Genomic DNA, 111,703 nt, shown 5'->3' with positions numbered 1-111,703 from the left:
GTTTAGTCATGACACACGTGGTCTTGCATAGTGACCAGTATCACGGAAAATTTGCATGATTCATAAGTGTTACCCTCGGAGACGAATACTAACAATTCTGCTTGATTTCAGTGCCTCTCAGTCTTCAGGTGGCAGCCAGTGAGTCGATCAGGGAAGTGCTCGCATTCATGTTCCTCTCAGGGTTATTTCAAAGATATTGTTACCTAGGAGATGATAGGAAGTAGGCCATCAAGGCTTTCTCCCCACTTCCCCCTGCCCCTTGAGTGTGACATACATACACACTTACCAACATACACACAGTGCATACATGACATCCATGCCCACCCCACCCACAGATGCTTCAAAAACACACTCGCTATCGCTGTGTTTGGATCATTGTTTCACATGTTGCCTGCTTTCTGCAGTTCAGTTACACACATTTTTCAGTCCTCCCTGTCGTACTCGCTCGTTCTCCTTCTCCACCATTATTAGCTAGTCTTTGACTTGTTGCAAAGACTGTGGGCTAACAAAGAGATCTCTGTTTCAAGTAAAATAATAAGCCACGACAAGACATGACAAGTGACACATTTGAAGGCAAACAAAATGCAAACAACCAACAATTACTGGATAAAAAAAATGATAAGACGATAGCTCTACAGGGGAACTGTTTGATTACTGAAAACAAGAGGATGATGGAAAAGCTCAGGAAATAAAGACCATAAAACGACGAATAAATTAAAAACATATCACATCCACAGTCATAAAAGATTAAGATGTAAAAATGAAAATGAAAACGAAAACACAATATTAGGTTGACCAATGACACATTAAAAGACACACAACTCCACTCCAGCAAAGTACAATAATAGCCACATTTATTTTTAATTACAGGCAAATTCCCTTTACACTATATATTTTTTTAATCAACTTCATGTTTTATCCTTTATGTCATACATACATTTACATTTCCAGAGTGCATACACTTAAGTTGATGAGAAGGAGGAGGGGGACTGTTAAATTAAGTAGTTCAAGACATAAAAGAAGGATGTCTCGCATTTTTTATGAGACACATGTCAAATACTGCTCATCACAAGCATTACTCAGTAGTGGTACTGTACTAAAAAGTGCACACGGCCTATTCAATATCAGACAGCTTCATATAATATAATATAATGGCAATTTAAACAATGATGCATTTCACACATTCAACATCAAACAAGGCAAACCTATTCAAAGGCACAGGACTCTCACATCAACATCATCTTTTTAAAAAGTAGTTTGTACTTACATGTCAGGTAATCCTTCACTTTCAACATTTTTTTTAAAGGAAACTCAGCTGAAATATGATATGATATCAAATGACACACCCATGAGTAAAATGGCACTGGACAGTTAGGAAGTAAAAAAAAAAAAACTTCCTTATGGTCACTGAATGGGCACAGTTCACATGTTAAAGGGGAAATAGCTCAGTTATTCATGAGATCATGGTAACGCTGGTGTTCTGCAGATATAAACTGAGCGTTTGGGGTCTGCTTCAAAATAACTGATCTATTTCCGCACTTCAAACTACAGCTACCAATTGTGGGTGAATATTGAGAATAATGCCAGTTGTTTCCTGTTGTCCCGTGTATCTGCTCTGTGTACTGTGGAACTGCACACACACATACCTCTGTAGGTACACAGTGAACCAGTGAAGAGGAAGGACACTTCTATAAAACTACAGCAGGATCCGCTTCTTCTGTTTGAATGCCCTGGTGTGACAGTTTTAGTTCAAGGGGACAAAGGTAAAGAATACAATGCGCAACCTGTTAACTGGAGCCAGTTAATGTTGGATCTAAGAAAAAGGTGTGTTAACTTATTTAAGTCCTGTTCAGCCACAGTGATATATCAAGCCACACTGGGTCCACTGTTTTGCAGGTTTAGTTTAAATGTTTCAGAGAAAATAGATTTACATTTAATAAACATCTCTGCTACAGAGCTACTGTAACATTTACAGTTGTTCAAATACATGCAGACACTGTACAGCACAATTTCCCTTCACTTCCTCTCTGGATCTCTGGGCAGAACTACCCACAAACGATGCAAAAACTAGCCGAACAAAAAAAGAATGACAGAGCACTGCATAATATTACCATGGCAAATACCATACAAACCAAATAATCGTTAAAAAAATTATGGTTTTAAAACAAAATAGCAGCAACACATAGGCTTAGTTCTGTGAGAACAAAATCGAGAACCAGCAAGCCACCAGTGCCTCTGGGTTAAAGTAAAAGAGTTACAGTTACATAGTGAGCCTTCAGTGCAAATATGGAAGGGTGAATCTAAATCTTATAAAGATGGAAGCTTTAAAGGCTGAATATGCAGTGGTTTCTTTACAGTACAAGTTGACTCCACTTAAATGACAATGTCCACTCTAAGTGAATTCAAAACCTTGGCACCACACACCTCACTGACCACTACTACTATCAATATCATGATAATAAAAAATAAGAAAAAGAAACTACTCTCTCTGTGCAATAGTTCAAGTAAATTATTTCCTGCAAATAGTTAGTGCTTTGTAACACATCCTGTGGCCGTACCGAAAGAGACGACAACATACAGGTAACATACAAATACACAAAAAGTACTATTTACATGAAATGGTTTTCTGGACAAGACTGCACTCTACGTAGAGAGGACCTCTACTCACCAATTCAGGCTCAGATTTGATCTAATCCTCCCATTGGTTAAAATTAGGACCAAAGTTGGGGCAGTCTCGTCATAGATCTGTGGTCACAAACACATCCACCAATCAGTGTCCCAGTGTGAAGCAAAGCGCCGAGGTCAAATCTCTAAAGGGGTGTGTCGTATACACGTTCTGACGAGCCCTCCTCCATGTCGTCCTCTGACTGTGACGCTTTGTGGTTGAGCTTCTCTGTTGTTGAGGAGGCAACAAGGTTTCCATGGACACCATCATCGCTAAGCTTGGCCTTGCTGCTGTCCTGAACAAATTCTTGGATCTCCACGGGTAGCCGGCGAAATTTGTCCTGGTACTCCTGGTCCAGATCGCTCTGTAGCTGCAGAGGAAGAACATACAGGACATTCATGAGGGGGAATAATACAACCAGCAGATTAATGATGTGGACTGTACTGTATATGTTTGATGATGTTTACAAAAAGTCTTGTAGGGTTTGTCAGGACACAAAAGAGCTCAGTTTGTGTCAGCATGGTCAAGAAGTCACACTAGTTTGTGACAGAAGGATCAAATCCCTTCTTTTCCGCCTTTCATAAGCCTCTACCTATGTTCACTTGAGCAAGAGACTTGACCATCTCCCCCTCAAGTTGGGCTGCTCAACAACCAGCAACAGAAGAGCATGGTTATACAGGGAAGTACCCAGGTCTGAATGTGTAGCACTGTATATGAAGCATGATTACATGGATTTCCCTGTGTACAGTAAATGAAGGTCATAAAAGTGGCCTAAACATTTGAAAGCTTCACATCAAATTTTCACTTATTTGCATTACCACCACAGGCAAAGCAGCTCTCACAAGAGAATAAAGTGACTAATTATAAGTTGCCTATTGTCAAGGTGGACAGTCTGACAGATGTAACAGCAAGCCATTGAAAACACTAAGTAACAACCACACCCCACAGATCTGTCGAGTCCAGGTACATCAGCAAAATTTATGCTATTTTTATGGCAAGAAACTAAAAAAATTACATTGTCCTTTAACGTGCAGTGCACATTTTGTAATTGTCTTACCTGAAACAGATAATGCTATAGCAGCCTCTCTCCCAACTATTGAGTGTCACTTTTCCTGAACATACCAGCAACAATTCTCAAAACAGTTCCTGGTTGCATGCCATGCAAACATAATATAACAAAACACAGATGTATAGAAACATACATCTGTGGCAGCAAGATAGCTGGATAGAGATACAGATTTCCATGCTTTACTGGCATGACTGAAAACCAGAAGCTTGGAGAATTCAGAAAAAACAACAACAATCCAATCTAATCTAGCCAATATAGGATATGCTTTGGAAACTAGACAAAATGAATGTAATTTATAAGTTGTATTTACAAATTTTAGTAATGGAATAAAACATTCATCAACTCTGGTAGGATCATTACATTTGTATTATTTTTTTTTTTCATCCTCTTGGATGAACTATAAACACAACACTGAAATATTATTATCATTATTATTGTTTATTTATATATCCCACAGAGATAGAGAATCAGTAGCGTTTATCTTTAGTCATTACTCTGGCAACACAACAAATGCACATCCAGTATTCACTCTCCTTTTAGCACTGTTTTGGTTTCCACCATCTCCCAGTGGAAATATCTGGCTCTTTAGCAGATAAATGCTCCACTGTTCACTTTGTCTGTTGTTTGGTACTGGGCGAGCATGTACAGTGGGGTTGTCACTAAAAACAGCTGCCTAATGAGTCTGGAAACAATGGTGATGTGAGTGGTGTGGGTTAACCAAAACAGTAAAGTTTTGTACGACTGAAGCAATGAGCTGGAGGACACAAAAGAACTCATTTATACATGACCTGAAGGGAACTGGTTACTTGCCACAGTAATTCTCTGTGAGTTTGTCACTATGAGTAACCCTTTCACAACAGATTTATTCACCTTACCCTAAAAATACTGACTGAAGCGGCTCTAAAGATTCCAACCTTTACAGCGTCATTTACAATTACTGCACATGCTGTATTGCATATGATGAAGTATGTTAAATGCTGCAAGAGTTTTTCCCATGACTGTTATCTAAGGATTATTTTCTTAGAAATGTAGCTTTATTCCATAACATATAAGAGAAACTGAAAACAGATTGGAGACAGAGCGAGAGATAGTGTGTGGCCTTGAACCATGACATTCAGAGCTGAATAGGGACCTTGGTCAGCTGAGGTAGACCATGATCCCCTTTGCAACCAAGTACTATACACTCCCTCCCCTCACTGAGAAATAAAAAGGAGAAGCTGTTTTCTCCCAGGCATAGACGCCCCCAATGATTACAGATGACAAGATTGTATTCATTTCATTGTGAGCCAATAATTGCTGTAATGCTGATTTCTCTGTTTAACTACCCGACTGGCTCCCACGGGAGAGCAGTAATTAAAAGAAAAGCCGCTAAGATGAATGGTGTCAGAGCCTCACAGCTCAATACAGTCACGTCAGCATTATGAGAGTTCGAAAATACCTGCGAGATCTGAGAGGCTTCATCCAGGATCCATATTCTGTCTGAGAAGCCTTTGCTAATCGAATAAGGGCCCACTTCAAACTCACACCTAACCTCTAACTCAAAAGTGAACACAACAATCTTAATAGAAAATGCATGATGGACTGACTCAGAGCAAAATCCAGGTGTGGCAATACTGATGCTATAAATCTGCAAAAAGTTTGAGACTCATGTGCTCTTGTAGGAACTTCAGATAGAAAAAGCCATTAAACACAAATCTGAACTCTCCTAGATGATCGCACCTAAACCTAGCCTCTGGCCAACACAGCCGGCAGAGAGAAGCCCTAAAGTGTTCAAGAAATGGTCACAAGAATATTCAAGAATGAAAGAGGAGAGGAGAGGAGAGGAGAGGAGAGGAGAGGAGAGGAGAGGAGAGGAGAGGAATGAAGGTCAAGGACTGCCGTGATGCTCTCTTGACTTTCCAATTCTCTGCCCTCGCCACTTTAGTTTATGAGATGGAACGTCAATTTCATTTGAGAGTACTGCACAGCAAAATGAGAGCACCTGTTACGAAGAACTTAATCTGAACAGACAGCACTTAAATGCGTTGCTATACTGCAAATTAGGTTGATACTGTGTTATGTGGATTAGAAGTATGCATCTAAGTATGAGTACGGTCTGGGCATCTAAACCTCAATAACTTTTGAGCACCAGCTGAAATGTCTCAATAGCATTAACTACTGAAACTTGTCAAGTATCAAATGACCTTTGGTCACATTCTTAGACTTGTTTACTTATTATTTGATCAGATATTTCCTTATCTAAACCAGGAAACATTTACTAATTTTGCAGTTGTTCATAACCAAAAGTTAAAGTAGATCTGCCCTAATCATAACAGATCTTGTCAAGACCTTGTCAAAGCCTGCTGAAAAATAACTCTCTGCTATTCAGTAGTTTAATTTCCCAGTTTCACAGTCTGTTCAGTTAGTTATTTTAAGTTGTTTTCAACAAATATTTCCATCAAAATTCACTATAATTCCTCAGAAATCCACAGGTTACTTTTCCATTTTGTTAGATGCACTGGCCAGTATTGAGTCTTGCCTGTTTATTATATTTTCAGTATAAAACTTTCACTAGATTCCCAAAAAGAAGATAAATGACACATGCAGTTAGTGCATTTGTGTGTATGCACAGTAAAATGTGAAACAATACTAAACACAAATGAAGTACAGCTTCAATCAGCCAGGCAACACCAACAGCTTCTGTACTTGATGCTCTCTGTCTGTGTGTGAAACGAAGGCGCTCTTGACTTGTGTCTTTCTCATGTTTTGAGTGGTACAGTCTGCAAAAGCCCACACCAAGCACGGCATCTCAAGGTCACCTCCTCTGAAACATGCCTCCTTCCCTCCCTCTCCCTCTCTCTCTCTCTCTCTCTCTCTCTCTCTCTCTCTCTCTCTCTCTCTCCTCTCTGTTTCTCTCTTTTTCCCCTTTTCTTTCTTTCTCGCTCTCTCTGTGGGTCTCACTGAGCGGACATCCAGCACATCACAACCAGATGGCTGTAGATGCACCACAGCTCATCTCCCTTGCTCTCTCCCTGCTCTGCACTGCGCATGACCTACTTAGGGGTGGGACAGTCTGCAGCGTGTGTGTGTGTGTGTGTGTGTGTGTGTGTACATGTGCAGCCTGCCTTTACCCTGCCTGCTGAGGCACAGACACCCTCTGATTAAAGCTGTCATCTTTCTCCCATCTGATGACACCCTGGCACATGTGAAGGAGGTGGGAGCAGGGGGCAGGAGAGTGTGAGGGGCACCAGGCACTTCTCAGAAAGACATGTGTATGTGTCTACCAGTGTGCATCTGTGTGTGTGTGTGTCTGTGTGTGTGTGTGTGTGTCCTGTGAATGTAATCAACAGCTCAGAAGCAAACAGTGAGGACCGTCTGTTAGAGTTTGGGTGCCGAACAATAAAGATGGCACTTTGCTTTCATCCAGAGGATAGTTTGAGTTATAGAAAGATGGATGGATTACAGAACAGACAGCTAGAGCAGCAATCTTTTGACAGTCTTCCCCAATCTATGGCTTTATGATCATCACCCTCCGTCTGAAATCTTATCAGTTTGGCAGTGAAGACATCTCTTCACACAAGTACAGGAAATAGAGTAAGTGCTTCCTGGAGCTAGTGAAGCTAAGTTTTGGTTCATTTTTGTCCTGCAAAATTAGACTAAGCCAAATTCTGACTTCAGACATCAAAAGCATAACATTTTTGAACTGTAATGAGGCCAACTGTGATGCTTTAAAATGAAAAGCTCCGGGTTTGGTTGAAAGTACTTTTGAAACTGAATGACACACGTGCCAAAAACAAGGTCAGAATAAGGTGCATTTGCCTGTGTGTGCATGTGTGGTTGTGCTTTGTGTATACAATATATATATACGGTATGTATGTGTGTATGTGTGTGTGTGTGGTCCAGTTTCTGTTTGGACACCAACCAGCAGCAGCAGTTATCCAGCCAACTTTAAATCTGCCTCTCATCTCTGAAGACCTGTCATCTGTCAACAAACCACACACACACACACACACACACACACACACACACACACATTCACACATACGCACACACACACACACAATTTCTGCCTTTCTTAAAATACAGCAGTCAGTGACCTTCTTCACCAGCTGTCCTCGTTTTGAGAAGCTATCGAGGGAAGCGGAGAAGGCCTCCAAAGAGCCAAATTAATTCTTTGCTTTGAGCCGTGACATAACGCCTGCTGCAGCACCACCAAAAAAGCCTTCCACTGGCATCGCACTGCACTGCATCTGAAGTATGCAGCTATGCTAACCGTCGTCTTACAGCCACAATGAGATGGTTTAAGGGAAGAATGTACTTATTGCCAGTTGCTGCTCCTTTTCAAACCATTTCAAAGAAGCTGCGGCATGGATCAAAACCACCAAAGCGGAGCCATCACAGAGACTGTGTGACATCTAAAGGTATGTGTGGTCCTGACCTTGGGATAAACTGCATATCCAAACACAGCCCAATTAGGCTAAACCCAAGATCCTATGTCCAAGAGATGAGACAGGGTCACCACCTGTCAGCATTACAGGCCTTCTGCAGAAAAAGGTAGTTTGCCTCGGAATGCATATAAGCTCTGTGTGTATGTGAAAGAGTGTGGGAGAGAGCAGCAAGAACAGGGAACGACATACCTTCATTTACATTCTTTCCACTGCTTTGGTCATAACTGTGAAAACACCCAATTCAAGAGAAAGAGCAACATAGTGTAGGTAATGAAAGAGAGACAGAAGCAGCTGCTACTCAGACTGGGCTTCATGATCCTTTTCCATCTTTGTGTGTGTGTATGTGTGTGTGTGTGTGTGTGTGTGTGTGTGTGTGTATGTCAGTGCCCTTTCCTGACTCCTCTCAGATAATTCATCTGCTGCTTTGCAGGAGTTTTTCTTGGATTATTTTCTTCAGGTTCAGGAATTTGAAACACACTCCTGCATACCTCCACCATGCATGTGCAGTAATGAGTGTTTCCCCTAAAAGGACTGGTTTAAAAGGGAAGCTTAGCTGTGAAACATGCTTGATATCTTGGATGCTACCTGGAAAATGCTAAAAAAAAATGCTACATGTGATATTTTTTTAGCATTCATATATGATTGTGAAATTAAACTTGATAACTTTGTATGATTATTGTAAATAAATGAGTCATTGGTTAGTTTTAGTTTAAGTTATTATTTTTGTTCAAATCTAAGGCCACTTGAGGTCAACACAGCTAATATAGCTGTCGACACAACACTGACATATTATCACCTTATCAAGTTGCTATGGCGGATGTGTTATCAAACAGCAGCTCATTTACATACCCAAAAAAATACTGAGCAACATTAGCACTCATTTGGAGATGTGTTTCTGGCAATCTGATACATTTAAGGTTGGTTTGTTTGGTGCTGGTCAGGTAGTGCACAGTGGGTTTATCTGCCTGCTGCTACAGACGAGGTTGATGAGAGTGGTGATAGTGGAAACATGAAAGAAGTAAAGCTGTGGGTCACAAATACAAAGATAGAGTTGATAGCCCTTAAAAGATAGCCCTTTCACATTACATGTTGCAATTTGATCCACTGCGCATATAAAATATTGACTAGCGCAGCTTTAAAGCCTGTTGCTTGCTGCCAGTTATCCACTGTTTGATTTCAGTGAAGAGGATAAACATTTGGGAACCTGACCTCTCTCCTGTCTCCTCTCGAACACAGTGATGCAGTCAAAGCTGTAATTACTGTATGTAGCCCAAAAACTATCCTACCATCCTCTGTATTTACTGCCACTTTGGCACATTATCAGGTGCCAAAGCTTTTGTGTTGTTCTCACCTCCTCTTTGCTTCCTCTTTTAATAAATAAAAGGTTGATCACTCTGAAGGCAGAAAACTCAACTCAACCATACTGCAGAGAGGCCAGTTTCCCGAAGGAGTTCAGTAGTGAATGTTCCTCCGACAGAGCATAACCCTGGAGAGCTTCATTAGCACATGTGGACATACATAATGAACACTCGTGCACTGATCTAAAATAGCAGCTAGCATAATAGAGCAGAGGAGTAACCAAGCGTGCAACATGCAGACGCACTCACACACACACACAATAGATTTTACTTCACTGCCACTGGTTTGCACACAGTGTTCTCTGCGGGTATAGTGTGTGTGTATAGTGTGTAGTGTGTGGTGTGTGTGTGTGTGTATGTATGGGCACAAGTGCATTATTGATGCAAACACACCAGGCAGTGATGATGCAGATCAAAGTTGGTGATAAGGGAACATAGAGGCCACCTCTCTCACCCAGTGAGAGAGAGGGACATAGAAAGAGACAGAGGAAGAGAGAGAGCTGCAACACACTTGCTCTCAACCTCTTCAACTCCAGACCTCCATGTCTCCTCCGACCTGTTTGCTGCCCCTCTCTTCATCCCTCCCTCCTCCTCCTGCTCCTCTTCCACCTCCAGTAACCATCCCTGGGATTGCGTCATGAGGACTCAGTTCCAAATTAACAGATTGCAGAGAGTCATGAAGGATAGAGGAGGATATGAGAGGTGGGGAGGGGGTGAGTGGGGAGGGGGGGGACCCAAGTTTCCATGACGACCGCACAGGACTCCTGCTTGTCGAACAAATGAGTGTGCGTGTGCATATATGTGTGGCTCTGTGTGTTGATTCAAGGCTTGCACGGTGGGGAGACACCGTCAGATTTTTTTCTCCTTTTCATTTAGGTAAGAAAGAATCAGCATGTCTCCTAGGTAATAATGCACATTCACACCACACACACACACACACACGCCAACGCACACTGTTGTGAAACATATTGCCTTATCACTATTTCATATCCTTTTCACAGCCAAAAAAAATATGTGAAGGGGATGACTAGTGCAGAGGAATTACAACATGGCTGTGTAAGCCTTTAGTCTTATCCAATCATGAAACCTTCAAAGAGGCTGGATTCCTTTTCACCGGATTTCCATTTTTATTTATTTTGGTTGTATAAAAACATGAATTGACCACACTGGTGCAAAGCTTAAAGTCATACCACACTTGCTCCAACAATATATTAGACTCCAATGTGCTGTCAAAGTTTCGTTAATAAAGGTTTGAGGCAGCACCTCTTTTTCAGCTTACAACTCTTTGTAGTCAGGACATGCAAGTCAAGTCACACTCAACACATTTAATCAAAAAGCTAAAACTCTGACCATTCAGCTGTAAAGTGAAAAATCAAAAGCTAGTTCTTGCTGCGTCAGTCACAAAACGCACATCTCAGAAGATCATAAGCAGCACAAGAGGGTTTAACTGCCTTTTACCGCTAACAAACGGACCACAGCAATGTAATATGTGAATAATAAAAGGCAGACATATGGCAGTGTGAACTTGACCCTCGTGTCCAGAAGTTAAGAAGAGAAGATGAGAAGACGCAACATGACAGGATATGGGATCTTGAGGTGTGCAGAAACACCATGTGTCATCTTCCTGTGCACCGCTGACTCCTGAGGGGCGTTTTGATTGGTTCATTAGCAGGACAGCGACACCTGAGTGCACATGCTGGGAGTGACGACAAAATCTCGCCATGTCTTTCTTCTTCTCTCTCCCCTCTCTTTCAATTTAGTACATGACCCTCACACTTACATAAAAAGTCGCAGGTTATTAATAATGCTAAAGCTCAAAGTAACATAACTCTCACATTTTACATCCCTTCAGCTTCAAATTGTAAGGCTTGCACTAAGCAGCAGAGATACTGTAGTTAGTTTTTAGGTTAGGTTGCTATATCACATACATGTGAGTACACACATGTACACACACAGCTACCATTGTAGTGGGCTGCACTGCTCTCAGGGTCTCCACCAGGGATGGTTATAGCTGTCCATTAGTGGCTGCTCTGAGCCCAGAGGAGAAACTGGGTCAGAACTGCATGAGAGAGAAAGTATGTTGTATCTTTCTGTCTCTGATCCATGAAGACTAACACACACACACACACACACACACACACACACACACACACACACACACACACACACACACACACACACACACACACCAAACATAGAGACACACAACAGAAGTATTTTTATATTTGCCCCGTCCTGGTTATTTATGCCCATATCCATTAGCCCCAATCGGAGCTCTCTATAGCCTCTTTCAGTCCTTTTGCTTTATGTTTATGTTCCCATCCACCTGTTCTGAGACCTTAATGACTAATAAAGGTTTTTCCTGAGAGCTAGTTCATCAACTGCAGAGGTAATCAACAATATCCCTCTTTACCCTAAATATAATTTTGTGGACTAGTGAATGAACAGCATTCACATTCACCTTCATCATTAAGGGCCAAACGTTTTACAATGATCTGCTCATTGGGAGCAGGTCTGGGTTCAGTGACTTTCTCAAGTACACCTCCACATACTATTAGGCAGAGCTGGAAACCTTAATAGTTTTAACACAGACGAATGTGACCAACATTCATATAAGGAACCGGGCTCTGACTCTCTAAGGCTATACTGAGTGAACCTGACTGAGACATATGAGTGCAGACATTACTTTTAGTGATGGTCATGTCATATTGTTGATCACCTGAACAGTGTGGCTAGTGGTTAAGTGAGATACTCACTTTGAAGGCATTGATATTGTAAATGAATTTGTCAAGTTTCAGTCACACAGCAGTCTCTGACTAACTGAGTCCCCTCAGGTGCTTTTATAAGAAAACAGCACTGAGGGATAGGAACCTCACAGAGCTGAATAGAGTGCAAACTAAGTGAAACATGAAATCAGGCCAGTCAAAAAGTGGCACAATGAAAAAGGTCAGTCAACAGTCGAAGACCTCATGTTTCACTTAGTTTGCAGTCGAAGACTGTTGACAGGCGACTGTGCTGCTACATCAAAATTGCTGTAAGTGAGTTACATTGTAAGAGGCACTAAAAATTCTTCCATACGATGAGCCTAAGATAAAGGTTGCTATGGGTGTGAAAATCATCCATTGTGGTACCTGTTGACAGCAACAGACACACAAAGGCTTTTTAAGTGATTACAGCCTCGTTGCTTTAACTTGTCTCTTTCAAAGAGTACTCCATCAGTTTAGCATTGCACCGCTAACATTGTCAGAATGTCATGATTAACAGTTAAAAATTTAAGAAACAAGAATCCAGGTCTTCCTCTTCCTTATCAAATCCTAGAACTTGCGTAACCCACAATGCACCTTTACTGATGACAGTTCAGTCAGAGATTTGGGTGTGTAGCTACTACTGGTAGCTTATGTAGCCTCGAGTCTCCAGCTTGATTCAGAGATGAGGTGTGGAGGTCTGGTGAGCTCATTTCTTTCTAACTTAACACCCCCGGATTTTTTTTTTTTTTAAAACTTGTAGTCTTAAGCCCCAGCTGATGCTGACTCAAGTGACATCACTTGAGGCAATTTATGATCTTCTATGATACTCCCTCAGGAGCCACAAACTGCTTTCTACAACACCTGAACATCTGTTCCCCTTTCAGGTATTTGAGGATATGCTGAATGACTGGCTGCTCAACACTGTTTTGTTGCAGTATTGTAATACGATTCAACTATATCATGTAATACAAAAATGTAATCTTTGGTTGTTGTTCCATGCTTTGGGTAGCTTCTTGAATTTTTTAACAAACATAACCCTGGGCATCTTCTGCTAGCTGTCTTCAGGGATGTGTCCCCTCACATCTTTTGCATATTCTGCATACAGATGACAGTCATTGCATGAGAACAGATATTGCAGAAGTGGTTGATTACAACATAATAGCCCTCTTCAGGCAAATTAAATTTGCTATGGTCCATATGTCGATTTAGAGAAGTGATTGTGACAGCGGGTTAGGTGGGTAGGTGTTCAGTTACAGTTTTGTGGGAAAGAACGATTGCTAACAGAATGAAATCTGATTGCAACCTAAAGTGATCTGGAAAAAAAAACAACAGCAGAATCTACCTCTCTCTCTCTGATCTGAGGAAACCTGCTGCATTTAACACTGATTGGACCCTGATGACACCGGTTCACACAGCTAATACTGAGCACATGCTGATTTATGAAATCATTGTAATCATGGTGTTATTGACAAGGATGATCTAGCAACTATTAAGAGGTGATGACTGTCACCACAGGACCACGTTAGAAGGAGTGTAGTTCAGTAACCTGAGTGATTTACACAACAAACTGATAGTTAACAAGGCAAATACAATCATCTCTGATTCTACCCTCCCGTTCTGTTTTTAACACTTCCCTCTAGTAAACACATTAGTCTCACTACTTCATATCTCCCCGACTGCAGCTTTGTGGAAAACTGTTGACAGCTACTGTAAGTGAGGTATTGGGCTGTATGTCTGTACTGCACCTCCCACACTCAACTTGAAGTGGTTTCAAAGGAACAAGGAGCTGTCACTTTGAGAGTGGGTGGTTATGGAAGTGTCTCCAACAGAAGACTTCTGATTTATGCCGGTCTTAAAACACACACACACACACACACACACACACACACACACACACATTATCTCATGAGTAGATACGTATGGCAAATGTACACTATGCTCCTCATTTGACAGCACAAGTAAAGACATAGGAGGATTGCAGTAGAGGTTATCTTGGTTATACTGGCACTGTGTTGTAATGTGGCTTGCACCGCATTAAATAAAAAAAATACATCAAGCTTATTGAGAGACATTAAGAAAAAAGAGAGGAGAAATTTGCAACAAGATAAAATGGGTGTTACTACCTTTTTGTTTAGTAGATGTACCAGTACTATATGATATTGTAGTTGCATTATGATGATGACAAACTACATGTCCATAATTAGTATAAATATATTAGATTATAAATGTCTTAGTGAGACAACTGTACCTCTTGATAGGGTCTGCAATTTTCAAAATTCTGTGTTACTGTAGTGCCTGAGACATTTATGTTTTTAATAGAATATACAGATCATTTTATTTGATAAACCATATTAACCCACAATGGTGAACTTCTTTCCCTTTTACTCTGACTAGTATAGAGGATCTTGTTCAAGGACACATTGACAGGTGGGGTTAAATCCGAGCACTCCAACTGGGGTGTGATCTCACTACACAGGCCAATCTGCTAACCCTGTTATGATGTTATGTCTCCATGCTATACTGATTACTGCTAAATTACAGTCATCCAGCCACACTGCATATGTTCTCATAAAAAATACAAAATATATTTGCAATAATTCATACATTGTACTGATGCTTGGTAGGTCTCAGCCATTACAGAGATGCAATGTGTATTATATATTAATACTGCCACACTGATGCTGTATTAATGTTGAACACTGGGATGCGATGATGGTCTTACCATGCTCTTCAGCTGCAAAGCCATCCTACAATGACAGTCACAATGACAAGGTTGAGAACTGTGCAACTCATAGAAGAAAAGCGAACATGCCATAACTCCCACAAGCATACTTAAGTGTTTGCCTCACATTAAACCCTTGTATAAGTAGCATATAGCTGAGTGCTAGGATGGTCTTACGTAACAACAGCCACACTTCACTGATACACAAACCAACAACTCTGTCTTATAGTTTCACTGTCTTTACTGTAGGCAACCAAGTAAAGTACAGCAGGAATTTTAACCTGGGGTGACATAATCTGATATTAGAATAAAGGCTTAAAGGCAAAAAAATATTCAACTATTATCTTCAAACAATAGACTTATTCAACATTCTCAGTCTTACATTTTCAAGTGGCAGACAGTGCAGCTTCTGACTAAATCTGGGCCAGGTTGCCACCTGGTGGTTAAAATGAACAGCTAGTTGTTGTTGACTTTGGTTCAACGTGCTTACATTTGACTGAACACAACCAAACAAATGAAACAAAAGCAAACTGAATCAAACAGAAAACATCAGTGTAAAGGGCTAAATACTGACCCTCGATCTGTTTAAAATAACATCTACTGGCTGATGGCTGATATGTATTTTGTCTGTATCCACGCTCATATTTCTTAATGTATTTACTTTGAACAAATGCAGGGAACCAAAAAAATCTTGGGCCCAAGGCCCAGCATCCCCGGCACCCTGATGGTGGATCCTGCGATGCAACAGACCAGTAACTTGTGGAAGAATTAAAAAACGTCAGTATGACGTAGATCACAAATAAATGTTTCATTCACGAAGGTAAATGTCTTACCTTTGGCCTTTCATCCAAGATCTGCTGACGGATGTCCTTGTGCTTCTCCAGTAGTCTCTCCTGTCTTTTACTCTGTGCATCTTCCAACTGCACACACACACACACACACACACACACACACACACACACACACACATATAAAGTATTTGCATGTCATCAGCAGGTGTCTAGATAATGATCTTAAATTTGAATTTTTATTCACTACAATAAACTGCGAGTTCTTGATCACAACATAGCCACATCCTCTCTTACCCGTTTGATGTACTGCACCACCTCATTGACAAACGATCTGTTGATCTCCAGCTTCTCTCTGTGGGCAGAATTTTATCAACTGTCAAACCAAGCGACCAGTCACAGTGAAACTAAATCTTTAACATACAGCGACATCTAGTGGTCATACAAGTTTTACATCCACACACACAAGGAAACAGACCTTAAACTTTTCCTATTCAAATCCAGATACTTACTCCTCTGTCACGTTCTTGTCTTTAGATTTGGCTTCATTGATTTTCTCCTGCCTTTTCTTGTCCATTTTCTTCTTAAGATCCTTCTTTTCTCTAAAAAGGATAAGATGAATCAAAGAGAGGAAGATTGTGGTGAATGAAAATGTCAAAAGGATTTCTGTGTTTCTGTGTGAGCGTGTGTGTATGCTGTTTGCTGACCACAGTCTTACTTTTCACAGATGTCTTTGAGCTTCTTGAGCTGAGCGCTCTGGCACTCCTCTGCTATAGTGGTCAGCTTCTCGACCAGCTGGAGAGAGAGACAAACAGTGAGTCAAAACTTGACACTAAGAACAAAATATTGTACTCCTGGATTCTTTTAGTTAATATTTCATTTTAACTCAGTCCAGATTTGTTTACATTCTGATCCCAATCAAACTGCATTCAACACAGTCTCCATTATGCTTGCTGTCATCTGCTTGAATAAACCTTTGTGCCACCTCAGCTGTGCTCACAGGTGTACTGGAGCAGAACACATTCATCTTTCCACACCGGGCAACAAAACATGTGCACAGGCAGCAGAATGATGGCTGTAATATATAAGGGGGGGGAGATATGATTAATCTGCATTAGCCTCTCTGAGCTTTGGGACAGGAACAAAGAGTCAGCGCTTTATCCAACACAAGTTGGGGCAAGCTTCCATACAGTATGTGTAACATCTGTTTATCCCACTGCTACATAAGGCATGTGCTTGTTTATATATTGTATGTCTTTGTGTACTGTTTGTGTAGGAACTCTGACTACCCTCACTGGTATTATTAACTCTGGGAAAGTGCATATAAGGAAATGTCTGACATACATGTTTTTGTATTGTTATCAATCTGTCTCTCTACAAGAGCTTAAAAAAGATACACAAGTTCTGTAGAGACAAGTATGACATTAACTGCAAATGCGGTGGCCATAAATAGGCAGCTAACAGATGTACAGAGATGACAGGAAATCAGAGGCTCTAAGTCTCCTCTCCATATATGTGCAGTTTGTATATAACAATAATTATAAAATGCTTTATGGACCTCTGGGGAGCAGATATAAGAACAAATATGAGATGACAGATTTGCCAATTATTAGGCTGTTTCAGTACAGAATGCCAAATTGTTTCAAGGCCCTAAAATAAACTGGAGTCTTGCATATGCAGGCAAATGGAATTTCAAAGGGATTTGTCCGTACTATACATAGTCAGAAATGATGTAAGGGAAATGAGGACACCAGAGATCAGGCATCGACAAGAAAAGTGCAGAAGTGAAAAGCAGCATAATGAGACACATTTGATGCAATCCTTTTACGATTGATTTAATCACTACCCAAACCAGCTGCACTCACATCTATATACTTTATGGGGAAGTGGTCTCAACCCGCTGTGTGTGTGTATTTGTTGCGTGCGTTTGTGAGCACCTGTTTGATGTGTTCTCGTTTCTGGTACTTTTCGCTGTAGTACTGCTCCTGGCGAAGCGTGAGGAGCTGTTGCTGCTGCTGCTCCTTCAGCTCTGCAAGCCTCTGGTTGCACTCCTGATCCAGCTCACACAGCTCCTGGTCCAGGGTCGACAGAGACTGTTCGGACCGGCTGGAAAAGTACACGCCAACACATACGGACACACACAAACACAATATCCACAAATTAAGATACTTGCTAAGATACTTGCTTCAGAGTCAGTGGAGTGGTCCTTATTCATGTCATATGCATATTTATCTAAAATTAAACTGCTGTAATCATCAGAGCAGATTTTCACATGGATCCCTTCATAACAGTTTGTCTACTGGTGATTAAAATAACATTCATTATGTGTCTGCAGAACTTTCTCAGGCAGTGGTGCCAACAACACTGATATTAGTGTTTGAAGTAATTTCAAACATTGGGAAGGACACTTATCTCAAAGTCACACTGCTGAAATGTGTTATCTTTCTTTTGCAGTGGGCCTCTGAGTTCCTGTGTGTGCTGAGCTCTGATGCTTCAGTGTGTGATGGACTCCTGTGGGTCCTGAACATGTCCCTAAGGCTTGGGGGAAGCCTTATCCACTCATTCTTTTTTCTGTGCATGGCTCAGCCCTTTCTTCTGTCTGAAGAGGGCAAGTTCTGCTCTATGTAGTGTTTGTTTCTGAGCAGTGCGACATGCAGCAGTTTTGATGTGGATTTTACAGTGTGTTTGTGTAGATGGAAGACAGAAAGAAAGAAAGACAGGAGGAGAGCAGGAAAATTGATATACAGTATACTATATATTATCAACATGTACCACGAGGTGAGTTGTGATGCGATGTTGTAATTTTCTTTTCATATCATTCCCACCTGCACAAAACTTGCCTCGTCTATTTCTGCTTTGGATAATAATTTACTGCACTTCCCAGAATGACTTTTAAATCCCAGGAGAAGCAGCTTGTGAGCTACACATACACAGACTGTAAAGTGTGTGCAGATGGAGAGAACAACAATATGCTTACAAGATCAGAGTTTTCTTTACAGCTCAGTACAAATGAGAGCCATGAGCTTACTTAAAATCTTACATGTCTTGTAGCTGCATTGTTGTCTGGTCTATGGAAAAAGTGGAGGGTCTTTTTTTTTGTAAGGGCTTTAAACAGAAGCCTTTGTGCTTCAATGATGCCAAAACTTCCTCTTTCTTTTACTATGTAATGAAAATGTTTGCTGCAAGCTGTAGCTTTGCTGAAAGTATCTCATTATGAGACTGTGTCTACATTAGCCAACGGCTTCGCTTTCTTTGCTGTGCTGAGGTTTTTTCGGTGGATTCTCTTTGAAGACAGATAGAGCAGGAGGGAGAGACTTCAAAGAAAAGAGGTGCAGAAGTCAACCAATAGTAGAACAGTTTGAAAAGTAGAGGAGGAGGGCTACCTACCTTTTCTTACCATCTCGTTTGTGGCTCTTCTGCAAGGCGGAGCGCCGGCGCTGATGCTGGCTCTGTAGCTCAGACACACGAGCTGTGTGTTCCTTGATCAGCTCGCTGGTCTTGCGGTGGTGTTTCCGAACCAGCTCCTTCATCTCTTTGTACTGTTTCCTCTGCTCCCGAACAAAGCCCTTCTGTTGCTTCAACTCCTCCAGTGTCTGAGCCTCCAGTTCTGAAGACGAGGGATGAAGCACAGACAACCAGAACAAAAGAGAGTCAAGTAAAAACATTTCTTGTGAAAAAAAAACCAATTTGCACAAAACAAACTTTCTCAAATGTACTATATATTACTTCATGCAGGATTAAGGTAGAGTTGGTTTCTAGGATAAAGTCTGAATGAAAACTTAAACCATCAACACATAAACAAACTAAAATGTTATTGGCACTGGATTATACTTAAAATCATTCAGTATCATCTATAGGACAACCAAAATAAGTCAGTCTGAGTATCCAGAAGTCAAATAAATATGTAATTGATTTAAAATAAATCAGGAGCACATTCAACAAAGCCAGTAACCACAGAGTAACCACAGAGTAAGTGGTCAAGGTTGAGGTTTGAAAACATTATCTTACCAGTGAGAACACTCTGAATGATATCTTCAGTCTTCACTGATGGTTTCAGTGAGCCTGGTTCCCAAAAACAAGTTCACAACTTTTACAATAAAGCACAAATCACAAATTATCCCAACAAATTATTTATAACAAAGACAGTTTCTAGTCTTTCTATACAAGTAATATTTATATGAACAGTAGAACCTTATCTATTCCTACCATGATATCAAAATAAGAGCTAATCAACATAAGGGAAGCATATATTTCCTATTTTTATAAATAAAATCTTTAAGTCAGGCAAACATATTTTTTCACTTTTTCATCCTTAACCGTAACCCTCAAACTGTTGCCCATAACGTATTAGCAGATAAGTTATGGGTGTATTATCACGATTAAAGACAGAGTGAGTATCAATAGCAACATTTCACAAATAAGTGCAAAATGAAATTTACATCTAAGAATAAAGGCTTATTGTGTCTAAATCAAAATTTTACCTGAAGTAAATATAACAGACTTTGTGTGAAACTTAAGCTATTGTACGTGTGGTGATGGGATGTGGGGGCTGGTTATGCATATAGCACCTGCTGACTGAGTCTGGCCGACCAGCGAAGGGGGTTTTGGGACGATAATGGGCGTGTGGCTCAGTCCGTTCTCTGCAGGCAGCGCTACCCTCTGGTCCACCTTAGATTCTGAGGGGGCATCACTTCCTGCCTCCACCTGTCCATCACATAAAAGATTCAACATTTGCATCAATCAAATTTATCAGTCAATGCAACTAATTACACTAAGTTGAGTACTAACGTTTACATACCAAACAAATTAAGAAGGTTCAATTGTTTAAGTTAAAGCTTCTTAAATGTGAAGTACAATAAAACAGACAGTGCAAAGGTTCTCTGAGTATCTCTTACTTCAGTGTCACACAGCATTAAAAGCCTATTATAAGTTTAAAATACATTCATTAAAGATTTGTTCTGAGGAACAAAAACCTCTTCAAATGGTGGTATCTGTTTTTTTGCAGTACCTGTGTCTTGCACGACAGTTTGTAGACATAGCTTTGGTAACCCACTCTCAGCATTGCTTCCTTTGCCGAGGATAAGCAGATCTTAATTTCCCCTAGGCTCGACTGAATCTCGAACTATATGCTCTTATCTCTGAAAGGTTAATGCAATTTTAAATAATCTCTGTTCTAGTCACGCTAGCCAACATCTTCTCCTGTCTTCCCCTGCTCTCTCTACATTCATCTCCCCTCACTGTGCTCTGCCTTTCTGTGCTCTACCTCTTTTGGTGACTGTTGCCATGGCCACAGCATGAAACTGCTCTCTGTGGGAAATCGTATCAGCTGGCAAATCAGATAAAAGACACCCCTCAGGAACAACCCTTCGTTCCAGTCCCCTTTTCTTATAACCTCAGATAACCCTGGGTCCTGCCTTGCCTCTCACCCTAAATTTATCCTGACTTCAGTCTTAGAAATTGTCCACATTTCTCCTCAGATATCATCCCTTTTGCACTCCTCCTACATTAATCCTTGGGTACTTGTACTCTCCATCAAGTCCATTTAAAATGACAAACACCATTTACCAAGACCGCTGCTACTTTACCCTTAATGCCCCATTTGCAAGTTAACAAATTCAGTTTCTCCTGCTATTACTGTAATGCTGATGGCCCATTAGAGTGAGCTGTCTGCCGTGCAATCTTTCCTTGGATGTCAGTCGGAACAAAACAGAAGGTCATGTTCTCTAAAGCGGCCATGACTTGTTAAAACTCTCTGAGCTTGCTTGGCATTTAGGTTGTGTTCATAATGAAGCCTGTTCTAAAGTTAAAGGTCACTGTCAACTCTAGTTTAGATTCATTTCGTTGGTATATTTCCAGTGTACAGTGAAGTTAGTCAGCTTCTAGTGTGAAAGTACTCTTATTGTCAGACACAGACCTAATCCTTCATTGAATGTTTTTTGATGACTTAAGGGCAGCACAGCAATGTGCATCCACAACACTGATGTATTACCATCTTATAAAGTTCATATAGCTAATGTGTCAGCAAGCTGTTGCCTATTTACACATCCAGCACACATGGAGCAACATTAGCATTCAACTGGAGTTGTGTTTCTGTTTGCCACCTGGCCACCTAAGTCCAAATTTCTCTCCTCTTTTAACTATGTTTTGTTTTTCTTCAACCCCTGAGAGATATATCTGGTTCATTAGCTGCTTCATGCTCCACTATGTTCACCAGCTAGTTGCTAACTTTTTCTGCGTTTTGTTGCTGAGCACGTAAAGTGGTTTACAGTTGGTTTATCAGAGTCAGTCCCTGAAAACTGCTACTACTGAATCTAGTAGCAAGGTTGATTAGATTGGTGAGAGTGAATTAAAACAGTAAAGTTGCAGGTCATTAAAGCAGAGCAATGAACTGAAAGATTCTAAAATGCTGTGTAGAGACGGAGCTGCAGAGTTTGGTGATAACCTGTGGGTTCATCACTTGGAGCAAATTGCTTTCACATTAGCCAGTTCATAAATTGTTAATGTAGATATACCACTTACAGAAGCTTTAAGTTAAGTCAGGGTTAGATTTGTCATAGCTTAGACAAAAAAACCTGTTGTGTAACTTCTACTTGTTGTCTCTGCCTTGCAATTACAAATCTCAAATGGGGAATTGTCATTTTTGCCGCACTAAATTAAAGAGACAGTGTCTAATTTTCTGCACTGGTTGTCAGTTATTGAACATTAATTAGATGTGTTCTGTGAACCTCAAATCAACCCCCCCATGTTGTCAAATGGGAAATGAGACTTTAAACATAGTCAGACTCTCACATAGACATGTGGTGTGTCCACATAAAATCTTATCAGCCACTGCATTATTTCAGTCAGTGAAAGTAAACACAGTGTTGATTTAACCTGTCACTTTCTACGAGCATAGTGTATATTTTAAAGCATAACAATTAATATACACAGAGTCACAATGACAGACCTCCCCCCTGAAGAAACCCAGTATCAGACACTGCAGGTGGAAGAGGCCTGATGACATGCAGCAGCAATACTGCTATAGTTGTGGTTGCACTACAGTTTATCATGGAGGGACTGGGAATGAAAAATGGCCCAAACAAAGTGTGTTGATAATATCTATGGGGATCTGTGCTGGAAACAAGCTGGGGCTCATAATCCACTGCAATGATGCTGGTATATGGCTGTGGGTTTTAAAGTACTTAGTGACGTTATTAAAGAAAGGGAACTCTACTTCTCTCTGCATCATCTCATTTTCCCGACCGTATGTTTTGAATTTCTAAACTAGTTAGTTCCTCACAATGAGATGAGCAGCCAGCTGGCCCGGGGACCACTCATCTCAATCAGCAACTGTTCAGTGGCACAAAGCTTTCCACACATAAGCACAAACCCATACGAGCAGACGCACACAGGTCGCAAGTAGCATAAACACACACCTCTTTGTCACCCTCTTCCTCTCCTCCCTCCTCCAAAGTGAGAGCAGCCAGCTGATTGGCTCGCTGCTCCATCAGGTTGACATAGCGGATGGGATTGGACAAGGCTTCGATGACATCTGAGGAACAGGGAGAAAACAGAGCAGCCTTTTTGTAACACTGAACACGATTTGCAGAGTTTTCTGTAAAAAGCATTTAGATTTTTGGTTTAAATATGATCACCTGACTCACCTGCAAATGTGTCTGGGACATAGTCCTTTACTTCTACATACACAAACAGAGCAGGCAGCGTCAGAGACTGGTTCTTCTCATTCCTTAGGCTGATGTAGTGATAACCTGTAGAGTTTGAGTAAGATTAACATCTATCAGTACAGTATTAATAATTTAGGAGATTAGCCTACATGGCAGCAAAGCATCCAAACAGTTGAACAACTATAGCCTATATAAACATTTCATCCTCAGGTTAATAACTTACAGACATTTTACATATATAATAATTGTTTAGAGGCTCTTTCTAGTTTTTTTCTATTATCATGTCTTTATGTTCTTGAATATATATTTTACAGGTTTAAATGACTGTAGATAAAGATGGAGGGAGTGTCAAAACAAAACGTACCTGGACGGATGGCAGATACAGGAATGATACGGTGGCCGATGAACTTCCCTCCTTCTTCAAACACTGCTATCCTTAATGAGGCGAGTGTTGGCAGGACAACCTGAGGAAACGCAAAAAATCATTTTAGTCATTTTACGTTGCGTGTGGTGCTCAAACGTTTTATCTGTTATCTTGCACACATATATACACATCCATAAGCATGAAACTGCATGTGCATTTGCAGTAACTGGTTTTACATTAGTACTCTCAGTTAGCTTAGAACAAGTGGGATCAAAATGACATTAAATTGGCAGAATCCTTTATTAAAACAGTCTCAATCTCAATGTTTGTGTTTGTACCCTCCTGTACATTCAGTCTCTTCACTGTGTAAAGGTGAACTTAAAGCTATAGATATATATCACCACACAAAGTTGACTCAATCTTTATTTCCATCAATGTCAATTGTTTAAATAATAATAGTTAACATGTGACCACATTGTCTAACCTTCTTGAAGACAATGGCCTCCTCTTCCCAGACAGGGTTGATGGCGTTGCCCTGAGATGTCTTGGTCTTGAAAGCTTTCCTCTTGGTGTCCACTGGTAAGCCAAACATATCGATCTCCACGTACGTGCCTACTTTCTTATCTGACAGGAACTGGCCTGAGATGATCTGGAAGGAAGGAGTAGGAAAGAAAGCAAGAGGACAAGAGAGAAAGAAAAATATACTCAAACACACAGACAAAGCTGGACTAACACAAAAAGACCAACACAAACAAACCCACACCTTCACAGACAGTGTGTTGGCTACTATCCCATCCACTGTGCTCTCAGTAAAAGGGTCAAAGTGTTTATCGGGCCGTCTCATAAACTCTGGTTTGAGTCTGTAGCCACATTTCCCATTGTACTCGTACATGCCCAGGTTCAGCTGCATGGACAAATCTGTGAAGTGAGACAGAACGACCGCAGTTTATTTGCATGGGTCAACGACACTCACACATGCAAACTAATAACTGTTCCAACAGCGTGAAGCATTTACACAATCTGAAAAACATCTTTCCTCACCAATGGTTTGGAAATTGAGAGCCACCAGCTGACAGCCGGCGTTCCAGAAGAGCTGAGGGTTGTAGTTGGATGAATCCACTCGAGTGCCTTTAGGGTAGATCCTGCTCAGCTGCAGCTTGTTGTATCTGAACAGGGCTGTGTTAAGGATGAGGCTGCATGACCTGCATCAGAAAATACAACTGGAGCTAATGCAGCTACCGACCATCTCTGCTACTGTTTACTGCTAGGACAAGAGTGTCTTTGTGCATTACACCCTCAAAATATTAGTCACTGTTTTTAAATCACAAATAGGAGTTTCCATATTATCTTTTTGTCACTTCCACTGAACAAGATGAGCCACTGAAGCCAAGTGATGATAAAGAGCCTCATCACTTCCACAGGGAATTGTGAGGCTGGAAGAACAGGAACTGAACATATGTAAACCCAAATCAGATTCAATGATTGTGAGTCATATTAAGTAGAATGAAGAACTGCTTCAGTAAAACTGAGAAGGATACTCCACAAACTCTACAGGGGATTTGGTGAGTTGCTCCAAAGCTTTGGTCTCTACGAAGGACGACATCTGGTAGCTGCGATTGATCTCTGCGGGCAGAGATGGTGATGTATTAAAGAAGAAGAAGAATTATCTAATGGTCACCAGATAGATCGAAAACATCAACATCTAAATTTATCACTACCGTAAAAATCACTTGTTTAAAGTGTTTATTTCTTCTAATTTTTAATCTTTCTCCCAAGGGAAAACAGTCATGCTTAGTGAGTACAGCATTTAGGAAACACATTATGTCTTTACAAAGAAACTAACATCTCATCATTTTTATCAGCTCTAGGCTGTTTTCAACTGGTGGGTATCTCATGTTGGACTACAGGTACAGTAAACGTTCATTGTGCTTACGTACTTTTGGAAGCCTCGAAGCTGTTAAACTTGACTGGTTGGATGTAGATGACCAGGTTGGACATTTCCTCTGTGGCAAATGCCTCACTGCCTGCTGTTCCCTGTACATGTAAACACACACACACATACAAACCTCTAAATGCAATGCAGCACAATGTTTTGACAAAAAGGTCTGTTAGAATCTTTGAAAACAATGAGTAGCACAGTATTATTTTATCTATTTGTTTTTATTCCATCACTAGGAATCAAACGCATTATCAAACATGGACACTAGACGGCAGCACCAGCACATGACATGCACACAGTACACCGAGCTGTAAATCCCCAACATTATTAGTATTTCAACTGACTGCTGTGTGTCACTTGTGAGATACACACCTCATCCACTGAGCCCTTTTTACAGTCATCATCATCATCATCTTCATCTTCGCTTTCCGCCTCCACCTCACCTGAAACATGAGTCTTAGATTTAGTCACAGATAATTACAATAAATAAAGCCAAATGAGCCAAATGTAAATTTAACTGACATTTCCACAAAGTCAATGCAAAATGTTGGACAGACTGGTTTGAAAGCTAATAGCCTTTAAATAAGTCTTTATCTAGGATCAGTCGCCTCTATTACATTTAAAGCAAAGACACAAACAAGGCTTCAGCTGAACAGCTGAACGCACACAGCTCATGCACTGAGGAAATTAATTTTAATATTGTTTTGGTGGAGCTGACACAGCCTCTGCGCACACATAATGAGAGATCTACTAAAGATTTCCAACTAAATCTGAGGTCACACTGACTGAGGAAATTAATTTTAACATGCTAATGGTGGAACTGACCTATAGCTTCAGCGCCAGCCTAATGAGCGCTCTGGTAAAGATTTGCCTCTGAGTCTGAGGTCATGTACTGTGGGTGACTCACCGATAGACTTTCTGCCCTGCGGCCTCAGGCTGAGCTCAGCACCCTCAGAGGGCTGTGAGGAATCTGCCATCTCCTCTTTGGTTGAACCTGTGCGGAAAAAAACAAACTCAATCAAAACTCAAAATACAAGGTCAAACTACTGTATAAACACCACAAAGTTTCATTTGAAGTGTTGATAATGTAGTGTACAGTCTACCGTTGTCATCATTTACTTTTCAGTACTTGTTCAGCACTTTTAAATTATACAATGTGCTTCATAACCAGGTGATATTAGACGATAAATGACTATAAAAAGCTTTGTGCTGACAGCCATGCTGATCCAAGGGTGTAATTTCTACTGGAGACGGTCAATGCTCCTCCTCACTTTTCAAATTGCTATTTTTATCTAACCCACGTCTACAGTTTCAGTTTGATATTCATACTAAAATCTCCTTAAACACTATCCTTTTAATGTCCGACCCCCAAAATCCAGATGAGCTGGTGCTATAAGAAGTTTAGTTAAGGGCAACAAGATCAGTTTGTACTTTCTTAGCTTACAGGCCACACAGAGGCCACCCAAGACTTCTGATCAGCTGAACAAGCTCCACAGACACTAAGCACTGCAAAAACTACTCACCTGCTTCTTACGTTCTCAGAAATTCACGAAATTTATATCCCGGTTTACTGGTGACAACTTGTGATATTTTCTAATTAAAAGATGTAATGGTTATGTAGTGGTGGTAGCGGTTTGAGATGCAAACTCAGCGTTGTCTCAGCTCTTTATCAATTAAGATTAATAACATTTTCCTGTTTACTGCATTAATAACACAGATATCTAGGCTGCAATTCTAACTGTCTGGGGAGGACAAGTTTCATTACAATGTTATTTGCTAGATTAATATAACTGCATGTAATAAATAGTTTTTTTAGTCTGTTTAAAGAGCCACAGACTCACAGTGCCCTTCCCATCTCTGAAATCACTGATGTGGCAGCACAGATGAACCAGCTCAGATTCTTTGTGCGCACCAGTTAACTTCTTGACTGTTATGCAACAGTCAAACACTTGTGTTGGTTATTTTCTTCCACCGGGGGGCAGTGTGTCAGAATGAAGCTTGCAGCTCAGCAGTCAAAGAAAACTGAAGGTGATTGATTGCAAGCTTTATAATGATTTACAGATGAGTGAAAAACGTATCACACAGGTAGGAGTGAGGAGAGGGTAATATAAAGTACATAAAAGAGAAAACACAAACACACATATGTAAATGACATAGCTGAAGTGTAAACAATGTCAGTGCTGATATGAATGATTAGGAAAATCTCAAACCAGAAAGCAGCTGTGAAAATATATAAAATCCATAAACTGAGACATAAAAGTTCACCACAGTTATAGTATAATGTAAACACAGCTGCATGAACATGCACCAACACAATGAAGGCACACTGGCCAGTGTTTAAGACGCCCTAGTGACCAGCAGTGTATATGCCTGACGGGGAGTGTGTCCAACAGCCAATAATGCCTTCAGCTGATGGAGAGGGCCATGAAAATGATAAATGATAAACAATAGCAGTGTTTTGCTCCAGTGATTCAGTCTCTGGACAGCACAGAGGTGTCGATCCACAGTGCAGACGGACCCAGGCGGTTAGACTACATTTAACTTCTGAAACATCATAACTCAGCTGTCCCAGTGTGACTCGATGGCTCTGGTAGTGGGATGTGTGTGTGTGTGCTTGTGTGTCTAAGTAAGGGCTGTACCTGCACTTGGGGAGGAGGGCTCACACACACTGGAAGAATCGCTGTAGGTGTTAGAAACCTGCTCGGACAGTTTCTTCTTGGTGCTTCCGTCTGTCTTGTGGTGTTTCTTCTTGTTCTTCACTAAGATTTTCCCCATCAGCTCCATCGGGCTGGGCAGTGGCACACCAGACTCCAGCTGGACAGGGTGTTGAAAGAGATGGAGACAGGGAGGTGATGAAAATCACAGAAAGGTCATATAAATAAAGAAAGAGATACACACACACAAGAAGTCAGTGAGAGGTTTTCAGCTGAAAAATGAAACATCTTGTTGCACCATTGTAAAATCTGTCAGATTTGTGCTGCTTTTTGTGACGACAAATTGTTTCAACAGAGAAGAAATCTAAAAATAAAGGTTTTAAAGTTCCAATGTGTTACTTTATGGATAGAGACCACTCCATTACAGCCACATCTTACAACAATTTGGAGACAAATTAGATAATGACAGGAAGAAAATGCAGAAGCTGTTTACTGGAGTGAGTCATTTAACATGTAAATTCATGGCGGTTTAAAAACAAATCTTGTTCTGCACAAAATTCACTATGCAGATTCTGCTGAGTCGAGCTTGTTAGTGACCGCGAGGATCAGCACTGAGCATTACAAAGTCTGTTGATGTAACAACTCAAAAGTTTACACTCTCAACGCTAAAAGAAGCTTCCAGTGGGGAAAGTGAGCATTAAACACAAACACACACCCTCTCAAGGGAGCTGGCTGGAAGTAGGCAGATCTCTTATTTATTTATGGGGTACACTGCTTTTGGATCACAGTGTTTAGGGATATCAATAATGTATTATTAAGAATTTCAGCAGCGATGTTGAATACACACACAACCATGGTCTTTACAATTCATCAGCTACAAACACAACCAAACTTAAAAATGTTTCTTACTTTTACTCCACTTCTTTCAAGAGCAAGGAAACAGCGATTCATACACCAAACTTAATCCAAAACTTTCCATTTAATGACCTACTTTCCCAACTGCCACACATATCCATCCACACCTTTCTACTGCTGTTGTTGGAACGTGACAAAATAAAGATTAGACGTCCTGTTTGCTTTGGCTTCAGTCAGACAGTTCCACTTAAAAGGAACCAGTTCAGCAGCGGATGTGGCATGTGATCTAGACTCTATTCAAATGCACAGCAGTAGACCTGTTTGAACTGCAGTTTACTTGGATTAATTCAATACGCCCCAAATCCACCAACTTTTATCTGCTCCATTGTAATAAGGGAGTGAACAGAGGGAATCAATATGAGGAAGAGGAAGAAAACACTCAAATGCTTAAACAATCACACACTTGCAAGTTTCTAGAAATATTTCCACTACCCATTACTTTCAGGACTTGATCTCACCAGTGGTGAAATGTAAATGTAAAAACTACTCAAGTACTTCAGTACAACTTATAAGCACTTGTACATTCCTTGAGTATTTCCATTTTATGCTACTTCATACTTCTACTCCACTATATTTCAGGGGGAAATATCATTAGAAAGTAATGTTTAATAAACTACATTTACTTTATAGCTTTAGTTATTATTTCAACTGTATATTAGACTTTTACAAACAGCTTAATATTAACACGGAGCATTGGTATGGATTAAACTGCCAGTGAGTAAAGTAGTTAAAACTACAGCAGTAAGATACTGCTTACACATTAACATATCACTGATAATGAATCATTAATTAAATACGCAATGAAAGCAGGACTCTGTGGTGTGTGTGTTTACACTGAGGTATTTAACAGTAATTAAAGCATCTGAAGACTTCCTCCAAATTCAACTGTATGTTTGAGGAGTCTGGCTTTACTTCAGTTTTCAAACAGCTCATTCTGAACTGTCAGTAATGTGATTTACCAGCTTGAATCATTTTTTAGATGAGGGTAGTGACTATGAGGTGTTTGAGAAAAAGGTGTATATGTTGTTATACACGTCTTTGTCAGCTTCAACACCTCATGCTTGCTACTCTGCTCACGTTATTCTCAGTCCCGCTCGCCTTTCTCCACCTTCCCAATCTGCCTCAACAAGACTGAACAAACTGCAACAAAAATATTTTCATTCTGAACATATTTCATATTTGTCAGCAGTTATAATGAAAATGTTTTGGCAATAAGCCTTGATCAGCATAATGAATGCAGTGATGAGAGCCATATAACAAACAAGAAAACATGTTCATGGCGAATCTAATTTTTAGGTAATTTCAGTTAATTTTTTTGGAAAGAGCACACTGTTCTCTCAGCTTAATTGAAAAAAAAAAAATAAAAAAAAAATAACAGTCTCTCCTTTTTAGCAGTTTTGGCGAGTGGAGATGCAAGAAGTGCTTGGGTTTCTAAGAAAGCTGTAATCCTCTTTCTTCTCACCCTAGGCTCAGCTGGAACCAATCTAGCTATATTACCCTATCTGCCCCTGACCCTATAGACTTACAGGGCTGATATCCCATTCGATACACTGTATACACAATGCCAGAGGGGAGTGGTTGTCATTGCACTCACCTTCCCCAGTTATTACATGCTCAGTGGTAGAAATCTAATTCATCAGTAGCACTTTCTCTTTCTCTCTCTCTCTCTCTCTCTCTCTAAATTCTCACTTTTCTCCTTGTATCTTTCTCCTTCTACTTCCCTCTGCCACTCCATTCGAAGGGTTTCTCCCCGATAATACTTCAATGTCAAATCCAGTCAGAAGGCTGTAATTCTCAGAGGGCTGTGTCTTTGGCAGGCGGCGGTGCTGGAGGAGCTCCCTGTGTGTGCGAGATAATGCTGCATCTGACTGCTGGGGAACTTTAGCTGCTCTCTAGTGTTATACCATCAGGGACAAGTCATCCCCGGTGAACAACAGAAGAGGAGTAAGTGGTGTGTTTAAGTACATATGTGTGGAGGATCGTATGTGTACCAGACACCATGACAGGTGCCTGTGTGAGAGTTTGTGCGACAAGTGGCTCCATTTGTCGCACGTAAGTGCTTGCGTCATTACACACAAAGACGCCTTTGGGATAAAAAAAAAAGAGTTTGGCCACAAAAGGACAAAGAAAGCTTTTGACTGGTAGCCATGGAAACAGAGGAGAGACAGATAAAGGACTGCCAAGAAAAGCCATGTTTAGATTATAGCGTAAAACACTTCCATTTAATCTTACATGGCTGTCATTTGCAGTCTCTCCCACGGTAACAGAGAGGCACAGTAAAAAATGACTGTGGGATGAATCATTAAGAGTTGGCTTCCGTGGCACACAGATAGCCACAGGTTTGTGTGTGTCTGTGATTGAAAACAAGAATGAAAAGGAGAGAGAGCGAGAGAGCAAAAGAGAGAGATGAAGTCTAGGAGGCCATTTAGAAGCGCGCCTGGAGTGACAGAAAGAGGAAAAACAGTGACAACACATTTTGCCAGGTGCTAGAGGGCATGTCGATATGATGCTGGAAGTGAGAAAGACACGGAAGGAGAGAGGAAAAAAGATAAAGAAACACAGGGAAACAGTGGTGTATGTGATCGAATGAGTAGAATTATCTATAAACAGTATGTGTGTGTTTACATGTGAGTGTGAGTGTGCAGTAAGTCATGGCTTGTTGTCTCCCTAATGTTTACATGCAAGGGTAGCATGCTGGGCAGCAGTGTTCAAGGACACTTCTTCGGTGCACTCAGCTGTGCGATAATATCTGATGAATCCCTCGCTGCTGGCCGTGTGGTATGTCTGTGTATGTGTATGTGTGTGTGAGAGACAGCACGCCATCACGAAATGTGTATGTTAGCACATGCATATGTGTGTGTGTGTGTGTGTGTTTTTGTGTATAAACATCGTATGTACTCACAGGGTATTTCTCCAGAGACTCTGTCAGTAATGCGTCTCCAAATATTGACCGGCAGTACTCTGCCATCTTAGCCTGCTGCTTTGGTCTGGGAGTCATCACATGCAAAAACAAACACACACACACACACACACCAATATGATTTCTCCACAAAATATCAATATACACTGAATATATATGTTGCTCCTAAGAACCCCCTAGGAACCATTAAAAACCAAACCCACCAATGAGAACCCTCCCCCTAAAACTGTGCAGATGTTTACACAGTTGATACAAACAAAATGACTGATTGGGCTTATCGACATTAAACCATCCAATACTCAGACAATACTCATCAATAAGGTCAGCGGTCACACTGTGGTCTTTGATCTATGGTCTGGTGACTTACGAGTCCACGTGGTTCTCGAAAGACAGGATGATGGGGAAAGGTGAGGTCTTGAAGGCACATTCGGCGATGGCCTCGATCACTTCCTAAAAACAGAAACAGAAGGGAAAAATAAAAAAACAATATCAACATAAATTATCTTGAACACACACACACACATAGGACAGAAAATTATGTCAGTGTTGAATTATTATATGAGTAATGTAATGTACATTAAGAAACAATTAAAGTCACTGATGGTTAATGCAGGAATATGCTGTAGAGTCACAGGAAAATAAAGCATTTGAAGATACTCCTTGTACACCAGCCACAATAATCTGCATTTACAATGTTATGATTCCCCATATTTCCTGGAATGCTTGAGAGCCTCCCCCAGAGAACATGCCCAAACCTGCTGAAATCAATAACTGTAGGAGAAAGCAACAGCAACAGTGATAAGATAGGAAGATTCATTACAAATCCAACATGTCCTCCGGCTGCATGGCATTATGGTCTATTGTGGATGCCAGTGCTGGGAGAATTATCTTTGTGGTTGCGTGTATGAAATGCATGTATCAGTGTAAAATCTTCTGGTGCTGTATTGTAGATGTGCAGGTTGTCAACATGTTGGTGAATTTACTGGATGATAGCATTAAAGTGAATCCTGTCATTCGAGGATATGTCCACAGAAATGAGAGCTGAGCCGTGAGTTTGGTGTCGCTGCTCAACTCCAGAGAAGACGGTTCAAAATCTGATATCAGATTTCCAAGCCACTGATTGTCTGAGTCAATTACACCGTCATTAACGATAGTGTCAGTTCCGTTAATGCCTTAATTTCCATTTGCTCCATCTCCTCCAATAAAAATCTTTGTCTGTAACTCAACCCTCTTCATCTTTCTTCCACTTCACAACTCTTATATACAACTCTGTATTTCACTCTCACACTAATTCCATTAAGCTTGTTCTACTTCTTCTGTTACTCTCATTGGACCTAAATTTCCTCTATCAATCAATCCACCCGCTTCTTGCTTCTTTTTTCTACTCTGCCCTGAGATTTTCACACCCTCTTCCTGCCATAAAAGCAGTTTTTCTTTTTGTCTTCTCCTCTTTGGAGACTTTAATTAAGTGCCCCTCAGAGCTTCTCTTTAGGGGCAGTCAGTGTGTCCCTGTCCTTTACGATTTGTTATCTGCTGTATGGCCCACTTTTTGTTTTCCCCACTTCCCCGACTCTGTTTCCCTCCATACTTTTATCTTCTGTGTCTGATGCTGCATCTGTATGCTTCTGTGGTTGTGCATTTCATTCCCAGCTGTATAAAATACGATTACAGTTAGAATCCTAATGAATTTCATGAAATCAGATCCCATTTTTTCCTATTGATGGTCAGCATTAATGTATTAACATTCAGTAGTTATCTCTTCATCCTGTAGTTTTTGCTGGAAGTGGCAGAGTTTGCCATTCCTGACTGCATGAGAGATTCAACCCAATTTGATCTCACTGATAAGACCCTATGTGTTTACTGTTAACTCTGTTTACACTGTGCCAGAGCTGCGTTAAGTCACTACAATTTCCTACTGCTGCTTCACATTAAAAATGATCAAATGCTGAAACATAGGGTGGCTTTGATTGTGGAGCCGCCAGAGAAAATGCAGGAAATGTGATTGTCACCATAGTTAGCGCTGTTCACGACTGTAAACAATTTTTCATCAGTGGATTATATTTAATTTGTGTTACATGAAAAACTGCAGGCAACACAGGACCCTCTGACTCCTCCTCCACATGGTAACCATCTTCACTGGTTCCTGTTGTTGTGTGGAAAACTAATTGTGTCATGTGCAGCATGAAATCAGTCTGACTTTTCATTCAAATAAAATGATGCTGTTACTGTGCTGTAACATTAAACTGCACTTACTAACAGCAGCACAGGTGTCACCAAGTCAACCAGGACTGAAATCTTAAGAATCATATCTTTAAAGCCATGAACAAGAATCAACCACTTACAGTGTGAAGATGGTAAAAGCATCTAAGCTACTGCACCTGCTCTTTCAATTTACTTTCCTTAATTAGTCATTAACAAGCTTTTGCATTTTGGTGCAAGCCTGCATGTTTGAGGGTTTTCACATAGGTGGCTGCCAATACACTGGCACGTTAAGTGTGCACTCGGAGGCAAAATGATGTTTACCAAATAGAATGTCCTGGAAATAAAGATGAGACCAGGAAATGGAAACCCATTCTAACCCCAAAATACTTAAAGCTAAAGTTACTAAAACACAGAAGATGTGGGCCCAACCCATATAGCAATCAGTGTTTGATGCAGTGAGTGGATCATATGCACAGCATGTGGATCGCATTATCTGTCCGTGAGGTCTGTTTACCCAGAACCCCCCTCTCTGTGTCCGTAGACAAAGGCATTAAAATGCATCTTCAGGGAAGAATGTTTCAGCCTGTGCTCCCTCTTCCTCTGCTCCCCACTCCCCCACCCAACCCTCCGCCTACAGCGCTATCACTCTGCTCTCCTTGTGTTACCTTGAAGGAGATTTCAGTTGTCATGGTGAAGCCGTGAGTGATGACGGGCTCTTCTTCTGTGGTGCGACCCTTCCAGCAGTCCAGTTCAATGCAGCGGCACCCTGACAGGAGAACCTGCTTGTACATCTCAACTGAAGAGTTCCCTGCAAGCTGGCCAGCTGCGCCCCAAACACAAGCAAACACACACACACACACACACACACACACACACACACACACACACACACACACACACACACACACCTCAGGTGATTGTTACACTGACTCCAAAAGTACCCGGATGTCTACAGAAGCATGTGCTCTCACTTTTCAGGCGCTCATTAACCACATTTGTTGCTAGCATGCAGTAAAAACAATTCAGCTGTTGTTATCTGTAGCAGGCAAATCTTATCAGCCTGTCGCCATTAGCGAGCAATTATCTCTTCACATTAACAGCATGCTTTCCTGCAACGTGAGGGGAGCTGTGTCAAAGTGAGAGACAGATCCATGTTGTCACTTCAGGTGGGATCATTCATTTCCTGACTTTTTTTTCCTCACTCTTTTTTTTTTTTCTTCAAGTGATAGACATCCTTATCCAAACCCATTAGGGAGAGACTTTCATTACTAAATGAGTCAATGTCTTGCTTTGAATTACCACTGATCAATAGGGTGGAATCACATCAGCATGAATGCATAAGTTGCACAAGCTCTTGTTGGCCTAATTATGGTGTGTGGATTTCTCGTGTAATGTTGTTAACCATAAATACAGCAAGGAAGGAAACACATTATGCATTTCTGCAGATTTCTATTTCATATTATAAAAATCACAGTGTGTCACTTTTGAAGATACTTAAAGAAGAAACAGTGTGTGTGTGTGTGTGTGTGTGTGTGTGTGGGTGTGTGTGTAAGCAGAGACGGAAGAAACTGTTGTTTGTTTTTCTCATTTCTTCATTTCGCAGGCTATGAGGCTGGACTATTACAGAAATTCCATTTTTTACATCGCTGGAGAAATTTGATCCACTTGAAAGATTCAATGCTCTCCAGTTCCCCCCAGAATAGATTTGAATAGATGAATTCTAATATCCATTGAAGAGAAAATGGCCTCTGTATTGTGCCTGCTATGCTTGCGCACTGCCGGGAGCCAGTTACTGTGACTACCAGTCTAAAGAAATATTTAACTCATGAATATCAATGAGTTGCGTCTCATGGCATGACTTGATTGGATAACCTCTTGAGAGGTAAAGGGGGCCTGGTATGCATCAGTGCATTTGATTGACTGACCTGCGAGGTATAAAGTGGGGTGTATTCACTTGTGCAACCATAATTGTATTTCTAAATGAATGAGTGATCTGCTCATATGTAGAAGAATAAAGGATGCGTGTGTGCACTCAGTCAGGAGTAAAATCGAGTTGAGTGTGTAAGCCAGACAGAGAGACCGACAGAGCTGCCTACGTACACAACAGCTTTTTGACTTTATCTGGGTGTGTACCTGTGAGGTATGTGTTGTGTGAGGAGTTGATGAAGTAGTGGGAGAGGGGAAGGGTCATGTCTTCACTCTGGTCCAGCTTCTCAGGGGGGATGATGCTGTTCTCCTCCCCATTCAGATACCTGGCAAAGCCTTCCACTGAGATCTGACCTGCACGAACAGCACACAGCACAGATAGACAGCACACAAAGATGATAAGTTTGAAACCCTTTTTTATTTGGTCCAGACACAAACCTGATTTTCAAACCTGTGCCTAAGGATTTGCAGGATATAATATGGTGATCTTCTATATTTTTCCAGTTGTCAACAAATCCCACAAAAAGAAAAAATACATTGATCTGACAAATAATTATTGTCTTAGTCTTAGCCACACTGTTGTACAAGTTTATTCAGTACAATTAACATGGGCACTGGTCACTGTTTATTTTGAGTTGAGTCCACATTCAACTTGCTGCCATAAACACTCACCACTGCTAGACATAGTCTTCAACAAATGCACCATTGACCCTTGTTTAAGTAGTGTTCACTAAGCACTACAGTGCTCTGCAGTTCCAAAGAATTTTTTTTGTCCTGTTTTTTAAAGATTTACATCATCAGTAGATATAAATGTAATTGGGGCTGAGTTCACAGACAGGGTTGGGAAGTTGTAATGCTTTGTCAGTTGGAAAAACAGAATGTTGGTTTTGATCTTTTCATAGGATTTGTTGATAACAACAAACACAAAATATCACCAGCCTTATCCTTTAAACAAATGAAACACAATAGTTATGGCATATGGTGTTACATGACTGTGCGCCACTTCACAATCACAGATCCTGATTTTTTTCCCTTTGGAATGTCTAACATGAAATATGTAACATGAATAACAGTCTTTAAAAAAAGAGTAAATGTACAGTGTATACACTATACTGTGTACACACGCTGCAGGTGCATTCAAATAAGCAGCTGGAAAACTGTGTTTAAATGCTTTCAGTGGCTACATTACAAAAATGCCCATAATCACTAATTAAAGCAACACTGAGATTACATTAGTAGTTTAATTTAGCAGGAAGCTTAAGTCACCGTTTGCCGAAAGCTTTTGTGGTTAATCCTTAAAGCCTGTGCCTCAGTGTTTCCGTTTCTTACACTGTAGGTGTATACTGTAAGTTATTAGCATTTATTACAAATATTCAAGAATCCAAGGTGCATAAATGCATGAAGTCTCCGGTTCACACAAGACAGGTTACAATACAAATGTGAATTTCTACATCTGTTGCTTCACTTGCTTCTACTGGCATTGTGGATGTTCACATAATGTCATACTGTGATCTGAAAAAGATTAACTGCCCTTGACGTTGTTCTTTCCTTGTTTTGATTGTTTGCCAAGGTCACTCATGTTAAGCTTTGCCTTTTTGCTGCCATCACTGAGCTCAGGCCCTCACTGAAAGTGCTCGAGAGAAGGAATAAATAAGTAATAAGCTGCAGATGAAAAGCTGACATCTCCTACCATCCAGATGCAAAATTTCATACACATTACCATGCACATCATAACCGCACCGGCACTGATTAAATTTTGTACAACATATAGCAGGTGCTCAATGCAAAACTAAAACACTTGCAACCTCCTCCACCCACATACGCACGCACTCAATTGACGTTATGCTAAATATGCTAAGTGATGCAAGCTCGACGAGTGCAGCAGGTCCCTCCGGCCACTTTATGCTAATTAATGCGGTGCCGCCCTCTGCAGAGTTGCTGGACTAATTAACGCTGGCTGCTGTCTGTGACATCTGAGCTCAGTCACGCTCAGCGTCTTACTCCCTGCTGACTACCAGACCTCCCTTTGCCAGGCTGAGCCCTAACCTCTGTATCACACAGATATACACACCGAGTTTCCCCAGTTCCCAAGACATTTGTAGGTCAAACAGGGAAAAAGGGTGTTAACATGGCTGGTAATAGAGGGGTACTTGAGTGAGAACCTACATGTGTTACTCTAAAGGTGAGATTTGAAAGGTGAAGTTGGTTCTGAAAGGAAGAGAGTATGAACAGCTACATTCAAGTCAAATAAAAAAAACTTTGGCCACAATAAGGACTCTGTTGAGCTGAGAGGAAACTGCAGTTGAAATATATTCTGACTTCAGTGATAAACTGCAAGACAAGAGTGGACACAAACAAACAGTAAACCAAGTCTGACAAAGAGCTTCCTCTCTACAATCACTGAAGAAGAATGCGCCATCAACCATTCTGGATGTAAGAGACTTTAAGTGTCTTATTTCATTTAGTATTTTATTCATCTACCTTCAAACAATGTCGGAACACTTGAGTGAGCACAGACTAAAGAAGCCACACACAATGACAGAGCAATGAAGAGATTAATGACAGGTATAATATTCACAAAATCCAATCTGGAAAACAGAGAAAGAAAAGAGAGAGAGTGCAACGAATTGAGCGAGCAGAAAAAAGTAACAGTTTTCTCACTCTTCCCCCTAATTTAGCTTTTTTGGGGCAGACCTAAGGCATTTGATCCACTATCTGGAGAAGGCGCATGCATCTATGCATGCCTGCTGTATATTCCTGTATTCCACGTAAGGCTTTTTCAGTGCAAGCACATAGCCACACATAATTTAACTTATATCTCTGAATACATGTACGGGCGTCCTTGAGAGAGGAAAAACCATGTGTATGTGTATCTGAATGTGTGTGTGAAGGTAGCATGTGGAGCTCTGGACCCCTCTGCAGAGCAGATGGCAGCACTTCCTCCGGGTAGATAAATACTTCACACAGGGAAATCTGTCACTGGGACAGAGAAGGGCACGCTTCCAGAGAGCCCGGGACAGGATGAACACACAACATCACAGTGCGAGCACATCACTGTGATCAGAGCCAAACACTGGGCGGTCAAATGATATATTTCAATGTGGTTTAAAAAATTATTTCCTGTCATAACACATCTGAAAAAAGTAAAGTAGGTACTTTACACAGAGGCGATTATTAAAGAAGCTATTTGTTAAGTTTTGCTATTGCTACATAGCCAATGTTCAACCAACCAACAGTGGAAAGCAACCCTCTTGTTTTGCTTCTATTTCTTTTACTTCTTTTCTTGTACTGAAACTAGCATGCTAATCAGCTAGCACTGGCGCGGCCGGCCCAACTCATCACTTTCCAATACCGAGTCACTGCAGCGTCCAGACTGCCTGAAGAATTAGCGCTGCACAGAGGATGTTATAACCTCTTGTCTTATAAATGCTATGATGGCTGAAGCTCTTGGCAAGACCGGTCAGTAAACAGCTGTTAATGCTAATGGTAACTACATAGCAATAAAAAAAACCTTACAAATAGCTCCTTTAAAGTGGCACTCATGCTCTGCTTAATTTAGGGTCAATTTAGTTTCAGTGTAATCAGTAATAAAATGTGCAAATGTGATTGGTATAATGATATACTGAACAGATTTCTAGATAAACAGCCTCTTCGGGCACCAAAGATTAGCATTTTTAATTTTAAAACTGAAACTTTATTTAATAATACCTTCCATACTAAACAGTTTGTTCCCCACATTTTCATAAATATATTCAGCCATGTACAAATCTTCAGATCTGCACCATAGTTACACAGTTGTTGATGAACAGTCCTATGCAGGTATATAATGTAATGATCTACTGTACTATGAAGGTCGCTGCTTAGGAAACACAGCCAAGGTACTAACAGATGTAGTATTGCTTGGGAAAGTGAAGACATACAGTCATGTAATCTGTAAGCCCCATTAGTTTATGTTTATGCACACCGATCTAATGTTTAACTTCTATGGGACTCAAAAGTCAAAAACATTTACAGCACATGTTCTCCTGACTATAACTTTTTATCACAGTTTTTGGTGCTTTCTAGAAATTAACTAACATTAGGTAAATACTAAATATAAATTATTCATATAAAGGTATGTTCAGCAATTATTATCATGTTTTTGAAATGGCTTGGTCTGATATAACAGAAAGAATCCACCCAGTGATTTGCTTGATAATAAACAGCATACGGTGTAAAGTAAGTCACCCTGTTTGGCACACGTGTATAACATGCTTTCCAACAGAGATTAAATTTGAATTGGCACATACCCGACCTTGATGCCTGATATCTGGAGTGGGATGTTCTCCAGTTTTGGCAGCTCTCTGTCCACTGGCACTTCAAACAACATGAAAGCACAACATGTCCAGGAGTGTTGGCTCCCTAATGCTCATCCATCTTGGTTGTTCATGAATTATTGATGCGCCAGACCTGATGTTTCAATATTACACTAAGACTGCCTCTTTATTTACTTTTATACACGTGTAGTTTTTTTTTTTATGTTGATAGTTGATGTTGATTTTTTTTTTTTATATTTATGCCTCCACATCACCGAAATTTGTGACTGGAGACATTAAGTTTTTGGGTTATCTTTCTGTCCATTCCTCCCTCTGATGTGAACGTGATATCTCAGTAACCCTTTGAGGGAATTTCTTCAAATTCTGCACAAATGTTCACTTGGACTGACACATGAACTGATTAGATGTTGGTGGCCAAAGGTCAAAGGTCAGGGTCTGGCCATGACTCGAGAATTCACACGCTAATTAACTGCAAGTGGACAGGTTGGTGGAGGCATACAACTACGATTTATTCATGTTGTTTTGTTTAGATACTAAGTTTTAACAGGTAGACTGTTGGCTTCATGGGCAGGTACTGATGACTGCTACACTAGCAAGTTAAAAAAAAACATGCCACCGCTTGGACAGCAGATATGTTATTTAGCCGACTGGAACATGCAGTCAACACTCTGACAAAATATATGCAGGATACAGAAACAACTCCAAGTTGCTAAACTACTACTAGTTGCCTGGCAACTCCTCCTGTCCAAGAAACAGTCTGGCACATACACCTGTAAAATGACACATAGTTTCTGTGCTGAGCTAAGCTAACCTGCTACAGATATGTAGGAATATAGGAAATAAATAAACACATTTACCATAATTTCAAACTATGTCTTTAAGTTGCAGGGTACTGAGCTCTCTCATCTGATATAGCTACCCTTATAGAGGATTAATGGAGTCTTCCACAGATGAAATCATCGATCTGTGCAAATTGTATGGATCAGTTACGGTAGGTTTTTTTTTTTGTTAAAATACTGATTTACAGCAAAAGCGAAAAGGAAGATTTGTGAGGCAATATAAGAAGATTCAGTAAAATACTGCAATTTATAGAGAAAGTTTATGTCTTTATGTTTATGTCTTACAGTGTTTGTGTGGATGAAAGCACACTGGTGAAGTGCTACTCTGCTGCACTCCACTTGCCACTTGCTATTTGTTCAAGCTCTCCTGAAATACAAACATGCACCAGCAGTCCTTCCTCTCTTTTCACTCTTTCTCTTTCACTTTCTCACTCTACTCAAGGATTCCACTCATGTAATCATGCAATCCTATTCCTTTGTGTGTGTGTGTGTGTGTGTGTGTGTGTGTGGTATTTATGGACGTCTAACATTTTGTCCCTTGGCACCCCACCATGTCCCCTCACTTTTAGAGTTTTTGGACACCAGGAAGCAGGGTTGTCGCTATGGTAACACCCCTGCCAAATTTATTGGTTGTGGGGGCTGAAATGGAGGGTTGGGGGTGAGTGGAGTCTTAGTAGGGCTGGAAGAGGCCGGGGGCCTTAAACAGTCACACTGTATATCTGGGTTAAATTTCTCTGTGTTTTCAGGGCTTTCAAAATATTTTTTTTGTATGAAAACGTTTTCTTACTATAAAACACCTGTGCATTAAAGGAGGCAGCTGAGAGTGTGTTATGTGTGTTTATGTGTAGCATGTTAAAGTGCCTTTGTTTGTACTGACAGACATTTGAGCCACTGACCTTTCTGTGCCAGCGAAGCATTAGGTTCATATTTGTCCACCAGCAGCTGGACCTGCTCTGGTTTGAGAGGAGGGTAGAGAATCTCATTCAGACGAGGGTCTCGCTGTTTATTGTTAATAAACTCCGTCATTTGCTCCACTGTGAGGTATGGACGACTCTTAGCGCCACTGAGGAGAGGAGAAGAGATGAGAGAGTAGAGTGACTGGTGGGAATATAAAAAGGGAAAAGTGGAGAAAATATTGGTTGCTAAGTGAGATGTAGGAGCAAGAACAGAACTCAAAAACTGAGATATGAGAAAATGAAACGAGGAGAAGATGATGGAGAGGAGGAGTGGTAATTAAAACAGCAAAGAAATGTGGAGAGAGAGAGAGCAACAGACGTGCAAAGGAGCAGAGGATAAAATGCTGTGTTGAGTAAATTATGAGATTTGATTAAAACGCCTTTCATATCTCTGCCTGTTCCACTAAATTATCATCTCCATATCCTCCTGCCTCTCATGCCATCTCACTTAACTGTGATTAAAATCTCGATTTATGACTTGAAGTGGCAACAGTCGTGCTGGCACGCGGGCTCAGCTGATGGCCTGAGTCGCTCTGGGCCAAGGGGCAGGTCTGCTGCTGTAGCACGTGGGGCCACACAGACGGAATCAAGGAGTCACAACCAGGGTCATTACAACACACTTCCCTGTGCTAATTAACTACTTATGATGACTCCAATGAGCAAAAGCAGGTGTCTTAAACCTGCACAGCCATATTGCTCGATTAGGGCTGACAGCCATTATCTATCTGATAACCTGAAAAGAGCAACAAATGGTTGGAAAAAGAAAAATCTAATAAATCACTCTCACATTGTTTCAAGTTTTCTTAAGCATATTTGCTCCTAAACTGGGAATTTATATATATATTTATGTATAGGGAAACACAGTACTTACACATCAGAGAAGATGTGGTCCAGCTCAGGTCGGGAGCAGATGTTGCTCAGAAACATGTTATACACCTCTGGAGTGAAGTCTTCCTGGGGGATGGAGTCATTCTGTAGAGGACAACAGCAACATGGTCAGATACACTGAAGGTGCAACACAAATGCATTGGTTAGCAAGGGGCTCTTTATCTGTCTGATTCTCTCTTCTCCCTTCATCTTTTGCTCACATATACAGTATTTTAATACAGCTGAATTTACAATATAGCCATTCTCATTTATATGTTTTTCTGTTGAAATAGTGACTGAAACAGCTGATTAAGACGACGTGTTAACCAGCTGTCACTTTCAAGCCATTTCCAAGCTGCTTGTCTGCTGCTAAAATCCTGATGTTATAACCACAACAGAACAGCCGTGCTGTGATTTTGACTATATTTATTTGTAAAATGATCACTCAGAGAGAAAGTAAGAAGCTCATTCACGTCAGTTGCTGTGACGTCAGCATAAAGATGTGTGCCTGTGGAAGGAAAGCCCGACCTCGAACTCATGGGGCAACACTGGCAACTCTCTTCAATAGAAAGTAGCAAAGGTTTGTCCAAAAAGACACTAGAGATTTGTTGCCAGGTGTTTTTCTTTAAAGTAGCTAAGGTGGTTGAAAAGTTATTTAATCAAGTGATAAAGGTGCTAAGTTGGCACTGCTTGTTTGCACCAGATCAATTTTCGAAAAAGCAATGTCCAACAGGGAAACTCCAACACTTCACTGATCACTCAGTCAGTCTGCAACATTAGTGTTTATAGGGTTAGCCCCTGCTGTTGCAGTCCAGCCAAAAAACCTTTCAAGACTTTGGGGGCTTAGTTCTTGCATGAGGCCTAGTGACCTGTATAGAAAATGTTATTTCAGATTGAGCCCTTCTTCAGAGCCACCCAAAACATCTCTGCACAAAAAAAATATTTTCTGTAAAGTCATGCTGTGCAGAGCTTTAAGTTGCCTTCTGTTAAACCTAAATACATACTGTATATCCACCCTACTGGTGCGTCTATAATAAAGACACATCTTTCATGCCATGGGATGTACTATAGCTGACCCGACCTCTCGTCTCCTTCTGGAAGTGATTCTGCGTATACATTTCAAATACAATTAATTAACAGAGGCTAACTGCCTGCAATTTGCACATAGACTTAAATCTATGTGCTTCAACAAAAAAAAAAGCTTTGGCCACAGGGGTTCCTTATAGAGCTATCAGAACCAAACGGTTGTGATAGAATCACAGAGCCCAGCACAGCAGCAGGTAATAGCATTGTGCCAGCAAGAAACAGAGCAGAACCAAACACTCTTAGAAAGGAGCGAGAGAAAAGAAGGTCAGGAGGGATGCTAAGGGAGGGGGATGCAGGTCAAGCCCCACCGAAACTCAATGACTCATTCTAAAGACCTTGGTGTGAGCTACATTGTGCATGCACGTTTGTCTATGAGTGTGTGTGTTTGAGGGATTAACAGCACTACCATTTAGCTGTAATTACTTGCACGTTGGAATAACAGCAAATCCCACCAGGCCTTCATACAGCAACGTGTTTTTAGCTCCCGCTATCTCTCCCTGTGCTAATTATGTAAAACTTGTTCTCTGTGTGTGTGTGTGTGTGTGTGTATTTGTATTTCTGTATGTGTTTTTCTGCTTGTATTTGGAAGCCATTTATTACAACTGCAATGTGTCTGTTCTCCTGTATGTGCATATGTCTCAGCGTGTGTTCAGAACTGCATTAAACAGCATTTTCCCACTTTGTAACGTGCAAATTGCTTTGCTACTGCTGGAATACAGAGATTGTTTGCTGTGTTGGAGGACTGTTTACATCTCTATGCATGAGGATGCAGGTTCTCTCTGGTGATATGTGAGAGCGGTAAAGATAAAACAGCTTTTGTCATCTCTATTGCTCCCACTGGGTCTATTTGTTTCATTACAACCAAGGCTAAATCAGTTCTGAATGGGAAGTCATGCAGACATCCAGAAAACAAGACTCCAAACAAATGAGCAAAGCAGCAATCAGTTGCTGTTTCAGGAGAATAGAGAATGAGCTCAGTGATGAGAGGACACACTGATGGATGGATGGAGAAGATGAAAGAGCTTGGAGGCTTGGAAACAAAGATAAGAGAAGCAGAGGGAGATAGAGGAGGAGAGACACAAATGGGAGGTTCAGAGACAGATGAAATACAAGGAGATAGCAACACTGGAAAAAGAGGGAGCTTCAGTATTTTGGTGTCTCACTCTGCCAGAAGGGAGGTTACAGCTTTCCAGGGCTGTCTCCACTCGCTTCCTGTCTGAAGAGTACATCCTGAAGATACTGTGGGGGACAAAGAAATGCAGCCTTATGAGTAATCAGAGAAAAAGAAACACAGAGAGAAGAGTTTTCACTCTGATCCTCTGTGTCAAACTGCTGAACTTACAGCTTTTAATTGAAGGATATCCTGTGATAACAAATGAATGGAGAGGAAGGAATGAAAAAACGGGAAATTAAACAAACATGTGGCAAGTGAATGAGAATGCAACCACCACGGAGAAATTTTAGTTTGAGAGACAGAAATGAGACACAAATCATGTCTATATGAAAAATTAAAATGTAATTTATCCAGAATGACCGGAAGGTTATACAGTGATGTTTCCTATTTGTTGACACTGTCGTAGAAAGGTGACGATTTGACTTTGATTTATGTACATTTTCTGATGCTGTTAAATCAGGTGTTTCTAATATTGTGTACACACACCTTTATAAATAGGCAGCATCTCAGCAGAGGTTATACATGTGCACACATGTACCATGAAACATATTCACTGTAAGAACAGCTTATTATCAAATATGAATGTTATGTACAATACAGAGTGAGCTGATTTGATTACTGCTGTTCACACACATCTGAACTCCAGACTAACAGGATATGTCCATGAAAAGTGATGTTTGTAATTCTTTATAAAGACAATATAACCACAAACATGTTCATAAAGCTGAGCTCATGATGTTGCATCCACAATGTTGTCATTTCTTGTTGTCATTATAATCATCATCATCATCATTATCGTTGTCATGTTGCAATTTCTAAGACAGTGGTTGTAATTCCACAAACACTATCTCAACAGTTGCCAAACTAGTGTTTTCTCTTGCATAAATAAACAAAAGATGAGCAGATTAGATGTTTCCTACTTCACTATATGTACAACATAGGTATCATATTGTTGTTGTTCTGTTAAAACCATGCATCTCCAGTGTCACATTTTCACGGCGTAAGAAAAACAGTCCTGTTTTCGGGTTTGTGACACTACATTTTTCAGATAATCCTCTGGGTTTTTGAGTTATGTATTTTTTATTTTTTTTTTTTTTTTGGAGATACATGGTTTCTGCTAGACAGTGCAGGATATGCTGTCCTGCCTCATCTGTCATTTTGAGTGTAGAGGGAGACAGTGCTTCTGTGTGGCTGAGCTGCCGTTTTACTGTATATAGACAATAAATGTGATTTACTACAATGAAATCCAGTGTTGTTACAGCTACCACTGGCTGTTTAGGTCTGTTTCCGCTGGCCATAGCCTGTTTTAATTACACGCAGAGGTATCTATGAGCAGATACTGTATGCTCTGTGGGAGAGCAGAGTCAAGCTGACATTAGTCAAGCTGACATGTCCTCCCAGCTAGGAGGTTAATTCCCTAAACGGCAAGGAGTGTCTCTGTGCCTCTCTGTGCTGACACCCACTGCTTTCCTCTGCGGCTCTGAGGGAGGTTATCGCAGAAGTTCACTGTTGCCTGCATGAAAGCTCAACTTGACTAATGGAGATGGAGAGAGTTGGATTTTTCAATGAGCTGATGACAAATGCGGAGATGAATGAAATGGAAACTGAACTCCTCAAAACTGAAACACACTAAAGGAAATTCTCACACACTGGCACACGCACACAGACACATACAAGCACTACACACACAGACAAACCGATGAGGTTTGGGCTCTTAAGAAACAGAGGAAAGGAAAGCAGTTGACATTATGGAGCAAATTTTACTGCAGAGCTGAAGAGTGGTGGAAAGAATATCAGAAGGATTTTGTGACAACAGAAGGGAGGGGTAACATATTCTAATAAATGCACATATATATACACAGAGATAGCGTGTATACTGAAGCGTATATACGCTGAGAGTAACGAGAGAAGACAGAGGAAGCTATGCATTGATCAAAAGAGCAGAGTGGTGGCAGGGGAGAGAAGGATGAATCAGAGACTTACTTCTTGACAGGGATTCGCCCCTCAGGGTTGAGCTGCAGCTTCAGCCGAGTGTATCTGCATTGGACAGAGCACACGCCTTACACAACATGTAATCAGCAGTTTGTCTGTGTGAGTAATGCACTTGCTCACATTTAATTTCTGTCGCATGTATGACTGATGCACATAACTATTTGCCATGTCTGTAAATGAGCGAGAGTGCAAATTCACATGAGTGCATGCATCACTGTGGTGAAATACACACATGTAGCGATACAACACCCAGCGACTGACTGCGTGTGTTGAGTTTGTGCGCACCATGAATATTGACTGTGCTCACATGACAGGTTAGAAACGTGGCTAATCCCTGGAAGTCTTGCATCGGCAGCACAGAGCCATGCAGCAGCAACACAGCAGCGCAGAGTGGGCTATAAATAGCTTGGCTGCAACAGGAGCCATCATTACAGGCTGGGCCTTAAGTAGCTGCTGGCTAATAATTAATATCCATTACAGTGTCCACTTCATTGGGCAGGCCGGCTGCCACAGGCAAAGTCACCGATGACTGTAATGGTTAACAGGGCCAGACCGGGCTTTGTCTGAAGCTTTTTTTTCTTCAAAAAGAGAGGGAAAATGTGAGGTGAAAAATGTAAGTGTTGGCCGAGAAAGAGCTAGTTGACAACAGCTGGCATCACTAAGGCTGCATGAGGGAAAGGGAAGGGAGAATAGCATGGGAGTAAGGAAAGAATGAGGGAACGGTGAGGTGTTTCTTGATGCCCTCGTCTGCCTTACAAGTGCCTGCATTATTCATTAAGACGAGTGGGGGAAAACAGATTACTGCATCTGTCTCCTTTCATGTTTATCTCGGTCTTCCACCTATCTTTGCACTCCTCCTCCAGTTAATGCTAACCAAGAAAGTCAGTTTTCATTTCACCTATGGTAATTCAAATACTTATTTCTGCACACCCACTTTTTTGGCATAGAATGAAATGCAAAACATGACCAACAGAGCGATAACAGGTCAATTCCCAGTTTCCGAACATCAGTCACAGGTCAGCCAATCATATCTAGTGCATTTTCAATCCCAATTGTTGATGCTCAAGGCAACATAATCCAAGGAGTGTCCTTAGTTCTGCTGTATTGACCTCAAAAGAACATCATGTAGCAAGCAGGCATTTGAAGACATGTTGGGTTCTGATTTGTTTCCTGTCGCTGGGAACACAGCTCGTCTACACTGACCCCCATAAATGCATCGCAGCCTTTGGAGCTAGCGATGAGGATTAACCACATGCAGAGAAACATCAACATCACTTCAGGGATGAGGCCTCCTCATGCTGCAGCAGTGGTATGACGAAGAATTGCCGTATTTGTAAGCAAGCAGTGTACAACAACTGCTGCTGTGAGAAACCAGCATGACTGTGAAACCTGCTCTATTCAATTCAACTCAACCCTCTGTGTACTATGTGGTCGATGGCCACTTTTATTGTCTCATAAGTCAATTAGCCTCCTTGGGGGTGTGAGTTAATGGCTTCTGTTCACTGATAAACAACAGACAGCTGGGACTTGTCACTAAGCAGAGCCCTGCATATTCTCTCAAAACAGTACTGCAGATTCATATTCAAGTTCACTCTACATCAGCTTCACTCAGTCACTCACTGCCCAAAAAAATCAACTGTGCATCACAGAACAGCGTGTTTGCTCCAATCAGATCAATACAAATGTGGTGCTGTAAGCCGTTATTACAGTTATCATACAGGATCAAGAGGTGGTGTGAGGGCAACGGATGATAAAAACTGTCTTACTGGACAGAGAGCCATTGATGAGGGCAGGGGTGGTTTACATAATAGACTGGAACCGACGCATATGGCCCCTCTTTAACATTTCGACACCACTAGCTCAGGTCAGGAAGCTGAACTGTTTAAGGATCTGCTGATCTGGTCTGCCATTATGTCATTAATGCAACAAAAACATAAGGTAGCGCACAATATACATGCACATTAACACATGTACATGTGGTCACATATGCACTCTTACACTGGGAAGCAGACAAGCCAGCTGTCGGGTTCATGAACTAACACATATTTCCAGCTGTTTTATTTATCCTTCTTCCTTCCTCTCTGTTTTTTCTCTCCTTACTCTCTCCATCAATGTGATGTGAAGTGCCCTTTATACACTCAAACCCTCAGGCAGCCTGGTGGAGCTGTGAAAAGCAACTTCTTTCCTTCTGTGTATGTGTGTGTACTTACTAGTACTTATTTATTTGGGTGTAAGTGTCTGTGTGTATGTTGCAGGGTTTATGAGGTTTTATGGCATACTACGTGCATGTTGCAAGTATGTTTAACACTCGCTGTGTGTAGCTGTACTGTGTACAGAAGAGTGGGAGCACTCATCAAGCTTTGCACAAAATGCCTCATTTGCTTTTTCCTGCAGTTTCTGTTTATATAAAATATAATACATAACTGAGGTGAATGCTTGTGGTGACTGACAATTTTTTGTTTCTAGCACTCCTGATTTTCATATTTATCTTTGAGAAGGAGATTTACATTGTGTGTGTGTGTGTGTGTGTGTGTGTGTGTGTGTGTGTGTGTGTGAGTGTGCGTGTGCGGCTGACATACGCTTTCTCAAGGCAGGCCTCTCTGGACATGTTCTGTACCAAGAGGTTAGATGCCAGGTTGAACAGCTCTTCTGCCCATTCCTGCAAAAAAATGAAACAAACACACACACACACACACACATACACACACACAGACACACAGAGGGAGTCGGTACTCAGTCCTGGTGCAATTTGATGGGCTGCAAAATGTCTGTATATTTTCCATTATTGACAGAATTTTTTGGGCAGGTTCTGTGTCATCATGCTCATGCAGGCAGATGCTCAGACCTTTTTGATTTTAAGAACCGAGTACACTGTGGAGGAAAATAAATTTCCCTCGGAGCAACATGTCTTGCATCTGGATGCTGACGGTGCGTTACTGACAGAAGGCCTTGGAGCACGTCTGTGACCGCTGCACAGAGGGCAGCAGCTGTGCCCTTGGTGCAGAGGGAGCACATGCTGTGGGATTTCCTCCCGGTGAAGTGAGTGCTTGCAGAATTGGGAAATCCCATGTTCACTTTCTCCCTGGGAGAAAAGTTCCCCAACCTCAAAACTCTGTTTGAAGTCTGCTGTGGAAGCAAAGTCTTAAGTCGTCAGAACAAAATTACAATCACGAGGAGTTTTCTGTCTGAGATAAAGACATGAAACCTAAGGACAATCACCTCTGCAGCTATCTCCATTGATGCATACACCCAGTTTAAATCCATGGAGGTATGTCTGAGTTCAGGCCGCAACAGGTTAATTAAGTTCAATTTAATTTGTTGCCAATAGTTTGTTCATATTTTAATTGTAATAGTGTAATTCTGTAAAATTGCATTGGTCACATTTGCCTGTTTCAGCACAAAGACCCAGTGTTTAGTGTTGTCTACTGTTACCGCAGGTAAAAAATTAATCATTCACCTGCTTCATGTGGTGTTGACATGAAAGGTCACTGTGTGATCAGTGTCACTGTTCATCTTCTATAAATGCATAATTTGAATTGTTAAGAGAACTTTGAATGCTGCTATAGGATATGTCTCATTGTTATTAAGATGGAAATTAAAATGACAAGTAATAATAGATTATGGAGGATTTTTATTACCCTGTCCGTCAAAATGAGGGACATCGAGAAAGTCTAACGTAACCTCTGGTTACTCTGGCCAGGTGTTGGGAACAAATGAAGATATTAGTTCATACATGTAGGCATGTTGATGATTTAAAAAACACTGTTGCAGTGATACAGAATACTGATCACATTAAGTGTTAACCCTGATCCAACAAGGGATGATGCCCTCTTCTGAGGTCTAACCAGAGTAGAAGAACCAAGAATAAATGGGACCTTGTTTTAATCCCACATATTCATGACTGCCTGAAAAATAAGGAAGGTGAGATACTGATCACATTGTGGTTACGCAGCCTTTTCGACATTTTAATTAACCTTTGTGTCATTTCAAGCTTTCATTTCAGCAATATATGAACATTGTATTTATTATCATGCATACCTAGAAGATCATTTTATTCAGTTGAAAACCTTTCCAAAGTCTTTTCAGGGAAATGTGCACTGATCCCACAGACACAATGGAACACCCCAGTTAAAACACTGAATATGTCAAAGTTGGAGCAACACAGTTATAACATATATTGCATTTAATAGCGTTTTACCTTAGCTGTCTCCTCTTGGAAAGCCATGAAGTTCAAGTAGGTGATGTTGACCATGTCAGGGCCACTCACCACTGTCAGCATCCTGTTCTCCATCTTCCCCGCCAGGGTGCTGACATCCAGTAGCTCACGCAGCTTGGCTTCCTTAACAATGAAACACAAGCACACACACACAAATAAACAAAATGTGTCATAACCAAGCTCAACTCAAGCAAACTAATAGAAGCCATCAAGCTTTAGGCTTTTCATATCAGAATTTGTTCCATGACATGGCAGCTCATAATTGCAGCTACATACACGCCATGGAAAAAGACACAGTTTACTTTTTTTTGTGGCAGTGAGAGACAGTGCTGCTTTGTGTCACGATATATTTTGCAACAAATCTTGCCCTCTGAATGCACTGAACCGAAACAAGACCTTTCAGTGTTTCGTAGCTCTCACCTCTTGTGAATGCTGATGTGTGTGATTAATGAGAGGTCAGCTACCTCAGGCAGACAGTGTAAGGAGCGAGGTGGGAGGCTACAGTCCCACTGGATCTTTCTGTGACATACAAGTCCCATGTAAGAGGCAGCAAAAGAAAAATAAAAGCAGCAAACAAGGCGGGTTAAGCAGCACTCTGACAGGAGGCATTTTCATTTGTAAACTAATTAAAGGGGCTGGAGGCGTCAAACTGAAATCAAAAGACTGAGACTGCTGGTACAACATGTAGATTTTTAGTAAGAGCCACATAATATCTGCAAGGGATTTATGGTGGTTTACTATCAATGACCCCGTGACAAGTTGCCAAATCCTGAGAGCTTACTGATTTTCAAACTTTGCTTTCCTGCTTGTATTTATTGTGATAAACAGCCTCTGGTCTCCTCACATTTTCATCTCAACTGTGAAGAGCCGCCAGCACACAGCATTACCTTGTGACCGGGCATCACATCACAAGACAAAATGTTTCATTAAAAATAATCAGTGGATTCACTTGCCTGAAGATATCCCATGAGCATACGGTTCTTGCTAAGAAAGATTTTTAATACACGCTTTCACAAATACTGCAAATCCACGAGAAGAAATGATCTCCACCTTGAGCAACGCAACTTTCAGATTTAACTTTAATTCCCTGCAACCTTGATTCATTCAACAGATTCAGCAGGTTAATGAGTCTGCTGTCTGTTGTCTGTTGTACCCAAACACTGGGTGCTGGCAACAGTCCAGTTCACACACAGAAAAACTGAGGAATCTGTACTCAGAGGATGTCATCGTTTCAGGAGCACTAAACCAAACTAATTTTAGCAAATATACATTTAAGCAGCTCTTCTTTGGTGTAAATCATATGAAAACAAACTCTAATGCCTCTGAGGTGTAAGAGAGGAATAACAATGATCTTTTTCTCTCCTTTGCAGCCAAGTACGCTAGTAGCATACAAAATGGCTGCTCCGGCTTAATTATCACAACAAAAAAGCCCTGTAAAGGATTTTGCAGTGAAAGCAAATGAGCTCCCACTAATTTAACCAATCAAACAAAGAGCATTGTGTCCTGTGTCACGCTGATAAATGTCCTCTACACGTCCCTCACGCCCCCCAATCAAATTGTGCGGCTTAGTGGCACCCATTATTATCATGCTGAATTTTTCTGAGGCAATAAATATTCCCTACTGAAGAATCTCCCTTCTGACCGCCTGTCTGTCTGCCTGCCTTTTATATAAGCATTCACAGTTTTTTATGGCTGTGTGGAGAACTATTTTGTTGAAAAAATACATCTTGCTTTACTTTTAAGAAGAGAAGAAGGAGTATTAGGAGAGGAGGAAATATTGTAGGTTTTCAGTCAATGATTTCCAAATAATTCTCTCTAGGAAGTTTAGATTTACAAGATCTGGAGCTCGACCACCAATCAGTTGCACACAAAGTGCTTATTTATGAGAATCCATCGCTGTCAACGTACGTAATCTGAATGCCACCAGTCCCATCAATCATAGCATAAAAAGCCATCGTCAATTTGTTAAAACACACAATGCCAAAGTGCCCTTTGAGAGACGCTTTGGCAGTCTTCCCAAGATGAAAGGCTTCTGAGGATAAATGGGATGACAGTAAGATGCATATTTCATTTATTACAGGGCTTGAACGTCAGTACAATTTGATACTGTTTTGATGCTACTTGTAGCCATTAGCTGAACATACAGCTCATCTCCTCGTGAGCAGTCAGTGCAGGGCTGATCTATGAGGGAGCTGCAGGAACATCAGCTGGAGAAACATCAGCAGTTATGTTGGGAAAGGACTAAGCTGATGTCAAGAAGGATGAAGAGGAAAGGAGAGGAGAAGAGGAAAAGTGAGGTAAGAGGTGAAGAAGTAAAGCTATAAAACGGAGGGATAAAGAGGAGAGAAGGGGGCTCAGCCATGTGAGTGGAATGTAATTTGTGCTGGTGCATTGTGGGAGCTGTTGGAGGCATGCCTGAGGTCCCACTTACCACAAAGATGGGGGATTCAGAGACAAACAAACGGAGGGTGGGGCTAGGATGAGATTTTAAATGATGGTGTGGTTAAGAGGATGGGTTCCTGTTTCACAACATACTTCAGTGTGAGAGTCCAGGACTACTATTTGGAGAGCGTGTGCATGTGAATGTGTGTCATGTATTTGTGTATTCATGCTTGAGAGTATATGTTTATTCAGGCATACATGGTGCACATTAGCAGCTGCAGTGTGTCAGTACAGGATGTCTTCTCAGCCACTTAGCATTCAGGTGGAGCTGTTGCCTGAGGAAATTCACGAACTTCCTCTTCCTGCCTTATAGTTTGTCACAAAGCTGTACCTGTCAGCAGCCATGCACTCCAACAGTGTCACACTCTGCTGGGCACTAGGGAAAGGATTCAGACTGGCAAAGGGAAGTCAGCCACACTTCAGGTCATTAAACCTGCAGCAGGGCAACTGTCTAAGCTCTCTCTCTCTCTCTCTCTCTCTCTCTCTCTCCCTCTCTCTCACACACACACACACCCCTTGGTCTTGGCCACACACAATCATAAATGCACACACATCCACTTGGGAGTACACGTGGATAAAACTGCACTCCAGCAGGCACAAATCATGACACACACACACATATGAAGGTACAGACACAGTCACGTGTGTGTGGGCATAAACACACACACAGGGACATCAGATCAAAGGAAATGTCAATATGAATGATTGATGATGATCCAACTACCTACACACAGGCCACTCAACACTTCCCTTGAATATGCTGCATCACAGATTTCTAACTGTGAACAGTATATCTAAAACTGAAGTCCATGCACTTCAAATTATAGGTGCTGTTAATCTAAGGGACATTATAACCCTGGAGTCTCCCCCTCACCCACAGAGATCCACTTCAAAATCTTTAAAAAGGACAGCAGTAGAGCTGCAATATGAAAACTGTACTAAAACAGAATTAATGATGCCTCACAAAAGAAACACGGTGATTTTTATTTTGCTGTGGCGATACTTCCTGTATTTATGAAGGGCTTCCTTTAAAAAAATGTGCTGGGGCAGTTGAAATAATTGATTAGGTGTCAAGGAAAGTTGCTTTAATAAGTGAACAGTGCCTCCTTCAAATAAGGTGCTGCTGGTGTACAAATTGAGGTGAAAAGTGCTTTTTCTCTCCTTGGTAAACCAAATCTCACAAGACATGCAGTTCACAGCACAGTGCATTAAAAAAAGACATTTTGGTTGGTTGCTCGAGGATGGCTGCACTTTAGTTGACCCTGCTGGGCTCTGTGGCTTTTTGCAATTCACACTGCATATTTTAAAGCATAGGCTCTTGTCAAACAAAACAATGTTTAACAAACATAGAGTTTATAAAATGATTTTAGGGTGTACAGAGGTATAGACACTGGTGGAAACGAATATTAAATAGTGTGGGATTTATGTAAGCAATATTTGACATTTGGAAACTACTGTGTATTACTCCACCTGACCTCATACTTCTACACGCTCCTCATGAATTCCTAATCCCTTCAACTAGCAAAACACCCAATTGCGAACCTCCCAGTCCATGAGAACCACAGGGAGAGCCAAACATAACCTCACCTGAGCCAGAGGGATGAAAGTTATAAATCCAACTTTAACATCAGGATTCAGAAGAGCACATCTTAATGTATGAAGCGATGACGCTGCAGAGCGGCACTGCAGGTTACGAGCAGGGCATCATATCTTCCTGCTGCCGGCTAGCCTTGTTAACTAACAGAGCGGCAAGATGCTGCTGGTGGGGCAGTAACAAGCCTCAGGCGTTGGGCAGTGAATTATGGGACATCAAGCTTGAGGTGATGTGCTCATTCTGCCACACAAATACTATGTGGCAGAAGTGAGTTTTGTCATTTATATGCACTTACAGTATGTGTGCGAATAGATATGTATTGGTGGCTAGATGATGATCTGCCTTAAGTTTACAATAAATTACCTTTATGTTGATTTATTGTCTTGTGGAGGGTTTGTGTAAGTGCGTGCTTTGTGCTGTTAAATGTGCTATCTTGTTTTTCCGCCAGTGTGAGTCAGAATGTACACCCACAGCCAAACTAATCCTAAAACGTCTCCCTCTCCTGGCGATGCAGTCATTTATTTAAGAGGGCAATGCTGCATCTGCAGAGCATGTTTAAAACATTAGCCACATCATAACTTACACAGACAGAAAGCACTGAAACACTGATCCCATTAGAAGAAAGAGCCCCATCTTTCTGGCCAAGCTGAAGCTAAAGCTTCCCACAAATGGCCTTTCTAATCATCCGCACACATGCACGCGCACACACAGACACACACATACAGTGCAGTCACAAAAATGTAGATCCCTCAAGCTGCAGTCTGCACACACAAGTAGACACACTGACACATACAGTACACACTGGAGAGAGTAAGAGTCGTTTTATCCCTTCTCACACATAGGTAAATTATTGTATATGTTGCATGGTCCTTGACAGCAAATGCATGCAATGCAAAGACACACACACACACACACACACACACACACACACACACACACACATACACACACAAACATAGACCTGTCTCCAGGACTTACATTGATTAACATTCATTTCACACTACAGCTCCTGGAGACTTACTCTAACCTGAACCACAAATACTACTTGCCTAACCCCAAACCCCTGACCCTGATCTAACCTTGAAACACATCTTTATCTAATGATTTATATTATGGGGAGTTGCTTTTTGTCCCCATTAGGAAGACATGTCCCCATAATACAAAACAGATTAATGTCCCCACAACCTGAGTAATAACTGAAGCACACATACAAACAAACAAACAAAAGACACACAAACAAGGACACGGGTTTGTGTTACACTTCACACCCTCACAGTGGGGAGCTACAGGATGCTGTGTTTCTGCTACAGGGGGAAACCAAGTAGTTCAGCTTTAAAGTTTTTCTGCTGATCAAACAGCCTGTTTGATTCAGCATCAATAGCAGCAACCTTTCATATCAAGGATGGCAGAGCTGTCTGCTCGCATTACAACTCTGAAGTTTCACATTTTAAACTTCCTCAGCGTGAAAACTGCCTAATTTTTCTATTTTGGGGTGAAGCTCAGCCACTACACAGCGCAATGTGTGTGGACTGAGGATAAGCCACAGCTAAATCACAAATGACTGCATTGTACACACAATCAAAGAACATGAATGAGAGCAGGAGAAGATGAGATGGAAGGTGTGAGGGGGATGAGGAGAGAGTCTTTGATTCTGGGGCATCCATCTCCCTCTCTGCTTCTATCTGCATCCTGCTCTCATCCCCTCATCTGCAAGGCTCTGCACTGTCTCTGCCTGTCTCGTGGTCATAATTCATTTGAGCACCAAGTGTCAGAGGATGCAGACCACCACAGCTTCATGAGGCGGAGAATTGCCCACAAGGCCAGGAGTAAAAGGTCAGCGCTTCATCAGTCAGCTGTCAGGTGATGCATCACTGACCACAGTATGGAACCAAGTGTGCACACATTTGGCTTTGCGTGTGTGTGCCTTGCAATCATAAAACATTCTCAAAAATCTTGGGTAAGGGTTTGCTACTGGTTAAATGTGCCAAACTGATGGTAATTTCTTAAAACGATACTTATTTTCCTCAAGGCCATCTGGCCCTCTTGCCTGTAATACAGCTGTGCTGGCAACTATCCATCAATAAAGCATCAGTAAACACGAGTTCAAGGATGCTGAGCAGTGTGTACAAGCTGTGTAAAAGCTGAAAAACATGTTATTTTGAGAAGATGTTAACCCTCTTAAGCTAAATATTTTCCCTTTATGTTGCGTGTGTTTGATTGAAGGGTATAATAGTTAAGAAGAGAATTCAAGTGAAAATAACAACCTGATTAGAGGAAGGATTGCAAAGCCTTAGCTCATCGCCAGTGGTGATGTGCCATTGGTGCTCATGCATCGAGGTGCAGGTTGAGAAAATGTGTGGGAGGAGGTTGAAAGCTCATATGGACTTAACAATCGCTCATTCCAGCTCTTCAATAGGGGCATTTCATTAACCCCCGAAGCAGTGAGACATGAAACGAGAGACGGAGGGGTGGACAGAGTGGAGATGGAGAGCACATATTGCACCATTTCCAAAATGCCAGCACTTTAGCAATAACCTTCGCTGACAGGCACCCATTTTCATGTCTTGGGAAAGCGGCCTAACATTCACACTCAACGCTTATCATCCCATGATGCACAATGGAACTGAACATCACAGACTTTGAGGGGAAAGTGAAAAATATGTGTTTTAAAATTGCAGTTATACAATCGCTCATTTTATCATGAATAATCTAATCACGAACTGCAGGAACTTATTACAGTAATGCCTCTTACTGATCAGACTTCCTTCCACTGCACAGTTAGACTTCTGTCAGACTTTCATTACGTCTGCAGCTGGACTCCACACTTCACACTGAAATGTATAAGAAAGAAATTCACCGGTTGAGGTGTGTCTGATGTATTGTTACAGAGCTATTCCTAATCCACTCAGTGCACCGACTACACCGACTTACTGAAGTAGAATCTGCAGCTTGCTATTGTGTCTCCATGTTTTGTATAAATGTGATGTTTTCCTTTGTCACACTTATGTCCATTGTAAAGATACTGTTGAAAACAAACACATTTCTTGTAAATGTGATTTTGAATTATGTGCTGTTAATCACAAATCTAAGAACAAAGATTCACGACATCAAAACACTTAAGACATCCACCTACACATGAGTTAGAGGAAGTTTGAAAGCAAGACAAAAGTCACCGGCCCAATATCAGAGTGCTGAAGTCTGACAGCTGTTGACAGCTGTGCCTGAAGCCTGGGCCAGAAAATGGCACAAACTCCTAATTCAGTCTGCCACCCTGCATATAAAAACTCCTGACATCTCATTCAGGCTGCTGTGTCATTGAGGAGAAGCACATTCCTCATTGGAAACATGAGGAATGTTTGACAAAATTTGACTGCAAAGCCTCGATAACTAAATCATCTGATATAACTGTCGACTGGCAGACACTGTCACAAAGAATTGGCCATGGAGGACTTCTCCCCGCTTCTGACGTTTCCTCCGCCACACATTTTTTATTTTTTCAATAACCCGTCTGAGCTGGAGTAAGTGTTTGTGTGTGTGTGTGTGTGTGTATATCTCATCAACTACCACAACATAATTGAAATACCTTCAGTTCCTCGTAATCACTGTAATATCGTTTCATATCATTTTTGAAATAATCTCTGAATGTTTTTCATTTTATGGTCAACATGGCCACAATATTTCACAATAAGACAAATAAGAGAAGAATCTGTCTTGACCGCAGGGCTTTGAAGAGAACATTGCTCCAGAATTGGGGAGGAAATTGGACAATCTGCTTTGCTCTGGCACCGATGTAACATGAGTAGCATATGAGGAGTAGAGACTACTGCAGTTCTGATAATAAGACACCCAGACTTGCAGCCAATATTTCAGCTAATACAAAGCTTTAGAGACCAAATAAAGCACATTTTCGCCACATTTATTACAATGTATTTATATGATGTCTTTTCTCATACATGAAAAATCTGTACTTTTATAATTCTCAACTGATCATAATCAAAAATATAGGTGCTTATCAAACAACCTGTCAATCAGAGAACCAGAAATGACTTCCAATTCAAACTTTTACCTTAATTATGACTAATGAACAATTACTGTGGTGCTCATCAGTCAATATGATTCCAATACGAGTCACGATTTCAGTTGAAATGATTATTTTGGCATTTCATATTCACTGATAAAATTTTTAAATTTTGATGATGAGTTTTTGTCCTGGCTTGTACCAAACAAGCAGGTTTCCTTTATGTCTTGAGAATATGATTTGTAGGCTGGGGTATCTCTGTAGCACCACAACATTTATGGTGTTGGGGAAATGCTCAACAAACAAACATTTAGCTTTATCCAAAATACTGCAGCTCCTGAGATTTTTTGCAGCTCCCGTGATTTGGATATTGCACTTGGACATATTGCAATTTCGTTATATGTTGCATCTCGATTAATTTTGCAGTCCATGTTACATTCACCACTGTTAGTCATCACTGATAAGACCCAATCAGGAGGTGAGGGGGTTTTTCCGTCATCATTTTCAAAGGTCTTCATTTCTGCCCGTCCAGACTACAACGCAAACACAGAGTTTTCAAACAGATATGAGTCCAGCAGCATTTCCATAAGTCTCCATTTTAGGGGCTTGAAAACTCCTTGAAAACAGAGTAGTGTGGACGCCAGACGTAAATGTAGCAAGTGATACATTTTAAAGTATTTACAATGGATATAACCTGAGGCTCAGTTTTTGCTCTCCAATCATCCATATCGCCAGCTTAGCTTAGACTGAACACTGACTAACGTTCGTTGGACAGGGCGAAGGCACGTGACTGAACATGAGGTAGTATTTTTTTCATGAACGCACTGGGGAAACAGAATTAACTGACATGAGCAAGATTAAGTCAGATTCAATACATAGCAGCCACAGAAAAAGTAGATGCTTTACACCGAATTTCAAGGCTGATATTAGTTATTCTGTAAACTCTGTACAGAATGACTTCATCATGAAAAAGGTTCTTTAAAAGCTGTTTTAATCTTCACGTCCATGTTCATAGAAACCTAATCATAACTCACCCTAACACCTGGACATGCCATCAGAGAATACAGAATTGTACTACCATTAATGGCCAAAAACAGACTTTTGCAGCAGATGCCTCAGTAACAGGGGGAATGAGAGACCTGTGGGGAAGCAAGAGTGCCAGCATGGATTAAAAGAGAACATAAAAGCTTGGAGGGCAGGACATAAAGATAATTATACAGAGGAGACTAACTACATTTTTGTCACAGAGTCCCTTTGCATCTCAGTTCTTGGGAATGTAACTTGCATAATAATCTCTTAAAAGAACACACATTCTGTATGCAGCAGCAAAATGAGGTTGTAAATTTTACATGCGTTCAAGCACATATGAGAGCATCGAAGAGTGGGTCGCAGTCCGGGGGAGAGAAGGTTATAAGGACCGAGAGAGAATTAACAGAGAAAAAGAGGCATGAGGACGATTCACGCTGTGTGTGAATCATTGTGAAGGAAAGACGGAGAGACAGAGGGGGCAAGGGGCAGGTTTGATGAGGTGGAAGTAGTCTACCTGGCATGCACTCTTCCTCTCGCTGGCTGAGCTCACATTGGGCAGACAGAAAAGCAGAGGCACAGACAGGAGGGAGCTGACCTCGGATACACCATATGAACTTCAACAGGAGAAAAATAATCAACTGCTGTGACTCACCAGCTCAGCACTTCTCATTAGAACAAGCACCCAACAAAAACCGGGAACTTAGTAGCACACAAGCCAAATAGCGGAGCTGGCAATCAAATCAAACACACACTTCACTTCGTCGAAGTATTTAATAAAGCATGACGAGTGGGTTGTGTAATAAAATGATACACTGCCAAAAACAAAGCTGAGAAATGTCATAAACAGGCAAATGTTCCCAGATTTCAAATACTCAAGAAAACATAGAGTGTTATTTTTCCTCTAAAAACATTTAGCCTAGCTAAATTTAACACATGTTATGGGTTCAACAGAAAGCAAACCGAGACCACTCAATCCATTAACTGAAAAAACAGCAAATGACACATAAGGTAAAAACAAGGTAGAATAAACCATTTGCTATCACCCAAAGTAACCCATGTCAGACTCAAACTTTGCTTGTTATTTTCTCCTTGTGCCACTTCAAAGTACTTTTTCCATCTCAGCATGCCCCAGGTATTCTGGTCATTACTCTCACCCACTCTCTGTGACTCATTCGCATCAATTTGTGAGGTGGACGAACCCCATTCTGTTAAAGCTGTCCATCAAGTGGCAGTCTGTCAGAGGTGGCACTAAAAACAGCTCCCAGGCACAAGAAACCGGCAGGTGCATAACTACAGTAATTATCCTGTAATCGTACAGAAGGTCTAATTCAGTGCGGAGGAAATGCTCACAGCCGTAACTGCAATCAGTACATACAGAATAACCACACATGGAAGCACCACATCCATGTGCACTGGCATCTAAGAAGGCACAGATGCATATGCACCCACACAAGGACTAATAAAGTTGGTACAAAAACAGACACGGAACAAAAACACTCAAGAGTGGTGGAACAAGCACTGTGGACACATTCTAGGGCTAGACAGTGAATTTCCACCTGCTGGATTCTCTAAGTGACCCTGAACTCTTCACTGCTGGTGGAGAGAAAAAGCACAAAGGCACCAATAAAGCATTCAGTTCTCAGTCATGTTATATAAAACATTTCTGTAGAGAGTGGGCACTTATTCCATAGACTGGTCACCAATGGAGACATATGAGTCACTAGGTCACACAGAACAAACAGTGTTAGAGCAGGGGATGATATTACCATCTCGCATGAAAATATGATACAGTAGCATAGTAACAGGACTCCCAACAGGCAAAAGAACTAATGACAAATCTACAGAAAAAAAAAAAAAGTTCCTCAAATCCAAACCATTGACATTAAGCTTGGGGCTGACAAGCTTTTTTCATAAATTGTGCTGTTTTGTCTTCCCTGTTTCCAAGATAAACCTAGACCATTTCACTTTCTGCTCCTCTATCAAAACCAACCTCTCATCAAAGCACCCTGCAAAGACTCACAGTACATCAGGCTGTTCAGAAAGAGGGCCATTTCTAGCCTTCAGTCCTCCCTCTGGCACCCAGCTTGGGCCCTCCAAGAGCCAGGAGCCCCATGGAGACAGGCCCTGCGGGGGAAATGTCCACAGTGGGGTCCAGGAGTAAATAATTTATGAGTCCCTTTTGGCACAGTGCATTCAGGCTGTAGAAGCTCTGCCACTGCTGCTGCTGTAAAGAAGCAGCATATGTCCTCCGCCTCTAGCTGTTTCCATTCTTGCCATCTTTTACTTACACCCCACACCCCACCACCTTTTCTTCTTTCTTGACAAAACACTCCAACATGCAGGGCTCCTCACTGCGTAGAGGACATAAAGCAGATTCCAGGCCCAATGACATCTTTAATAATTCTGACCAGAACCAATTGAGTTTATTGGGGGACATTCCTGGAGGACTAAGGGGGAGGGCTGTGCAGCATCAGAAGTAGTCGACATGCTGTATAAAGTAATAGTGAAACTGAGGAGAAGGGGCTGTGCTTTGTCTTTCTGCTGATGGAGACGTACACAGAGACCTGGCTTTATTCACCCCAGAGCCATGGCTCTGTCCCGATTTGTTAGGGTAATATGAATGACGCACAGCAGTTGTGCAATAATACAATACATGGCCTGCAATTGTTAGGAAGTGTCCTGGCTGCTAAAATGAGGCTACATATCACAGACACACAAAATGCAGAGCCAGTGTCCTGCAGAAAGCTTAACCCATGCATCGTGCACTTTTTGTTTTTTTACATTGTCTAATAGTTAGAGTTAGTCATACTACGTTTCTTTTTTTATCTATGAGCCCTTCAAATTAACCTAAAAGCTTTTCATATTCAATCACTTGCTTAACTTAAATATGCTGCTGTTGTAAGATCAGGAGGATGAGAATGAGGAAGACATTCTTCAGTTAGGACTCAACCTTATTCTATAGGATAATTAACACAGCTTTTACCAATTCAAATACATACCTCTGACCAAAGACATCACTCTAGTTACTACAGCCCATGAGTTATTGATGAATTGCAGCTTCATAATGATTTAACATATTTGGCATATATTAAGAGCTGCCACAAGGAGACAGGTTTCAAACTTAAAAATCTGTTTGCTTGTTTTTTTGTTTAACTTTGTCTTTAAAGCGTCTCAGTGCTCAGACTTGAATTGGATCTTAACAAAACTAACAGAAGAAACAACTAAATCTACTGAAGCTTTCATGCCTGCCATTAAGGTAAGTCCCAAAGGCAAAGGCACTGTTGTAATATAGCACTGTATTGTCATGGCATTGAGTGAAACAAATTGCTCATCACATCAAAGCTCATTATTTTTCTGTGAAATCACAGCAGAACTGTTGTGTGAGAACTTCTTATCCCAGCGAGGAGGTCAGGAGATAGGTGCCTCAGACAGCACTGTATGCTGGGTCATTCGGGCCCTCACAAAAACAGTCTGAGGGGCTGTCATGCTGTCATGCCAGCTCACACACTACAGAGAGCAAAAATTTACCAGGTGACATAATTCTGTAGATAAACAGCACTAATTGGGCCTCCCCATCCCTCTGCAAACATTTGAAGATCCTTGGTAAGCACTGTGCAGTGATAATTGTGATTTATCCTCTGTCTGTAGACATCACTTAGCCTTTTGCCATCATTAGCTTTGCTGTGACACCAAGAGCCTGCTGTCCCGACATCCCCAGACCATCTGCCAGGCCAGGCCATGCCAGCCACCAACCAACCAGCCACCTACCACCCTCGTATAACGCCCCATTTGGTATGGCATCTGTCTACTCCACTGATCTGCCAACAAAGGATTACTGAATATTTAAACAAGCCCTTGGATATTTAACAATATTCAAATGGTCATTTAATCCTATGGTCGATGTTTGAGGTAATGCACTGAGCTCCCAGTGATCTGGGGACAGCCTATTTCAAGATGCCACGGTGTTAATGACACACATGATGAGAGGAATCAACACTGTGCGGAACTAGCCTCCATAACTGATTGGCTTTGATTCTTTGACCCATCTCTGATAAAAGATGATTATCAGTCCACGGTTATTCTGTGCCAGACAACAAACACCTATAGCACCTCTAAGCTTAATTAGCCAGTCTTGGTTTCTAGCAGCAGAGCAGCAGATGTGTCTAGACAAAACGCTTGTTATCTGTTAACAAGACAGACGATCCAAAACAACTGATTGTTAGAGAAACCTTTGACTTGTAATCCGCTGCTAACAGTGCTTAAAAAGTTTGGATTTTCTTCTGTATGAGACAGAAAAATAGAGGAACAGAGAAATCCTCCAATAACACCACTGCTGCTTTTGTTTCTTGGCCGTCCTTCAGGAAAAGAAACAGCAGAAATTATGGAAATAAGCTTGAAGGGTTTTGGATAGAAATTGTGGTTGTCAGTCCTCGTATTCACTCCAGAAACTTCACAACTGAAAGCTATATCAAAGTTTAGGAGCACATTACTTTGATGATGTAATGTAGCAGGAACATGAAAAAGCCTATGTGGTAATTTGAAATAGCTTTGTGAGTGTACACCTATTTTACTGGGATATTATTCTAATCAAAATGCACATATCGACTGTTTAATGTCATAACAGATGCTTGCACAACAGGCAGGCAAAACATAATCTTGTTGCCTTTTCTATGTCCAATATTGTCAGCCTACCATGCCAAGCAAAAGCATTTCAGCCGAATCAAATCAGACATCCATCCTCTTCCATGCTGTTTTGCACCCTGAGGTACAATATATGAAAACTGTCATCATGTTTGGTGGTCACAGTTACAACTGCTAAACATTACTAAAAGTGCATGTGGAAAAATGTCCTTAAGATACTTTATAAATATCGTCAACATACACAGGACCAATGACAGTATTTACTGGCAGAGACCATTATATCCTACTCAAGCTAAACGCCTGCCAATTGTTTTAATGCTTGCTAACAGTACAGTATGTAACAAAGGGCCTTTGAGCTAAGTAGCTTGGCTTGAAGAAATGTTCCCATAATTGCAGTACATTATATTACATAGTAGGAAAAATTAATTGATGTTATTTCTGAAGTGTGGTTTTCCTGATGCTAATGGACCTGCCTGCCTTATCGTTGAACGAGCTCATGTTTGAAAGGTAATGAAATGCAGTGAAAAGCTGGTTCAATGAAGTTTGTAAATTGGTTTATCCTACTAGCAGAAATTTCACCTGCTTTTAAGAAAATAGGATTGTAAAACTACAAATGACATGACAATACTTGTTAAGTGGACAAGTTGTACCACAAAGTGCTGTCGGCATCTCTGGTAAGTGTTACACTTTTGAAACAGCACCTGCAGTCTGTCAGCTACCAAACCATGCTGTGTCCTGGATGGAAGTGGGGGAGTTTTTGAGCCAAACAAATGGCTACAATTTGAATGTAATACAACTTCCTGTGGAAAGAAATGTCCAAAGAGTGAAATCATTCAAGAAGAAAAAAGACCAAGTATCCAGGTTCTCAGATCCAAACTTAGTTTATTCCAACATCATTCAATGGAGAAAAACAAGTGAGGGAGAAGAAAAAAGTGAATGTGCCTTCAGCCCCCATTTGCTCCAAGAAATAGTTGGAGAGAGCCCTTTGGTCTCTGGAGCAGCAGCATTAAGAATCAGACATTTTCTTTAGTAACCCTCCTAAGATTTACTATTGAAAACCAATTAAGTGTTTGCCGTTCTTGTGTGCTTGGAAGGGATCGTTGCAGAGACTTAGAAAGGTCACCTGTCTCTTTATATATCTAAAATACACACACACACACACACACACACACACACACACATACACACAAACTAATACCCACATCTATACATACAGCCATGGAAAAAAACTAGAATTACTGCCTTGCAGTTGTATGCCTCCACCACTCAGACTAGCTTAAGGTTACATCTCTGTTCAACAAAAGTCATATGTATAAAATATTAACCATTTGTGTAAAACTTTGTAAAACCTGCGGACGGATTCGTAGCCTTGATTGGTCGGTTTGTAGCCACCTTCTGATTGGTCGATTTGCAGCCTTATTGTCATTGGTTGGTTTGTAGCTGCGTTATGATTGGTCGACTTGTAGCCATGTTCTGATTGCTCAATTTGTAGCCTTATTCTGATTGGTCAATTTGTAGCTGCGTTCTGATTGATTGATTTGTAGTCATGGTGTGATTAGTCAATTTTAAGCAATTTGTATCAACCAATCAGAACATAGCTACACACAAACCAATCACAATACAGCTAAAACCAACCAACCAATAAGAATATGACTACACACCAACCAATCAAAATACAGCTGCAAACCAACTAACAAATCAGAATAGAGCTGCAAACCAACTAACCAATCAGAGTAGAGCTGCAAACCAACCGACAAATCAGTGTATAATACTGCTACAAATCCACTAATCAGAATCAAGTAGTTAGAATATGGCTACATATTAACCAATCAGAATAGAGCTGTAAACCAACTAACCAATCAAAATAAAGTTGAAAACCAAGTAACCAATCAGAATGTTGTCACAAACCAACCGACAAATCAGGATAGAGTACTGCTACAAATTCACTAATCAGAATACAGCTACAAATCAACAAATTAGAATATGCACAATACAAATTAACCAATCATAATAAGGCTACAAACCAACCAGACTAAGGCTACAAACTGCTACTGTGACCTTGACCTTTGACCTTTAACCACCAAAATCTTATCAGTATGTTCTTGAGTTCAGGTGAGTATTTGTACCAAATTTGTAGAAATTCCCTCAACTGGTTACTGTAACATCACGTTCACAAGGCCAAAACTGTGTTATGTGAGGTCACCATGATATTGACCTTTGACCACCAAAATCTAATCAGTTCATCCTTGAGTCCAAGTGAATGTTTGTGCCAAATTTGAAGAAATTCCTGCACCGCCTTACTGAGATATTGCATTTATGGGAATGGGACAGACGGACAGAAGGACGGACAGAAGGATGGACAGACAACCTGAAAACATAATGCCACCCACCCTGGCTGTCACCGACGTGGAGGCATAATGATCACACAAGCAAACCCATGTGCGCGATGTCCACCAGTCTCTCCTGTGTGATTAATGGTGCTGGGAGCCAACTAGTGTGACCGAGGCAGCAATTAACAGAATTCCCAAGGGCTGCTCTCTTATCTCATCCAGTCTCCACAATGTGCTCACCACATATCTGTTATGAATAGATGGATGATAACAGTATGGTAGGAAATTTGGAGGAGCTATTGATCATGCCAATTAAATTCAAACAAATTAGGGAGGAAAGAGGAGAGACTCGCTTCTGCCTGCAGGCATGTCTGGAAGTTTATTTAACTATGCAATTGCAGAGTCTGTTTCCAAAGTGAGATATCTGGAGTTTGAAATGATCAATGATCATTAACATTTCTTCATTAGTGCCGCTTCATTAGCATTCATGATCATTAGCAAAGCAAGGCAGATTACAGTTTTCAATTAAAGTTATGAGTCATTTAAGATGTTTGCTTCCAACTTTTTTTTTTTTAACAGGAAATTAACATGAAAATGGTTCTGAGGTTGTACAAGTGGAGCTTCTAATCTCCCAGTTCATCAAATAGCTCACTTCACATTTGTGAAGATTTGTGAAGACCATGGAATAGCAAGCCATAAGTATGACATTTGCTGTGTTTATTTAAGAGCACATGCTGCAAAATATGTGTTTTTGAATATTTAATGAAACAGAATCAAGCAGAAACAAACTATTTTTTAACCGTTTTCCCTCAATCACTTTTACTTCACTTGCTCCAATTACTGCAGTTAAACAAACTCCCTAGGACTGATAGAGATGTAGGCTTTTCAGCCAAAACACACCGAGAGAGAAGAGAAGAGAAGAGAAGAGAAGAGAAGAGAAGAGAAGAGAAGAGAAGAGAGTTAATTAGTGGTCGATGTGATCGTTCCTATGCTCTCCTGTCAAACAGCAGAGAGCTACCGTGTGTCAGAGCACCTTTCCTGTCCTTGTTAGCTCTATGTTCGTCCTCTTCTTCTTATGGTTTCCATGGTAACAGACCCATCAGACTGGTCATAACCTTCATATTTCCTCCTCACCTGCAAGGTGGGCAGTCTATATTGGTGTGCATGTGTGTGTTTGCAACCGTGTGTACGGATAGTGCAAAAGCCACTGAATGTCTCCACTGAAAGATAAATCCATTGTTTGGTAAGTGCCTTTTCACTGGGTAATAATACTCATTTTCCATGCCATTCAAGTGAATGGGAAAGTGGTCTCAGACTTTTGGACCCCACTGTGCAATCTCATTTTATACTTAAAGCCACCAAACCAATCCTTTAAGGCAATCAAGCCTTGTGAATTATGTAAAATAAGGTGCAAGGTTAGGGTTGGTCTACTCAGTGTAGTCATACATCAGCATGCTAAGTAATGATTGGGATCCCTGCTTGATGGCTGGAAAAGAGCAACTGGTTCAATACATCGACAGTGACACACTGACTGTCCTGCATGGAAGCAGAGCTAAATCGAGGTGGAGATGAGTCGATAGTGGGACTGCTACAAGCCACTGATTGTAGACTTATTGAAAGTCACCTGTCAGTGGCAGGTTAAACGAGTTACTGTTAAGGTTCATGGTTGCTATTCTTTACAGCACTTACTCCCAACCAGAGGTACTTGTACCTTAGGAAGGTAAATGAGAAATAATGATTTGATTGAAAAATTATATCCACATATTACTGCTTAAGAAGATAACAACCACCCAAATAGGATTATAAAGTGGTGACATAATAACTCGTAAGCTACCAGCTACAATAGGCTGGTTGCACAGCACACATCTGTCCACCTGTACCAACAAACATGTTATAACACCTTAAAACCACTCTGCAAGCTAGCAGAGAAGCTGAAATGGTTAGCTAAAAGTAGTAGATAAATGGTTGGTATTAGCAGGAATGTCAACTTGATCAATAACCGGAAAAAAATTATCATAATATCCTTTCTTGTAACAGGGATGTGTGGGTACATATATCTCTCTAGACTGTAGATGTGGACTGACTGTAGGAATTAAAATGAAAGATGAATCGGTGTCTGTGCAACCACCGATTTTTCGTCACAAACTACAATGCTGACTTTCTGCTGGCAGCAGCTCTGCTCTCTAGTCTGAGAGCTCTCGCCTCCACTGGTTCTTATTTGATCAGCTCCAGCACCAGTGGGACGACCTTTGCTGGGTTAACAAAATGTCACATCTGATTTCACTGCGGGCATCAAGTGACTTGGAGACAAGTGCCAAGTTCCACGGGAACAGAATGAAACCAGCACAGTGAGTGAAGAAAGGGGTCATCACAAGGCAACAGTCCAGCAACTCATTTGTTTCCAAATTGATAGTTAGTTATACACAGAATGTACAGTCGTGCTCCTTTTGGATTTGTCTTGTGATTAGTTAATTTATGTTTAATACTTCTGCCGTTGTTTTTGTTTGTTTAACACTGCTTTTGTCTTCCCCTCCTGTTGTTGTGTGTATGAATTGATTTGTAATTTAATAAGATCTTATGACTGCATCTAACCAATGGTCTTCTCTTCAAATTTCTTTGATACAATGCACAGTGCAGAGAGTTGGCTTAACTAAATTCAATAACAGGGGCAACTGAGAAACAAATACAAGACTGTGAATGTCATATATTATTGGAAGTTACAACCTATTTTTGAAGCTCAGTGTGAAAAATGATTATTATTTCCTTCATCCATAAAGCAGACATCCAAACTAATATTCTTTGTTCTCAGCCGAATAGTAAGAGAAAAGTAAACATGCACACAAATTCAGGACAGACTTGTCTTCTCTTTCAACTGAGACATTCCATCTGGGGTTCTGCTGAAAGTGGGAACTTTACCTGCACAGGTGCACCATTGTGCTCCTTTTGGCCTTTTCATCAAGATAGACATCTCTGGACCCACTTGGGTAACTCTCCCTCTGCGCTGACACAGCCCACTCTGTTCATCATTACAGTCTCCATTTCATCTGTTCATTCACTCAGTCATTCTTTTCCTCATTAATCTTGGGCCAGCAGCTCGGTCTCATGTTAGCTGGGAACAGGAGCAGCTTCTGAGGTAGTTGTCCAAAGAGAGAGCAAGCATCACCTTCGATCCCTCCATGAGCGGTAATGAGATGGCCTGCTTTGCACCAGGGGAATTCATCTGTGTGCAGGGATCACCGCAGTAATTGACTGAAGAATCAAACCCAAACCCATCAGGGTCCGTCATACCAACCTTTTATTTTCTTTTTCTTTTTTTTGTCTCTGCCCTTCTCTCATTCTATACTGCTGCTGCTCGCCTGGAGGTTACATCGATGCGTGACGCTGATCAATTGCTTGTCTTTGAGTGACGACAAATGGTGCTGCAGTTTCTTTTATGAAAATCAATGAGTCCATATACCCGTTTACTTTAATCACCTCTTACTGCAAGCTGCCATTTGCCCTGCAGCCAATCCCACTGATGAAAACGACAGTCAGGAGCAACAGTATCCAATCTCTTCTTCACATATTGGCACTGACTGAATTGACTATCTGATTGAGAGTGCCAGACTGACTAAGAACAGAGAGAGGGAGAGTCCAGCATGAGAGGGGAAGTTGGATGCTCGGATAGTGTGATGGCATTTTTATTTCAGCGACCACCATAACCCAAAGTGTCATGACTATGATGGTGTGTTTGCTTGAGTGTTGTGTGTATGTGTGCGTGAATCGTGTCTAAAATGGGAGTGCGTGGGAGATCTCTCCCCAGACCTGTCAACTGACAAACTGTTTCATGCCTCTGTGCACTAAAATGTCTCAAAGCTTAGTGCGCTGGGGAAGAAGGAAAGTGTCGCACTTATATTCATTCACATTTACCAAATACAAATTTCTCAATTTTTTTACTCACTTTCATTAATTGCACATGAGAATTCCCAAATATTAATATTTACTGGTTTTCTTTTTCATCTCCAATAGCAAACTGGATATCTTTGGATTCTGGGATGGGCTTTGACTGTTGGTCATGAATCTATATCTTTATTTACCAAGCAAGTAATCGATTAATCATTATTGATTAATCTTCTCAACGGAATAGCAGCAACATCCCAAGATGATTATTTGTTTTGTCCAAACAAAACTTAAACCCAAAAAGAAAAAGAGGAAGAGCAGCATTCTTCCTCAAGGATTAATCGACCTGATGATTAGTAATTAGTTCATTCTTGAAAAAAATTTGCTAATTATTTTTCTCTCTATTTATCAATTAATTAATCTTAATTAATCCCAAAGCCATATTGTAAACCTCAATTTTGCACTACTAGTGCCAAACCCAGAGACACAGTATGCCTTCAATCTGTTTCTCACTCTGTATGTTGAACACACACACATGCATACGTGTATAAACACACGCAGACACACTCTTGTTCTCGGTCTGTCTCAGCCTTTCTAACAAAGGCCTTTGAGAGAGATTCATTATCATTGATTCTTCTCCTTAAATTTCCTTTTACATTCAGCTGTTGTTCTCTCAAACCATCAGTGCTCATTTGCACATTTGTCAGTCTTAAGGATTTGATCATTAATACACTGCAAAACATCAACGGCCCCAAGTCCAATATTTCAGCACGCTGCCATGTGACACTAATCTACAGGCTATCACTGTGAGCAAGATGTGCTGCCAACATTCATCTGACTAAATCTCATAGGTTAGCACTGATCCCTGCATGTCAGCCTGTAAGCAGGGATCAACTATTATTTCTCTTTGACTGCAGGGGACTGTGTAGTTGTGCAGCAGGTGAGACCAGGGTTTGAATTACAATTTGTCTCCCAGGGATGTTGGTGTGACCATGGTTGTGTGGGCTTACACAAATATATATGTCTGTTATGTCTACAACACAGGCTCATGCACACATGACATCACTGAAACACACTAAAAATAACGTCTCCACATAGCACAGGTATGATGTTACTCCATGCAAACCATCATACGTACAAACACATACACAGACTTGCTATAAATGTTTAGCATCGCAATATATAATATGCAACATCCAGCAGAGGCAGTTAGATGCATCTTATATATCAAAGCTGTTATTAGGTTATATTTGGGATTTGAGATTTTAAACTTTAATTTGAACTTTTACTGCGGTCTGGGAATCCCCCCCATGCCACTGTAATGTAGACCCTGAATGACAGCCTCTGTGGACTCCTGTGAAAGGTTTCCCATACCAGTAGAGGTCATACATCTTGACTGTCTGTCATTCATTCTGCTACAGCTGCAGACATGTATATCGACAGCATGCAGTGTTTAGTACAGGACATTATTATACCACGCACACTAAACTCATGTTACCTAATATTTCCATGTTATCTGAGTCATTCATCTTGTTATGCTAGCTGTGTCCAAGGTCAGACAAAAGCCTTGCTCACTCTTACATTGACAGATTTGAAGGGTTGTGATTGTTGCAGCTGGAGCACACACTGGGACCCTGTCCTTCATGCATACACACCAGACAGCACAGATGGTGGAAATAAACACTGTCACAACAAAAGTCTTTGTGTCCCCAAAACATGCTGTGAAGAGGAGACTCCAAAATGGTTCTTGTACAACTGTCTTAAAAGAACATGTTATTATTAGTTGCAGTTTTAACTGGTGCCTGATTGTATTGTCTCTATATGTCAGCCCTTTGATAAACTGGCCAACTCTCCTGGGTGGATCAGTTGGGATTGGCTCCAGCCCCCTGCAATCCTATAAGGATAAGTGGTATAGCTAATGGATGGATTAACTGAGCTTTTGCCCTGCCCTCCAAAAAGTGTCATGTTATTAGCGATGCGGCATCAAACACTGTTTTCAGAAATCAGGATCTAAGGTTGTTTTTGGTGAAGAAAAGGGAAAAGGTACTGCTCCAGAGTGACAGAAAGGCAGGACAGTGATGTTGTGTGCTCTGTTTGATGTTTACTATCTAAACTATGTAATCACAGCCTTAAACGTGCTGACAACAGCTGATTTGAGTAGGCATAGGACAAGTGTACTACAGAGGGCAGATCTGAAGCCTCCAGTAGCTAGCTGTGTACATGGAGGGGCTGTTTAGCGCTTACTGCTGTGGGAGATAGAGCTTTAGCCGGCTTTGTTGGCCAGACAGAGTTGTGGTGATAATGGCCTGTTGGCCTCTCCCAGATCCTGTTACACTGCTGGGGACACACAAGCTGCTCTGTATTTAGCAGTAGTCCTCTCTGCTGTGAGCTCAGGCTGTAACAGTGCTGATGGCTGCTTCCTCTCGCCTCGCAAAAGTTCGAAGGAACAAATCGCTCTGGAGGAAATGAGCATTGTAGCCTTGATTCTACTGCCAACTTTTGCAAATGTATTGGATTTTAATTCACTATTCAAACAACAGGGAAAGCCATACAAGAAAAAATCTTAAAAAAACAGTTGTGTTGTTGTTGATGTACAGTACAGCAGTTAGATCAATAAACTGTCCATCTTTATGTCATGGTTGTTTTCCAGCTTTGTTTCGCAGTTGTGAGTGATCACCCTGCGTGTCTCGGCTGATAACAGTGGCTGCATCTGTCCAGATGATCCACCTTTGTAAACTATCCTCTGTGACAGCGCCACAGAAATCAGTTTGTTCCCCTCTCAGCTGATTGTGATGAAGCCTTTTGTGAAAGCCTCCACAAGCAGGCATACCTGTGTATGCGTGAATTTTACCGATACCAAAAACTTCTCCGCCTGTGTGTGACAGTATGAGAGTCTGTACAGCCATCTGCTACACTCAGCCAGTCAGCAGTATCTCAGTATGATCATGCATGCATCGAGGGATGGATAAGCTATGTACTCCTCTTGTCTTGTTTAACAAACACAACAAAATAATCACTGGCAGACACAGACTGGGGTAAGATAAGGATATCTGACTTATCAAACCACAGTCTGTCTGCACATTCTGCCTCACAGTGTAACGAGCGGCTGAGCTTCATGTCTTACTTCCATTATAAAGAAATGAAAAGATCTGAGAATAAAGTCTGTTGTATAGAACACTACATCATTAAGGTTTTCCATTTTCAAGATGCGTACTACAGCCTGGACTACACAGGCACTGAGCAGAGGCAGGACATTTCATAGACAGATATCTGTTTGGTTGTCGTAGAGACAGAGAGAAAGCCTGTAATTTTGTCTGTCAGACACCTACTGGAAGCAGCGTGGTGAGATGCTGATGACATTTTCCTCTTGCCAGTCCTGCTAAGAAAGAACAATTCAGACATCAAAAGCAGAAAGTCAGAAAGATGGGGAGAGACTTACAATACACCCCTGACAGTGTGCATGGAGGCAGGATGATGAACAGAGGAACAAAGAAGTTATGTGGAAGTTAGTTGGACGGCCAAAGATGGCAGGTGTGATTGTTTTAGCTGTTTGGTTGGTGCTGAGGAGAGGGAACATGCTGTGCAGGAACAAGCTAATCTGCTGATTTAATAAAGAGACAATATGAATGGAGGCTTTGGAACAGCGAGGCCTGCTGCAGGAACCTGAGGGCTTTAACACATGTGAAACAATAAATTTAGTTCAAAGAATATGAAGAGGACATGAAATGATGTCCATCTAGGCTCAGTCCTACAATTCCCATTTCCCTTCCAAGTGTGTAGAATATTCTTTCTGGAAAAATTTATGAAATAAATAAATGATGTCACAGGTAAATGTTTTTTTTTTCCCTTTTAAAATTTAGTTTTGTCTTTGTTCTGGCTTCAGTGAACTGATTTTGGATAAAAGAACTGTTTGGGATCAGGTTAGAGTCCAGGAGTGAAATAGACGCTAGTATTTTTCTTATTTTACAAGTTAAAAAGTATTAAGTATTAAGGTGATTAAACTGTCAGAATATAATCAGTATAAATCAGTTGTATACTGATTAGGTTTTGTAGAACCTTGTCAACTAATTACATCGTTGCCATACAGCATTTAAGATTATAAAAGTAAACAGGAATGCTGTAACATTTTATCTTACATATCAATAAGTAACACTGGCTTTTTCAAACTAACAATTTAGGATTGACAAAAATGCTTCTAAACAATACACATATTTGGCACAAAGTAAAAGAAAAAAAAAATATCCATGTTCATCCTCCTGATGACAGAGTTGCAGGTGCCATTGCCAAAATCAAATGTACACTCACTTCTTTGTCACCACAGTTTGAATATCCACAAAAGCATGTAAATATAAAGATAAATATGGAAGCACCTGCCTGAGCTTTGGTTAGCTTTGTGTTATGTCCTCTGTTCTTTGCGTTGAATATGGCAAATCTTCCAGCTATTTGTGGGCATATGAAGTGGATGATTATTAGTGCTGTGCATTGCTCACCAGACTTTAAGGGTGTGTGATTTATTTCTGGAGGCACCCGTCAAACAAAGGTTGCCTCTTGTCATTTTGACAAGCAGCCAATCTAATCAATCTGAATGATGATGGGGAGGACACATGCTAATTAGCATCAGCAGCCTGATAAGTGTAGAACAAAGAACACTGCTTTTGTCACGCATTGTTATCCGAGCCAGTGCTTGTGTGTTTGTGTCCCTGTGTGGGATTTGTATCTATGCAGTTTGCATATAGTGCGTACAGTTAAGTGTGTGCAATATACAAATGATCGTGACTTTTCCTCTCTATGAAATGTATTTGTGTTTTGTGTGTGTGGTGTGTGTGTCTTCGCAGGGAAAATGTATGAATCATAACTGAGTAGCTGCAGCCTGTGGGCAGGGTGGCATAAGTTCATCAGAGGTCAGACGAGCCGCCCACATGCTGCCAATGAGCACAGCAGCGTGCTCCAAATCTTAATGGCGTTCAGAGGGAAATTCCAACGCCGTTCAAAGATGATATGAAATAACATGAGCTGTAGTAGGAACAAGGGCTCAAAAGAAGCGAGCCAAACCAGCTTTTCCATCTGGAGCCCATTTCAAGCCAGTCTGTTGAGAATGATTGTATCTGAGCCTGACAATATTCGGCTGAGATGCAGGACTCCTGAAAGCACTTCTGAAGCTTTTCACCGGCATGTCATCATGAGGCCAGCGTCTCATCTCGTCTCGATAAGTGTGTTGGTTTCCTGCAATTTTCATGAATGAATGAATGCTGCTGAGGGAGTCCTTGAGTGAGAGCAGAAGCAGCAGTTTGAGCTTTAAAGAGAGCATGAAAATATAAAACCAACCAACACAACAACAACAACAACAACACAGGAAAAATAGGAATTTTATAACTGGTATGACCTGCAGAACAGATGTTTAAACTTCAAACGCTGAAGAAAAAGGAATCCCTCTCAGGATCTGCTTCCGCCTTATTTTTTGCAACCCTGAACTGTCTACACTGTTACAACACTAATACTGATCAGTTTCATTGATTTTCATCGGAAGGCATCATTTGTTACCAGGACTGATTTGTACTTGATTAGTATACTGCCATGAAAGTCATTGTGGTGTATTTTGAGCACTGCTGCATGGTGTAACAGTTGTGTTACATAATTGTCTAAATCAGTATTACACATTTTCAGCAATCCTGTACAACCATCATTTTCAACGAGACTTTTCTTTGACGGGAAAAAAGATTCTTCCAGCTTTTGTTCATTTCTTTTGAGCTGAAGTTAACGACGCAGTGATCTTTGCAAAACAGTCACCATTCTGACCCTCTGATCCTTGAGAAGTGTGAAGGAGAAATGTTTGAGAAGAAAGGCATGAACAGTGTTGTCCACTTTACAGCGACTGCTCTGTTATTATCTGTGCTTCTCAACTGACATCTTCCTTTGACCTCACATTATGTCCTGTCCTTCCTCGTTTCCTTTCATCCTTCCACTCACCTTCTGTAAAAACTCTCCTTTCCTTTTCCTTCTTCTTTCTCTGCTTTCTTTCCCCTCCTCCCCATTGTCTCTGCAACCCAACCCTCTTTCCTCCTTTCCTCTCCTCATCTCATCAACCCCTCAGACACTGTGTCTCACTGGTGCTCCCATTACAATGCCCAGGGTGCATCACCACTCCATCTCCCAGTAATGGATTTCCAATGCTTCGACCATCTTACGTGTCACGTGGCCATGTCTCCTCCCTGGGTAGCATCACTCTGTAAGCTGTTTAGAAATGCATGAATCCTCTCTGTGTTATTGTACTCATTCCATCATTACTCAATCCCCAGACAGAGCAGCAGTGTGCGACCCCCACCTGCCTCTCCTGCCGTACAGAATAAAACTGATGAAGACTGCAGCTTCTATGTAACAACATTACAGGATGGTACAGGTCCAAAACCTGCATTAAACTGACTTATTATGTGGATATATATAATAGGAAATTGAGTAAGAATGCAGGTTATTGTTCTAATCATGGTTTGGTAAGTGAATTTGGCTTTGTAATTGCACCAGAATGTGCTAAATTCCTTGACAGTTACAGTTTGCCAGATTAAAAAAATGTGTGTACAGATTCTTTCCTCAAAGCTTGCAATCAACAACATTTTAATTAGCTGTGAAATAACAATTTGGACACCTTGGACTGGAGTATTTTCATGGGAAACCATCCATGTACTTTTACTGTGTGGGTCTGAATTCAAATCATGTTTCTCAACAGTCACACTCACACAGCTACACAGATATACATACCAATCAATAGTCACCTGAATGTAGGATCTGAGGGATAGTTGTTCAAATGATTACACCTCCAACACAAAAAACAACGGTCATTCATGTACACATACATGCACGACCACAGACACTCCATAGAGTCATTACAACCACCAATCCTCTCCATAACAGAGTCATTGAATAGCTGGAAACAGACTGTGTCTGATTCATGGTCGGGCTCACAACCAATAAACACTTAGCATGTCATCACCCCAAATAAGCCCCACTCTGTCCTTCCAGTACACTGTTCATTGTGTTCCCAGAGCCTCACAAGACGAAAACAAGAAGAATATATTAGCTATTGTCCTTGAATCAATACATATTATTGCACAGACAAAAGACCAGAATATGTTTTCACATTCAAATCCAAGCACATGGGCTGGGCAACCAGCTCAGATTAGTGAACTGTGGTCTTACCTTTGGCGTTTTCGTACACTTTCCATTTCTGGCATCTTTTATGTACGCTATGTCCAGTAGGTCCGTATCCTGTAAACAAGAAGATGCACAACTAAATTAATCAGTATCAGTGCCAATCAAGTGTTCATTCAAAGGCTTCAGAGACAGTTTAGGACACAAAGACATTCAGTGCCCATGGGATTGGCCCTTTCCATTTCCAAACCTGCCACATGCAGCTGAAAGCAGTGTGTGTGTATGTGTGTGTGTGCGTGTGTTTGTGTGTGTGTGAATGACCACAAGTGTACAGGGACAGCATTGGCCTCAATACCGGATATCATGTGGGAGTCATTCAGTGTAGATAGATACAAGCCTAATGACAGTTTGCCCCGCAAATGTGTCATTGTAATGTTGTGCACAAAATTAGGAGAAATGTTAAAAGTTCCCATGTTGACCAATGATCTGGCAAAGTGAGCATTTGCTCTTCACAGGCACAAATAATCAAAATAGGTTCTGGAGAATTCCCTAATAAAAGCAGGCACTGAACTCATGTAATATAACGTTTGTGTTATATGACAGATTATATCCTCATCTGCAAACAACCACTGGAATCGTTGTTGGCAAGGAAAGAAACACTCCACACATACACAATGTTCTGCTGCTGCACGACACTCTGCCCACTGTTTGTGTGGTAGTCAAATAGCAAAGAGACACAACAAGGCACAATAAATAAAGTGGATCTTCAAAGGAGATGAAAACACCATGAGTATCATCATTATGATTTAACCGAAAAGTTAAGTAAGGCTGTAACAGCATTTTAAGTAAATGGAAACTTTGGCTCCATTCTCCATTCATTATTAATACAGCAGTGTGGGAAGCCATGTCAGAGTTTCATATTCAATCTTCCAGCTCCAACATTTCACATCACACTGTTTTGATGCAGAGGCAAAGTGGGAAAGAATTCGAAATAGGTCCAGTGAAATATTGACCCTATAAAGTAATATGCATGTTACCAAAATGCATAATAGTGTACTTTCTCTCCTTCTTTTTGAATGACAGAAATCTTTTCTTTTTCATCTTTTTATGAAAGTCAAAATGTTATTTTGAAGAACTTTCTTTTAGTGATCTAACCATTGTATTTAGCATTTAGCTCTCCCTCTCACTTCAAACTCAGGAAGACCTGTGTCTTTCTTTAAGTGGACACACTCTACACATAAAGTATAAATCCACCCTGCCCATTCAAACATCCACCAATCAATCGACCTACTGCTTCATCCTTATTTGCATGCATATTGTCCCTTAAATAACCAGTAATGTGGTTAGCAGTAAATATATACAAAATGCAATCTGCACAGAAGGCCCCTGGTGCTTTCCTTCAGTCATCACATCCCTTTATCAGTCTGGATTATCTCTCTCTCCATCTCTCTGAGAGGGAGCCAGGACATGAGGTAGAAAATTAACCAGAGGGAACTGTGTGTCCACTCAGCATTATCTGGGGAGCCAAGGAGCAACTGGGGCTTGACTCAATCTCCAGCCACAAAGGCTGGTATCTGACTATCTCAAGGCCATGAGGTTGGTGGAAAATTGCACCCAGATTTCTCTTCCTTATCTACAAATCCATACCTACCTCACTGGTCACCCAGGATTATTTACTTTTTTTAATTTCTGAATATAACTTTCACCCAGGATTATTTTCTTTTTTTCATTTCTGAATATAACTTTAGAGCATGTTAGTTCTATGTTTGCTTTTGTCTCCTTCAAATTCTACCACCTGTAACAGTGGAAAATTGCAATTTGTTGTTTTTCATTTCATTGGGCATATTTAACCCAGGAACATCTGAAAGAAACACATTTAGATCAGCCCATCTGGCAGGCATATAGTTACCGGTAAAAAAATACTAGTCATTAGAGATCTAAAAGAAATTGTACCACTTGCAACAGTAGATGTGCAGCCACTGTCTGTCTCCATGTGTCTCCAAGAAGCAGAAATTAAACCACTATTCTGTGGCTGTAGTACATGAGGACAAGTTATTCCTTTTCTGCAACGTGTAGCATCAATTAGGCTGTGCCTGTTTGCGCAGAGGCAGCCTCTGAGTCAAAGGTCAACGCCTACATCGGGTCTGCAAATGCCTGCCTTTGAAGTCACTTTAGAGAGACGGCGCTCCGCATGGGGGCCTGGTGGAACAGCGGGGCTTCAGGAAGCAGCTCGCTGATGGGGTCCTTTTCTGTGCCCTCTGGTCCTACATAGTTAACAGAGCTCTGAGCTGGTTCAACGTCATCGCTCAAGTGTTAACCTATAGAGTCTCTTTAAAGGTAAAAAAAAACAGCCTATGTGGGTTACAAGCTGCTCACACAGTGTGCAGCTAAGGTAATACATGTGTAGTCATTACTGTAACATCTGAAGGTCTGAATCAGCATTTGCTACAGTGAGCAGTGGCTTACTCATTGTGCTGATGTAAATAAATAAGTTGATGGCATTGACATTTTATTAATACTTACTTGGATTTATGATTGCAGACACTGCACAGTTAGTTAATTAAAGTGCTTTCTTTCAGTCTAGCAGTCCAGCCAATATTTCTCCTGCTTAATTTCTCTCATTTATTTCTTATGACATATGTTCTTTATCTGTTTATTTCTGTCATCTCCCTTTACTGATCACTCTCCCTCTTGCTCTGTCTTACTCTCTCATTCACCTCTCTCTCCCAGGTCATTTCTGTGTGCATCAAAACAGTGAGCAGGGATCCTCCGCTTTGCTAAAGCCTATTAAGATCTATTGCACGTCCAGGAAGCAAGCAGGGCCAGCGGGAGAGAAACTACAGAAATTAATGAACATGCTCAACCTGCACTGGCCCTGAGCCCAGTTTTTTTGTGCCTGTTTGTGTATCTCTGCTGTGTAGCCACTGTTCACGGCACGCAACGTCTCCAACAAGCTGCCTTCCTTTTTAAAATTAAACCCATTCCTTTTCCCGGCATCAGGTAGGGCAATGTTTATCTGAAACTTCAGGAAATCATCACTGATCTGTGAGTCATTTTGTTGTCGAGTGTGCCTCTGCTTCAGGCACCTTGTTCATCTTATTTATGTGCCATGTTCTTGTGTTGGACCATTTTGAGTTATCATTTAATTTGAACAGCACTGTGTTTACTCGTATATGAAATGTGATACACAAAACTTGACTTAAGGCTAAATGAGAAAAAAAAGGTTGTTTGAATAAAAAAAAAAAATCCTGACTGAGTATCTACAACAAGGTCGGCAGAATGTGGCCAGGTTGGTTGGTTTTGTAAGAAAGAGTTTGAGTTGAGTTTGCCGCTTTGTAGCAATAAGCTATCACAGCTTAAACGGTACAAGCAAGAGAAGGGTGTGCTGGTGTGAAAAAAAGAGAGAGGGGGTTAATGAAACATGGAATGGAAGGTATAAAGGAAGAAAGGAATAAGTGGAAGTGGGGAGACTGAAAGCCACAGGTTAGCTTGCTCATTCACCAACAGCATGCTTGACAGCCTCTGGGTTCAAAATGGATGTGCACTCCACAGGGCTCAGGGCCGCTGCTGAGCAACAGAGACAAGGAGCAAAGAAAGTGAAGGCAGGAAGCCAATGAAGAGGGACTTGTTTGAGAGAGTACTGCTTTGTCTATTGTTGCCGAGGCCAGTGTAGCCACATTTGCTGCCGTTTGTGAGAGGCCTAAGTTTCAGGAACATACCACAGGAACAATAATAAATGTGTGCAGTAGTATAATTTCATCTATTTGTATAATGAAAAAGCAGAGATAAATCAAATCATCAATCCACTAACAAGTATTTTTGAATGGTTAATTCCACTATGTGTCATCTACAAGTCTGCATGCCCATGTCTTGAATTGGGTTGTGTGTTAGATGTGGTTTGCTTTCCAGACTGCTGACCGGCTGCCGGTTTGTGTCATGAGGTCACACAGACTATACTGGTATACCCCTAACCTTGTCACGCCATCCAAAATAAGCTGTGTTAAATACAGTAGGACTGTTTAAGCACAGGGAGGCTTTGTCTGTTCATACAGCACACACAAAACACAACACAAAACACACACAACTTATACTGCAACAGATGTAAAAGATAAAACAGACAGGATACACTGGGTTTTACACGGTGCAGAGCTAAATAAGACCATTGCATAACCAATTAAACTTTTGCATTCTCTATGCATAAGAGTCTTCAAAGGCCCACTGACTCAGGGGCAGAGGATTCTGGGCATGGATGTGTCGTCTAACCATAAACAGAGCTATTACTTTGGTGGAACAAAACACACTAAAGCAGCACAGGTGCAGTGCCTGTCCCTGTAAGTGGCCCTCCAGAAACACTTGGCTGCCAGAAAACACATACTGTTATGAGGGAAAATGGTTTGAGGAGAGCTGTGCTTGAACTTGGCTGAGAGTCGCATCCACTCAGCTGCTCCACTCTTGGGTTCCTATAGAGCGACTTAACAGCCTCACAGTGATAAAGTCACAAACCTATTCACCTGAAGTGGCCAAACTAGAGAGAGAGAGAGAGGCAAAAAGCTGCAAACAGTCATACAAAAGAGCAAAAAGCTAACATGTAGAAGGAAAGTGATTTGATGTGCATTTTGCATGAGCATTTGTGCACACGAACACCTACCAGTGGCTCAGCTCACAAGAGGATCTGTTACATTTTAAATTATTTCCATGGATTTAACACTTCATTAGGTAGTATGAATTGGAGAAGGGCAGAAAAAGTGGAAGAGAAATTAGGTATGGCATGTGACAAAAGCCTTGAGTCAAACTGGAGAGTCTGGCATTGCCACAGGGCTGCTCGAGGGCCTATTTAAACTAAGCAACTAATTCACTCTGTTTTTCATCCATCCCCCCTGTCCCATATCTCCAGATAAAATAAAACATCCCTTTCTTCTATTCCTCTGTAACATCAAAAAACTGAAATAAAATCTTCAAATGAATCAATGTTGTCACGAGCAGTCGACGGGAGAATTTCTCTGCAATTTGAATAAAATGAAGTGAAAGAGCAAATACTGCAGTACAGTTGTGCATTATTCATTATTAGTCTCAATGGAAGGTGGTTATACAAAGGTTAAATGGCTCTCACTAAAAAATAAATTCTGCAGTGTAGTTCTGTGAAATGGATTTTTAACTTGCATAGTCTCATTCATGGCCCTAATGTTTTGTGCAGTTGATGGTGCTGCTCGTGTATCTTCTCAGAGAGATATTTTTAACATTGGGTTGGTTTATATTACTGTTGCAAAATGTACATTGTCAAAAGAGTGCAGTCCTCTCTCAGCCATGTCTAGAGCCAGCCATCATACTGGAGCTACACATTTTTTTCCCACGGTTTGTCTTGGTATTAATGCAAATTCTGCAGAAATGTCTCCAGCTTCTCTCAAGCTTTGACTGACCCATGTACCCCCCTGTTCTGGTGAATGCCAGCATGCTTTTGAGCATCTTAAAGCAATGATGTGTCATACCAGCTTTATCTGCCCCCAATTTCACTGTGACATTTAAAGGATGTGAATGCAATTGAGGATTTGTCACAGGACAGATTATATGAAGATGTGGTTGACATGCTGCTGTACAGTCTAAAGCACTGTATATGGGTAGATGTATTTTGTGCTGTACTTATATGAGTCACTTCTTTTGTATTTATGTCTCTTGCACCTGTCATCTTTATACAAGTGCAGTCACCTGTGGTGCACATACCAACCTTTCAAGATCTGACCTACACTGACTGGTCTGAACCTATGGGAACTTTTTCACACAGTAAACTATTCCTTGAAACCTTTTTTTCCCCTGTGTGTTCATTTGGACTGTGCATGTTTTTTAAGCACTTTAAGGTGATCTTTTTTTTCCCTTTATAAGACAAAGGCCAGTACAGAGGTGACAGAAAACTAGGGGAGACAGAGATGGAGTAGGAAGGGCAACAAAGGTCTCCAGCCTGATGTTGAGATATAGTAAGTTTTGTTTTATTAATTTCTTTCACGCTAACTTTTTCCTGTTCCCGTCCTCATCCTCCATGTGCAGCCTCTCACACTGTGTTGTAAATACTGTAAATAAATGCTACATTGGTCACTTCATCACTCGGTGACTGTGACCAGCATTCCTTTGTTGCAACATTCAAATCAAGCCCCATTACTTTACTGTAAAATCGTACTACTTTTATGGTTGCCATGTCGACCCTCCTTGACAGCAATTACAACACAGATCACTCAGCCACAACTAAGTGCAGGTTTTTAAACTATAGGTAAAGACAGCTCAGCTGGCAAAGTAGTGAGGATAGTATCTAAGACAGTTGGAGAGATTGTGGATGGATCTTCTTCCAGAATGCAAGATTTACTTACATCAGGATCAAACTCAAAACAGGTTTACTCACCAGTCACGTCTACAAATATGATGAGAATCTATGCTGATTCCAATAAAGTCTCCTTGTCAAGTAACATAGAAATGCATGTGTAAAAATGGGCCCTTTTAGTGTAGGTTGTATGAGGACAGCTAGAAATACATGCATATGGTTAAGTCATAACAATGTGAGTAGAGTCATAAAAATGTAGAATCACATGACTGGTAATCCAATTGAGTTTGTGGTTAGACAGATGGGGAGGACACAAGGATTAGAGGTCAGTGGGAACAAGGGAAGAATGGAAGAAAGGTGGCATGGACGGAGAGAGGGAGGAATGGCTATGTGGGGAAAAAAAAAACAGTGAGGCCGAGCGCTGGAGGAGCATGGTTGCAGCTGATAGTGGCTATCAGCAGCTGACACGCTCCACAAAACAACCAACACTGAGATAAAGGCCTCAGAAATCTTTGTTCTATACATCAGCGCACACATTCACGCTTGCACGCACACCACCTAATACACACGCTCACAAGTGCAGCTCAACAGGAATATACACACAAGTTTGTGCATATACGCACACAACCTCCAACTCGTCGCCATCATCAATCTGCGGTGTCTGCTCATTATAAACACTCGGGGACTGAGAGCGATGATGTGACCGGCTCCTCAGCGCACACTGGTCACCATTTTCCTTGGAGCGTGCTAGACCAATCAAATCGTGGACATACACGCGCAGACACACACTCGCACGCACAGTGACAGATGGAGTGTAGTGAGGGATACTGGAGGGAGTGTACTCCTCTCTGATAGATAGCAGAACTGAGTGGTATGACAGAGGAAGCAAAGCTGTTTCCCTCATCTGTCCATCATTCTCTGCTGTTCTCTCTCTGCTGTCCCCCCCCCCCCCTCTTTTGTCCATCTCTGCCTCTGCTGTCTTGGACATGTGCCTCTCTTTCTCACTCGTCTCACCTATCCTCTCCTTTGACATCTGCCTCCCCTGTTCCTCCTCATCCTCCATGCATCCCCCCATCTGCTTGCATCGTAACAGCAGCTCTCGTGCTGATGGGTGACGGTTCACATCTTGTTTTGTCGGATCCCCCACCGACACATGCAGGCACACTACCACACCGCCCCCATCCATTCCTCCATCTTCTTCAACCCCTACTCCTCCACACATTTCAGTCTGCTCCTCTACCTGTGTGGCTTCCTTCAGGCACACTGTGGATGGCTCTTATCTGCTGCAGTGGAACATCTGAGATACTCCTCAGAGTCCTGGAGCAAGTGAAACACACTGGCACACACACAGGAATGCATAATTACACATACATAGATAAAAACATCCATAAAATCCCCAGAAAGGATTAATTAAGGTCATTAAAGACCAGACCAGACAAGACACAAACACAGACACTATAGTAAAAACACATGCAGGGTACCTCTCTCACTATCACATTATACTGCACATGTACAGCTACATGTCGATTTCTTAAGTTTGTTTCTGTTCAGTTATAAAAGTAGTTTCCTCTGGGCATCTGTGTAAGTGGCACACAGTATATTGTATATATTATATTCTGTCTGAATACTCAACTCACACAGTTTTTGCACGCTACAGTTTTCCACAAATGAAATTCCTGGCATTCAAACAATGGATAAAAGGTATGTACAACCACATCACGTCTCTGTATTCCAGTCTGTGGACTGAAAGTGATCAGCGTGCCTGTGTGTGCTTGTGCCGGGGCTCTCCACTGAAGTCCTTTTAGAATCACTGCCAGGGCCAGATACAGTGCAGCTCTGGCTCTCATCTTTCACATCACCTCATTTAGACACCTCCTAAGAGCAATCCATGGGCCCTTTGAAGTCAGGACAAAGCGGATGGTTACGAGAAATCCATTTTTCACTTTTCTTTCTAGAGGCAAAGCTCTTTGTCTACTCCCTCTCTGCGCCTGTGTCTCTTCTTGTCCAAGATCCCTCCTTAAACACTCTGTGGTTATCCTTTCTTCTACCTCCACACTTTTATCTTTAACTTGAGCAGTTCAATGAGAACAAGAACAAATAAACACTAAATAAGGTAGGGGGAGGATGAGGGAACATGGAGGACAGAACGCTGGCCAAAATATGATTCACTCAATCGCAAGTTTAAACAGAGTAAAAACTTCCTTTTTCAAACTTGTATTACTTGTTAGAGACCTATTGCGGACACATTCTCTATACTTTCCATGATATCAGCTTATCCGTTTGACTGACGAACAGCATAAAACAACATGGTAACAAAATGCAAAAAGTTACTGAGAATATGTCAGCTCTGTTGACTGGAGCCTGACACTGGATTTTTAAGGTGACACAGCAACAATATTGCTGCCAATATTTGCCTGCTGAACAAAAATAAGAATCCCTTAAATGGAGTTATGAATGTGATGTGTACTAAGCGGGACATATAAAATGAATGAAAAATAAACTCATAAGTTCTCGTTGGTGGAGAAACTGTGTAATGGTGATACTCAAATCTACCTCAAACATGTCTTTAATGTTACTGTGCTGCAACGTCTTGACACTTGATACCAATTCATCTGTGACTAAATTAAGTTGCCCTGCAGATTAACCCGGGTTGTAGGCAGAAGTAAACATGCCGCCATTACTGAGGTAGCGGTTATCTCATTTCCATGTCTTTTTTAATTATAAAGCAGATCCTGGTGCTATATTAGTACTACAAAAGTATCAAAGTGGTCAGACCACAGAGAAATGCACTCAGCCATGCCCCAGGCCCAGCCCAACTGTGCCCACCATCCAACCCTGCAGGATTTGATTTCCCTGAAATTTGCTTTATTTTTCTTTGATCAGAAGAGAGGCTCAGAGCCTCTCATCTGATTGGCTCATCGGCCTGTTGTTACTAGAGCTACGTGGAAGCCTGAGTGGGGAGATGTAAAACTACACTGAGATGATTTTTGGTAGAACAAACCACATCTTCTGTAGAACCTGTTACATGTTGGAAATTTAAATAATTAAAATTCCAAAAAATAAAATCTTCAATTAAAATAAAATCATTGCAATTTCAATAAACGTCATCTACATTTGTACACCAAAGCTGGACGTCTTTTCACTCGCAAATCATCAAAACCACACAGATGTGCTGTTTTCAACGGCTCCGACAATAAAAACCCACAAGAACCACTATAGACAGATGGTGATCCATACAGTGAGCCAGCTGTAAGTTTGTGTTAAGACTATAATGAACAATGAAAGATAACCCTCCTCCCTCAAGTATTCAGGGTATAAGGCTTAGTGGTAATTAAATCTTCCCAGATATAAGAACAAAACATTTGAGCTACCTGTGCTATGATACACACCTCGTTAACACAGACTGCCTTCATGTCTCAGAGGATTTTACTGATCTCTGCTTCCACTGTTAGTCAAACTGCAGTCGGTTCAGCTGTGCCACCACAGTAATGGCAGCATCGTTAGGGAACAAAACATGCAGCTCAGCCAGCAAATTAGTGTATACTATCAGCCGGGTCGATGTATCGGTCAGGCTCTACTCACAACCCACTGCTACTCTGACGCCATGTGCCTGTTTATCCTCTTCCACAGCCAATTATGTGTGTTTGTCAACTGGTCCTAAAAGCGTTAGATACAAATAACAGTGTAGCCACAGATGCAAACACAAGAGCAGAGAACAATGAGGAGCTTGATGAGGCTGCAAAGAGGAGAAAAGTGTCCGTCACTGCCACCCTGGCTTCGCCTTGTCTGTTTATGTCCTGATGAAAAGTGATTCTCCATGTCCCTCTCTTCCTCTCTCCTAATGGGCCAGGTGCTGCTCCTCGCTCTCCCATCATGTAACTCTCTCGAGGAAGACTCTCAGAGAGGCGCTGGTATTTTAAGTATGACAGACTGCAGTGTTTCTTGTCTTGCCCCAGAGCACCTCCAAGCTGTTTAAATCTGATACCTTCTTATCATTTCACCAAACTGAACTGACTTTAGTGGGGAAAGAGTGAAGTGAAGAGAAACTGACCCACATTTGTGACACAGTTGCTTGAGCAAAAATGGAACAGCGAGAGGAAGAGGGGAGTCTGAGGGAAATTCAGAGGTGGACAACAGAGTGATTGCTCGGCAGAAAATTTACTAAATTCACTCCAGCACTGTATTTACCGGTCAAGAAACATGGAGGTGATGTCTGCAATGTAAGAGACACATAACGCTGTGATGGTCGGTAAAAGAATTCACAGAGCCTAAACAGAGAGGGCTGTGGTTTAAAATGTAATGCCTTCTGTTGATGCAAATCTTGCACTTTATATTTGGTTTTGACAAGATTTCTTTGATTTTTTTCTAACTTTTATTCACTTTGTATGTGTGTCTATGTGGAGATGTTAATAATCTACACTAAAGGCCAAAATGAGTCCCTCAGTGTGTTGTTAATAAGCTTTCTGACACGAACATTCGAAGATAGAGAGACAGCAGCAAGATAATTGCTACAGGGTACAAAGGAATTCAGCTTAAAATGAAAAGCAGCAGGGTGGCATGAAAACCCAGAAACCCCTTGCTGGTGGGAATTATGGCCCTCTTAGACATCAGAGGCACATCTAATGTAATTATTTCGATTAGTCTGCATCAAAGCAATCAATAATACAAAGCAAAATCTGTGAGAGAGAGCTGTCTAAACATGAGACAAGTATAATTCAGTGTTTCTGAGAGAGAACATGTGATATGCAGCCCTCTCTAACACGCTTGTGAATGATTAACAAGACCAGCTGGCAGAAAAAAAAAACTTACTCTTTGCTCTCTGTGATTATCTTCACTTACTATCCCACTGACCACTCTACTTCTGTCTCATCTGTCTCTTTGAAATGGAGTTAAAAACCTCTTCTTTCCAGTTGCCCACTTGAGCAATTGGTCATTCATTTATGTGCAGGAAGTAGTGGAAATTGTTCGAAAGCAAAAAGCCTCATAATTGCCTTATCAGCAAATGGGACTTGAGTGTAAGCCATCCACTGCCCTGATTTCTCCAGCAAAATGGATTAAATAAGATTTATTGGGGCCTTTCAATGAATATGAAAAACCCGGATTGAAACATGAGTTGAAATGAAGAGAGAGAAAGAAGGGAGAGGGGAGAGGAAGACAAATGACAGCTCTGCATATATTAAGAGGGTTAAAATATTAATGCAGTGTACTTATGTGCAGTGTTATGGTATACTTCCGAAATGGTCAGTGAAAAAAGTGAGGTCATCACGTTGACCTGAGACATTAAAGCCTTATGTGATTTTTCTAACAGCGTGCTGAAACTCACGAGCTACTGGTTCCTTTCAGCATTCCTGAACAGGAAACTGATAATCTTGTTGACAACTCAGATAGTGTATAATCTACACACTGATAAAATGTACTGTATTTTCTGTGTTTGGCAAGAAAATATCATGACGAAAGCAACATGTCTGATTGCCTGCAGGTCACACATGGTGCATTTGTGTCATTTGACTTAAGGATCTTTACATTTTATTTCATTTTTCTGAATTATAACATTTTTATTCATTCATTAATTAATTAATTAATTCATTCATTCATTCATTCATTCATTCATCCCAAAGGAAAAGTTACACAAACAAATTACACGACCAAACGAACTATGCATAGTTTATCTGCTGGGCATTAAAACTGGTTGACAGGTAAATGTTACTGCTGTCAGCAATATATCTAACAATACAGTAAATGTTGTATGTGGGTTAATATTACTGTATGTAATGCAGAGACTTTAATGCTGTTTTAAATTTCTGCTTCACGGTGTCTACTTTATATGCTCGACAGTACATAGACATTTTGTGATCTTGCTGTCTCCCTTGTGTTGTTCATTAATGGTTTTTTTTTTAATGTTTTCATGAATGTTTACCAGATGATTTATTCAACTTTCAACATCAACCTTTCCACTGTCAACAGATGTAATGCAGCCATTTTGCTAATGCAGGAATGAAAGAGCAGCAACAGGAAATATCCCACCTCTTAAATAACATAAAATAATCGTGCATTTGTCATTGAAGCTAACTTTATCTTTTGTCAATTTTACAGCATTCTTTGGAGTAGAAAGAAATAATTGAACACATGCAGTCCTAACTTCAATATTCTTTTAATTTCAATTCTCATCATCTCTGTTGTCAGCCACAGTGTGGATGAAAGAAAAGAGAAAAAGAATGGGAGAACTTCATCATTGGGTGAACTCCTGACCTGCACTGCACAGTCAAAGATGTCAAATTTAAAAGAAATGAAATTGCTCTACAAAAGAGAGGAGTGTTCTTACTCTATCTAGCCTTTGAATCAAAACCCAGCATGAAAAGGGAAGATTCATACTTGGTTAATCTTGCTTTCTTTACCTTACCAGGTTATGAGGCTAAAAATAAACTTTAATGTTAATTTAGTGTTTTGAAATGGCACTGTTTGTAACATACGAAGGTCTACTCTGGTAGAATTATTCATCTTTAAATCAAAAAGGCGGCAGGGTAGCTCAGGGTTTAGCACTTTAACATTTTATACATTGGTTCAAGTCTCAGCTTTGGTCCTCTGTGGAGTGGAGTCCTGTGATTGTGAATGTGAATATGTTTGTCTCTTAACATGTGTTTGTCTCCTCCTGTATTCAACTTGTGATTTGCGTGTGATCTGTCCAGAGTGTCTACTGTCAGCTGACAAGCTTTCAGTAATGCCATCTGGTCATACATTTTGAACATTTCCTTCTAGTGCCTTAATTTGACAACCAAAACCTCTATGGTATTTCATTTGGAGAGGACTGAGGATTATAAATTACAGTCAGTTTTTTTGCAGCACTGCAACAAACTGATGAGCAACATGAGGGTGTGCTCCATCTAAGCTTTCCCCTCAAAGCCTGGGATGAAACAGGAAGGAAGTGTGTTCTCTTATTGAGAGCTTGTCTACAGTGGGACTTCAAAGTCTTTTGGCTGAATGCCTTTATTTGAAAGGGCTCCCTGAGGAAAGCAGCCACCTGGCTTGGTGCAGTGATGGCAGTCAAATCACAGCAGCAGGGGGGTTTTCAGTACTTTGCAGCATCAAAAAACAAGCTGCATGGATTGGATTGTCATGGCAACTGGGCTGGGTTAGTGTTTGAAGTGGAAGGAAGGGAATGGATGAGGAAAAGAGAGAGAGACACACAGAGAGGGAGGGAGAGAGAGAGAGAGAGAGAGAGAGAGAGAGAGAGAGAGAGTTGTTGTCATCTATACAAGAAGGACTACAGCAGCACTGGGACCTCGTGGAGCAGTACTGTCAGAACTGGGCCCTGACTGTCAACTTCAACAAGTCTAAAATCATGATCTTCCAAAAGACGCCCAAATCTCACAAAACCAAATATCAAATCAAATCATTGAACACCCATCTAGATCACACCCTCATGTGACCCCCCTCAGTTGTTGGGTCTCTGTAATCAATGTTATAAAAACTATGGTCTAGACCTGCTCTATGTGAAAAGTGCCATGAGATGGCTTATGGCCTTCTATGAATAAAATTTGACTTGACTTGAACCTATGCTATGATCAACAGGGGCTAAACACCAGTGCCTCAGGTAATGTTGGTCTGGCAGGGAATTCATTTAATGGAAAAGTATGTAGAACATTTTATGCAATTAGAAGAATATTCTGCAAAATAGAAAGACAGACCAATCAGAATATGTACTAAAATATTTGACAGTGTAATCCAACCAATCACCCTTTATTGTAGTGAAGTTTGGGGTCCACTCAGTCATTGGAACTACACTAGCTGGGACAAGCATCCTATGCAGGTCCTGCATTGATCATTAACATTAGAAAGAGAAGATTTAAATTTTTGTTGTTCACACTGAGATTTCAGACACTACACCCAAGAAGTGAAGATCAAGAAGAGTCCCTTCTGTCAGCTGGCCCCATGCTGATCAAATAACACCCAGTGCTGATCAACCTCCAGCACTGCTTTTCAACCACTAATCAGAGTAAAGCAAATTATTAGGTTCACAAAAGATGCCTATCTGGAACATTGGAATCAAACCAAACTCAAAACAAACCTCTTCTGCTATCTGGCCCTAAACCACAAATATAAACTGGCAGAGTATCTCTGTACTGTCAGAGCAGAGACACATCCTGACCAAATACAGACTCAGTGACAACAGTCTGACCAGAGAAAAGGAACGACACACGAGACCTGGCTACCAACAGAGGAAAGAGTTTGTGGTCACTGCACGACAGGAGAGGTACAGACAGAGAGGCACTTCCTCTTTAAATGTGACAAACATAATATTTTCAGAGTGGAATACTCTGTTAATACCAAACTTCACAGAAAAGCCACAGATTTTGCTTGGATATGGACACACAGTGAACTGAGTGACACATAATTACAACATCACTGAATATGGCAAATAATTATACTGATATATTTATTGTTTTTTTTGCCATTTCCTTTTCTTTTGAATCGAATTATTTTAGTCTATGTAATGAATTATATTCCTTTTTTCTCGTCACATTATTGAATTGTATTATCTTTTATGAGTCTGCAGTATTGTTCACCTGACATTCACGCCAATAAATTCTGAATTGAATCAAGAGACAGAGAGAGAGAGGGAGAGGGAGAGAGTCAGTCTCTCTTTGTACCAGGTGATTCATAAAACAGTCCGCCCAAATTTAAAATGTCATTTTACTAAAAGCATCAGGGTTTAAATGTCTGAGCTATAAATTCTCTACAGTAATCGATTCAGCATAATAACAACTAAAAGTGCAAATCAGTGACTGAGAGATTTCATTGATCCCCTCTGACCCGTGACGGTATCCCTCAGTATTACATAGAGAAACTGTTATCAGAGCTCTATAAACCACTGTGACTGACTGTACCCCTGATATCTGACCCACAATTTAAATGTCAGGTCATCCCATTGCAACATACCAACCACAGCTCTCCACTGATCTACACATGCTATTGACCGGTGACCATAACAATCAATGATCAGCCATCAATTCATTAAAAACGCTCCAGTGAACCAAGAAAAAAATGAAGGGTTGCTAATGAGGGATAAGAGAAAAGATGAACTTTGAAATTGCTTTCATGTGACAATGTTTATACAAAGATATCTCTGTATTCTGTGATTGTTTATGTATGACAATTCTCAAAGTACTTGGTTACATTCACTTCTTTATAAGCTTTTTCATAAGTGGGTCAAATCAAAAGACATAAAGCAAAATACAAACATGGAAGGTCATTACACACAAACGGCAACGTTAGAAAAAGCTGTGCAATATCTAGGATTGCATGCATGATTTAAAAGATAAACCAAAATTTGATATGACTAAAGGTCTCAGTGTGATTGTCAGATTATCTATCAGTGTCTGAAACCTGCTGAATCAACATGTCCGGCAATTTTTGTAACCTTCCTAAACAGATGATCCAACAACATAATCCCCCTCTTACATGGCAGTTGGCCAAGTGTGCAGAAGAATGACAGTAGGCTTGGTCTGCTCTCTTTGTTTATTCTTCTTATCATGACTTTTATCAGTAAAACCACAAAAGCCTTTGAGGAGACACTGTTTGAAAGTGAGCGGCATTATCCCTATTTGTACAGTTCCTATAAACTCAATGGCGTCATGGGGAAGTCAACATGAGACAAACAAGGACAAATTCAATGGTTACAGTGGTTCATCTTAATCTGACATTAAGCACTTTTTGTGAGTAGCGTGCGCTACAAGCAGCAGCTACTGGTCCAGCTTGGTGGCACTGCCAGACCGGAGCGGGGGAAAAAAACAACAAGCATAAACAAGCTGCCTCTGAGTGATTCAGATGTGTTGTGAAGCACAGCTCAACCAACGGCTCAGTTCTGTCTCAGCCATGCAAATATCTAACTGACAGCTACAACAGCAGCCCGGCTTCCACTGCACATTTAAATCTATTCAAATCATGGCTATGTCAGAATGACAACTCCAAACTCCAGAGAAAGAGGCTGCCTGGGGGCGTATAAGCTACAGAGCCTTACTTCTGACATTTCACGGTAAAGGTTCAAATGTTCAAGGTTCACGTTTGGCTCAGCTTATTTATTGCCTATGATAAATTACTCACAGCTGCCTGGAAGAATAACGTAAGTTAGTGTGTAGAAAATATGACTATTTGAGTTGTATTCCTTGCACGGAGCAAGGTATCAGAAAAAGCAATCTGGTGGGCGCTGGAGAAGATGAGCGATTTAATCAGCTTTTAACAACAATTGTTAATACAAAAGTGCAGCAGCTGTCATTTCATCAAGAAAAAAAATTACTAGTGTGAAATAGGGGTGGCTACCCTTACAGCTACATTTTCTTCTTTCAGCAAAACCAATATATGAAATGGCCCGGTGGTAATGAAGAGGTAATCAGCATGTCCAAAGACAGTGATGCCAGGCAGGGAAAGACAGACAGAAAGCGGCAGAGACAGATTTGAAGAAATACAGGGAGCGTGAGAATGAAGCACACCTTTCAGGTGACTGGTGTCTAGTGAGCAGAGATAACAGTCAATTTACATCACCATTTCCATCACCGTTAACCACACGTCTCAGTGCTCCAAATCAAAATTTCATTAAGCCCTTTCTTCAGCACTGGGAAGGCATCCTTAAATTTTTTACGCTTGAAATAAGAGAGATTTTCTGACAATGTTCAAGTGAGTGGAACAATACAGCTAAAGAGAGAGGGAGTGTAATTATTTAAGCCATCCTCATTCCAGGTAAGTTTCTCTTATTTCATTTACTCTTCCTTTCCTGCTCTGCGTCCCTGCTCCTGTCACTGTGTGCAGCAGCTCCGTCATACATACGCCGAGCGCTCGGTGTCAAGCTGCATTCTGTGTGAACTGTGTCAGATGAAAGGAATCAACACATTAGAGATCATTTTTGAATAAGTGGCTCAGAAATAGGCCAGCATAAATGTTATAAATACCTGTACCCACGAGACAACGAGAAGCTTAATCATCCTCTTCACTCTGCTGTCAGACAGAGCAACCTTTGATTAGGCCAACATGAGCTGTTTGTTGGCAGCAACTCATACTGTACATGAGCACTCACTCCAACAAGTATATTATACAAACTCCATTATATCATCTATGACTAATTTAAGCTTCAGATGGGTTTTTTTTTTTTTTTTTTTTAACACATGACTCAATGCCTGTCTATGATGTACAGCTTTCATACAACTGCAAAAACAAGCTAATTGTTGTGTTGTTAAAGCGATATTAGAAAAAAAACCCTACTTATTATGAAGCAGATGTATTAGCTGTTTGGATACAGCTGTTGATTTTTAAGAAAAACAGGTACAGTGTATGACTTGTGGTACAGTGGAACTGACAGGAACACAGCAGGTTTACTCTTCATGGGAACTAATAACAGTGATTGGAGAATACTAAAATTATATAGGTGTTATCCTTTAAAGATCAGTGTGAGCAGTCAGCACTGTGATTAGAGGCAATGGTTGCTACACTGAAGGAGTAAGTACATACCTGAACAGAATATGTGGCATGTCTTAGCTTACAATGAACTCCAATGCAAAACCGACTGGAGTTGAATCAAGTCGCACAGAGGAAGTATTTAATGTATAGGATTATATATCTATTTATTTATTTTCATGGTATTTCCTCACCCCTGTACATCCCCAACTGTTACTGACTGTGGGCTTGTATTAGCTGTTATCCTTCAGTTGCTTCTGCACCATCAACATCATTTACAAGCCGTGTGATTGGTTAAGCTTATCACTTGAATCCAGGGTGTCTTAGCCCCTCTTCTGAGCTGCCCGGTCAGAGCTGCTGCCATCGCTAAGTCACCTCCATTACATCAGCAGACTCAGCTGAAGCGCTGAATTTCACACTGAATTGTGTTGGCATCAGCAGAGCCTTTAATCAGCCAAAAGGCTCTAAATGGACAAAAAAAAAAAAAGCTCTTTCCGGACCCCTGGCTCCAACTTTTGTGAACGTTTAGGAAAGGAAATGAACACAACCGAATGTTTGAGCATGAATTTGTTTACACACAGACCAGCACAGTGGAGTGAAAAAGAAGTCCTAATCGAAATTCGAAGAGAAAAACAGAGCTAACTCAAGCGCAAACAAAGCCTTCTGAAATCACCCAGGAACAGCTAATCCAAAAGAGTTTGGCAGCGCTTTTCTTCTTTTAACACTTTTCTTTTTCTGCTTTTGACTCTTTGCTCTGGTAAAAAGTGAATCACTCTTCTGTGTCACGTCCACACATATACAGGCTACTGTTCTTCTATATCTAAGTTCTGCCCTGCTAAGCAGACAGGTCAACAGTTTACATTCTCCTGTTTTAGGGTCGCTGCTCTGAGCCAAGCTGTTGTTCATGCCAACTAATAAAAAGTGCAAGATGGAAAAAAGCTGGTACCACGTTTTAATAACATCGTATACAGTGTCTGGCTCAACTGTCACAATATTTAAGCGCTGCAATGACGACAGCTTTTCTCACACTCCTGAAAAGCAATAAATAACATCATAAAGGTGTTGTACAGAGACATCTAAAGCTCATATCAATAACCCTGCCCTGAACTTTTGCCGTAAGCATTCAGTGTTGATAACAAAGCCTAGCCTTCACCTGGGTGGCTGATATCCACTGCAGGTAATGGTAGTGTCTGAACATCTTATCTGTGCAGTTTTACCCTGTGTGAAAAGATTTCCATCCACATTTATATTGCTGAAACCTTTCTTTCTACAAGACACTAACAGAGAGGCTGGATGTTATGGTTTAAGAAGCAATACTGTGTCAGCAATTATCAGCATTATTACTTAGCACTACTGTTCCCAGTGCTATGGTTAACTTTACTCTTGCCAACTGAAAAGCATTTTATATCACCTGTGCAGGAGAGAAACAGCAGACATTTAAACCAAAGCTTAGTACCACTTTGTGACCTGAATTCTGCACATAAACTGCATGTAACCCAACAGCTCGAAAGGCAAATTTGTCAAGTCAAAATGCAACATCTACAAACTGTTAGTTAATGGGTCTGCTGTACGGAGCTGATACGCCTTGTTGATTAAGCCCATTAACTGTCACTTGCAGATATAAACCAATATTGCCATGAGTTTGAAGTGTCAGCTGTAACCCATCATTTTACAATTTTTCACTTCATCTGCTACATATCTTGTCTGTCCAGATGTTATAGATCCAATACTTTGCTGCCATTTTAACCTGTGTCATTAACAGCAGTGGCGACAGCAGGATTATATTTCTTAGTACGCACAAGAACTGCCTGTCTGCTTGTAGGTTACCTTTAGGTTTCCTGCTCATCTAGCAAGTAATAGGCTACAATATACTATTATATACTAAATATCCCAGAGAAATGTGCAGTATAAGTCGGCATTAAACAGGCAACGGATTTCCGTGTTTAGTTAAATAAACCAAAAAAATCATTTAAAAAATGTACAGCTGCCGGTGCCACTGATTAATAGGACACTGGACAAAGGGTGGATACCCCTGAGCAGCTAAATCATGGCTTAATAGTTATGTCTTATTGATATTCACAATGCAGAGGTATAATGATGACAGCAATTGATTGAAGGGCTGGACCATATGACAGAAAGATGAGCAGAGAAGATGAATGGACTGCACAAACGATGAAATGAGTGGCTGATGCTGACTGAATGTCAATACACTAAAAAAGAATCAAGGTAAGTCCTGTCATTTTGTGGATTTTTAAAAAATAAGTCTGCAAGGTTTATTAGTGACAAAGTTTTCAGACCCTCCATCAGTCGCACAAGTTAAGTTTGTTGACTACAGATGTGTCCATTTCCAGCAACGGTAAGGCATTATTACATCAGCAAAGGTCCAATCAAAATGAAATGTCAACCTACATTATGACACCAAAATGCTAATGTGCTTTGAAAGAGACTCAGGGAATTGATACCATACCACAGCTAACGACATCAGTCCTTTTCTTCACCATTATCATCACCATTTTCATCTTCTTATTGTTTCTCTTTTTCTTCCTCCTTTCTCTCTGTTTTTCTCTTCGTCTCCCTCCGTCTCTTTCGTTCACTACAGGTACAGATGAAATAGGGCCTCTGCGTACCAGGCCATAACTTGGTAGAGGTCACAATTCACTTCCAGTAGATTGGCTGCAGATTTATGCCTCGTCTCTAACTCCCATATAGTGCTGACGGAGGTGGACGAGCAGCAGCCGGTAATCACAGAAAATTGCTGTGTTGGGGGAAACAAATGTGTGAACTCCGCAATGACAGAGCAGAGAAAAGAGGGTGTGTGTTTGTGTTTGTGCATCAAGTGTGCGTTAGGTTTAATTTTAACCCAAAACAGTCTTACTCATGCTCTGGATTAGGTCAATTCTAGGCTCATTCAGAAATGTCCCACACACACCAGCTGCCAACTGTGAGTCTGGTTTTGGCCCGGGGTGCACTGTCTTTCACCTCTGAACATCATTCACTGCCATATGCTGAGCACTTGTCCTGTGAATGTCCTGAAATTGGCACGCTGCTGAAACATAAATCTCCCGAGAGAAAGCATTTAAGCTGCTGTTATAACCACAGGCTGCTCAGGAGAACACACACAAATGCACAGAGACAGGAACACACACACTCACACTCTCACACACACACACACACACACACACACACACACACACACACACACACACACACACACACACTCACACAAGGAAACAATGATATCAGTTTCAAAGCAGCAACATTCTCCAGAACATGAGCGGGGGCCGAAAAAGAATGTGACATTTCCAAGGTGTGTGCTGTCGCATGGCAACTATGGCAACTAAACCAAAAGGCTGTTAATTTGACTGAGTCAGTCCACCTCGCACTGTTGCGTAGCTCCTCCCCCTTTAAAGCGGGCTCAACCAACAGGAGCAGAAATTATTTTTACCCAACTAAAGAAGCACCTGTTCCTGGTTGGACATTACAGCAATGTTAGCGTGTGTGTGTGTGTGTGTGTGTGTGTGTGTGTGTGTGTGTGTGTGTGTGTGTGTGTGTGGGTGTGTGTGTCTGTGTGGTATGTCAGTTTGTTACTTGAAGCATTACATACATGTAAATGTGGACAAATGGTGTAAATATCTGAGGCTGAACTCTGTAACTGGGATATTCTAAGTTGCCAACAGTGGTGGAGGGTGGAAATGGTGACTTAGTGACTTACATATGTCATACTGGTGATGATTTATGAGGCTATTTCTGTCTCAATTCATATATTCATTTTGAATAGAAGCATATCTCTCAAAATATGAAGCTTTTCAGTTTACCAATATTCCACCAACACAATTTAACAAAAGCTATTTAACAGTCCATTTCAAAGTGTCTGATGGAAAAACTCAAAAAGGGAGTGTTATTTTAAAGCTTTGAACAAGGAACATATAAATATATTAAAGTTTCCTGTTCCTAAATGACGTGAGCTTTTTGTCCAATATGGGAAAGCACCTGACCTGGATGCTTTCTAAACCTCAAAAGGTCGTTGTTTGATAGGTATGGGAAACGTGCCAACTTGTAACTAATGTTAGCTGATTCACAATGACAAGACACCGATACTGTCATGGTCACCACCATCATCAGCAGCAGCACCATCACTATCATTGTTGGTATTGTCAGATCTTTCTTTCTCCATCTGTGCAAGCGTTTGTACATTGTGTGTCAGTGTGTGTGTCAGTGTCAGTGTGCAGAGAGCATGCAGAAACATAAAAAGGCAGCCAAATGGACTCTGAACCAAACACATACAAACATGAGAGAGTTATGACTGCAGGAGTTTACATAGCAGTACCCTGTTTAAAAATACAGCAGTGTTGCAGAAATGGAGGCAGAGCTCACATCACACTACAATCCACACAGTTTGCACCTGTTTCTATCCACAGAGGAAACAGAGAGATTGTATTATACCTCCAAACTATACCAGACTGTATTATACTTCAACAACTACTTCAACGTCTAATCTTCAACAAGAGTAACATTGTTCAATCTCCTCTTTTGGCAACGGTCCACCGGTGGAGGGAGGCGAGTAAAAAAATCAAATTAAGCTTATCTCTGGATCCAGGATGTCTTAGCTCATCTCCTGAGCTGCTGCCATCGTTAAGTCACCTTGATTACCCTAACAGACTCAATCAAGAATCAATGAACGTGTCTTGTTACAGTTCTGAAGGTCTTTACAGAACACTACATTTCTGAAGCTGAGGCCATATTGTCCGTACAACAAGAGAAATCCTTAAGTCTTGAGTCATCAGCTGAAAGGCTTGCCAGAAACAAAAGGCGAAGAACAGCATAACTAAACAGATCTGACATTGCGTTTCTGCTGCCGTCAAAACTAAACTTTGCCTTTCTGACCTTAAAACATGGCTGAAATCCACTGCTGGATCAGACTCTGACAGAAGAACTCCTCACTGGATGGAAAAGACAAACCTTGGGATTAACAACACAGACCTTCTATCAACCTTCCTGCCTCTCTGTCTCAATGTCTCACACACATGCCAACATAACCAATGCCTTGCAAGTTACAAGTAAGTCTCCACTGTGAAGTCCTAAGCCTTTTTCAATCCTAAACATTTAATAGCCTAATCACTAGGAATTAGATACAGAGGCAACATAGGCCTATTTAACTGCTGATATACATCACTGTTGATTGATTTATTTGCTTATTGATTTACACACTTACCATTGTTTGTGCAGCGTCAAATTTCTAACGAAGTTGACTAAGTTGCCGTCTGTGCTTTTTGAGCTGCACAGTCTGAATCGGAATGCTTACCCTTAATGTTTGAATGCAACAAGAAAATCTCATGGGGTTATTTTTTCCCACCATTCTGCGAAGACCCGTCCCTACTCAACCTCTGATTGGCTCTGACCCTGATGCTCTTCTTCTGTGAATGCAGGTGGGGGAAAAAAATAAGGCACGTGTGTATGTTTGAAACTGCACCCTGTACTCCTCCTCCAGCAACATCACAACCTTAAAGCATATTGGTAATTCAGATATTTAAGAAAACTGTTGATTGTTTTTTGTCAAGACAAATGCTGCAGTGATTGTTACACCTGTTTCCAGGCCTGACAGACCCAGCCCAGTCGTGACCTCACTCCCAGAGGTAACCGCTCCACCACCTGTCTCCTCTGTCCCAGGTAAGAGCAGTCATAAAAGTATTCAGGTCCTTTACCTAAGTACAAGTAACAATACAGCAATATAAAAAAACTCCATTCCAAGTCCTGAATGAAAAATCCTACTTAAGTAAAAGTACCTAAGTATTAGCACCAAAATGTAGTTAAAGTATAAAAGTAAAAACACTGGTTTGGTTTGGTCCCTCTGACGTAAATTATTATATATGAGATCAATAGATTTGATAGATTAGATTTGAACATTTATTGAAATGAAACCACCTGAGAAGTTTAGAGGGAAAAATCACCATTTGGTGGAGCTGTGACCGTGTGACCCGCTTTTTGTTAGATGTCAGAAGAAAAAGACTGGAAACCACTGGTTTAATCTTCAACAATGTGTTGTATTTAAACAATATTATCCATTGTGTAAAACAATCTTAAAAGTAACTAGTAATTAAAACTCTCAAATAAATATAGTGGTGTAGTAAGTATAATATGAAATGTAGTGTACTTAAAGCATAAAGTAGCATAAAATGTAAATTCTCAAGTACCTCAAAATTGACGTTGAGAACATGTACTTAGTTACTGGGTAAGATGCCTAATCCTGACCCAACATCTTTGGCAGAGATGCCCCATCTGACTCTGAGCCAACATACAAAAAAATATATATTATTGCGGTGTGGTGAAAAATTTTGGGTGCACCTAAATTATGTTGTAGTCTGGAGTTAGTCTGGAGCCCTGAGTATCATCTTTTGTCTATCTCATGTCCTATCTCCTGCCAAGAACACCTTTCCCTCCTGTTTGTGCAATTTAATTGGCTTCGGTGGGACTGATTCAAAGAAAATCTGTTGTCAGGAAAACAATAAGTTGATTGGCTTTTTTATATAACGATTTTTAATTATTGGGCTCCGGGAGGATTTCAAGTCATTCTGAGACAAAGGGCAAACATCCAAGCAAAGTCACAAGTCATTGCTATCAAAGTCAAGTTTGAGCTGCAAGTCTTTTTTGATTTAGTCAAATCAGGTCTAAAGTAATCAGATTCATGACTTGAATAATAATGAATAAAAAATGTTTTTCCATCAAGGAGAAGGAGCTTTTTTTCCTATTTGGCATTAAAAAAGTCATAGTGCGAGGTCTCCAGGAAATAGTAAAACTGAAAATAGAGTAAATAGTAAAAACTGTATCCATCTGTGACAATGTGTGTTTGAAAGTAAGCACAGTAGGCACACTGAGTACAGTTCTGCTGTGCTTCTGAAGAATCTGAGGAATGCTTTTACTCATCAGCCATCAGGCTGGGTCTCTAACAAACACACACATAACAACTGGACAGAGCATCGTAGCTTGTTTAAATTGGTCTGTTGAACAGATGTGTGGTACCATGATGAATAAATGTGAGCAAAAACATGAGACAAGGCAGCTTTATAAACACATACACACTTTTGTGTTGATTGCAGTACAGAGGAACATAGCGGATGCCTTTCTTTATGCCCTAATAGAGTTTTGTCCGGGCTGTGCTTGGTATCAATTTGAGTTATTATGTGTGTGGCAGGACTGCTATCATTGCTGAGAGACAGAACAGACACCCACACACGTAAACACATACACACAGACAAAAGCCTCATCATTCAAAATCCTTGCCGTATGACAGAAGCGCAGGCAATAATGATGAATTGATGCCAAAGAGCCTCTCTCTTAGTGGGAGAATCACACTCAGTGCTTGTTATGTCTGACCGCAGACACACACTTTTCCACATACACGAGCAAGCTAGACATCAAAAGTGGTCCCTGGGATTGTTTTTCTATCTGTCTGTCTCTTTCTCTCTTTCCATAAACTTTTTCCTTATTGATTGTTTCGTAGAACTTCATATATTCCCTGAGGGCGTCTCCTCTTTTTTCCACAAATAATGTTAATTTATTGTAGGTTGCCAACATAATGGGCTCCTTTCTCTGTTACCAAACAGGAAAAGCAGTACACTCATAAATGATGTGTGTATGTGCATGTTGTGTACGAAGGTGTGTGTAGAGACGTAAAGTCCCAGTCAGCACTCCTTGTCTATGGCTCCAGTAAAATACCCTCTTCTTAGGCAAACATAAAATCAATGATAGCTATTAATAAGTCTACCTCTGACTGCCAGTGCTGATACAGTAATAGCACAAATAGAACAGGAACACATTACGCACATTGAGCTGTTGTATTGGTTTTTAAAGAATAGAGGCGCTATAGGCAAACATGTACTCAAGCTGTAATGTAAAAAAAAAACTGAGCAAACGACAACTTGACCAAACTGAAATAGCCTCTACAAATTATGCACACACTTTCAAGGTTAAACTGAGAGGAAGTTCTTGATAAAAATTACTGAGTGTGATAATGTCTGGTAACTTGAATTGCACAACCTTCTTCCTGGTTATTATTAAAGCTATAACTAGAGCGCAGAAAAAAAACACAATGCACTATGGAATATTCTCACAGGTGTCAAGTTAAGTGCTGCAGGTGCAGCAGTTCAGATTTCTCTTTTTTTACACCACTGCTCTTTCAGTGGCTTAATTCAGAATGGACAGGAAAAGCCTTGCTTTCTGCTGTGCTACTAAGACTATGAATGGAAGATGGGTCAGTCTCATTAAGCACGAATGTGAAATGATAACAAACAAGAGAGAAGCTAACTGTGTACTTGAACCCTCAAACATAAACATGTCTTGCAAAAGAAAACAGGAATAGCAAATCAAAGACATGATAATCCTGAAAGCAGTCTGTAAAGCATCACAATGTTTGAAATGCCAAATAAAAATTTAGTTTTTTTAATTTGTTTATGTTCCATTCATGTCAGCACAGCTTTCCAATTGTAATTTCCAAGCGATTAAATACATCTAAATGATATAAATGATATAAATGATTTTCTAATAATTCTAGGCGTACCATGATAATTACAACCAGAACACTCAACATGACCAACACAGAATTGAACTGGTGTTGCCATGGTAATGAGTACTGGATCGTGCCATGACAGCAGTATATGATAAAGTTGTAAAGTTGATAGTTTCAAGCAGCTGTCTCTGAAACATGTAAACAAAATACACCTTTGCTGTGTAATACATCAGCTTCCCTGAAGCCCTGTAACTTTCCATGGCAACACAATTCAAATGCTGCAGAAATCAATTTTGCATAGGCAAGATTATACTGTATACAGTTTGTTAACACACAGGCCCATTGTATTTTTTTCAACTGTGTCTGCAGATGCACACTTCTTATCTATTGTTGGTGCATCATGGTCTCCAGGCCTCAAAGGGCTCTTGGATAAATATGTATGGAGAACCACAAAAAAAGTTAGTCCTGGCTTTACTTTTACTGCAGTGCAATATAAACTATCCAACTATCCAGGTGGAATACTGTGTATTGATTTCCTCATTGCATTGTGATAATTTGATGTTTAACATTTCAAACCTGAGATGAAGGAAAACATTGTTGCTGTGTGAAAACACTGAATGAATCTGGGCACAAAGCAGTGGAGGCTGCCTTGTGGTATCAACAATGATCTTTACGAGTGCAAGCTTAAAGGTTCGGCCAGACTGACACAGATGAGCTGGTTATGTTGGTGTGGTGTCTCACCTTGTTCTGGTCGGTCCAATACAGGAAGTAACCCTTGGGGTCGACTGTTAGAGTCACCGGGGTCACAGTGGTAGAATCCTGGAGTTAAACAAAGAAAGAGACATGTGGAGTCAATGTGTGTCTGCTTACAACTGTGTATCCCTGTCTGTGTTTTTACATGAGTGCATACTTTTATGTGTGTGGCAGAATATTCTCTGGGTAAAAAAATTAATTCATTTCTCATGATCAAAGTGCAATTTTTGTAATACTGCACGCATACCACAATCTGCAATGACATTAAAAGTGCTGTTTATGTTGTAAGCATGCACACAATCCTTTCCTTCTAGGGTACTTTCCCCACAATGACCTGGCATCACCACAAACGACCAAGTAGCCTGGTGTGTGTGCGTGTGTACTTGTACTTGCTACATAGTAAGGACCAAAAAAAGCATTTTACTGACAGAGTGAGGACATTTTGGGAAAGTGAGGACATTTTAGCCGGTCCTCACTTTTTGAGACACCTTCAAATCACATTTTGAGGGTTAAGACTTGGTTTTAGAGTTATGGTTAGAATTAGGTTTAGGTTAAGGTTAGGGTTAGGGTTGGGGTTAGGCACTCAGTTGTGATGGTTAAGGTTAGAGTAAGGGGCTAGGGAATGCATTATGTCAATGAGTGTCTTCACAAAGATAGAAGTGTGTGTGTGTGTGTGTGTGTGTGTGTGTGTGTGTGTGTGTGTGTGTGTGTATGTGTGTGTGTGTGTGTGTGTGTGTGTGTGTGTGTGTGTGTGTGTGTGTGTGTGTGTGTGCGTGTATTTAAGATGACTGCAAATATGAATTTCTGGTTGTTTCACAGCTGATGTTTCAATCTTTCCTTTCTTGTAACAGACAAATGCTTTCCCACAGTTCCCACATACAGACAGCTCCAAACCTCACACATACAAACACACACACAGTTTGACCCTGAGGCATACATGGCAATGCCAGATATTATTGGATGCTTCTATAAAAAGAAAGCGCCTTTGCTTTTTTTTTCTGTGTCCACAGTGGCCATGGTTCAGCTGAACAGTAGCATATTGTCCTCCTCATTCAGCCATGGCTGTGAGATCAGGATGATGGAAACTGCATTTGCTGTACAGAGCAAAAAAAATCTTCAAAGTGTCTTCACGAAGCTTCTAATGATGCCCCTATCCCAGCATTGGGAGACAGGGCTAATGGTCTGCATCTGCTACACGCCTGTCATATCTGGGTGTGACCCTGTGTGACTTGCAGTGTAGGATATCATGAAAGGGTTGAGGTGGGAGCTGGTAGACAGCAGAGGAGTCTGTGCTGAGGTGTAGAGAGCTATTAGTACTGTGAAATCATTTCATACTGTCTAAATAAGACAATCACAGTTTATGGAGCCTGGCACACCTGCTCCATGACAGACTAATAGTGAAATTCACCCCTTTATGAACCCATGGAGAAATTGAAAAGACAGAGCAAAAGACAAACGCAGGAGAAAAGAGGGAACTGAGTAGAAAGTAAATGAAACGACTCATTCGGTGCTGGAAATGTTAAGCTGCCGCATCTGAGGCATTTGCTATAGTGACGTTTGCTATGGCAACCCACCATTCCCATGAAATCTATTAGAGACTCAAGAGGAATCGTTTTGGCTCTGTTCACATGACTGCACAATCTTTGCAGGCTTGATTGAATGACAAAAGACGCAGCTCATGCCACTGAACGTATGCAGCATACGCACACACAGTACTTAGAGCTGGAGGGCAGGAAAAAAGCCTCATGTTCGCACTTCTTAGGCAGAGCATCTCATAACAACTGCAGCCCCGTATCTCTGATCTCTACTCAAGTAACAATCCACAGCCCTATTTCTTCAGTTTAATTCATTCAGATGAATATCTCTTTCCCATCCTCCATCAATGTAGCAGTTACTCCTACAAAAAACTTTTCAAAATGATAATGAGTTGGATCGATAATTTTACAGTACGCTGTTTATAATTCCAATAAATTCACTCAGTGGGCAACATGTGGTGACTGATGGATTATCTGGGACGGAGATGGCTTGAGAGCAGTGGGAATCTGCCTAATGATGTGAGAGCAGTTATTTTCACAGATTCTTTCTTAATGTCCTAACTCTCCACGGCCACCACTACAAACACATTAAGCCATTATGGACTCAAAGATCCCCTCATGGGTCTGCTCATTTACGGAAAACATAACTACCTATAACAGTGTAGAACAGACTTGAGAGTGATTTGCTGAGGTTACTAACTCTGGAGTGGTACAGCTCATGCTTTTTATTGCCATTTGACTATTTGGAGGATTTGCCATTAATGGGAAGACATTAGGTGGTTTGTGGCCTGCTCTTTGCTGAATTTGGATGAAATTAGTGGCCGACTCGTGAAAGTGCAAAACACCCTGAGGGAAGCCATCCTGGGCTGGAGATGCGGCCATTATCTTCAGGGAAGAGTCTGTACCATTAGCCATCACCTGAGGGGGCATGTTAGAGAGGAGCTTTGAACTCAACCTATTTTTGTTCTGAAAGCTAATGACACATCTTATGACTTATAAGGGATTTTAGGCTCCCCTGTGGCACTTGATAATATCTTATTCAATACACACCAGACCAAAAGAGCCTGATACATGAGTAAGTTCAGAAAAATCTGTTTACACAGACCCAGCATAATCTTTCACTAATCTTTCACATATTTCAGATCTTCCCTGTCTCTGTCAGTGATCTTTATGACAGAGGGTCTGTGGATTTGGATATCTGCCTGTCCTCCGCTCTCTTTTAACAGAAAGCAGCCATTGCTGCTGAACATACCATTTATACTGACTGACAAATAATAACACAATTCAAGTAATGTTTTAAACCACAACCAGATATTTCATGAGCTACCACAGCAGCCAGTCGTCTGCAAGAGGCAGCAACAAAAGTACAAGGTGTGCACGTGCATGTCTGTGTGAGGTAGGTTGGAGAGGTCTGGGACTTTGAGCCTTTCACACACATTTCAAGAGCTTTTCTGATTGCTCCTCTATTCTTTTTCAAAAGTCAACCACCAAACACTGTGTGCTGAAGTCTGCGGGACTTCTCTTTACAATTTCAGACTTTCTGTTCCTGAAAACCCACGGCTGTTGTTCATGCAGTACAGTCTGCATCCTTGCACAGTAAACAAAACTTGACTGAATGTTCAGCAGTGCAACAAAATCTGTCGTTTTCACTGAAACTAAAAAGTAAGTAAAGCAAATAATTAAAATTCATATACATTCAAATATTGGACTTGTCTGTTGCTTGTACAATTTCATGTTGAGGGAGATTAGAGTGGAGCCCAACATTCAAAGCAATGATGAGAAGAAAATGATTTAATTCTATCATTTTTTTTTTTACTGACAATCTACCATGGCTGTTTCTTTTTCCATCTTTGTATTCTTCTGTGATTCTTTCCAAGAAATGACACAGAGACAAGAGAGGAAGGAAGGCGTGTGTGGGAAATGACACAGAGAAAGTGTCTGTGCGTATGTCTGTGTTTGAGGGTGTGTGTTGAGCAGGAAAGGCCTGGTGAGCAGTTGGGTCTGGAGATATGACCCTCATGTACAAACTGCAGTACACAAACATGGCTGTTAGGGGAAACAGACACACAGCACGCACACACCTCTTCTCACAACATGCCAACCACAGAGCTGAAGTAGGGAGCACTAGTAATGACAAGTTAAGGAAATACTCAAGTTGTCTTATTTAAGCTTGAGATTGATGATTGACAGAGTGAGCATAATTTCCTCTGCCATCTGCACTGACCACATTCACACTCCTCTAACATTGCTCCACTAAGGCCATCTGTGCTGTGGTGAATCACCTGAACTCAGTGAATGTGAATATTTCACTTGAAATCATAAAATTAAATTTCAAAATGTCACTTATATAAAACCAGCATAACAGCACAGTTCATTATAAAAACCTGACTTCCTGCAATGCTCCACATGTAGGTTTAAGTACAATGTGATCTTTAATGAACATCTGATTCTCCTCTCACACAAGACAAGAGCAGGATACAGCAGTTCACTCAGCAGTAACAGGTGAGCACATCTTCACATTTTCAATACAGGAAAAGTGTTTCCCTGAATGAAAGTGATTGACTGATCATAATTGTGCTCATATTCAAACGTTCACACAATAAACATGCATCAAGGTTGGAGAAGCCAGAGGAAGGCAAGCAGTTATTCAAATGAGATGGGCTGTGGATAGGTGTGAAACACGTATTACACAAAGTCCCTTTCAGAAGACAGACAGTCATTATACTCAAAGCATATGAGATGAAGTCAACCATTAAATACAATAAGGTCAGTCCATTTAAACACAATTTTAAGGGCAGGGTCTCTATTAGATTATTACAAGGATGTGAGTATTTGTTGTTTGGAGAGGGTGCAGTGCAGCCATGGCTGTCTGTTAAAAGGCTACTACTATGTTTTTGCCTGCTACTCAACAGCAGTGTGCAGTTTTAATCAAGGTCATTCCACCACAGCTAGATTGCCAGTAGTATAAAAGAATGACAAAAAATAGGAAAGACAGAAGAAAAAAAAACAAAAACAATCATTATTCAAGTATTGCCTGGTGGTTACACTGCCAGCCACAGGTTCAGCCCCGATACACTAATTAATTATGGTTAAGTGATAAAACGTTTCCATTGAAGGTGTGTATGTGTGTGTATGTGTGTGTGTGTGTGTGTGTGTGTGTGTGTGTGTGTGTGTGTGTGTGTGCGGGGGGGGGGTTAGTTCAAATGTCTAATTTTGATTTAATGAGCGGCGCGCGCATTCTCACACATGTCGTGCACGCGCGCAGCAACAGAGGCGCGCGCACACGCACACGCACAGACTGTAGATTTGGAAACGTAAACAACTCACATGTCACTACACAGCGCGGCACTACAGCGTTTCTCTAACGTTAACCGGCCCGGGCACCGGCAGGCAGCCCCTGTCCGTCAGCGCGATCCCCGCTGACAATGAAATCTGCCGGCCACTGTTGCAGGAGCAGCCGGTACATGTTGCAATACATCTCAGCGGTGGCATGTGCATGCAAACAAAGCGTGCAGAAATGAACACAAGAGAACTCACTGCCGGTCTCTCTCGCCATTACTTACATCATCCCATTTCATAAATTTGTTGCCCTTTCTTAGGCTCTCGGGCACGGACACTGGCTTGAGCTGCAGCGCATGAACTCCAGGCTGTGCCCCTGCCATTGACTCTTCTACTCTTCTCGACGCACAGCAGGGGTAGAAATGAGTCACTTCGCTCCCGTCTACTCTTATGTATCTTCCTCTCCTTCTGTAATCTGCTTAAAAGCAGGCTGACGGAAGCCCACTACTGCTGCCAGTATGTCATGCCCGCAGTGACGGCGGCGGTGGCGCGTCTCGGCTTTGGAGAGCTGTGGAGGCGGACGCAGGCGCAGCGGACCGGGGCCAGTGATTGACTGACTGAGCGACATGCAGCTAAAGCGAAGACGAGGAGAAAGAGAGAGAGAGAGAGAGAGAGAGAGAGAGAGAGAGGAGGAGGAGGGGGAATCTGAATGAGTTGCACGTCTGGTCTCAAATTGAACAAGTCAATGCGGGGACAGGATCAATGCTTGAAGTGATCTAGCGCCTCCGTGCGTCCTAGGCAATATGGTGGGCACAAATGGCCCCAAGATATGATGACAGGTGACACGTCGGGGATTTGAAAAGCCTGAAGTGATGTCATACTTACAGCAGGTGTATGCAACAGTTTGTTTGGTTAATGCTGTCTTGTGACATTTTTAAATGTGTAAACGTGTAATACAAGATAACATTTTTATATTTTATTTCTTTGGTCCCAATTAAA

At 41.0% G+C, this 111,703-nt stretch overlaps 1 protein-coding gene across 3 annotated transcripts; it reads right to left on the bottom strand.

The window, feature by feature from the left end:
- Positions 1-837: 837 nt before the first annotated feature.
- Positions 838-111,389, bottom strand: plcb1l (phospholipase C beta 1-like). 3 transcript variants are annotated; one of them, XM_071478782.1, is made up of 34 exons: positions 110,989-111,386; positions 105,879-105,956; positions 78,931-78,999; positions 51,789-51,929; positions 50,170-50,249; positions 47,582-47,635; positions 45,588-45,663; positions 43,343-43,443; positions 42,412-42,578; positions 36,568-36,714; positions 35,100-35,257; positions 32,600-32,682; positions 32,215-32,299; positions 28,383-28,557; positions 26,651-26,737; positions 26,116-26,186; positions 25,742-25,838; positions 25,343-25,427; positions 24,846-24,970; positions 24,568-24,722; positions 24,289-24,453; positions 23,805-23,904; positions 23,420-23,524; positions 23,192-23,307; positions 20,345-20,480; positions 19,785-19,838; positions 19,164-19,383; positions 17,714-17,882; positions 16,495-16,571; positions 16,289-16,378; positions 16,074-16,131; positions 15,822-15,908; positions 14,989-15,013; positions 838-3,035 (listed from the first exon to the last, which is right to left on the bottom strand). In XM_071478782.1, exons 1-34 carry the CDS (start codon positions 111,085-111,087, stop codon positions 2,938-2,940), a joined length of 3,633 nt encoding a protein of 1,210 aa, XP_071334883.1. In that variant the 5' UTR covers positions 111,088-111,386; the 3' UTR covers positions 838-2,937. The 3 variants fall into 3 exon arrangements, 2 of the variants coding, with proteins under 2 accessions (XP_071334883.1, XP_071334882.1); XM_071478781.1 differs by lacking the exon at positions 14,989-15,013 and having other exon boundaries at positions 110,989-111,385; XR_011691101.1 differs by lacking the exons at positions 838-3,035; positions 14,989-15,013; positions 15,822-15,908; positions 16,074-16,131; positions 16,289-16,378 and having other exon boundaries at positions 19,174-19,383; positions 110,989-111,389.
- Between the last annotated feature and the right edge of the window lie 314 nt (positions 111,390-111,703).

This window comes from Trachinotus anak, unplaced genomic scaffold, assembly GCF_046630095.1.
Source record: "Trachinotus anak isolate AG129_WGS33_773 ecotype Australia unplaced genomic scaffold, CSIRO_AGI_Tana_v1 ptg000005l, whole genome shotgun sequence".
In the NCBI taxonomy this organism is placed as follows: Eukaryota; Metazoa; Chordata; class Actinopteri; order Carangiformes; family Carangidae; genus Trachinotus; species Trachinotus anak.
Note: the sequence above shows the minus strand (reverse complement) of the source record. Positions and strands in the feature narration are given on the sequence as shown.

What these genes read in the sequence shown, in the direction of transcription:
- plcb1l (XM_071478781.1), bottom strand. Translation starts at nt 111,087, where the DNA reads ATGGCAGGGGCACAGCCTGGAGTTCATGCGCTGCAGCTCAAGCCAGTG. An exon ending in AAAAGGGCTCAGTGGATGAG is followed by an intron (nt 25,839 to 26,115) that starts GTGTGTATCTCA and finishes TTACATGTACAG; the next exon opens with GGAACAGCAGGCAGTGAGGC. An exon ending in CATTCAGAGTGTTCTCACTG is followed by an intron (nt 19,384 to 19,784) that starts GTAAGATAATGT and finishes CCTCGTCTTCAG; the next exon opens with AACTGGAGGCTCAGACACTG.